The sequence below is a fragment of the Chlorocebus sabaeus genome, chromosome 8, assembly GCF_047675955.1.
Source record: "Chlorocebus sabaeus isolate Y175 chromosome 8, mChlSab1.0.hap1, whole genome shotgun sequence".
Lineage (NCBI taxonomy): Eukaryota > Metazoa > Chordata > Mammalia > Primates > Cercopithecidae > Chlorocebus > Chlorocebus sabaeus.
In genome coordinates, this window is record NC_132911.1 from 56,816,362 (window position 1) to 56,960,540 (window position 144,179).

A 144,179-nucleotide genomic window follows, 5' to 3' on the forward strand; every position below is an offset into this window, starting at 1 on the left:
GCAATGCAGTTGTCTCCCTTGACTAAGTTTATAAGGTGTGCTGATTTGGCTAAGTTGGTCTCATTCCTCTGATGCTTTATGAAAAGGATTCGGTGGACTCAGTTTCCTCCCTCTTTTAATGGTCTTGCAGTCTAAAATGATTGTTTCAGCCCCTAAGCAGAGACAGCTGAGGACCTGTTGTCACGGGAAGAAGTGAATGCCCTGATGGTAGGTGCACTGAATAGTGCTTCAGGGGTTCTACCAGGCAGATGGACAGGAGCTGGCTTTAAAAACTCGAAATAAATCATCCGGTTATCATCCTTTCACCATCAACAAAGATAAAACTGCCTTTCTCTTTTTCATGCAAATACCTCCTAGGCTATAAGCTAAATCATTTAATTTTTTAAAAGGGTGGATCATTTGTTTTGAGCACTGAGTCTTTTCTTGGCGTGCTGTTAATGATTGCAGCAATGTACATATTTTTTAAATGTCACCCTTGTAAAGTGTCATATTTTCCCCGTTTCCTTTCTTTGAATCCCCCCCCCTTTTTTTTTTTTTTACCATATTTATCCTGTGAGTAGACAAAGACAAAGGATTCTGTTATCTGAAACTGCATCAGGATAGATTTAGGCTAGACACAAAGAACGTTTCCAAAATAAAATACACTTGTTTTGGGTACCTTTGCCAGCTGCTGTTCCTGCCTTCCTGGACTCATAGCCTAATGCGACAGGCATAAAAACAGGATGCTGAATTCAAGACAAACACATGCAAAGTCAGACAATAAGTAAAAAAAAAAAAAAAAAAAAAAAAAAAAAAAAAAAAAAAAAAAATTCCAAGGCAGCTTCAGGTTTAGCAAATACCTTAAAGTAGTGGTCCAATTTGATGCTTAACATGTTTGATATTGGGAAACTAAAAGGAAGGTAGTGGCCACTTTGGAATGAGAAGAGTCAGAATCAGCTGGGGTAGAGGATTGGGACCCCAGCCTCTCAACTCTATATCCCTTTCCTTTCATAGTAGATACTTAAAAGTAAATCTGTTATGAATAAAATAGATTTTACATCTGAGTTAAAGGGAGAATAATACTGCCTGTTGTAGAAAATGGGAAGTGAGGAGTAGGAGTTTGAGATGAGGTCATTTCCATTTGTCTGTAATAGTTGAATTCCTGAATAATGAATAAAGTTCATGGTCCTGACCCTGGGCTAGTTCATTAACCTCTCTACACTTCAATGTCCTTATAAATAAAACAGAGAGAGGGAGAGAGAGAGATTTTATTTCCAGGTTGAGAAAGATGGTTAATCTAGGTCCTGACTATAAGAATTAAAGAAAGAGGAAACAAACACAAAAGATGGCTTGCCAGTCAAGACAGGTTTATTTTAGAGAAAACAAACCTGAGGGGGGTGTCTGGCAGAGTTAGGTCAGAGGTACACTCTCTTACAAAGAGTTTTTAAGGATTCAGGGTGGGAGAGTTTATCAGATGTTTGGACTGTTTCTGTGTCTCTTTGTGGTGCTTATCTGGGAGGGAGAGTTGTGTCTGTTCCCATTCATCTTTCTGCAGCTGCAGGCATACCCCCTGAGTCTGCTTTTAGCTTCCCTATTTCAGTGCACCTGAAGTGAAAGGAATGTGCTTATTAAGGCCCACTGTTTTACCGGGGCCCATTGTATGAGGGTGAAGTTTGGCAGTTACCCAAAAGACTTTCCCCTCACCTCCCTCTGTGCCCAGGTTGTCTTACCTGCGTTTTACTGTCTGCTCTTTCTGGCTGCTTGTAGTTAGAAGAGAAGTTATTTCCTTAAAATACATGAGGCTAGAAAGGGAGCTGGAACTTAAAGTGACAGTGTTTATCCAAGATGATGGTGCTCTTGCTCTGTCACTGACTCAACTCAATTTTTGAAATTCTAGGAAAGAAATAGGTGGTTAAGATAATTTGGAGCTAAAACTCTGAACAATGCTAATCTGAACAGTGTCAACAGAAACAAAAGGGACTTAGGAGCTTGCTAAGACTTCATTTAGGGGAAAGCATGGAATGGATAGAAATAAATGAAGCCATAGACACTTATGGGAAAATAAAGCATATACATACATATACATATATATTATATATATGCATATATGTATATACTGAGACCCACATATATGTGAGAATATATAAATCAACCATTATAATTCTTTTTAAAAAAGGAATGAGGTGGAACACACATATGAAGTCTGTGAATATGCACATTTAACCCTACTTACTCAGATGAAAATGTAGATTATATTTGGCATCTAAGAAATCCCTCTCATGCCCCTTCCTAAAAAATGGACTTGTCATCATAGTTCATTTGTCTATACTTGAACTTCATATAAATGAAGTAATTCAATATGTAATCATTTGTATCTGTTACCTTTAACTCATTATTATGTCTGTGAAATTACTTCGTGTCATGTGTACCAACAATTCATTCACTTAAAGACAGGGTTGCTATATTGCCCAGATTGGCCTCATACTCTTGCTCCTAAGGGATCTTCCCACCTGAGTCTCCCGAGTAGCTGGGACTACAGGCATGCACTACCACACCCAGCAATAATTCATTCTTTTAAACTGCTACATAATACTCTGCTGTGTGAGTATACCACAATAGATTTATGCATTCTTTTATTGCAAAGCATTTGGGTTGTTTCCAGGTTTTATCTACAAACATTATTTTACATGGCTTTTGGTGAACATACGCAGTCATTACTCTGGGGTAAATATTTAACAGTGAGATTGCCATGTCGGAGTGCAGGACTACATTTAGTTGTGAAATATATTGTCACATTTTTCAAATTACTTCCCACCTGTAGCGTATGAGAATTCCAACTGCCTCCCATCTTTGCCAACAGTTGTAGTTGTTATTGTTAGTCTTTTGAATTTTAAGCATTCTAGTGGGTGTGAAGTGGTACCACATTGTGGTTTTTATTTGCATTTTCCTGATGACTGATGATGTTGAGCACTTATTAAAAATAGTCATTAAAACTGATCATTTGGTTATCCTCTTTTATGAAGAATCCATTCAACACCCAGTTTTGCCCATTTCTAAAATTTGCCTAATTGTCTTTTTCTTAGTATACATCTTGAGTCTAGGACTTGCCTTTTCACTCTCTTAGTGGGGTCTTTTGATGAACAGAAGTTCTCAGTTTTCATCTAGTCCAATGTACCAATATTTTCTTTCATATTTTTAAAATTATCCTGTTTAAGAATTTTTTTCTTCACAGGGAAAAGAAGATATTTGTCTATGTTTTCTTCCAGAAGTTTTATTGTTGTATCTTTCCCATTTAGGTCTGTGATCCATTCCAAATAAACTTTTATGTGTCTTAAATAAACTTTGTGGATAGCATGCAGTCAAGGAGAAGGTTCATTTATTTTTCACCTAGCACCTTTTATCAAGAACACTTTCCTTTTCCTACTGAATTCAGTGGTGCCTTGGTAATAAATCAGGAGACCATATATACTATATGTGGGTCTATTTCTGTACTCCGTTTTCCACTTTACTTTGTGAGCACAAATGAGGACTGGATTTGAAATACTGGATAGTAATTTCCCAAAATGCTATTTTTAGATTGCGACATGAATTGTTTTGTCTTGATAGAGTTCTTTTGATTCTTTTCCCTGACTTACTTTCCATCTCTTTATAAGGAAAAAGATAGCAGTGAGCTCCAGAACATGCACTGACAGTGGCAACCCTAGAATTTTTTTTCCATAAATTCTGTTGTCTTTTTCTCATACAGTTTAATAACACAAAATTTAATATGTTGCTTAATCCAATACGCAGAAAGGGAAGCGAAATCATACAAGTACTAAGGAGACTTTATTTTGCATTTTCACAATTCATATTCATTTTCTGTATTCATGACAGTATATACGAACATCTAGAAATATCCTACGAATGTTTTGAGATCTGAGAGAAATATCAGATAGTGCTATAATCTAGAACTTTAACTTTTCCTATTTTTTAATGTGTAAAGAAAAATATTACATCACTTTAATGTTAACATTCAATTATAGTTATGCAATCTCTGTTTGCAATTACACTACTTAAAATTATCTTTTAATTAGGAGAGTACATTTTTGGCTCCTGCTTGTGAATGAAAACATGAGCTACAAGAAGAAATATTTATATACACTTTGGCTGTGATATTTTTATGAACTGATTCCATATATTCTTTATAAACTGACAACTAAAAAGAACTCTCCTGGCCAGGCCTGGTGGCTCACGCCTGTAATCCCAGCATTTTGGGAGGCTAAGGTGGGTAGATCACGAGGTCAGGAGATCGAGACCATCCTGGCTAACATAGTGAAACCTTGTCCTGGCAGACTGAGGCAGGAGAATTGCTTGAACCCAGGAGGGGGAGGTTGCAGTGAGCCAAGATTGTGCCACTGCACTCCAGCCTGGGTGACAGAGCGAGACTCTGTTTCTAGAAAAAAGAAAAAAGAAAAAAAAAAAAAAGAACTCTCACGATTTAATTATTAATCAGTTTCCCTGATGCGTCTGGTGTAACTAATATACCTAATTCAGTTCTCTACAAGTACTTGGTCACTGAACTCTTAATGTCTTCTGAAAAGTTCTAATGTCTATCTCAGAACACACCTGGCTCCTATAAGGACAAATACATTAAGCAGTAAGTGCAGCTTTAATTGTAAAATTATGGATTTCTTTTTTCCCTAGATTCACTCTTGCTTCCTTGAAATGTTAGATGAGCCCTTCTAAGGTTCCACCTAACAAACACTGATAGACAGCAGCTGAGTAAATGACAGCTATTCAATAGTTTAGACAAAGAAGGTTCTGTTAAGATAAACTTAGAGTAACTGGGCACTGTTCATTAGAAGCCAATTTGGGCTAATTATCACTGTGGAAAGTCTACGATTTGTTGCATTCACGACATATGCAAAGTAAAGACCAAAAAGGAACCTCAGTTTTGCCTGAGATCTTTCTGTGAAGATCTTAGTTTTTAAGATAAGCCAAATACAGCTAAAGGAGATAGATGTGGAAGAAGTGACAAAGCTAATCACTTTCTCAGTTCAATTATTTTTGAAGCATGTAAACTACCTTAAGAAATGTTGCTGGGCGTGGTGGCTCACGCCTGTTATCCCAGCACTTTGGGAAGCCTAGGCAGGCAGATCACCTGAGGTTGGGAGTTGGACACCAGCCTGACCAACATGGAGAAACTCCATCTCTACTAAAAATACAAAATTAGCGGGTGTGATGGTGCACGCCTGTAATTCCAGCTATTGGGGAGGCTGAGGCAGGAGAATCGCTTGAACCCTGGAAGCAGAGGTTGCAGTGAGCTGAGATCGCACCATTGCACTCTAGCCTGGGCAACAAGAGCAAAACTCTATCTCAAAAAAAAAAAAAAAAAAAAAAAAAAAGAAAAGAAACGGTTATGAGGTTTATGAGGCGTTTCCGTAACAATCCAAAAAGGGCTCATTAAATTTTATTTTATTTTATTTATTTATTTTTTTTTTGAGACGGAGTCTCGCTCTGTCGCCCAGGCTGGAGTGCAGTGGCGCAATCTCGTCTCACTGCAAGCTCCGCCTCCCGGGTTCACGCCATTCTCCTACCTCAGCCTCCCGAGTAGCTGGGACTACAGGCGCCCGCCACTGCGCCCGGCTAATTTTTTTTCTATTTTTTAGTAGAGACGGGGTTTCACCATGGTCTCGATCTCCTGACCTTGTGATCCGCCCGCCTCGGCCTCCCAAAGTGCTGGGATTACAGGCGTGAGCCACCGCGCCCGGCCTTCATTAAATTTTAATAAGTAATCCTCACAGTTTAAAGAACTTGTCTCCTGGGCTCAAGCAATCCTCCCTCAGCCTCCCAAAGTGCTGGGACTACAAGCATGAGCCACCACATTTGGCCCACTTTTCATTTTTAAAAGATAAATACAATCTTTATCCCAAAGGAAAACAGGGAAGAGAGTAGAAATGCATTTTAGTGCCTTCTTAAATACATAGCTGTCTTCTCCCCCATCTGAGCAACTTTTTATGGGATTTGGTGATGGGGTGAGGTAGGGTGGAGAGCTTACATGCCTTTTTTTGTAAAGAAAGATAATAACAGCAGTATTGACATTGAAGCCTAGAAAGACACCCTGCAACTTCTAATCAGTGTTTTGAAAGTATGTGGAAGCTTTCTGAAATCTTTCTAGGAATATGTAAATATTTCTACAGCACTTTCAATATGCAAAAATACTTTTACTTTTTCTCATTGTGTACACCACAGTAAGTTGTGAGGATTATTTCTTATAGATAGGGAAATTAAAGCTAAAAAAAAAAGTTTCATAGGCTAACCAGTAATTTCCTTTATAATCAGGGTTTCAACCCAGGTCTATAAACCAAAAGTGTTCTGCACCTTGTCAGAATGTGACATTGTATCATATCTACAATTCTAGGCAGCAGGAGCTGCATAAAACACTGGAATTTTCTGGAGGAAAGTGGTTCTAGAGATGTCTAAGCTTAAAATATTTACCAAATACTGAGGTCTATGTTCGACTCAAGCATTTTTGAGGTTCAGCTATAGACACTGATGATGTGGACCTACTGATAAGCTTGGGCGAGGTGCAGTACTGACATTCTAATGAGCAGAAAGTAAACTGCAAGCTGTAGACACAGGCAGTTTCGCCTTGCCCTCAGTGCACTCAGAGTGACTTTTCTAAGCATTAGGCTTCAGCATTGTTATGGTCTATTGGTTAAGTGTAATGGATTCACTTTGTTTGATTAGGTTCAGATTTTTCCTTAGAGCAGAGGTTGTATTTCTTTCAAGTACAAGGACTAGATCCAGGTAAAATGACAAAGGTCGGCCTTGCAAATAAATTCTAGCTCTTGGGTATTAACTCTGAAAATGTGGACTCCTTTCTGTAGTAGTGCATTTCATATTACAAGAGGCCCACTGCAGAAAATAGTCAACACACTATTTGTGTGATGAACCATATCCTTTCAAGGTATGTTCGACTGTCTCTTCTTACATTAATGTACTTGCTCCAGGAAGGAGTCAAGGCAACCACCAGTAACATCCAACTTACTATTAATCTTGAATATATGATCTCTTGAAAAGGTTTGAAAAGAGCTTGTGAGAAAGGTAGACACAGTGGCTCACGCCTGTAATCCCAGCACTTTGGGAGGCAGAGGTGGGAGAATTGCTTTAGTCCGGGAGTTCAAGTCCAACCTGGGTAACATAGCAAGACCCTGTCTGTAGTATAAAAAGTAAATTAGTTGGGCGTAGTGGCAAACACCTGTAGTTACAGCTACTCGGGTGGCTAAGGTGGGAGAATTGCTTGGGCCTGGGAGGTTGAAGCCAAAAAGAAAAAAATATTTTAAAAAGACTTGCGAGAAAATATCATACAAAATAACTTCAATGAATTGATATTCTAGTCACTTTCCATTTTGCAATTGTAGGCATTTTGCTTTGGCCCTTCTAATCAAAATAATTTCTCTGTTAATGTGAGTACAAAGATCATTTTGATGTCAGGTGTTATTTAATGAAGATTTTTCTGAACCTCATTCTAATCATAAACTTCTAGTGATGTGCCCTGAATTAAAATAATTAGAAATAATATTGTAGTGAGGCACTGAACAGGTATTTCAGTATGTCAAAAGTTGGAATTTTCCACATTTATGTTAACAATTTGGGCTATTTCCACTTCCAGGATGGTTTAATAGACAAACGCTAAAGAGAACACACAAACAGAATCAGGCACCCCCTACGGCCTGAATAACATTAGACAAGTTTTTTTAAAATATCAATAATTATCTAAAGAAACAGTCTAAGAGTCTGTGGATGTGTGGCTAGGATTTTAAAACAATGGGCAGTCCAACCAAGATAATGTGGACTCGGCTGTAGTCTCAGAGATATAACTAGACTATAATTACAGTCTCAAAAAAGCTAACACCTGAAAAATTGAAAAAGACAGCATAAACCCAACAGGGATGAGAAAGTGACCTAGAGAAGGGTGCTGGGGGAAGGCAGACAAGTGTGAGCTACACTGAGAAGGCACGTCCACCCACATTAGGCTACCACAGCTGGGCCATTAGGGCACCCGACTACTAACTCTTGCTACCATTTTCAGCTTTCCAGTCAACATTTTGGTAATTCTGCTTTCCAACAAAAAGAAAGAATCCCTTTATTAGCATATTTTTCTTGGCAACTACATCTTTTTGATTTATACCAGTATCATACCCTACATGACATGCCCTGCATGTATACAACATGGAAAAACTAGTAGTAAATTATAAAATTCTTCAATTTCAAAAAAGTTTGATGAAAACACACATAAAAGGAAAGATTTCTATCTTTCAAGCAAAGAGATGACAATACATGCACACACGTGTGCTCTAAATGTGGAGAAACATCTTGACATTCCAGTTATATTCACAAGCCTCTACTCACCTCCTGATCCTCTGAACTAGGGATTGTTGCTAGTTCATGATGTGAGATTTCAACTACCTCAAATGAGAATACTCTGTAACAGTAAATGGCTGTTTAATAAAATTAACATTTGATTGTTTGAAAAGCCTCTCTGATGTCTTAGGAGTGCACAATTGTTCATGGTCATCGCTAGTTAATGTGGAGGTCATCTGGGAAATAACAGGTTTCAGAGTTAGGCAGTGACCTCTGTCATACTCCCGCTTCACATGGGAGTATCAGGACCAGAGAGGTGAGAGAATTATCTTATGGAGTAGCATTTTTAAATGCTCTTACTTATGAAGTTATTTAATAAAATACTATTATTTGTAAGGCACTTCAAAATATTTTAAATATGCACAATTGCCTTTAGTGCTAATTGTTAAAAGGAAGAGCCCTCTGGTAAGATTTCCAGTGTGAGACGGCCATTGTCAGTGTTTAAAGAGTAAGTTGCTCACTCATGCTTCCCTGTATTCTTTGATGGCTATACGCTAAACTGGGGGAATATTAATAAAAAATGCGTTACTTTTAGAAAAGATCTAAGCATATGGTGGCATGAAAACAGAAAGGAAAAGGCACAGATTTTTACTGTACTACGGAGAGCCTACTTTAAAGGTGACATGTTGACAACTCCAGGAGTCGTTACTTCTCAATCAGGTAGAATGTAGAGATAAACTTTTAAGAAATGACTAGGCCAGAAATTGCTGAAAGAATGCAGTTATAGTGTATGCTTATGAAGATAAGCTTCATACTTTTGGAGAAGTTTAAGAACTCATTCTTTAAGAAACTAGGCAATTCATGTTAGAAGCCTGGGCTGGTTAAGGACCCCACTGATAGAATTCCAAAGAGATTACAAATGACACCTGTATTAACTCCTCACTAATACTACAACTATTAGGGGAATTAATTGATGGTATTTCCAGAGCAGTCTAAGAAAAGGATATTACACCACTGATTTGGAACTAGATTGTCAAAAGCATCTTTGCTATTAGGTCCCACAAAACTGGAGAGTTCATTCCAAAGCAAAACCTAACAGTTGTAAAAATAGCTCTTGAGAGCCTAGTGTTGCAAATTCTTAAATTGTCAACATTTAAAACTTTAGTGATGGTTTCATACAGTTAGAGGGATTCCCGTCTCTAGAAGGCCAAAGGGTGACATCGTTAAAATGGTTCACTGGCACAGTATTTCAATGGGACATAGATACTGGGTAAAGAGGCAGTCCTATGTGTATTCTTACAGGACATCTACGTTATATTACTGCTTTGATTAAAAGAGTACATGGAGGACTAATCTTGCATTTTGTTATCTTGAGGCTTGCTACTTGTTTCTACTAACATTAGAATTGGTATTGCTATTAAGCTTCATTTTAAGGTGGTAATGAAACAAACAGGTGGAGCTCTAACTGGTTTCCAAGTCTGAGACACCTAAGAAATATGTAAACCCAAATAGCTAACAGCTGACTGTTCAGTCTCATTACCACTATGTTAAGAATTGTTTGAAATAACTTCCATCTTACCCATAAAGATGATAAACTACACAAAGCATTTTTAAAAAATGGCCAAAGACAGCTTATATCCTAAGAGTATGACTAACATAAGAGCTATCAATTAGTCTACATATTAATGTTTTCACAGCTTTCCAGTTTTTACTAAGTAAAACTGATAAATCTATGAAAATTAGATTTTAAACATTACCAAATTTGGTTGCCTTTAGGCATCATTAAATCATATGCTAAAAACAAACAAACTCCAAGTATATGTATAAATTTGTATCTACATCTTAAAGGGTAATAGCTATTTTAGACCTAACTTAAAAAGAAATGTGATTTTAAAAAGACCACAATTTCCTTGCAGCTACTCTTATACTTTGACTCTGGGTTGGCTCTATGACTTACTTTGACCAAGTGACATGACTTCCAAGCTTCTTTTGCTGTCACCGTTTAAGAAACCCCAGGCATTTTGATAGAGGCTCAGAAGGAACCAAGGCACCCGTTCCAGACATGATTGCAGTCACACGCGCAAATGGTTATTTTAAGCCAGCAAGTGTAGGAATGAACAGTTACACAACATACACCTGATACAGAAATTAGCACCAACAGTGAGACTGCTGCCCTAACAAAAACTTAGAACACATGACACTGCCTCACAAAGGCTGTAATAGTGAACAAAATTGTACTAGCAGAGGCTGGAAAAGTAAAGAAACTGCTACTGAAAGCTGGAAAGACAGGAACTTGTGTCTTGTGGTGGCAAAACAACTGGCAAAACTATGAAGTTGTGATTCTGGCTGAGGTGGTTTCCAGGAAATGTTCAAAGCATCAATTGGTTTATTTTGGCTCTGTATAGTAAGGCATGGGAAGACAGAGATGAAACAGATAATCTGTTCTGCTGGGTTGGATCCAGTCTCTGCAGCAAGTTGAAAATTCTCAAAAGACAGAGTTTCAGGGTAAGGATAGAATCAAGCCTGTGGTTGTTATGCCCTTTGCTATGAATTCAGATTTAAGTCATAAACCTAATAGACCTTCTTATGTAGACAAAAGGTGCTCCTAGGAATCTTGTTTTCCCATAGTACACTAGCCTTCCAGAGAGGTCTGTGTGAATTATGACTTAACTTTTAGAGAACTCCAGTCAGTTTTATAGGAAACCCAAAGTTTTTAAGGAAACTATACTTTGCTGAACACATATAAAGATATTTAAAAATGAAAAGGGCCTCAAGGCCCCCAACTTTGAACAAACAGGAAATAACTAATCTATTGTATAAGTCAACCTCAGAGCATCTGAGGCAAATGCTGCAGTATTAATTTTGAGCAAATGTATTCTTTAGTCCCTTTTTGTTCTCTTGGGCCCATGCATTAAAGTAACGACATTCAGTGATTAAACTATTTTAACCACTAGAAGAAATTATGGTACACACCGAAATATTTCCCCCAATTGGAAAATCACTGTTAGAAGTCAGAAGTGATCAATTTGACTCCTAGATGAGATTATAATTCTGCAACAGTGGCCAAGTCACTAAAGTCTCTGAGCCTGTTAGGCCAGTAGTAATGTCACAGAAAATAGCAGATTAGGACCCTCAGAGAATTGGTCCCTCCACTTAAAGTACCTGATGCAAAAGTCCTGTACAAAATACTAGCAAATTGAGTTCAGCAGCATATCAAAAGGATAATATAATGACCAAGTGAGATCTATTCACAGAATGCAAGGATGAGTCAACATACAAAAATCAATTGACATATTACACTAACAGAATAAAGAAAAAGTCCCATATAATCATCTCAATTTAGGCAGGAAAAGCATTTGACAAAATTCAACACTTTTTTCATGATAGAAAACGACGACAACACTACTCAACAAACTCAGAAGAAAACATCTTCAACTAAAAGATCACATGTGAAAAACCCAAGCTATCATCATACTGTTATGGTGAAAGACTAAAAGCTTTTTCTGTAAAATCAGGAACACGATAAGGATGTATATTTTCACCATATCTGCTTGACACAGTATTGAAATTCTAGCCAGAGAAATAAGGCAAGAAAAAGAAATAAAAGGCATCCAAACTGGAAAGGAAAATGTACAACTATCCGAATTTGTAGACAATCTGAAAACCCAAAGAATACATGACACATATACACATAAATGGTAGAGCTAATAAATTCAGCAAAGTTTCAGAGTACAAGATCAACACACAAAAATCAGTTATGTTTCTTTACCCAAGCAATGAATAATATAAGGAAATTAAGAAAACATTTCATTCATAGCAGCACCAAAACGAACAAAATACCTAGGAATAAATAAACAGAGGCAAAAGTCTTGTACGCTGAAAACTACAAATTTTGGTGAAAAAAATTACACAAGTGGAAATATTTTGTGTTCATGGACGGTAGACTTAATATTGTTAAGATGGCAACATTCCCCCAACGTGAGCCACAGACTGAATGCAATCCCTATCAAAACACCAGTGACTTTTTTTCCAAAATGGAAAGATACCAACCCTAAAATTCATATTGAAGGTGATGGAACCCCTAAGAGCCAAAACAATCTTGGGGAAAAAAAAGTTGAACTCATACTTTCAGATTTCAAAATTTATTACAAAGCTACAGTAATAAAAACACTATCATTCTTTATAAGAATAGTCTCTTCAAGCGGTGCTGAGATTACTGGATAGCCAGCCACATGCAAGAGAATGAAGTTGGATCTCTACCTCAAATCATACACAAAAATTAACTCAAAATGGAACAACCTAAATATAAAATACTATAAAACTCTTAGAAGAAAATATATAAGTAAATCTTTATAACCTTGGATTTGGCAATGGATTCTTAAGTTGTGTCACTAATAAAATACTTCTAAATCATGAGTTTAGTATCCAGAAAATATAAAGAACTCTTACAAATCAACAGTAAAACAAGACAAACTAAAAAACAGGCCAAGAGCTTGAATAGATATTTCTCCAATGAAGACACACAAATGACCCACAAGCAAGTAACACTCACTAAAATGGCCATAATTTTTTTTTTTTTTTAAACAAGAAGTGATAGCAAGCATATGAAAAACTTGGAGCCCTCATACATCACTGGTAAGAGTGTAAAATGTTTCAGCCACTGTTGGAAACAATTTGGCTGTTCTTCAGAAAGTTAAACACAGTATTACCATCTTTTCTAACAATTCTCTTAGGATATACCCAAAAGAATTGAAAACAGGTACCCATGTACATATGTGTTTTCATAGCAGCACTAGTAACTAAAGCCAAAAACCTAAATGTTTATGAAGAGGTGAATGAATAAACAGATTATGGGATATATATACACACACACATATATATATAATGGAATATTATTTAGCCATAAAAAATTAAGTATTGATACTGTTCATTTTCAAATTACTAACTTTATGTGAATTTCATCTCAATATAAAAAAATGAAACAAAAAGGACTAAGTTAGATGATTTCTAAGATTTCATAAAGGTTTAAAATTATAAGTCTATAATTCTTCCTTATTTTCTGGATACAGAAGTTCAGCAGTTTAATGCCCTACTCTTGAATATTGAAGAGACACGCCAGGATCATAAGACATTTGAGGAACACTTCCAACATTAAATAAAGACTAAATGAGAAAAAAAGAGCATGGAAGACAACAGAGAGAATAGAACAAAATTAGAAAAACACTAATTTGTATCTTCAGAGTTAAAAAAACAAAACAAAACAGATGCATAGGATTCATGAAAAGGTGATCAGCAATCTTGTAAGTTAAAGCCATAGTTGTCAACGCAAAATTCAATGACATGGCTTAAAAGACACATTGTGCAAACTCCCAGACAACACTAGAATATTAATTAAATAGAATGTAGGACATAATATAAAAAGACATTTTCTAAAAAAACAAAAACAAAAACAAAAAAACTCCCTTAGTGCTACAGGATATACATCTCTAGGCTGAAAGGGTTCTCTAATTGCCTAGTACCAAGAATGGTTGGGGGTTGGCAACTGCAAGACATTATCATCAAACACAATCTATGAAAGAACACAGATGGAATGGTATTAGATTTCACAATATCCCAAACGACAGAAGACAATGTCTGCAAAGAAATGACACTGTTAAACTATCAATCATGAGCCTACTTACAGAGGTTCAGAAAATTTATTTCACTAATTCTTTCCTAGGAAGTCACTTAATCAAAACCTCTAGTACGAAAGAGAAGAGAGTCCATGAAATGCAGCTTCCTAACAAAAATGTTAAGGAAAGTCCTAGAATATGAAATAGTCAGCTTACAGAGCAAACAGATGTTTGAAGCAGAACAGTTCCACAATGGAGGTCTGAGAAAAGTGGCTTGATAGACTAAATATGAAGCAGCATCTGCATCTGAAAATACTGAAGCTATGATAACTACAAGGTAACAGCACAATAAGAAAATAAAAAATCTTCAAATAAAAATCTGTGGGCGGTACAAGAAAAAGTAATCGTCTTAAGTCGTCATAATGCAAATCTTAATGCACAAACTAGAATGTAATAAAGTATACAGGAAAGACAGAAGTGGGCAAGTAAAGTTATGAAAGAACTAAATCTTATATGAGAAAGTCAATTAAAAATGTACATGGATTTATCAAAATATCAGCATAGCCATATAATTTGGTACTCCATATACAAATGTCTTTACAAGTAAAAGTAATTGCCTCTAGGTGGCAAAATTTGGGAAACAGGACAGGGATCTTGGGGTGTATTATTTTTTGGAAAGAATGTGCATGTATTTGTATCTTGACAATTTTAAAAAATCAATAAAAATGACCGTTCATATGATTTTTGCTCATTCTTAGTATATCCACTCACCTTTGCCAAAATAAATCAATGTAATTCGTGTGCTTAAAGTTTATGTGTAAAATGTGATTTAAATCTTCACTTATGTAATAAAAAGAGCTACATTTCCATGCAAGTCTAAATAAATCAATCTATGTAATTCATGTGCTTAAAGTTTATGTGTAAAATGTGATTTAAATCTTCACTTATGTAATAAAAGGAGCTACATTTCCATGCAAGTCTGAATAGTACCTTACAGGTTTGATTGTATTACATAAAGAAATCTTTATAATAGCTAACACATGTTGAGTGCTTAGCATATGCCTGAAATTGTTCAAAGCCCTTTACACTTACAATTCTTAATCTGCAAAATATCCCTCTGAGGCAGGTCCTATTATTACCCCATTTTAGACATGAGAAAACTGAGGTTCAGAGTTTATGGAACTCACCTAAAGTTAATGTTAGATCTAGAACTGGAAGTGAGGTACCCTAATGCCAAAGATGAGGGTACACCACCTTTACCCAAAGCTAATAACTCAGTTGATGAGTTTAGATTTCCAAGTTTCACTTCTCTTCAACTTTTTAACTAAGAAAATTATTTCCTTTTTTTGTGCTTTATAAAGATACATGTGAACAATAACAAGACAGACACAAAACAGCATATAAGGAAACTATAGGCAACAATCTTCAACAGCAATATTAATAATGATTTGATTTGATATCATGTGTCACAAAAATTCCACAGTACAATGACCACATATGAAATTTGAAGAGTACCAATTAAGTCAAAACGGCCTAGCTGGCAGATTCATTTAGACCTAACTAGATCTGCTTCACAAAATCGCCCTCTATATAAAGTTATTGCTTTAACAGTCTTTGCACAAAGATGTCATGGAAAGATTAAATAGAAACATGTGAAATCATTTGTTCATTTATTCATTAACTTGTCAAATTCAGTTTTCTATACACTATGATGTTTATTCCATTTTGTACTATTAGATACACATATTTAAAAAAATATTTAACTTATTTTTATGAAGAAATTAAATATTTTCTGAAAAAGAATTATTTTATTATTGTTCTCTAGCAACAGACCTCAAACAATTCTCATCCAACTCAACTAACTCATTTAAATAACTTTGCTCAATGGCAACTTCTCTAAAGATCTAGTTTACACAATTCTATTCTACATAACACTGTTTACCCTGTTACATAGTATATAGTTAAAGAACATTTTTGTAATAAACATGTTTCTCTTTGATATGATACATAACAATATTTTCACACTTCCCAGCAATCACTCAAATATATTAAAAATGTATCCTTCTTTAAAAGGCACACACATTTACAGGTTCAAATCTTTATTGTTTTAAAATTGTACAGTTCTTTTACAATACAATATTTTGTTATTTAAATGACCTCTAAATGGTTAATGTGCAATGAATACCTTTTGTTCTGAAACTCAACCATGAATTACGATTTCATCAATATGATTATTCTAGAGTCATAAAGATGTTGGGAAGGTTTGAGTCTGCATTTGAAATGGTTAGTAGCACAGACTCTTCCCTTTAGAACCCAGATGACCAATCCATTGAAAGTGCTTTTGAAGATTGCTGATTATTTATGGCTGATCTTAAAATCAGTCAATCAAATTACAGTTCCTTTTTTTTGAAACATCAAAGGGCATTTAAGAAAACTGAAACAATTTGCTTTAGTAATCTACTGAGGCAAACTCAAAATGATTATCTGCATGCAATAACACTCCTCTTTAAATAGTTTTGAAGAATTTATACATTTTATAAAGAATGTGTTAAAGAGTGCAAGTATTCTGATACTGATTTCACAAAAGGACAAATGCTGGTAATAATAACATTTAACATCTAAGTTCAAGCTAGTGTATATTTAACAGGCAATTAATATGGCTCATCATAAGCCACAATGCACAAGGTATGCCCTTTGAGAAAATGAACTAGTTTGGTCCGCATTTCTAGAGTTGTCTGGGTAAAAACAAAAAACAAAAACCATTTTAATTCAGCCAAGGATTTTGATGAATTAATTATTCCTAAAATGAAGCCAGTTAAAAAGTAAATGATGTACACCAATGAAGCATATTGTCACGCTGACTTTTGCATAAAAAGATGGCCTGCTGTTTTTGGAGTGATGAATGAGCACTGCAGGACAAATCAGAAAAAAAAAGTCATAGAATGTATTAATTTTGTCCATAAGTTATACTTTCTTATTCCATGATACGGCTTTCACTCTGTAAAACTTTGTCCCCAAAGGAACTTTAAATCTGTTTTGTGCCTAAGAGGGAAAGAAAAAAATGGAATCACTAAAATGATTAAACCACATCACACACACACACACACACACACACACCCCACAAAAACAAAAAGAAACAAAAAAATAAGCAAACGATATCACACAAATACCCTCCTATCATATTACTCATTGCTGAGTATTGAAGGGTTGGAGGGATGTGATGGTCTTTATCAAACTATGTAAGATCTACCCCTCACCAACAAAGAATATATTGAGTGAATAGCAAAGACAAAGTTGGTAGTCACTGCTAAAGACTATAATACAAAGTGAGCCATACATCATTATTTTAAGTATCAAAGAAACCTCAATACTATATGGTTCAAGTTCTATTCATGTTTTGTACATCGAGGCCCCAAATTATAGCGAGTCAAGAAGAATGCTCAGAAGGTTTCACTGATTCTAGAGCACTGATATTGTTACACAATCAGTCCAATTTTTAAGTCACCAAATACTTTAGACTACCTTTCTTTAATGGGGTAGAGTATGAAAATAATAAAACATCAACTGTATTTACAAATAAAATTCCCTTTTTGTCACTAGTTATCCAGGGATTTTTTTTTCCTGCAAATTAGTTACACTAGTAACCTAACAGTCATAGAACACAGACTTTGTAGTAGTTTTCCATTATATATTGATAGGCTGTAGTTAATCTATCTCTACTATCAAAGGACAACATGAATACTTATAAATTGCCAGTTCAAACTCATTCTCATTAAAGTCAAGCTCTAACTCAAATAAGCATAAAAGCCAAGAACAGCAGTGGTAATGATTTCTATATAAAGCAGTATTAAAATATTCTTTATAGTTCCTAGGCTTAGTATCACATGATGTGGTTTTTACCTTTTTGGCTTGACAGTATTCTTTTTCCATTACTTTTCCAAGTACCCAGGGTCTTCTAGATGCACCTGAAGCTAAGGAAATTAAACAGTTACTTTCTTTTTGAAAGTATGATAATAATTATTCATGGAAACATAACTGCCAGAATTAAAACAGACTAAAAAAGCTCTCACAAGTGGAAGAATATGTAAGACTTCAAAAACTGCTGAAATCACTGAAATGCTTAACAATTTACAAAACTAAATTCATGTTACTTTTCAACCAGTAATGTGTGCATAGCTCTTGTTACTCTAAACGTACACGATATGTCAAGTCACAGAAATAATAGTTCAGGAAACACTAATAATCTAAGTACAAATCATGAACAAATATCTAGGAATTCTAGGCTAACTCAATAGTGCCATCTATCGAAAGAACTAAAAGATAACCTTTCCCATTTCTTTAAGCAAACAAAATGTACAGGTTCAAAGCAAAACACTCTGAGGGGCAGTATTTTTAATACAAGTTCTCAAAGGCAGCAACTGAACAGTTCTCACACCTGTACGCCATAGTGCTGGGCAAAAGAGTGTGTATACAGCTGGCACTCAATAAATAACTAAGGGTTAAGAACCAAAAAAGTCTAGAAGGGCAGTACTTGTGTGAATGAAGGAAAGTTGAAAAATGTGAGAGAAGACAGGATAATCCTAGTCCTTATAAAGCCAAAATGTGACAAGTCAAGTGATATCCATTCTCTTTTAAAATTCATCAGAAAAGAAGCTGTCATATTAAAGTTGACTTCAAAAGTATTCAGGCAATAAACTACAGATGCCTCTCAAGGTTATGTCCAGATTAAACCCATCCCATATTGAAAATATCTAAGTTGAAAATGTATTTAAAACTTCTAATCTACCATACACCATAGCTTAGCCTAGTCTCAGAACATTTACATTAGCCTACAATTGGGCAAAATCATCTAACAAAAAGCATATTTTAAAGTGTTGAATGTCTCGTGTAATTTATTGAATACTAAAAGTGAAAAACAGAATGGTTGTATGGATACTGAAAGTAGGGTTTCATGAATGTGTATCACTTTCGCACCATGGTAAATTAAAAAAATCTTAAGTAGAACTACCGTAAGTTGGGAACTGTCTATATTTTGTTTAGGCTAAAGCCTTTGAAAGAAGGCATATGAATTTTTATTCCATAAAAATAACTTGGGAAGATATACATAAAAGATATCCCAAATAAATAATCAGAAATGAACCTGAAGAATACGATCACATGACAGAAACATAAAAGCTCTTGGACAATAGAGTGTGGTGACTTCTCTGAAGAGTAAACTAACACTTCACAGCCAATTACTAAGATCCAAAAAGAATCATCTAAACTAAATGCTTGTATGACGCCGAGCTCCACTCTCAAAAGGCATAAAAACACTCTGGTAATCCACACTCTTCCAAGGCAACAACACAGTAGGGTAGCAGGACCCCAGCTGGCATTCCTCAAAGGAAAAAAGGAAGGCGGGGTTATTCATGGTTAAGTAAGACTGTTAAATAAATTCTTTTCTGCAGTACTTGTGAAAGCCTTTAAAATGGCAGTGTGCATTTTAAAAAATGTTTTTTAATATTTCCCAGATTTAAACACTGAACTCTAAGAAAATGAACATGGAAATATTGAAAGGCAATAGGCTAAGATGTAACTTATCATCATGCAGTTCTGGGGGAAAACAGTGTGCACACATTTGTGTATATTTATATATTAGATACATACACATAAAGAGATACTGTAAGTGGGGTAAAATGTTAACAGGTAAATCTGGGTCAAGAAATATGGGTTTTCTTTGCACTATAGTAATCTTTGCAACACTGTGTAAGTTTAAAAATCATATTCAAATAAAAAGTTTAAACAACTGAAAAACAAAAAAAAAAAACCATAAAAAAACAAAAGAAGTATCAGGTTCATTCTTTTCAAGGTAAAAAGTACTAAGTAAAAATAGTAAGTTACAAGCTATCTTCTCATTTTTCATGGTTACATGATTACTGTTTCATGGATACTCTAAACAGCCAACCACAAATAGCCATGATGGAGCTGTCATGGGAAAGCGCCCTAGTTCAAGACTAGGAATTTGTCAGCCTGGTCAACAAAGCGAGACCCTGTCTCTACAAAACAAAACAAAACAAAAAATGGGCATAGTGGCGGTGCACATCTATAGTCCCTAGTCCCAGCTACTCAGGAGGCTGAGGCAGGAAGATTTCTTGGGCCCAAGAGTTCAAAGCTACAGTGACCAATGATCATGTCACTGCACTCCAGCCTGGGTGACAGAGCAAAATGTCATCTTAAAGAAAAAAAAGGCCGGGTGCGGTGGCTCAAGCCTGTAATTTCAGCACTTTGGGAGCACAAGGCAGGCGGATCACGAGGTCAGGAGTTTGAGACCAGCCTAGCCAACATGGGGAAAACCCGTCTCTACTAAAAATACAAAAATTAGCTAGGCGTGGTGGCGCATGCCTGTAATTCCAGCTACTCGGGAAGCTGAGGAAGAAGAATTGCTTGAACCTGGGAGGCAGAGGTTGCAGTGAGCTGAGATTGTGCCACCACACTCCAGCCTGGAAAACAGAGCCAGACTCCGTCTCGAAAAAAATTATCTATCTATCTATCTATCTATCTATCTATCTATCTATCTATCTATCTATCTATCTATCTAGCTAGCTAGCTATCTGCTAGCTATCTGACCTTGTTTGCGAGGCAGTCCAATTAGATTAGGAACATCAATCTAAATGGACTTACTTTGTTTTATTGTTAAAAATAATTCTACTTAGGCTAAGTATACCAGGATATCTATTCTGTTCTTTTTTAGTATTTTAAAAATCAAATAGATAATAGACATTGTTACTTAGTATATTTTAACAAAGCTTATTTCCTTTTTAAAAAAATAAAGGTATAGAACAGTATAATGATAAACAAGGTAGGAACACAGGATGATACAGGATAGACATTTTATAGTTTAAGAAAACTTTTGTTTTGCCAAAAAATAATGCTTTTATATAAACAAATAAGCCTACATTAATTTTGAATAGTCTGTACATGAGAATTTTGACAATATAATTATGCAACTGCTAGGGTATGAGATGTCCGAATCAATGCACATTCTGATCAACTGGTCCCTTGTATAAGCTATACTCCTTAACTCTGAATTGTAAATGGAATCCATGAAAATAATCTAGATAATGTAGATTTTATTAAGAAGCAGATTAAACAGGGTTCCCTCTTAGTGACTTCTTATATAATTAAACAGGGAAAAAAAATCTTTACTTATATAATTTCCTCCATTCCAGGTTTATATTTTAGTCATGGAATGACACTTACCACCCTCACCTGGTTTGAGATCCAGGGCAGGTAGAGACTCTGAATGTAGAAAATATAAAGTAGGACTAACAGTAAATAACACATAATTGTCATGGCGTTCGTCTAGGATGATGAGTACCAAATCTCCCACCTGAAAACTGAATAAAGAAATGCAATTTTATTGACTTAGCGTTACTTCAATCTCCCTATTCTGAAAACTTAATTATATATGCTACAATGCTCAACTACATATTAAGATATTAACGCAAATATTAAATTTCACTTTTATATGATATTCTTTTTGTATTCTGCCCAGGTCCTAATGGGACTGCTGGTCATGCACAGATATTCAAAGGATGATGTCAGGGGCTGTCAAAGACCAAACATTTCTTTAATAAAGTTTCCATTATCTAACGTTAAGAAACTGGATGAAAAGCAGAAAAAGCACCCATTATAGTTTATCCAGTCACAGGAAGATTTTTTTCTACTAATCTTTCATTTCACACCAAAAATTCAGAGAGACATCTCATATACAGTCACAGTGTCAAAGAAAAATTAGATCTCGTCTTCAAGTGTCGTGCTCTTCAATTTACAAGAAAAAGCAATTGAGCTAGGTCCGTAAGTGCTTAATTAGGTCTAAACAAGTCAACAGATATACTATTTTGGGGTATAAGCCCGAAAGAAGAAGACAGGGAAAGAGAGAAGTGGGTACAACCAATTACATGCTTAAGTGGTGTTTGTCTCTTTACAGCCTTTTTTAGAACTGTTGTTCAAAACATCAAAAGACCTTGAAAATCAATCTCATATTTTTCAGTTGTCAAGATCATTTAAGTTGGTAGATCCTATACCTAATAAATCATCAAAATCAGCTGGAGAAACTTTTAATGTCTTTTATTTAGTAAGTTACCCTACAAACACTTATTGACCATCTAACAAACATGTGGCAGGTACTGTTTTGGCTAAACACCAAAAGCTAATAACTTAAAATGGGGAGTTGGGAGATGAGGCCTCTATGAGGCAGTATCTTTGGAGTTCCTCCCACTCTCTCGTCTCTGAAAGACCATTAATGAACTGCCCACTGACATGACATACAGCTGGTAAAGACAGATGCCACCAAGCCCTTTCAAATCACTGAGACAAGATGAAATTTTAATAAGACATGAAAAGTCAGAATCACAGATATCTGACAACCAAAAATGTGGTCAACAAATTCAGAAATTTAGAAACAAAATACAAGAAGTTAAATAAAGGGTCTTAACTTTCACAACCTTCCTGTCAGGAATAACTCACTATTCATGAGTTGCTAACAATGCTTTTATTATTCCAGAGCTCCACCTTAAATAACCAAAGCTAAAGAAAAATTGTAACTATGGGGTAAAACAGTTCAGGAAAATTATTAAATGATTCAACTGATAAATTCTGTAAACCAAAAATCAAATTTGAAGCCCCCCAAAGCAACCATCTGAATGAACTTCCTCCTCTAGGCCAGTGCCCATAATATGTAATTTAACCTGAAAGACTGGTTCAGGCCATGACAAGAGGCAGGGGTTGGACTTGCCTCATCATGTCCTCTTCCCTTTTAGAATTCAGGAAAAGTCAACAAGAATTTAACATTAACACAGAGGTTAAGCGTGATAAGAAACATTTACAAACTATTATCTGTCAAGCCTGCTACCTGGAGGCTTCATCTGCATGATAAAACTTTGGTCTCCACAACTTCTTATCTTAACCTAGACATTCCTTTCTACTGACAACTCTTTCAACTAACTGCCAATCAGAAAACTTTTAAATCTACCTGTATCTTGGAAGCTACCCTCCCACCTTTCACTTGTCCCACTTTGTGGACCAAACCAACTTGTATCTTCAATGTCTCATGTTTCCCTAAAATGTATGAAATCAAGCTTCCCCCTCACTACCATCCCGACCACCTTGGGCACATGTTCTCAGGGGCTCCTGAGGGCTGTGTCACAGGCCATAGTCACTCATATTTGACTCTGAATAAATCTCTTCAAATATTTTAGAGTCTGACTCTTTTCATTGACAATTTCAGTTTATTATGAATTTGTAGAATATTAATAAAAGGAAATCTAAAAGCTAAAAATAGGGAAACATTGCAACTTAAAAATAAATCAAAACTCTCCAATATAGATTAACAAGACTAAGGAGATAAATGAGATGTAAAAGAGGTAGCACATGCTGAAAAGTTAACTGGAGGAAAAGGCTTCAAGGATATGTATGTGAATCATAATGCTATAATAGGAAAGTTTTGGCAATCTAAACGTTTCCAGAATAACAATTTAGAAAAATCCTGCTTTCCAATAAAAAACTTTTACTACTACTGAGTGCAAAACAGTCAGCTCAATGAACCTGGACCTGAATTACTCTCACTGAAATACATTTTCATTAACAATTTGGTGAATGTTTTTCACAGAAAAATACCCACAAAACTACAGTACTTACTCTCTAATAGCTATCTTTTCAGAATGCCTTGAAGATACTGAAGACATGCTCTGAGACATCTAAAAAAAAAAAAAACAGTTTATGAACTTACACAATTTGAGTACCACATGTATTCTTACCGCAAAAATTTCACCCACTGTTACATACATTTAAGTCTGTGTCCAGCTTTAAAGAGCCCAAACTAATAACAGTTCTTATGTTCATTAATAATTCCTTTACTTCAACAATTAGCAAATTTGGTTAGATTAAAAACTGATTTTAGAATCACATTTTATTTACATGACATATTTAATCTTAAAAATAAAACAGAGAAAAGGACAAGTTTTTCAAGAAGGCTTTGAAAATTCTAATGCATTAGTTTCAAAATCTTTCCTTTTGGAAAAATAAAAATGTTGGAAACAAGTGCTCAGCACAGCCAAAAGAAACGAACACTTGGAAAATTTATCAGCAAAGCAACTTTACTTCTGCAGAAGGGTGCTGCTCGCAGCCGTCAAGGTTGCAAGAGAACACCAAACAAAGGAAGGAAGGGGTTTTTATCTCTAATGCAGTTTGTTTCTGTGTCCTATTGCCTAGGGTTGGACCACACAAACTAAGCTGATCCCAGTTGGCTTAGACCTACACTTTTTCCAAACAGGATTTGTTGAGAAAAGGAGAAGGCAGCGGGGAGAAGTGGATGGGGTTGATTTACAATCTTACAACTTATGAACAGGAAGTTGAGTCTTTGAAGAGGAACTTAGTTGTCCCAACATAAAAAAACAAACAAACAAAAAAACCCAAAAAGATTTAAAGTCTCAAGCCTGGGCAAAATGGTGAAACCCTGTCTCTACCAAAAATACAAAAAATTAGCTGGGCGTAATGGCAAGTGCCCATGGTCCCAGCTATTCAGAACTCTGAGGTGGGAAGATCACCTGAGCCTGGGAGGCAGAGGTTAGAGTTATAATGCAGCAAGCAAAGACCACCTGGTGACCATCAAACAGGCCATCTGGAGGCAAAACGCTATCTGAGGAATTTAGAAGTAATTAAACTTTCCTAGCATGTGGATACAGGTCTTTTTCAAACATGTTGTAAGTAACTAGAATTTCTACACATCTCCGGAATGCATGCATGCCAAAACTCACTGAGCAACCCTTGCTGACACTGAGACACAAAAATGTCTACAAATGTAATCATTTATCATGAACCACATGGCCAATATTGGTCCAAACTACCCTTAAGATCCCACCTTAAGGTCCATATATGCTTGTAGGGAAAATTCACCACAGCGCTCAGTCCTCTCTTGCTGAGGTGCCCCACTACACTCTTCAGCAGCATTAGCTCTAATAAAACTTTCCTTTTTCAAACCTATACTGTTCTCGGTAAATTCTTCTTACCAACCCAGAGTCAACCACTTTGCAATGCCAGCGCTCTAACACCTTGCCTAGCAAACAATACTACTCTGGTTAAACTGGGGTAGGAGCATAAAGTTCTGAAGGCTGAGAACAAACCTCTTTTCTCATCTTCAATGCAACTTCTGAGATGTCTCAGTTTAAAAAAACTTGTGAACAATCACGAAACAAAGATGTGATAGCCACCCATTTCCTCTACTGATGATGAGCACAATGAAATGGTAACTGATAAGCTACCTGATAACCTATAGCCATACAGCTTATCAAGTATATGGTAGCTGATAAGCTATAGCCATAGCTCAGTTGGGACTGTTCTGCACTTCAAAGAAGCTTCAATCCATTTATCCACACCATCTCATAAGACCTGGAGCATGGAAACCAAGGTCTTTGAAGCTTGAAAGGGTGGTAAAAACATCTATTTTTCCCAAGCAAAGCGAGCACAATGGATGGTTGCACAAACCAAGGACAGATAAGGATTTTTTTGTTTATTAAGTCAAATTTTGATGCTCTGAATTTCCTCCATTTCCCTCTGAACACTATCTGGTACAATGCAGGGCTCTCAATAGGTGTTTTAAAAAAGAGAAATAAAACAATAAATAATTAACTAGGAAGGCCTAAAATTGCATAGCAACTTACTAAAATTATCCAGACAAATGGTCTATATCCTGCCAGTGAAGACTGACCATCATTTTTAAGACTATAATTCAACTTTAATTTTTTAAAAGCTTAAGTTTTTTATATATTATAAATGAAGACAATGGAAGAAAAAATCTGTGAATATAGCTGTAAGTCTATGTGAAAGTGTGATTTACATTTGGACACCTTTCTGAATGTGACTGTAACGCTCTCTGGGTCTGAAAGACAATTTATTCTGTGAAAAGAAAACAAATCTTGGGAACCAAAAATCACTAAGGAAAAGGGGAGGCCGAGCTGGGAACTACATCAGGCAAACCTGCCTCCCATTTTATTCCTAAAATAAGATAGCTACGAAGACCTCACAATTTGCCCACAAGAAAATTTCTTGTGGACAAAGAACAGACAGAACTTGAAGTCACCCCTCTGTTCCTCTGCTCACATGAAACAAATGCATATCTGATTGTTTCCTCGGCCCCACTGTTTCACTAAGTCAGACTAAAGCATAAGTGACAATTCCTCTACTCTCCTCTGACATGTAAATTGTGTATTCAGTGAAAGGCTAATCACAGTTTCAAAATAATGCAACCATTTGTCTCTTATTTACGTATGACCTGTAAGCCCTCTCCCCAGCTTTGAGTTGTCCCACCTTTCCAGACAGAACATCTTACACATACTAGTTGATATCTCATGTCTCCCTAAAATGTATAAAACCAAGCTGTGATGTGTCCTGACCAACCTGGGCACTACAAGGTATTTTTATTTTTTAAACAAACTAAATTCTAAAACGTATTTCAAAACTTTTCAAAAGTACTGAACAGAAGCCTTAAACTGTTCCTACTACCTTGTAAACTGTAATTATCAGAATTTGAAAAAATAAAGTTATTGCTTTATTAAAACACATAATTTGCTATAAAATGGACTGTTCAAATAACTGGTTACATTCACAGGTTAAAGCCAAGGTAATTTGGCTGGGTGCAGCAAAATTCCAAGCAATTCCAATTTGCCTGGAATCCCAGCACTTGGGGAGGCTGAGGCAGGCAGATCACTTAGGCTCAGTAGTTCGAGCCCAGCCTGGACAAGATGGTTGAAACCCCATCTCTACAAAAACAAAAAAACAAAACCTAAAACCAAACCAAAACAAAAATTAGCCAGGTGCGGTGGCACTCGCCTATACTCCCAGCCACTTGCTGAGCTAAGGCAGGAGGACTGCTTGAGCCAAAGAGGTTGAGGCTGCAGTGAGCCAAGAATGCACCACCACACTTCAGCCTGGACAACAGAAAGAGACATTGTCTCGATTTTATTTTTTATTAAAAACAAAACAAAACAATAAAACCAGGGCAATTTACAGTACCATATGGGATCTCTTGCCTTTCAGGCACTTTCACTTAAAAATAAGATTCATGAAAAGGACTGGGCGCAGAGGCTCACAGCTGTAAATAGCAGCACTTTGGGAGTCCAAGGCGGGCAGATCACTTGAGGCCAGGGGTTTGAGACCAGCCTGTCCAAAATGGAGAAATCCTGTCTCTACTAATTATGCAAAAATTAGCCGGGTGAGATGGTGCACACTTGTAATCCCAGCTATTTGAGAGACTAATGCACAAAAATCGCTTGAACCCGGCAGGTGGAGGTTGCAGTGAGTCGAGATCGCACCCACTCCAGCCTAAGCTACAGAGCAAGACTCTGTCTTAAAAAAAAAAAAAAAAATTCATGAAAAGATATAATGTATTAAAATTATGCACACTTGTGAGTAAATACATTAATCTTCAAAAGGCTTATGAAGCATAGCTCAAAACTGATTTTGATGATTCTTTCAAAAATAATCTTAGGTGCTTCAACTGATCAGATCTAAAGTCGTAAATTCACCAAGACATTATTTAATTTCACACTAAGAAAAAAGTCCGAATCTACAGTCAGGAGATAACTCTGGCCTGACTTCAGCATTCTGAAAATCAATAGGATTCAATGACCAACATGGACCAACAAACCTACTATAGAGAAGTCAATCAAAGCATACATCCTCTGATGGAATATAATGCAAATCATTTAAAATGTTAAGACCAATTTACCAAGAAGAAAAATCTTACCAGTCTTTGATTTAACCGTTTATTTTCTTCTTCTTTCAATTGCAATGTCTGCAGGTAGGAAAAAAAAGAGAGACCTGTGGTTTATCCTTGTACCTACTCAGATAAATCTAAACAGTGATTGTCAAAAAGTTTTCATCCGACAAAAATGTTTGGTTCGGGCATGAAAATTTCATGGGGATATTATTTTCGATGAATCCTCTCCAACTGTTTTCATTATCTACTGGCTTAAATGAGAACCAGAGCAATTTTAGATACATTTACCAAGGACTGTCAAACATTAATACGCATTAGAAACACCTGTGAAATACATAAATATGTAGTAAAATCTGAGATCTATCCCCAGAGACTTTAACTAAGTCATGCCTAAGAGAATATATCTGGCACCTGTAACATAACATCTCAGGTTAAGCTGATGTAGGAAATCACATAATCCTTTAATAATAGAAAACATGCTATATTCAAATGAAGTTGTACAATTCTGAATTTGGATTTTTATCAATTACACTTGTAAAAAAAAAAAGGCATTGTTGAAAATCTATACGCCTAAAGAATGAAAAGTAATCTATGAACAATGATCTGCCAAATGTGTACCAATTGATCTTATAGTACCCTTAATAAAGGAAACCATTTATTATCAGTTTTTCCTTGTCCATTGCAATTCTTTATTTAAAACATAACTCCCTTCATTACTTATTTTTGTTTTTGCCCATTTCTAAAAAGTATTTAATACTTTGTTTTTGAAACAGATGTTTAAAATGGCTATTTATATTATTTTGCTGAATTCTGAACTATTAGATAAAACTAGTACTTTACACACAGATTTAATAAAAACTACCAACTTTTTCCTCTCATACAGACTTCATTCATTGAGAAATTACAACAAATGGGAGGGTTGAAATACCACCAACTGCTTAGCTAGTAGTTTCTTTAACTGTATCCGAAAGTGAACATATTAAACATGGTACTTCAAGAAGATAATTTACTTACTCGTTCTAACAGCATTATCCGCTGTTTTTCTTCAGACAACATATGAATATTTTCTCTAAAAGTGAGAGAATAATTGAGTTTCGGTTTGAAATTCTAAACTTTACATTCTTCAAGATTTTAGAAATTAAAATATTAATACAGATCACTTTAATAATTTAAGGGTTTTTATAAATTTTCAAAAGCAGCTTATTTCAGTTAGCATGTAATTTCAATGTTGTATATTCTCTGTAGCAGAACTAGATCTACAAACCTTTTGAAATAATAAGTAAAACTTTGTGTATGCATTTATCTAGAGATGTCTTTAAATTTCTTATTTTTCCCAGGTATTAAGAACCACTCTTCTTCCTACTTGTGATTGAATCCATGTTACTGATAAAGTCGTAGTTCTTGAGTGGCTAAAGACTTCAGTAGATTTACTAAGTGGATGCTATGTACTCACTAGTTACTATCCCAGGTGTGAATTTGCCCATTACACTAAAACATCCAAAAACAAAGTAGAAAATTTTTTAAAATGCTGTAACATTAGAAAAAACAATTATTTAGGTTTTAAAATTCATCTACAGGTATAATCTCCCAATTATATTTTAAGCAACTTGATGCAAGGCAGGTATTCTGTCTTCTTCAACACGCTAATTCTTTAGGAAGAGGTTTTGCCTAATATAAAGATCATAAAGATTGAGTTCTGTAAGAGTTTTATAATTTTAGCTTTTACACTTAAGTCTATGATCTATTTAAGTCAACTTGTACATATGGTAAGGAAAGGGTCCAACTTCACCCTTTTGCATCAGGATATCAAGCTATGCTATCCCTGCACCATTTGCATTTGAAAAGTGATTTCCTTCATGGAACTGCCTCAGCACCCTTAACCATAATGCAAGGGTTCAACTGACCATGAATACAAGGGCTTATTTTGGACTCTCAATTCTATTCCACTGATATATGTCAGGCTAGCACTACAGTGTCTTATTACCCTCGCTTACAAATTTTAAAATTAGTCAAATAGTGTGAGACTTTGTTATTTTTCAAGATTGCTTTGGCTATTTTGGGACTCTTGCAATTCCATATAAATTTTAGGATCAGCTTGCCCTTTTCTGCAACAAACACAGTTCAGATTACGGTAACAATTGTGATGAATTTGCAGATCAATTTGGGATGGGCTATCATCTCAAGGATATTAAGTCTTCCAGTCAGTAAACACAGGATGCCTTTCTGTCTTAACTTTTTTCCACAATGTTTTGTAATTTGTACAAGTCTTGAACTTCTTTTGCTAAATCTACTCCTATTTTTACCTTTTTGATGCCATCAGAAAAGAAACTGTCTTTTAAATCTCATTTTTGGATGATTCATTGCTAGCAGAAAGAACGACAATTTTTTTTTAAGAGACAGGGTCTTCTTTTGTCGTCCCTGTTCAGAAACTCCTAGGCTCAAGCGATCCTGCTGCCTCAGCCTCCTGAGTAGCTGGGACTACAGGTATGCACCACCACAGCCAGCGCCAATTTGTTTTTGCACACTGAACCTGTATCCTCCAACATTACTGAACTAGTTTATTAATTACAGTATTTTTTTAGAGGAGTCCTTAGGATTTTCTAAATAAAAGATAAGGCTATGTATGCAAATAGAGTGTTTTATTTCTTGCTTACCAATCTAGATGCTTTTTTTTTTTTTTTTGAGACAGAGTCTTGTTCTGTTGCCCAGGATGGAGCGCAGCAGCACAATCTGTAACCTCTGCCCCCCAGGTTCAATCAATTCTCCCGTTTCAGCCTCCCAAGTAGCTGGGATTACAGGTGCCCACCACCATGCTCAGCTAATTTTTCTATTTTTAGTAGAGACCAGGTTTCATCATGTTGGCCAGGCTGATCTTGAACTCCTGACCTCAGGTGATCCGCCTATCTCAGCCTCCCAAAGTGCTGGGATTACAGGCATGAGCCACTGCATCTGGCCAATGCCTTTAATTTCTTTTTCTTGCCTAAGTGCCCTTGATAGAACTTCAAAGTACAATGTTGAGCAGCAGTGGCAAGAGCAGGCCATCTTCATCTTGATTTTAGGGGAAAAGCATCTTACATTATTGAGTATGATGTTAATTGTGGGTTCTCACAAATGCCTTTTAATAGGTTGAGGAAGTCAATTCCTAGTTTGTTGAGTGTTTTTATGATGAAAGGCTGTTGGGCTTTGTCAAAAGCTTTTTCTTCATCTATTGAGATAATCATGTTTTTTTCTGTCCATTCATTCTACTGATACAGTGTATGACATAAATTGACTTTTAGATGTTAAACCAACCTTGCACTTCTGAAACAAAGCCAAGTGGAATTTGTTTTGTATTCTGCCAGACTGGATCTATTAGTATTTTGCTGATAATATTTGTGTCAATAGTTACAGAAGATGTGTTTTCTTCTTTTTGATATATTTGTCTGATTTGGTATTAGTATATAATAATGGCCTCACAGGCTTATATGAAGATGCAAATGACTGCTTTCCTCTGAGTGGGCAGGGGTGAGGTACAAAGGACCCCACACCTACTGATTTCTTACTGTGTACCAGACCTTCTCAAAGGTGCTCATTAAATTTAATGCCTGTCCGGGCACCGTGGCTCAGGCCTGTAATCCCAGCACTCTGGGAGGCTGAGGCAGGTGGATGAACTGAGGTCAGGAGTTCGAGACCAGCCTGTCCAACATAGTGAAACCCCATCTCTACTAAAAATACAAAAAGTAGCCAGGCATGGTGGCGGATGCCTGTAATCCCGGCTATCTACTCGGGACGCTGAGGCAGGAGAATCGCTTGAACCTGGGAGGTGGAGGTTGCAGTGAGCCGAGATTGTGCCATTGCACTCCACCTGGGGGACAAGAGCGAGACTTTGTCTCAAAAAAAAAAAAAAAAAATTTAATGCCCAAAGCAACTATCTTAATGGAAAAATAAGGGAAGATGACTTGCTCAAGTTCCCAAGCAGGTGCCAGACTCAGAATTTGAACCTGGATCTGTTTGAACGAAGGGACCATGGTGATTCTATGATATCTTTTGGTAATCACTTGTTCGAATTACTTTATCTCACATGGGGGTGTAGTGTTCACTGACCCACTGGGCATAATTCTTTATGTGGCATAATGATCTGGACTTTCTGCCCTTGGAATCTCAGTTCCCATATCTGAAATCCCAGAGGTGCAACTAGAAATGCAAACTCTACTTGCAAGGTCCTTTGGAGAGGAGCCCTTTCTCCTCCCAGTTCTGTGTCCCACAGATATAATTGTAAGCACAATTTTAGTGGTCTTTCACTATATTCAACGGAGAACTGTTAAGAAAGTTCTAAATTCCAGTAAGCTCTGCCAGGATTTCAATGTAATTCAGTAAACATTTGCTATATATGAATAAACAATAATAATAAAAAAACCGTTCCCTGCCTTTCCTCACCAAAATGAATATATTCATTACTACAATAACCCCTTTATAGGTAATGGACCACAAAATGTCAACATTCCTTGTAAGTAAGAATGGCTCAACACTACTGCCATGATCCTTACCTTGGCAGTATAGGATAATTCTGGTGCATATACTATGTATAGTATGAGAGTTCCCCAAAATAATTCATTCAGTAATGTTTTCTTACATTTACAGTTTAAAGAATTAAAATAGCACAACTTTCAGATATACGGGCTGTGGACAACCAGTAATGCTAAAAATATTTCCTCTCTTCAGAGCTTTATAACTTATGGAATTGCACTACTGCTTTAAAAGCCTTAAATAACAGTTGAAAATAGTCATACTTACTGTACAGACATCATGCTTGTCTCCATTGCTGAATCCACTCTTCCTTCATCTGCTGTTTCCACAGCAGATCTATCTGATTCACCTGGGAGTTCAGGTGCACAAGCTCCATAAAGTTCTGGGGCTGTAGCTACATATGGTGAAGGAACAAAACTGCTACTACGCAACTTACTGACTTCTTCTTCAAGCTTTTTCTTTTCCTCAAGCAAACGAGCTCGATCTTCAGAAAGTGACTCTATCAAATCTGAAAGACCCCCAAATTGAAAAAAACTATTATGCAATGAAAAAAACCATTTTGCATGAATATATCTTTTTCACTTTAAAAAATTTAAAAAATAGTACAAAACAGTACAAACCTTTATCCCGTTCTTGTTGCTGCATTGTACTTTTCAACTTATCACTAAGATCGTTTATTATGTTTTCTTTTCTCATTTTCTCTCTTGTTAAAACAGTGTTAAAATTGGTCTGGAACAAGATAATAATAATTATTTAAATTTATCTACATGTACTTAGCAGCTAGGACTTAGAAAATAAACTTGCAAATATTCTTTTCTGTGGCACATTTGTACATGGAGATGATAGGGTGTGATTTGTGAAATGTTTTTAAAATGAAAATGCAACATACTGTGGGCAAAGGTTCTACTTTCTTGGTTCCAATTTAAGTCTCTTGAAAGCAAATCCTATTTTCTTATTATTGTCCATGTATTTATTGTCAGAGATTTTGAAATTTTGAAGAATTAGAAGAATCAATAATTTAGAGTGCTGTTAGACACTTTTTTCCTGGAGTAATCATCCTGCCTCTGAAACCTTCCTTTTGTCTTGAGCATTTGATCACCACCCTAACAATTTTGGATATGACTCTATCTTCCTTATTTCTCTTATTTGGGTATCTGTCATGGTCACTGGAATGCTGATTTATATTGGCTAGACTTGTTACTCCCCCACTTTTATAAACTCTACTATGAAGCTCACATACCCAACTGCCTGCATGGATCTCATGAGACAATCTGGCAATTTTAACTGCACAGTTCTTAATAAAGATGACTGAATTTGTTTAAAAATTTTGCTTAGGCCGGACTTGGTGGCTCATGCCTGTAATCTCAGCACTTTGGGAGACCGAGGTGGGAGGACTGCTTGAGCCCAGGAGTTTGAGACCAGCCTGAGCAACAAAGCAAGATTGAGACTCTACAAAAAATTTAAAAATTATCCAGGCGTGGTGGCACATGCTAGTAGTCCCAACTATTGGGGAGACCAAGGTGGGAGGACTGTTTGAGCCCAGGAGTTCCAGGTTACAGTGAGCCATGATTGCACAACTGAATTCCAGCCTGAATGACAGAGTGAGACCCTGTCTCTTAAGAGGCAAAAAAAAAAAAAAAAAAAAAAAAAATTTACTTACAAGATTTCTGAGTTTCTTGAAATGTAAAAGCAATGGATGAATGATGAAATGATCTAAATTGACTCTTCTCATCTGCCCAGTATTTCTAATTCCAAAATTTTAAGAGCTCTATGGTCCTTGGATCAATGAATAATGCTAACAATGCTGGCAATAGGGAGATTTAGGAAAAGTAACACAGTATTTTTAATAAAACTTTAATAAATTCATTAAATATTGAATTAAATACAATTTCTAGCCACAAAGCATACAGGAAGATCTCTCAAAAAGAAACATTTACGATATGGCTTTGTATTAAGCTATCTCTATGTATTTTATTTATATATAGAAAATAAACACTTATATAATATAAACCATTATGTTTATTTTCAAGATCTTTGCCATTTCTGTAATTTGAATTTTTAGGAAGATTATCACAACTTGTAATTGGCATATGAAAAAAGGGGGCTTTTTTTGGAACCAATTAGTTCCAACTCAGAAATCACTTATACAGAGTTAGGTACAAATCACCTTAAATAAATACAACTTAACATACACATCATGGAAAATTGGAAGGTACCTTAGAAGTCATTTCTCCCGCTCTTATTTTACAAATATTAAAAGAGGCATTAAAACATGAAGAACTAAGTTAGATAGCTGTCAATACTATACTTTTGGTTTCAGTTAATTCACTCTTAATTTTAGAAATTGTACACGTGTTTATAAAAGAACACACAGAGAGACAACGCAACACAGAGAGATGAATATGCAGAATAAATCATAGAGAAGAATCTATAAATCTAGATTCTTAGAGAGGTTACTAATGACCTTTTTATTGCTAATTCTTACTTAAAACTTAGCTATTCCTCCTCCCTGAACACTTAACTTTCCTTGGCTTCCCTTAAGCCACACACTTTTTTTTTTGGTTGCACTTTCTCATTCCCTTTTCCCAGGCTCTTCTTTCTTTCCCTAGGCCTTAAAAATCTAAAATTGTTATGAGGTTTGAACTATATTTTCTTTCTATTCTCTGATTTACATTTTTTCAAATTCTACAAAGACACTAATTAATCATAACATTTTAGAAAAAGGAAAAACACCACATAATATTAGGAAATACCACACATTTTAGGAAAAGGAAAAATACCACATAATATTACATGTGTACAACAACCATAATATGCAGTTTCAGAAACGTATCCCTCAAAATGTATCCCGCAAACTGCAATATTTTCTCTGGCCTGAATCCTACCAGTAGCTACCAAATTGCTCTTCCAGCTGACTGCTTTGCAGTTGTCCAATCTTTCTCCATGTTCCAGTGGGTGATCTTCATTAAGTATCAATCTAATTATGCCATTGTATTTAGCTGCTGTCCAGTACTTTAGGTAAAGTACAAGCTCTCTAACAAGGCATCTGGTTTTTGATCTAGCCCCAACATACTTCACAAGCACTACCTCTTATTACAGACCAACAACAATAAGTACATGAACAAAATTCAACAATATTCCACCTTAATCTACTACCAGCCTATCAGAAGGATAAGAATTACAGAAAGTGTAGGATATTTACGTTGATCTGAATGTAATTTGGGATAACAAAGTTTAGAGAATTTGAAGCTTAGAGAAAAAATAAAAATCATTTTTCAAATTAAAAAAATCATTTCATAGAAAACTAATCTTAGTTCTAAAGAGGTTAAATGATCTATCCAAGATCACATAGGTAGTGAAGAAACCAGGAACAAAATTCACATTCCCTCGCTTCTAATCGAAGACTATCTCATTTTGAAGCACCTGGTATTGTCATGTGACATATTAACATGAAAAATATTATTTTCCAGATGAGTAAAAAAACTAAAAAATAAAACATTCTTAAAAATACATGCTTTTGTCATGAGGAAATTTATTAACAGGATCAATGTAAGGAAAATCACATCTAAGATATAAGAAATCCTCAGCTACATAAAGAAATTATATTTGTTAATTTACATCTACCTTCTTTAGTTCTCAAATAAATGAAATGGGAAAAGAGATACAGACCTGTTGTTCTGCAATCAAAGATGTTCGAACATTTTGCATTTCTTCATTCTTTCTTTTTTCTTGCTCTTCAAGTTGTTCTAGAAACTTAGCTTTTTCTTCCTGAAGCTTTTCTTGAAGTTCAGCAACTAAGCTTGAAGAATCTTCTCTGGTAGAGTCAATGGCAGGACTTATAAATTAAATATAGCATTAAATTAAAAAAAAAAAAAACTACAGACACACAAATATACCAAATATCATATTTATGAAATTTATCTTCCTCAAGCCTAATAATGTAGCATGAAAGATATCTGTGTGAACACTCTCTTTGAATCTAAAAAGTAAAGGGAAATATGTAAAAGTTAAATACAGATTAGATGCTGACACTAACAAGGTTTACTGATTTTTATCAGTATATCAGATACATTCAAGACAATTTGCTTGTATCAACATACATAAAAATCAAGAGGCTGCTCTGCCCATGGAGAAGCCATTCTTTTATTCTTTGGTCAAGCTCTGTGGCTCACACCTGCAATCCCAGCACTTTGGGAGGCCCAGGTGGGAGGATCCACTTGAGCCCAAGAGTTTGAGATCAGCCTGGGCAGCAAAGTGAAACCCTATCTCTAAAAAAAAAAAAAATCAAGAGCCGAGCACAGTGGTGCATGCTGCGGTAGGAGAACTGCTTGAGCACAGACGTTCAAATCCTGCCTGGGCAACGTAAGGAAAAAGTATTTTCTGGTAAGGGACTATACACATAGGAGATAGGTAAACTCAACTTCAAATGTCAGTTTTGCTATTCCTATACATGAAATTTACATAATGACTTAGGAAAAAAGAAACACCTAAAGATTGCATATGTTGAAATGCTTTCATTTCCATAAAACAGGCTTTGATTCATTTTGGTATCAAGTAGGCAACACAAAGTTAAAACTGAAAAGTGTTTACACAAATAAATCTACAAATTCCTGAACTCATACTCATTTCCTGAAGACTTGCTAACCTCTCAGGTGTTGCTGACAAAGTGCTAGAGATGAGAATAGGACAATGTAAGAAGAAATGAACAAACACTGGTTAGTGATTATTTTAACTTATAATTAATAACTCAATAACTTCTAATTATAACTTCTAAGTATTAATCTTATCTACTTTCAACTTAATAATCCTTAGCATTAAAAAAAGGTTTCTTCAAGAAGATGAAAAATGCTTAGTATTAAAATATGCTGCTAAGCCTCAAGAAGTTGCTATTACTAAAAACTACTTAACAGGTCAATTTTTAGGCTTAAATGTCCCTCTATTTGTTTTTAAATGATATGTTAATGTTTTTGAAATCAGGGTGTGTTCTGCAATTAATATGGGCATGTATTTAAAATGTTCACTCTACACGTATCTTACGTAATTTCCTAATCTAATTATATGATAGAAATACACTATTTATACCAACAATCATACAAAAAAATTATTGGAATCTTTTTATTCATGCTTCCAAATTTACTGATAAAAATCTAGTAACTTAAACTTGCTGCTCAGATAACCTTTCCTCCAAAGAGATAGCTTTAAACAGCCAAACGCAGAATATGCAGTTTGAAACATAGTATCTCTATCAAAGTCTGAGACTCCTTATTTAGTTCCCAGAAAGGCTGGAATAGTAATCCCCTATTTCATAATATAATTAATTAAAGGACAAGATATATATTCCATAATATAATTAAGACAAAGGATTTACTTTTAAAGTTTCTCCTTTGGGGCTGAAGAGGGGGATGTGCAAGTTTAAACTATTCCATGGCTAGAAAACTGACATACTACATAAATCAAAGTCTTACTAAGGAACAAAAAGGGACTCAGACTACTAACAATGAAGTGCTTGGTATGATAAAAATAGGTATAGGCAGGGTTTACAAATAATCCTGTTTGGCCAGTGTCTTCCTTGAAGAAATCTCCACAGTTCTAAGGTAAGCTGAAACTTTCAGGAGTAAAAAACAAGGCCGGGTTTTAAGGAGGAAATCAAGAGAGCACTGAGGTTGGAGAAGTGAAGGACAGATAGTGAACAGCAAAGGTTACGAATTTCATTGCGAGTACCATATAAAGTCATTGAAAGGTTTGGTCTAGAGAATGATATGGTGTGAATCTAGGTTTTGAAAAGACTATTGTGAGAAAGGGTATTAGTAAGAAATGGGGCACAGTAAAGAAGCCTGAAGGAGAGCTTTCAACATGATAAAAGATCCTAGAATTGTATTAGAAAAAGTGTGGTTCAAATTGTACAAGTGAGGGAGGGGAGGTCATACACAGCCAGTACTTATAATTTCTAGGTGTCCTGCATCTTTGGATTGCCTGGAGTACTCCATTTCAGGGTCAGTGCTGTGCTGGGATAATACAGGGACAAGAGGACACAGTTCCAGGTACACAAACAGATACAGACACCACTGACACTCTGTAAACACTATCATCCCCAAAACCAGAATGAGAACACTAGGTGATTAGCATAGGGTATCTCATTTACTGACTCATAAAGTAAAAGCAAAAAATGGACAGGTTATGACATGAAAAATAACCATTATCCCATACTGAAGACAGGTTTCTTATGGCTGTATTAATCCGGCCAAAAGTACATACTATGCCGTATTGTTTGAAGCTCCCATTAGAAAATGTTCCAAGTGACTATCTGCCACACAACTTTTATTGCACATTACCCTAGGATCTGAAATGGCCCTGCTATCAGGGGAATTAACCCTAGCAATGAAAGGCTAATAGCTAAAATAGGTTTTGTGTTTTAACTAGCATCACTGCCTTTCTTTGGGGAGCAAGAAGTTGTGTAGAGGGGAGGGAAGTCATGAAGAAAAGGTTACAGTGTATCATAGTTTAGTTAGAAAAATATAGTAGTCCCCCTTTACCCATAGGGAATATGTTCCAAGACTCCCAGTGGATGCCTGAAACCGCAGATAGTAGCAAACCCTGTATTTTTTTCCCAATATATGCACTGTGGTCCTAACATTTGCAGTTTGAGGTGTGATGGCAAAAAGAGAATGAATTGTCTCCTTCTGCACAGTTTCACAGATAGATTGGGTCTTACTGTAGATCTTTGCAGTCTCAGCATTTAATTTTTTTTTCTTACTAAATCAAGAACTTTCATCTTTTCACTTAAACGAAGCACTTCAAGGCTTCTTTTTGGCATACCCAAATTGTCAGCATCATTACTCTTGTGCTTTGGAGCCATTAAATGAAGGTTACTTGAACACAAGGAATGTGATACTGATAACCCAGATGGCTAACAAATGACTAATGTGTGGAGACTATACAGTATGGATACACTGGACAAATCGTGCTTCTCAAAACGGTATCCAATTTAAAACTCAGGAATTATTTATTTCATTTAATACTTTCGAACCATGGGGTAAGCGAAACCATGAAGAACGAAATCACATAAAATGAAACTAGAGAAGAGGGAATGATTGCATTTAATCTAACAACACTACCACAGAAACCTAAGAAATTCATCAATAAAGGTTGTCCACCTAAAAGAAACTTGCATAATCCTGTCTTTGCATATCTGAATACTTTAAAGAGGCCTGGACATTGAAACTCAAGGAAGCAGATACATTTGTTATCAGCTGGGAACTTTAATATCACGGAAACTTGAAAAAAAGCATCTCTAAAGGTTGACAGTTTTTCCCACCATTAAAATGTCAGTTCTAGCAAAGGACTGTATTATATCCAAATATTTCTATCAACTAGAAAATTTACACTGAACATAAACTAGATTGTCTTGATACTTGAACTCTTAACACTGACTAAATTAAAATTCGGCCTACTAAACAGTTAGTTCACTGTTTTTTTTTAAAAAAATATCTTCTATCGCTTGAACCCCGGAGGCAGAGGTGGCAGTGAGCCAAGATCGCGACACTGCACTCCAACCTGGGCAACAAGAGCGAGACTCTGTCTCAAAAAAATAATAAACAAAATAAAAATCTCTTCTTTTGCAATTAGAATTACAAAATTAAAATGCTCCCACCCATACTCACTCAGATCCATATCACTACTTCCTGGGAGCAGGGACATCAATCATGTAGTAGGTAGATTTCCCGACCCACAAAAACCACATACACACATGTTCTGCTCTCATTTCTTTGTACAAAGGTACAGGAGAAAGTTTTCTCCTACATTTTCAAAACTAATATAAACTATTAATAACTCCAAATTAAATAGAAGATATTCTGACCTTGCATTTCCTGAATCACAAGTAGACCGGACAGTATTTACATTTTGGCCATTTGTATTTCTTCTTTCATCTCGTCATATCTCTGTCCATTTTTCTAACAGATTGTGCGCCTTTTTCTTATTTACTGTGGGAGCTCTTGACATTACAGACATAGCTAATTTGCGTATTCATATCTTACAAATGTTTCTCCTTCGCAGCTGGCCTCTCAATGTTGCTTCTGGCATATGTAGAACCTAGTGGTGAAAGGGAAATGTGCCGGACTGTGTCCTCACATAAGCATCATTCTTTTTCAAAGGTTTCCTCTGCATGACAGAGAAGCCAGGGATATTATCCAGAATTCCTTCCTCAGTAGGTTCTATGTTTGAGTTTGCCAGTGGAAGATACCCACACCTGACCTGGGATGCTGAAGTGAGAGACTCTGGAGGTGGTTGTAGCCAAACATGTGGGCAATGTGAGATTCGTAAGAGATTTCTAAGTAAACCACCTGTTTGGGGGTCTTGGTAGACAACTGATGAAAGTCTTCGAAGAACTGTAGCAGTTTCCTAAGCCACCAACTTTGGTGGTTCAGATGATTTTCTATTATAGATCTCCTGGCCTTCACCAGATTACTATACAGTCTCCCAGTTCTCCCAACATTCGTGTAAACTCTAAATCTGATACTAATCCCTTTAATCCTGAAATATTTAGAAGTGGTTGTTTTATAAGCTCAATCCCGATACAAAAAACGACTCTAGAGGAAAAAAAAAAAAAATCCCATAAAACATGGAAATCTGAGATTAATTCTCTGATCTGAAAACAGTAATGACCTCATTGGCAGTGCAAAATAGAACACTGGAAGACCAGGGCAGTACATGGCAGAACAGCAGACACTTGTAGTTGTTTGAAAACCAGTGACGACTAAGGAGGGCAAGGCTTTGGGACATGTCCCAGCTGTGCCTCCAAATCCCATCAAACCTCCCTTCCTGGAAGCAACTGCCTTTTCTACCTTGTCTGAGGAAATCAGTGTCCCTTCACTTGAGGTAGTCCTCTTCTCAATGAGATGATCCTTTTCAACAACATCTCCCACCATTACTTCCAGACCCGTTGCTACACCCAAACTGCCAGATCTCTGGAGATTAAGAAGTCTAACAAAGGAGGAATTGCAAAGCAATTACAGAATCTTTAATATATTTTGGCAGAAAAACAGAAAATAAGTATGGGAATGGATCTAATGAGAGTTACAAGAGGAGGGACAGACTTTGCTAAGTTGACTGCCTGGAAAGTAGACTTAAGAATAACCAACATTAAATGAAAATTAGATGGCAAAATGAGATACTCTAGACCAAGGGCAGGTAAATCCAATCCGCTGTTTTTTATAATTAAAGTCTTGTTGGAACATAGCCAAACTGTTCATTTATATTGTCTCACTGCTGTCTTGCTAAAATGGTACAGCTGGGTAGTTTGGATAGAGACCATTTGGCCCACAAAACCTAAAATATTTACTATCCGGGCCTCTGCCAATCATTTCTTCAGGCTCATGATTCCCAAAGAGTGATCCACAGAAGCCTGGGGTTAATCAAACACATTCAGAGAACGAGTGAAGTCAGAACTGTTTTCACAGTAACACTAAAGTGTTGTCGTTTTTCACCTTGTTAATATTGGCACCAATGATAAAACTGCTGGCACCTGAACACACATTAAAGACATTAGCACCAAACTTTATGTGTAGTCATTTTATCTTTCACCACAAGGCATTCAAAGTGGGGAGGAAAAAGGGGAGGTTGTTTTTTCTTAGACTATTCTTGATATAGTAAAAATTACTAGTTCTAAAATATGTCAACAGTTGGAAGATCTGCATTAACTCAGTGAACTAGTTTTTTCCAAATGACCAACTCATGATGCCATAAAATCATGCATGAGTAAAAGATTCAAGTACAAGAGATGTACCAATAAATGTTAAGATTATGAGGAAATCCACTGATAGCTTCATATTCCACAATAAAAACTAATGTTCAGAAATTACCACTTGCTGAATTTTGATTTAGTAACAAAGAATATCGACAATCATCTGAAAAGGCTATTTAAATATTCCTTTCTTTTTCCAATTACATTCAGCATAAGGCTGGATTTTTTTCCCATATACTTCAATCAAAACTTAAGAGATTTGCAAATATATAGAACAACGGTACTCTTCGAACTAATTTTCATTTCAGACAAGTTTTTATTAAAAAGTCTTTATGTATGGCCAGGCACAGTGGCTCATGCCTGTAATCCCAGCACTTTGGGAGGCCGAGGTGGGCGGATCACAAGGTCAGGAGATGCAGACCATCCTGGCTAACATGGTGAAACCCCATCTCTACTAAAAATACAAAAAAATTAGCTGGGCGTGGTGTCACCCACCTATAGTCCCAGCTACTTGGGAGGCTGAGGCAGGAGAATCACTTGAACCCAGGAGGTTGCAGTGAGCTGAGACTGCGCCACTGCACTCCAGCCTGGGCAACAGAGCGAGACGCTGTCTCAAAAAAAAAAAAAAAAAAAAAAAAAAAAAGTCTTACATATGCCAACATGTAATAAGGTTATTTGAAAATGGCTAAGTTTCAATTTCTTGGCATTAATCTTTAGTACAGAAATACTGACATAATCCCTATAAACAAAATCAGTTTGGAGTCAATTTTTTGAGAGCATAAAAAGATACTGTGACAGAAGTTAGAGAGCCACTGTTCTTGTTTTTCACATATTTAAAAGATGGTAAACACACACATACAGATTATATTAATAAGTCTGTGTGTGACCTGCAAATGCTAAAATTTTTACTATCTGGACCTTTAAAAAACAAGTTTGCTGTCCAGGGATGGTGGCTCACACCTGTAATCCCAGCACTTTGGGAGGTGAGGCAGGTGGATAATCTGAGGTCAGGAGTTTGAGACCAGCCTGCCGAACATGAAGAAACCCTGTCTCTATTAAAAATACAAAATTAGCCAGGCATAGTGGTACATGCCTATAATCTCAGCTACTCAGGAGGCTGAGGCAGGAGAACTGCTTGAATCTGGGAGGCGGAGGTTGCGGTGAGGAGAGATCATGCCACTGCACTCCAGCCTGAGCAACAAGAGCGCAACTCTGTCTCAAAAACAAAACAAAAACATAAACAAAAACAAGTTGCTGACTCCTGATCTACAAGAAGGCATCCAAAGGCAGGTATACTGGAAGGGATTTATTACTTATACCCTCAGAGGGCCCAGAGAATACATTCTTTACCAAGGCTTTGCAAAATACATGTTTAAAAGGCTCTGTAGTGGTGCTCTGTAGAAAACAGAGAGCAGAGAGAGATGAGAACACTGAAATTCAATGAATTTAATGGGAATGACAGGCTTCTGGAGTGGCAGAGGTCAATTAGTGGCATTTCACCACCAGAAACATAATGCGGCTCTATCACAGGCAACAGAGCCAGAGCAGTAATTAGAAGGTTTTGACCCAGAGAAATCTGCGGTCATGGTTGTCCGTAGGCCCTAATACAATGAACCGGTTAAAGACCTATTAAAACTGTAAAAACAAAACAAAACAAAACAGAAAACTCTAAATCTAGTATTCAGAGGTTTAGCTTATCAAGAGAATTCTAACCTTCACCTAATTCCAAGATCTGAGTTAGTTATCAACTACGATGCTGAAGAGATCTACAGCCATTTTCCAGACTCCTGGGGGAATACTGAACACCGGCTCTGAGAGGACTGTAGTGACTGTGGTCCACCAGGAGGAGGAGATTATTGGTGCTCATGTGACAGAGTTTGGGCCCAATGGTTCCCTCATCGAGACAGGAACAAGTTGAATAACCCTTAATGGAAATGCTTGGGAGCAGAAGTGCTCTGAATTTCAGATTCTGGAATACTTGTGTTATATTTACCAGTTGAGTATACCAAATGTGAAAATCCAAAATCCAAAAGGCTCCAATGAGCATTTCCTTCAAGCATCATGTCAGGGCTCAAAAAGTTTCAGATCTTGGAGCATTTTGGATTTGGGACACTCATCCTTACAGACTAGCAGAATCCCCGTGTTGCTTCCCTTACTCGTGGAACAAGGACTATTATGGTAGAAAAGGCCAAGTAAAATTCCTAAAACTCTCACTTCACATGACACAGGGGAGGGAGGTTTCTATCATGTTCTCATTCAACGTAAGTATGTGTCCTGTCCAGAAGACATGGAGACAAACAATGGATTTTAATGAAATTTTTCAGGTGGAGACTATTTAAAAGTGGTAAGGCAAGACACAGGTTGAAATATATATGTATTCACTTGGAGAATTAATGATAGAATGAATTGACATATTAATTATGTTCTAGAAACTGTTTATTGGGTCACAAAACCCCCTTCAAAGATTAAAAATAAAAATACTAAAAACCATCTTCTGTGATTAAAAGGCAGTAACATCAGACAGTAACAATAATAAAAATATAAAAACACCACCAATCCACAACCAAAGTATCATACCTGCAATTTAAAAACATCTTTCAAACACAGAGGAAATAACTGAAATTGTATTAAGAAAATAACAATAAGGAACACTCTACATGTTCCTATCTATGATTTAGCCTTTAGTAAACAATATGCAGAAGACAATTTTACAGTCTTTTATATACTAAACTTAAAGAAAACACATATAAGTAATTTTCTACTGAAGCGTTTAGGAAAAAAGTGCGAATAAAGAGAAACTTAGAAGGAAAAACAAAGAGCTCTTTAAAACATTTCAAACTTTCAACAAAACATTTCTCGGAAAATCCAAACTGCTGATTCATTTTTTAAAAGCCACTCATGGATTTAGTCTGTTAGTTCTGTTTGCAAGAAACACTGACAAAGGGTAAAAGTTTTTACTTCATGAAAATACCCTAGTTGCTACATTTACCCAAGGTAAATGAGTAAATCAAGGTACTATGATTACACACACTTACAAAAACACACGAATCACTGATATTTTAATTTTATAATTATAGACTAAACTGAATTCTTACCTTTTTGCTATTTGGTTCTCAAGATGTTTTACTTTTTCTAATAACTGTTTCTCAACAACTTCTCTCTCCAATATAAATTCTTTTAGGGCAGTCTGAATAGCTTCATCTTTTTCACAATTAAGCTTCTGAATTAACTGTTCTCTGTCTTGTTCCTGGCTGATGACCAATTTTTGTTTGTCTTTCTCAAGGTTCTGGATAATAGCTTCATATTTCTCTTCTTGTTGGGTGATTTTTTCATCTTTCTGTTTTTCAAGAGCACTCAATTCTGAGTTCAATTTACTCTGCAGTTCAATTATTTGTTCTTTCAGGGTGTTTTCTATTTCAAATGCTTGGTGATGCAAAGATGTTACTTTGTTTAATTCAGCTTTAAGTACACTAGATTCTTCTTCATGTCTACTAATTAACTCAGAAATACACTGATCTTTTTCAATTGTCATTAACGTTCTTAGCTCTGCTAAGCCCACCTGATAATTTTCATTATTATCCTGAATCTTCTGGTTGAGTTTACTAATTTCTGTTCTCAAATTTTCTGTCTCCTGTTCAAGAAGAGATTTCAAGGTCTCCTTCTGCTGGGCTCTGCTTTCTTCCAGCAAAATTTTTATTTCATCAGTTTCTGCTTCCTTCAATGCAAGTTCAACCTCTAACTTGCATCTCATGTCTGACAAATCAGAAACCTTGAGTTTTAATTCCTGTAACTGTTGTTCTTTTTCCTGGATAACTGCAGCATGAGATTCTTGTATTTGATTAATTATTTGTTGGTTTTCCTTTTTTAATTCCTCCAAAGAAACTCTGTGGTCTGTCATAACCTTCTCAAACTCTTGTATGTGCCTAACCTGAAGTGTGTCCTCTAATTCCTTTAGATGACTTTGCTCCAAAGACTGAAGTTCTGCCCTCAATAACTGTAACTTCTCATCATTTTCAACATGGAGCTTTTTTAAGTCTTCTAACACTATTTCTCGTGACTGCTTCAGTTCTTTAATTTCACAATTTTGGGAGTGCATTATATTTTCCATTTCTAACAACTTCTGATCCTTTTCATTCTGCAGGCAGATTACAGCTTCTTTTTCATGTTTAACCAAAGCAAATTCATTATCTTTATTTTGTAAAACCTCCTCAAGGCATACTAACTCTCCCTTCAATTTTTTAATTTTGTTTTCATTCTCTTCAGTTTCCTTTATTAGTGCATCAAGTTTACCTTCATATTCATTTTTTAAAGACTGTAGTTCTTTTTGATGTTTTTCTTTTAGTGTTATTTCCAGAGAACATTTTACTTTTTCAATAATGTTTCTTATTTCTACTGCTGTACATTTTAATGAATTTGAGAAGTCACACTGTTCTTTTTGTACAAATGTTCTAAAGTGGCAAAGGTCTTCCCTAATGGTTTGTATACTGAAGTGAGAGTCTTGGGCAACAACTCTACATCTTTCTAACTGGACATTCAGAGAAGCATGATCTCCAAAATTCTCCTTACCACATACATTTGTATCCTGCATACGTCTACTGTCTATTGCATTGATAACTGATGAATAAAGTGATTCCACCATCATTTCTGGGCTTTGTGGATCACTTATAGGATTAGGAGATGACAGATTTTCTTCTATTACAAACTCATTCACAGCAGACATAAAATCTGATTCAGGACTTTCTGCTAATGAATCCAAGTCTAAAGAAACTTGGTGAATAGTCTGTTCTATGTTTGGATGGGGAATAGTTTCAAAATCAAATGTATGTGCATCAATGCTATCTGGAGATAATTCTTCTAAGGGACAAACTGCAGGACATAAGGGATCCTGAACAGTCAGCGGTGGAGGAGTTCTCGGTGAGGTAGTAGTTGTAATTCCTGCTGTACTTTCCATCCTTGGTGAAGAAGCAGACTGTGGGGATGTCTGACTCACAGATGCCTGGAAAACAGAAAGAAAGGCTTAAAGAGCTGCACCAACACAAACATTTTTCACTAATGAAGAAAACTGTTTGAAAGAACTGAATTTGCCTTTTGTTCACTCAGTAGATCTGTAATGGTCTGTGACATTTCATCCAAACTTTGTGCTGCTTTTACCAAATTATGTAGAGCAAGTACATGCTGGTGTAGAGGTTCAAAATCACAAAGTAAGGGAACCCTGAAACAGAATACAATGAAATTAGACTTCTGATTTCTTAATGAAATAGCAGATAACAGCTACCAAATATTTTGATATGTCAAAAATAACAAGAGCCTTATCATTCCTTTTAAAATTAATACCAGAAGTACTTTAAGAACTTTGTGTCATAATCAGTAAAGTAAAAACTTAGGGCCAAGCGTGGTGGATCACACCTATAATTCTAGCACTTTGGGAGGCCTAGGCAGGCGGATCACGAGGTCAGGAGTTCGAGACTGGCCTGGCCAACATGGTGAAACCGTATCTCTACTAAAAATACAAAAATTAGCAGGGCGTGGTGATGGGCTCCTGTAATCCCAGCTACTCAGGAGACTGAGGCAGGAGAACTGCTGGAACATGGGAGGTGAAGGTTGCAGTGAGCCGATATCGCGCCACTGCGCTCCAGCCTGGGTGAGCCTGTCTGAGACAGACAGAGCGAGACTCCGTCTCAAGAAAAAAATATATACATATAAAAAGTCAGAAATTTCCCAACAGCATGCAAAAAGTAACTACTGGAAAAAAATAATTACATGTAAGGCATACCTTCCTTTACTTTACCTTCATTTTCGATCATTTTTTATTCCTCAGAAATTTCTCAAAGCAGTCACAGGAAAGCCAGTCTATCATAAATATTTCTTATCTTGGCACCTCTTAAGATTACTGGTACTACCTGGCACAACTCCAGAATAATAAAAACATTTTAAGGTTATAAATTAGTTTAAAATACTGATGACATTTACCTGAGGAATGGCTGAACTTCCGAAGGACAAAATGATTGCAGAAACTGTAAATCTTTTAATGAAATATCTGGAAGTTCACAGTCAAACTTTCGAGGCTTCTGAGTCTGTACCAAAAAATAAATTAATTAAAAATTTTTTAAACAAAAAACAGAGGGCAAATTTATATGATTTATTACTATAATTAAATTTACTATACCAAACAAACTAAAATGCTTTAAATGATTAAGAAACAAAAAAAGAAATATCATTCAATAAAGATATGGCATATTATTTTTCTGAGCCTTTAGTAAACTGGGACGTGAACTGCTAGTGATCAAGGGATGCGCTTGTTCCTCCCCTTCTCTGTGTTTAGCATCATTTTATGGGAATTACAGTATTCCTATCCTGTATGTATGTGCGTGTGTGTGTGTGTGTATATATATAAATACAAATTTATATATATATATAAATAAAGTCACTAATATATTAAAATATACACATGTATTTTTTTTCCCATGTAACACTTTCTTATTTGCTGTTCCCTTGACCTTTCCATTACATATTCCAGAAGACAAAGTGTTGGTCAATTTTAGCTTCTATAAAAAATATTAACTGGTAAATCCTACCAATTCGTTATTTATAAAATTGCCAAGAGTTGCATTAAAAAAAACTTCAATAGTTTTAAATCATTACTCAAGCAGATGTGGAGATGTCAAGATGTTCTTCATAAAAAAGAGTTTTCAGATAAATAAGTAGGGGAATCGCTATGTCACCAATTCTTAGATATTAAAAAATACATACATTTAAAACACTAAGAAATCCTGCAGTACAGAAACATGTTTAACAGCTAAGCACAGCTAGGCGTGGTGGTTCACACCTGTAACCTGAACAATTTGGGAGACCAGCGTGGGCAAAAACACTTGGGGCCAGGAGTTTGAGATCAGCTGGCCAACATGGTGAAACCCTATCTCTACTAAAATACAAAAACTTAGCCGGATGCGGTGGCAGGCACCTGTAGTCCCAGCTACTTGGGAGGCTGAGGCACAAGAATAGTTTGAACCCAGGAGGTAGAGGTTGCAGTGAAACAAGATCGTGCCATTGCACTCCAGCCTGGACAACAGAGCAAGACTCTGTCTCCAAAACAACAACAACACAGCTAAGCAGTACATCTGATGGGGGTAAAAGTCCCCATATTGCTTTGATCATGGAAACGTTTCTTCTCATGTAATAAAATTAATGACCCCAGATAATAATGGTTAAGAAATATACCAAACTAATGTTTAATTTCAGTGAAGTCTAACTGAGGCTTTATTATTCTGATTTGTCAAAATATAAAGGGGGGTGGTGTGAAAATATAGAAGGGCAAGGAGGAGGCAGAGGCTGTAAAGGAGGAGGGAGGAAGAGCAGTGGAAGAAAGAGGAGGGAAGGATGGAAAGAAAAAAAGGAAGAGACAAGAAAACAAAAAAAACTAAGTGAATCTATTTCTACCAATCCTAACAGTGCAGTATAAGGTATCTTCCTGTGTTATGAAGATTCTTTATAAAAAATTATGAATGCAAATATCAATCTTTACGCTGACTTTTATCAAGCTTTATGCTGACTTTTAAAGTCAAAAACATTTTTATTTTGATTTTTTTAAAACCACAACAATTTCTGCAAGTTTCTGATAAATGCCTCTACTTCTGGAAAAAAGGTTTTAAAACATACGGAATTTAGTCATGGTTAGAAAATAAATACATACACAAAAGGAAGGGGGCCAGGAGTCCAGTCCCCTAAACAGACGATTTCTTAAAAAAGACTTCCCTGTATAAAGAAATTAACAATATGGTTATTTTAGAGCTTTATTTAAGGCAAAAAATTATCTCTTGGTTTTGAAAAAGTAAACTAAAAGTTGACAGTACTTCAAGTTTAAAATTTAACAATGGATTCAATTCTATACACTTTAAAAGGAATATTTCCTAGATATCAATGGTAATGAACAGCATATACATAAAGTATGCTACAGAAATCCAAGCTTATAAAAACTTTTTTCCTTTACAAAAGTAATTGAAATTATTAATGAACACTTACTAAATAATTTCCCAAAGGATTCCCTTTTTGATTTTTCTGCTTCATATAATCTCTTTCCATCTTTGACTAAAGCACCAGCCCACTAGAAGAGGAACGCTTATGTTAAACATAAACATACACCAATTCATTAAACTTCATATACAGTTAAAATAGAATTCAAATTGCATACCTCCCTGTAGTGTTTTATGAACATTTTTCTTCTTACAACCTCAACAACAGCTAAGCAGTACATCTGAGGAACTGTACTAAGAGCTTCAACAATTTTGACTCTTTCTAACAGCTCTATCACGAGGCGGAGCAAAGCTTGTAACTTCTCTCCATCTTGATCAGCATGAAGCATTACAAAGCAACACCACCTAGAGAAGAAAATCCATTATTTTCAAAATTCACAAAACTTTACTTAGTTACTTAGTAAGTTTACTAACTTAGTTAAGCCAAATAAATCAAGATATATAAGCTCTACAAAATTCAAAAATGGCAAGGGAAAAACCACCCCATCATTTGGGAGAAAAAAATACAAACATCCACTCTAAACATCTTTTTTTTTTTTTTTTTTTGAGACGGAGTCTTGCTCTGTCACCCAGGCTGGAGTGCAGTGGCCGGATCTCAGCTCACTGCAAGCTCCGCCTCCCGGGTTCATGCCATTCTCCTGCCTCAGCCTCCCGAGTAGCTGGGACTACAGGCGCCCGTCACCTCGCCCGGCTAGTTTTTTGTATTTTTTAGAGATGGGGTTTCACCGTGCTAGCCAGGATGGTCTCGATCTCCTGACCTCGTGATCCACCCGTCTCGGCCTCCCAAAGTGCTGGGATTACAGGCTTGAGCCACCGCGCCCAGCCAACTCTAAACATCTTAAAACAGATATATAAATGAATCACTTACTTCAGTCTGACATGTAGGTTATTTGCTAGTTCTTGTTTGGCAGTGGTACACTTCTGCTTAATATCTAAGAGTTTTCTATGATTTTGCAACATAATCATCAACTGATTCGCGTGACTCAGGCATAAATCAGGTAATACGGATGCATCCTTTAAGTTTTCAGCTCTCTTCTGATTAGCTAAAAATCCCTTTGAGAAAAAAAGTGTTTCAAAGGACATTAATTTTGTTTCATGAAAGGTATGGACATTCAGTTAAGTGGAAAATCTTTATGTTAAACACAGCCTGTTCTGCGCCTTCTAATAATAATTAAATCCTCTATTTTTCTTGAATGTAGAAGATGCATAAATGGCACAAGACCTAAAATTTTTAAGAATCCTATGCTCATCTTTAATTTTTCAAACTAGAAGAAAACAAAGGCTGGAAAGATAAAGCCACTTAGCCAAGGACATATTTAGTAGTCGATGAGAACTAGAAGCTGTGTGTCTAGACTCCTATAGCATTATCGGTCAGTGACAGCACAAACAAAACAAGGTCACTGAAAAACAATGAGGGATTTAATAGTACATTAGACACTTTCCCAAAATACAAAAATAATAAAATGCCCTTATAATATTTATCGAAAAGTCACTGCCCTCTCCAGTTATCTCTGGACTATATTTTGTTCCACTGATCTGTGCTCCCATCACTAGGACAATGACTGAATTGTGTGATTTTGCACACAGTTAATACTTTATTATTTGGTAGAAAAACCTTTTTCTGGTTTTTCTTAGCTGTCCTTACTCATTTGTTTTTGTAGGTAAACAGTGTATCTGTCAAGTAGGGATTGTTTAAGTTACTAATTAATTTTGATAGATTTGTCATAATCTTCCTTCATATCTCCCAAGTATATTTAGTTTTCTTTATATGTGGTCCAAAGATAACCTAATAAGGTTATTACTTCATACTTTATTGCTACCACAAAGTCTTTTCCTATGCTATATACTAAGTGGCTTATATGCAATAATGCTTTAGGTTTTGTACATCCATCTGATTGCTCTATTGATAGTGTAAATAAATCATTATCCTTCTAGGAACTTAACTTTATGACCAGCTAAAGGATAAGTGTGTCTTCCAATTTTCTGGTAGTTCTCTGTTTCATGTTTTCCTAAATATTACAATATTTAGATTTAAATGATGTATATTAAAGCCAAACTGGTTCAATATCCGAAAACAAGACACTGTAAGCTTTTTCCTTTCAAGATACTCTTTGGTTAACTGCAACTATAATTTTTCTATAATGTAATCTATTAAAAAACAATTTGCTACTTTTATCTCCTTTCGCAAAGTCTGGTTTTCAATTACTTTTTATTGAATCCATGAAAAATATAGAATCAATCCCAAATCTAAATTCTAGACCATTAGTAAAGGATTTCCTGACACCAAAGCATGTAAGTACCGTATTGCTAAAAGAAGGAAAAAATACTGTTTTTCAATAAATTGAATTCCATATTTGCTCAACCATCCTCAATATAATCCAGACCAAATAGAAAAAATCCTCACAAATCATATAGTACTAATTACTAATATTTCTACACACAAATAAGGTTTGACAGCTACATGATAGCACTACAGCACTCACAATCCTGTTACAGATGCATTCTGCCAACTTTGGTTTGGGAAGAAAACTCCCTGATATTTCCTAATTTTGCTGATACCCCTCAAGGATACGAATGGCTAGAGAATGAATATTCAGGGCTCCAGTGCTACACAGCTTCATAGGTTTGGTGAGTGAGCTTTTGTTTTGTTTTTTGTTTTTTTGCCAAAACCATGTAGAAGGGTCTACAACAAATCCTCATAAATGTTGTGGTTTCAAGAAATTACCCCTTCAAAGGCATTTGAAATGGTATCTTATGAAATGTTCAGGCAATAAATAATAAGTCCCTTTCCACAATTTCTTTTCCCTTTTAATTGGGAGTGGTTTTAAGTTTTAATTGCTATATAGCTAGAATGTATTATACTACATTGTAAATGTATTTAGCAAGATGTTAAATCAGCTCCTAAAACTGGCTAATCGGAATTTATCTAATTTTCACCAACCACATTCTGAAGGAAGTACTGACAAACTATCTGCAACAGGGAAATACCATTGGCAGCAACAAAAGTAACTGATGAGATATCTGTAAATAAAAATTTTACACTAGCCAGAGGCTAGATAGAATTGTAACATTTCTCAAATACAAAAAAACACAAATCCAAATTCTCATTTTATTAAGTATTGATGTGTTCCTACTATGTATGTATCAGGAATGTGTGGTAAGGCCTTATAGATAGAGCAATGGAAGACAGACTAGTGTCCTGCCTCCTTGGAGCTTATATTCTGGAAAGAGACTGTATTAAAAAGCATGTAATTAATAATTACAATTGCGGTACAGGATAAGTATAGCATACTAAGAGAAAATAAACCTGATGATGTGACCAAGACTTCAAGACTGGAAATGTCTGGCTAAGGAAGTGATGCTTCTGCTAAAACATTGATTCTGTACATCCCTTGGCAGCCCAAATCATGACAATATAGGTGTGAAAAGTTGTCTCACTTACCATATACCTCCTAGCTTCAACTGGGTATCCCTTTTCTCTCATGAGCTCACTGAAAATAATCTTACTAACTGAATCCTCTCACACTCAGATTCACTCAGGCACACTCAACTGAAATCTGTCTACCTCGGGGTCTACATTTCTGCCTCACAATTTTGCTCCCAATATACAATCAGACAACATAGATGACTTCTAAAAACACTTATTATGAATACTTAGGAGTATCAAAAAATATCCATTGGAGAACTTAAATAATCAAATATTTAATTGCCTCAAAATGTTTAAAAGGACTATACCACTCAGGTATCAAAGAAAGAAAAGATATTTTATAAAAGTAAGAATATTATCTATAGTATTCATTTGGTGTTCTTTATAGTCCATGAGATACCATAGTTTAAAACAATAGCAAAATACTACAAATAAATTAGGGGGAACGAAGATGTAGAAACAGGATGCTCTATGAGCATAAGACAACAAACTCTAACTTTGTAATTTTCATCGGAACAGAAATTCTCACTCAATTTTACTTCAGTTTGGATTCAGGGAGGTTACATGGTCAGATTTAGAAAGCAAACAAGAAAACCTCAAATACGCAAATAATGCATTCTTCCATTTTGAGAAAATAGTATTATCACCCCAACTATACTCCCAGAAAAATACTTTTTTCCTTGTATGACAAAACTCCATTTGTTGAAACCAAGTAGACTTGAGGGCAATATCAGCAATAAATATCTTTTTATATTATTAACAAATACAAAACCATCCAACGTACCTGACTAATTGACTGTTGAAGTGATACAAAGCAGGAGGACTAACAGCAATATTTTAAAATATTGAGAGATTAAGGGGAGCAAAGAAAAAGCAGAGAGAGAAAACTGGAGTGTCTAAGGTAAGAGAATTGAAAGCCCTGGTTTATTCCATCTGAGAAACAGATATAAAGAAATTCACAGGTTTTTTTTTTTTTAAAGCAACAATGATTTTAAATATAAAAAAATGAACAAAAACAAGTAATCTGCATCTGATCAGCTTGCTGCACTTTGGAAAAGGCTTAACTTAAGCCAGTGTGGTACTGAGATTTTCTTTTTTTTTTTTTTTAAATTATACTTTAAGTTCTAGGGTATATGTGGATAACGTGCAGGTTTGTTACATATGTATACTTGTGCCATGTTGGTGTGCTGCACCCATCAACTCGTCAGCACCCATCAACTCGTCATTTACATCAGGTATAACTCCCAATGCAATCCTTCCCCCCTCCCCACTCCCTGTGATAGGCCCTGGTGTGTGATGTTCCCCTTCCCGAGTCCAAGTGATTTTATTGTTCAGTTCCCACCTATGAGTGAGAACATGCGGTATTTGGTTTTCTGTTCTTGTGATAGTTTGCTGAGAATGATGGTTTCCAGCTGCATCCATGTCCCTACAAAGGACACAAACTCATCCTTTTTTATGGCTGCATAGTATTCCATGGTGTATATGTGCCACATTTTCTTAATCCAGTCTGTCACTGATGGACATTTGGGTTGATTCCAAGTCTTTGCTATTGTGAATAGTGCCACAATGAACATATGTGTGCATGTGTCTTTATAGCAGCATGATTTATAATCCTTTGGGTATATACTCAGTAATGGGATGGCTGGGTCATATGGTACTTCTAGTTCTAGATCCTTGAGGAATCACCATACTGTTTTCCATAATGGTTGAACAGGTTTACAATCCCACCAACAGTGTAAAAGTGTTCCTATTTCTCCACATCCTCTCCAGCACCTGTTGTTTCCTGGCTTTTTAATGATTGCCATTCTAACCGGTGTGAGATGGTATCTCATTGTGGTTTTGATTTGCATTTCTCTGATGGCCAGTGATGATGAGCATTTTTTCATGTGTCTGTTGGCTGTATGAATGTCTTCTTTTGAGAAATGTCTGTTCATATCCTTTGCCCACTTTTCGATGGGGTTGTTTGTCTTTTTCTTGTAAATTTGTTTGAGTTCTTTGTAGGTTCTGGATATTAGCCCTTTGTCAGATGAGTAGATTGCAAAAATTTTCTCCCATTCTGTAGGTTGCCTGCTCACTCTGATGGTAGTTTCTTTTGCTGTGCAGAAGCTCTTTAGTTTGATGAGATCCCATTTGTCAATTTTGGCTTTTGCTGCCGTTGCTTTTGGTGTTTTAGACATGAAGTCTTTGCCCATGCCTATGTCCTGAATGGTACTACCTAGGTTTTCCTCTAGGATTTTTATGGTATTAGGTCTAACATTTAAGTCTCTAATCCATCTTGAATTAATTTTCGTATAAGGAGTAAGGAAAGGATCCAGTTTCAGCTTTCTACTTATGGCTAGCCAGTTTTCCCAGCACCATTTATTAAATAGGGAATCCTTTCCCCATTTCTTGTTTCTCTCAGGTTTGTCAAAGATCAGATGGCTGTAGATGTGTGGTATTATTTCTGAGGACTCTGTTCTGTTCCATTGGTCTATATCTCTGTTTTGGTACCAGTACCATGCTGTTTTGGTTACTGTAGCCTTGTAGTATAGTTTGAAGTCAGGTAGCGTGATGCCTCCAGCTTTGTTCTTTTGACTTAGGATTGTCTTGGAGATGCGGGCTCTTTTTTGGTTCCATATGAACTTTAAAGCAGTTTTTTCCAATTCTGTGAAGAAGCTCATTGGTAGCTTGATGGGGATGGCATTGAATCTATAAATTACCTTGGGCAGTATGGCCATTTTCACGATATTGATTCTTCCTATCCATGAGCATGGTATGTTCTTCCATTTGTTTGTGTCCTCTTTGATTTCACTGAGCAGTGGTTTGTAGTTCTCCTTGAAGAGGTCCTTTACATCCCTTGTAAGTTGGATTCCTAGGTATTTTATTCTCTTTGAAGCAATTGTGAATGGAAGTTCATTCATGATTTGGCTCTGTGTTTGTCTGTTACTGGTGTATAAGAATGCTTGTGATTTTTGCACATTAATTTTGTATCCTGAGACTTTGCTGAAGTTGCTTATCAGCTTAAGGAGATTTTGGGCTGAGACAATGGCGTTTTCTAAATATACAATCATGTCATCTGGAAACAGGGACAATTTGACTTCTTCTTTTCCTAACTGAATACCCTTGATTTCTTTCTCTTGCCTGATTGCCCTAGCCAGAACTTCCAACACTATGTTGAATAGGAGTGGTGAGAGAGGGCATCCCTGTCTTGTGCCAGTTTTCAAAGGGAATTTTTCCAGTTTTTGCCCATTCAGTATGATATTGGCTGTGGGTTTGTCATAAATAGCTCTTACGATTTTCAGATAGGTTCCATCAATACCGAATTTATGGAGTGTTTTTAGCATGAAGGGCTGTTGAATTTTGTCAAAGGCCTTTTCTGCATCTATGGAGATAATCATGTGGTTTTTGTCTTTGGTTCTGTTTATATGCTGGATTACGTTTATTGACTTGCGTATGTTGAACCAGCCTTGCATACCAGGGATGAAGCCCACTTGATCATGGTGGATACGCTTTTTGATGTGCTGCTGGATCCGGTATGCCAGTATTTTATTGAGGATTTTTGCAACAATGTTCATCAGGGATATTGGTCTAAAATTCTCTTTTTTTGTTGTGTCTCTGCCAGGTTTTGGTATCAGGATGATGTTGGCCTCATAAAATGAGTTAGGGAGGATTCCCTCTTTTTCTATTGATTGGAATAGTTTCAGAAGGAATGGTATCAGCTCCTCCTTGTACCTCTGGTAGAATTCAGCTGTGAATCCATCTGGTCCTGGACTTTTTTTCGTTGGTAGGCTATTAATTATTGCCTCAGTTTCAGAGCCTGCTATTGGTCTATTCAGGAATTCAGCTTCTTCCTGGTTTAGTCTTGGGAGAGTGTAAGTGTCCAGGAGATTATCCATTTCTTCTAGATTTTCTTGTTTATTCGCGTAGAGGTGTTTATAGTATTCTCTGATGGTAGTTTGTATTTCTGTGGGGTCGGTGGTGATATCCCCTTTATCATTTTTTATTGCGTCTATTTGATTCTTCTCTCTTTTCTTCTTTATTAGTCTTGCTAGCGGTCTACCAATTTTGTTGATCTTTTCAAAAAACGAACTCCTGGATTCATTGATTTTTTGGAGGGTTTTTTTGTATCTCTCCTTCAGTTCTGCTCTGATCTTAGTTATCTCTTGCCTTCTGCTAGCTTTTGAATGTGTTTGCTCTTGCTTCTCTAGTTCTTTTGTGATGTTAGAGTGTCAATTTTAGATCTTTCCTGCTTTCTCTTGTGGGCACTTAGTGCTATAAATTTCCCTCTACACACTGCTTTAAATGTGTCCCAGAGATTCTGGTATGTGGTATCTTTGTTCTCATTGGTTTCAAAGAACATCTTTACTTTTGCCTTCATTTCGTTATGTACCCAGTAGTCATTCAGGAGCAGGTTATTCAGTTTCCATGTAGTTGAGCGGTTTTGATTTTCTTAGTCCTGAGTTCTAGTTTGATTGCACTGTGGTCTGAGAGACAGCTTGTTATAATTTCTGCTCTTGTACATTTGCTGAGGAGTGCTTTACTTCCAATTATGTGGTCAATTTTGGAATGAGTGTGATGTGGTGCTGAGTAGAATGTATATTCTGTTGATTTGGGGTGGAGAGTTCTGTAGATGTCTATTGGGTCTGCTTGCTGCAGAGATGAGTTCAATTCCTGGATATCCTTGTTAACTTTGTCTCATTGATCTGTCTAATGTTGACAGTGGGGTGTTGAAGTCTCCCATTATTATTGTATGGGAGTCTAAGTCTCTTTGTAAGTCTTTAAGGACTTGCTTTATGAATCTGGGTGCTCCTGTATTGGGTGCATATATATTTAGGATAGTTAGCTCTTCCTGTTGAATTGATCCCTTTACCATTATGTAATGGCCTTCTTTGTCTCTTTTGATCTTTGATGGTTTAAAGTCTGTTTTATCAGAGACTAGTATTGCAACCCCTGCTGTTTTTTGTTCTCCATTTGCTTGGTAGACCTTCCTCCATCCCTTTATTTTGAGTCTATGTATGTCTCTGTATGTGAGATGGGTCTCCTGTATACAGCAAACTGATGGGTCTTGACTCTTTATCCAGTTTGCCAGTCTGTGTCTTTTAATTGGAGCATTTAGTCCATTTACATTTAAGGTTAATATTGTTATGTGTGAACTTGATCCTGCCATTATGATATTAACTGGTTATTTCGCTTCTCAGTTGATGCAGTTTCTTCCTAGCCTCGATGGACTTTACATTTTGGCATGTTTTTGCAATGGCTGGTACCGGTTGTTCCTTTCCATGTTTAGTGCTTCCTTCAGGGTCTCTTGTAAGGCAGGCCTAGTGGTGACAAAATCTCTAAGCATTTGCTTATCTGTAAAGGATTTTATTTCTCCTTCACTTATGAAACTTAGTTTGGCTGGATATGAAATTCTGGGTTGAAAATTCTTTTCTTTAAGAATGTTGAATATTGGCCCCCACTCTCTTCTGGCTTGGAGAGTTTCTGCCGAGAGATCTGCTGTTAGTCTGATGAGCTTCCCTTTGTGGGTAACCCGACCTTTTCCTCTGGCTGCCCTTAACGATTTTTTCCTTCATTTCAACTTTGGTGAATCTGGCAATTACATGTCTTGCAGTTGCTCTTCTCGAGGAGTATCTTTGTGGCGTTCTCTGTATTTCCTGAATTTGAATGTTGGCCTGCCCTACTAGGTTGGGGAAGTTCTCCTGGATGATATCCTGAAGAGTGTTTTCCAACTTGGCTCCATTTTCCCCCTCACTTTCAGGCACCCCAATCAGACGTAGATTTGGTCTTTTTACAAAATCCCATACTTCTTGCAGGCTTTGTTCATTTCTTTTCCTTCTTTTTTCTTTAGGTTTCTCTTCTCACTTAATTTCATTCATTTGATCCTCAATCGCTGATACTCTTTCTTCCAGTTGATCGAGTTGGTTACTGAAGCTTGTGCATTTGTCATGTATTTCTCGTGTCATGGTTTTCATCTCTGTCCATTTGTTTATGGCCTTCTCTGCATTAATTATTCTAGTTATCAATTCTTCCACTTTTTTTTTTCAAGATTTTTAGTTTCTTTGAGCTGGGTATGTAATTCCTCCTTTAGCTCTGAGAAGTTTGATGGACTGGAGCCTTGTTCTCTCATCTCGTTAAAGTCATTCTCCGTCCAGCTTTGATCCGTTGCTGGCGATGAGCTGCGTTCCTTTGCAAGGGGCGATGCACTCTTATTTTTTTAATTGCCAGCTTTTCTGCCGTGCTTTTTCCTCATCTTTGTGGTTTTATCTGCCTCTGGTCTTTGATGGTGGTGACGTACTGATGGGGTTTTGGTGTGGGTGTCCTTCCTCTTTGTTAGTTTTCCTTCTAACAGTCAGGACTGTCAGCTGTAGGTCTGTTGGAGATTGCTTGAGGTCCACTCCAGACCCTGTTTGCCTGGGTATCAGCAGCAGAGGCTGCAGAAGATAGAATATTGCTGAACAGCGAGTGTACCTGTCTGATTCTTGCTATGGAAGCTTCCTCTCAGGGGTGTACTCCACCGTATGAGGTGTGGGGTGTCGGTCTGCCCCTAGTGGGGGATGTCTCCCAGTTAGGCTACTCAGGGGTCAGGGACCCACTTGAGCAGATAGTCTGTGCATTCTCAGATCTCAACCTCCGTGTTGGGAGATCCACTGCTCACTTCAAAGCTGTCAGACAGAGTTGTTTGCGTCTGCAGAGGTTTCAGCTGCTTTTTGTTGTTGTTGTTTAGCTGTGCCCTGTCCCCAGAGGTGGAGTCTACAGAGACAGGCAGGACTCCTTGAGCTGCTGTGAGCTCCACCCAGTTGGAGCTTCCCAGCCACTCTGTTCATCTACTTAAGCCTCAGCAATGGCGAGCGCCCCTCCCCCAGCCTTGCTGGGAGATCACAGACTGCTGTGCTAGCAATGAGGGAGGCTCCATGGGCGTGGGACCCTCCCGGCCAAGTGTGGGATATAGTCTCCTGGTGTGCCCGTTTGCTAAGATCCTTGGTAGAGCGCAGTATTGGGGTAGGAGTTACCCGATTTTCCAGGTGTTGTGTGTCTCAGTTCCCCTGGCTAGGAAAAGGGATTCCCGTCCCCCTTGCGCTTTCCGGGTGAGGAGATGCCTCGCTCTGCTTCAGCTCTTGCTGGTCGGGCTGCAGCAGCTGACCAGCACTGATTGTCAGGCACTCCCTAGTGAGATAAACCCAGTACCTCAGTTGAAAATGCAGAAATCACCTGTCTTCTGTGTCGCTCGCGCTGGGAATTGGAGACTGGAGCTGTTCCTATTCGGCCATCTTGCTCCGCCCCCCCTTCAGCCATCTTGCTCCGCCCCCCCATAGGATTTTATAGAATGATGAGTTCATAATATGAATATAGGAATGAATTTGACTGCACCAAAATTTAAAGCTTCTGATTTTCAATCCATATAAATTATCAACAGAGACAAGTATCTGTATAATCTATAATAAAGAATTATCTAAACAATATATGAAAAATTCTAACAAAAACATGAAGAAGAAAATGTGGAGAATGACAATTCAGAGTAAATACATGGCAAACACTGATAACAGAGAAATTACTCTTCTCCTTACATACTGGAAGTGTGGACTGATTTTGCTTCTATAGCAGGCATTAGAACATTATTAATTAATATTTAAAATGAACAAACAGCTTAATCCAACAATCCCCTTACTGGAGATTGTGCCTACAGAAATACTAGAACATGCATATAAAAATGGGTATATTTAGATATTCAATGAATATTTCTAATATGGAAAAACTGAAACAAACTAAATAATCACCAAAAGAAGTATGGTTAAATAAATTTTGTTTGATTCATTCTATGGAAGTTAAAAAACAACAACACTGCAGAAGAAGCAAAAGATCAGGAATGCAGAGTTCTTTCTCTAGTAATGGTAGTCTATAATGTCGATCAAGCTCCCTGTGGCTTTAGGGATGGGAGATCTAGGAAGGCAGTGAAGAAGCCAGGCACAGTGAAAGGGCTAGAATCCAGGAGAATGAAACCGAGAGGAGAAATTAGGTGACTAGGAATGCTTTGCTCTGAGGAATTCTGTTGATTCTTGAAGAGAGTCCAAAATTAAAAATAAGCAGTCAGCAGTCCTGACTTCCCTGAAGGGCTAGAAAATTGAAAACTGAAGACCAGAGCTAGCCAAGGGAAGGTACAATAGAACAGAATTTGTTTGCGTTCAGATCCCTAAAACCTATATCCTATGATTAAGGGTAAACTAAAAGTAGAACGGCCATCCCAAGAACTAGAATACCAGCTTTCAATCATCCAAATCTCTGAAACTGAACTAAAGTAATTTACGATGGTAACTGCCCAAAGTACATACCAAAAGCAAATAAAAATTCTCTGCAGAAGAAAATGTTATCCTAGGCCTCATAATATTTCTTTGATTTTTCTTATTAAAAAAAAATCAGGTACATGAAAATGCAAGAATTTTTAAGAGTGAGAATTATAAGAAACACCACCAAATATATGGCTGGGCGCTGTGGCTCACACCTGTAATCCCAGCACTTTGGGAGGCCGAGGCAGGTGGATCACCTGAGTTCAAGACCAGCCTGACCAACATGGAAAAACCCTGTCTCTATTAAAAATACAAAATTAACAAGGCATGCTGGTGCATGCCTGTAATCCCAGCTATTTGGGAGGCTGAGGCAAGAGAATCGCTTGCACCCAGGAGGCAGAGGTTGCAGCAAGATGAGACAGCGCCACTGCACTCCAGGCTGGGCAACAAGAGCGAAACTTCCTCTCAAAAAAAAAAGAAACACCACCAAAGATAAACAGACACACAAGAACAGGCAACACAGTGAACAGATAAAGACTTAAATTGCTATATGCTTATTAATGTGATCAAAGAGATGATGAATGGCTAAGACTAAATATTTGGGGGTAAAGAATATGAAACTATATAAACAAAAGAACCAAACTGAAATTGTAGAGCTGAAAAATGAACAAAAATAAGAAATGAGCAAATAGTTAGCTACGTTAAACACTAAAGAAGAGAAAAAGTTAAAATGTAGGTTAAAGGTAAATATCTAGAATGAAGCACAGATGGATAAAAAGACGGAAAATACAAGAAACAAGTGTAAATGAAACAAGTGTAAATGGTGAAAGGTCTAACACGTCTAACTGCAATCACTGAAAGAGAAGGAAAAGCAAGCGAGGGAAAAGCAAGATCTGAAGAGAAACTGACTCAGATTTTTCCCAAATGGTGTAAGTCATTAAGCCACAGATTCAAGATGGACTAGAAGCCCAAAGTAGGATAAATACAAAGAATGCCACATCTTGGCACCTCATACTAAAATTGCTAAAAACCAAACAAAAGACAAAGAAAAGACCACAAATAAAATGCTAACAACCTAGAATTTTATATGAACCAGGTAAAAATATCCTCCAGAAATCAAGGTGATTTAAAGAGATTTTCAAATGACAGAACTGAACATATCACTAAAAGGAAATACTAAAGGACATTCTAATTTACATCAGCCTTAACTATGATGTCAAGGAAGTATGTTTTACCTTAAGAAAAAAGGAAAAAAGTTAATATGGGGATGTAACTATTTATATGTTCCAATGAAAGAACACAATTAGAGGAAAAATACTGGCAAGGAAAATTAAACTAGAAAAACAGGTGTCAGAATCTGATTATGACATTCAACTATTCAGCTATAGGTGGTTTTGCCACAATGCTTGTCATGGTGGGTGAAGGACAGGCAATCATGAATTTAAGAGAGGCACTGGTTTGCTAAGAAACATTCACGTTTACCACTCTTACTTAGCCATTCCACCACTTTCCTTTGGTTTAAAATCCACTTTTTCAACAGTTCTAGGATTGTGGCATTAAATTAGATCTAAAACCTAGGTATTACTATTAGAAGTATTAGCAAATTCTTCAAGCTTTTGTATTTTCCTTCTATTCTTAAAAAATTTCATTTCTTATCCTTTGTCCTACGGGGCGGGGAGGGTAGTAGGAAGCATTCAAATTTTTAGCACAGTAACTGATAGGATCATACGCTTTCAACATATCAAAAAATGTTCATTTCTGCCCCCAGCCTCAAGTAGCAGTTTCATGGTTTATCTACAGGAAACTCAACCATTAAGAACATGCCTTTCTGCTTTATTACAAGCAAACAATACATTACAAATATTCAAGGATAAAGTGAAAATATGGTACACACCAAATTGATATTGCACATAAAACGTGTACAGAAAAACTACAAATTCCTTTTCCTGAGAAAAATCTAAAATAGGTACCTGAGCAAGCTCTTTCTGTTCATTCACCAGTCGGCCACAGCTAGCAATCATCTGGTCCAGGGCGTAGAGCCGATCTTCAAGCCCTTTAATGGCTTTCATATTCTGATTATCAAGTTTGGCAATAGTTTGACGGCATTCTGCTATAAATGGTCGAATAATCCTTGGATCAAGCTAAATGACAAGGAAACACATATGAATACAATTTTCAGCAAATAGTTTAAAATGTATTTCATGCTATTCTGACATACAGCTTAAGAGAGAAAATAAGTGATAAAAGACATAAAAAAGCAAAAGCATGGGTACTCTAAGTTATACTTTTATAAGAAGGTCAAGTACAGGATAAATATCCTCTTAGACAACACTAAATTTACACTAGAATACATAATTAGGAATACAGTTTCAGGAATCACACATTTCAATCAGTGTTACAATTTAATCACTTCTCAATATCTCTCAGCAAAAGGTATTTTCAATGTCAGCATAATATCATTAATTCTCTTATCAATGCAACTTCTCTTTAAAACATATAAACTTCTTTGGCAAACTTATCTCCCTCCTGGAGACAGAAGATAAAACTTCTTTATTCTCAATCTCTATCTCCTCAATGAATCTGCTTGCTCAATTATGCTTTCTCACTCTTCCATCTCTCCTGTTCCCTGGCTTTAATTCTACACATTTGCTGAAATTCATGGAACCTACAAAATTTTCCAGTAATGCTCCTGGTCCCTTAAAAAAATATTTTACCTGGCTGCCTTTCCGTCTGCGTTTTCCATAAAAACCGCTCAGCCAAAAACTACCAATGACCTTGCTTCACTTGAGGCTCTTCAACAGTTAGCACGGCAGATAACCTTTTCCCAACCTTACAGGCTCTGGGAAGTTACTTCTACTGGTTCCTTCATAGCATCCTTTTCTGGCTCCTTTTGCTTTGTCTAATCTTTCTAAAATAGATGATTCAGAAGCCCATTTTTACTGTTCTCAATATGATTTCAGCGTTAAGTATAACTTTTCTGGAGATAACTCCCAAGTCTACTTCAATCACTCATCAGTCTCACAAATTCTCAAGCTGTGTTTCTGTTTACTAATAACTACATGTGGGTATCAACCATGAAACCTTCTATTATTGACTTACTATGCTTGTTCCTAATAAACCCCCCAAATGACTTTCTTCTGCCCACAGAAAATATCCAATAAATGTAGAATACAAGAAAAGCTTCATTGATCTTGATATCAAGAAAATCAAGCCTCTCATGTTTCCAGCTGAAATGTCTATCATTTCAAGATAAACTGTGTTTTTCTATCTCTGATCTTTGTTCACAATTCTTATACTGTTTAAGTCAACCTCTCCTTCTATTTAAAGATCCTAGTCAAATACTACCTCCTTCATGCTGCCTTCTCTAATCTCTACAGTTGAAAAAAATTGATTAATGCATAGTCTTGTACGCAGAGAACATACAAAAACAATTAAAACTAAACTACTTTATTGTTATTATCAAAAATCCAGTGCAGTTAAATAAAAGGCTGCATGTCTAACACCACCAAAAAAATTAACAAAACCATTATTTCAGAATAGGCACCACTGGTTTTGTACAATGTTGTCTCAACTGAAACTTGTACATTTGTGAACATTTTCTCACTTTTCTCAATTTTGTGGTAACTGAGTCCAATGTGTATATATTTCTACACCAGAGTACTATGCAAATCAAAGCCTGGTTACAAATTATTAGAACGATAAAGATGGAAATTGGTTCAAATGTTCAACCTGGGCAAAATTACAATTATACATAAACTTAACATAGCAACAACTTAAAACAAACCAAAAACAAGGGCTCCTGAATATGACGTATCTGAACTAACTTAATTCATTGAAAGTATAACTGCACTGACAAACATAGGAGAGTATTTGATGATTCACTAAAAAGTTTGCATAACTTCCTAAAAAAAAATTTTTTTTTGAGCCAAGTTCTGGCTCTGTTGCCCAAGATGGAGTGCAGTGGCATGATCACAGTTCATACTATAAGCTCCAGCGATCCTACGGCCTCAGCATCCCTAACTGCTGGGACTACAGGCATGTGCCGCCACAATCAGCTAATTTTTAAAACAATTTTTTGTAGACATGGGTCTCACCCTGTTACCTAGGCTGGTCTCAAACTCCTGGGCTCAGGCAATACTCTCACCTTGGCCTCCCAAAATGCTAGGATTATAGGCATGAGTCACCGTCCCCAGCTGACTTCCTAAAATTTCACTGCACTTAATATTTTATTCCATCTGTCCACAGGTAATAAAAATCTTTGAAGAAATGTTTTAGATTACATATATTTAAACCACGGAATCTCATTAGTAATTATTTAGCCAATTTTGAATAATTAACAGGCAGTGATACACTAATTTTTATTCTTGGGCTCTTTGGCATCTACAAAGGCTAATATTATTTTTAACTGAGAAAAAAACTATAAAACAAAGTTTCTTACACTCTCTCTTAAGCCTCCCACCTTTAAACCCACTCCCCTGCATAGATTCCTTAAAATCACAAGTTGTCTGAAAGAAATGCTAAAGGTCAATAAATTATGCTGGCATTAACCTAGACAGTTTAGAAATGTGCTAAATGCAGAAGCTTCCAATTATTAATCGTCAGAAACACAAATCAGTGTGCCTTTTGTAGTATAATCTGAAACAGAACACTCAAGCATAATCTTAAAACCAGGTCAGTGGCTCACACCTGTAATCTCAGCACTTTGGGAGGCTGAGCCAGGTGAATTACCTGAGGTCAGGAGTTCAAAGCCAGCCTGGCCAATATAGCCAAACCCTATCTCTACTAAAAAAATACAAAAATTTGCTGGGCGCGGTGGCAGGTGCCTGTAATCCCAGCTACCCGGTAGGTGAAGGGTGCAGTGAGCCGAGATCGTGCCACTGCACTCCAGCCTGGGTGACAGAGCGAGACTCCATCTCAAAAAACAAAAACAAAAAAAAGAGTCTTTTTAGCAAGAATACACTAAAATCTAAAAATGTGAGTCTACAAAAATGCAGCAACAATTCTAAATTTTTTCTGACAGATAAAATGGGGGAAAAACAATAATTCACAAAACTAGCATCTCTTAATCCACAAAAATATAAAACTAGGAATCCCATGTTAAGTGACTTATGGATGACAGAGGTAGTAAATGAATGTCAATGCCCAGATTTGAGCCCCTGTGATTACAAATCCTAATTTCCAAAATACCTATGTCTTGACTAATTTCCCAAGAAAGACATTTTAATTTGGCAGTTGAAAATACATGATACAAATACTGTTACAATTGGAATTAATCTGCAAAAACGATAGATTTAAACTGAATTTCCTTTTACAGATAAAAAATCTTGGCATATGTTTTTATTACTTCATTGGCAAACAGCGCTATTGCAATCAGATATCAAGTAGGTTAGTTGTTTTGGACAACTGTTTAATAAAACAGGCGTAAAAAACTATCCCCAATCAGAGACAAATCTCATACTCGGTTCATCTTCAGAAATGCCACTAGTGTTATCAAGAAAAAGTATAGTACTCCTGAGAGGAGAAAAATATCCATCTAATAAAAACATCAAGGCAAAATGCCATTCATTATGCAATACATCACATTTATAGATCAAGTATTTTGTAAAATATAAATAAAAATATAAACATAAATTTTTCCAAAATGGATTTTAATTGCTTTAGAATATATATTGTTTTATTTCAAACATTTATTTTAAACTCTGGCATACACGTGCAGCATGTGCTGGTTTGTTACATAAATGTGTAAATGTGTGCCATGGTGGTTTGCTGCACAAATCATCCCAGCACCTGGGTAATAAGCCCAGCATCCAATAGCTACTCTTCTTGATAGAGCAAGTAATAAAAAAATCTAATGGGCATATGCAACTAGTGAGTATAGGCACCACTTTAAAGTCATGTTAGGTACCATTATAGGCACCACTTTAAAGTCATGTTAGCTAATTTTGAAACAAACAAGAATAACCAAATAAAAGTTTGTATTTTGCTTTTGTAATATAATGGTCATGTAAAATATCACAAAGACTTCAGATGTTGTTGCTATGCCTATTCAAAGTAGCATTAACCTCTAAAAAGAAAAAAGCGATTGCTTAGTAATAACACTATAGCTATTTTCTGAAGGTATAAATATTTCTGACATTTATTTATTCATTCATTCATTCGAGATGGAGTCTCACTATGTTGCCCAAGCTGGTCTTGAATTTCTTGCCTCATGTGATCCTCTCGCCTCAGCCTCCCAAGTCACTGGGATTACTGGTACAGGCCACTGTGCCTGGTTGACTTTTCATTAAGTCAGAAGATCACTGTTCCTTTCCTTTAGTCATACAAAGTGAAAAAAATCTATGACTCTGTGAGATTTCACACTAAACATGGAAATACAAAGCCGATTTCAGGTTCTCTTCATATATATAACTCTGTTCTGACATCTGGTACAGTTTAATTATAGAAAATATGACAGGCCAGGTGCAGTGGCTCATGCCTGTAATCTCAGCACTTTGGGAGGCTAAGGCAAGAGAACTGCTTGAGCCCAGGAGTTTTGAGACCAGGCTGAACAACATAGGAAGAAGACCCCGTCTGTGCAAACAATGAAAAAATTAGCTGGATGTGGTGGTGTGTGCCTGTGGTCCCAGCTACTCAGGAGGCTGAGGTGGGAGCGTTGCCTCAGCCTGGGAGGAAGAGGCAGCAGTGAGCTATAATCATGCCACTGTACTCCAGCCTGGGCGACAGGGTGAGACCCTATTGCAAAAAACAAAACAAAACAAAACAAAATATCTCAATTATTCTGATCACAATCATGTAAGTGATTATCTACAATCATAAATGGTATTTTCAGGCTACTACAATGTCAATAGTTTAAGCAGAACACTAACTTTCATTCATTTTTGGCAGTGATCAATCTTTGCATAACATATTACATACTTCTCTGACAAACACGTCTTAATGGAAAGAAATGCTTAGCCTATAGAATGTCATCAAGAAACTGGACACTGAAAGAATTACAAAACCTAGATTTTTAGTTTTCCATTTTACTATATCCTATACCTTTAACAGCAATGTATGTATTCTTTTTTAGGCATCCCAGACAATGTGCTATCCTGCTCTAAGTAGTGAATCAAAGATGAACTCTTTTTTCGACTGCGTGCTCCTTGAAAAGTTTAACTATTTTTAACAATTATCTTTTGACAATAGCAGTCTTCACAACATTATTTAATATTTCTGTAACAATGAAACATGCCCCATCAACTTCCTTCCTGGTGTCAAAGATTTTGCATCAGTTTACGAATCAGATATGAAGGGATATTTATTCCTCAGGTTTAAAAGGTTTTCAGGTGTGCTGGAGAAGACCTTAATCCAAAATACAAGCTCACTATAATTATAAAATAGAACTAAAAACACAGTATCTACGTTTCAAATTTTAAAGATCTCAGGCAGATGCAGTACTTAAAATTTCTTCTTTAAAAGTCAGAAAGAGGTTGCCTCTAAGGAAATGGTGACTGGAAAGAGGCACAAGGGGACTTTCTGGGCAATCAAATTTTCAGTATTTTAATTTGTGTGGTGGTTATTCCTTGCACGAACCACTCAAGACCTGTACAGTTTACTGTATGTAAATTATTCTTATTGCACTAGAAATTTTCCTATTAATCTCAAATAATCTTCACAAATTTATAATCAATTCATAAATAAAATTATGAATTAATTTGATTCAACCTATGTTAAAAGTTTCACTCCAAGGCTCACTAATTTCTACTAAAAGGTAATACCCATTCTCTCAGTACATAAAATATTTAGGATAATTTAGAATAGTAAAATGACAACAGAAATATCAAATTAACATTACTTACCCTGCTCATAGAATCAAAGCACTTCCTCACCAAAGATTCCACATCATTAGGTCTATCTTGAACATTTATCCAGTCTAACAAAGAAACATTAAAAAAGGGCAGATCACCATCTTTAGTGTCTATCGTAGTTTCATCTTGCTGATGAACAGTACTTTGACAAGATTCCCTAATCTCTTTGCCACTTTCAGCATCTGTGGTATCTGGGGACACATGTTCCACTGACTTGGGAAATGAGGTTAACAAAGATTGGTTAGTTGTTCTAGGCATATCAGGAGAGAGCACCAGTTCAGTGGATCTTTTCATCTCAGCTTTTTCCGGGCCTTCATGTTCAGGTAAAGAATCCAGTCTTCCCAAACATTCTCTGTAACTATGTCTGGTTAGGCACTCCAATAGTGGAATCTTGGCCATTACTGAAACTGCAGTTCCTAAACTTAAAATACAAAAGATCTGTCAGTAAAACTATGAGACTGCTCTAGTTAGGAATTAGCATGTTTGAATGAAATCACATATGATTACATACACAAATCTCACCACCTCTCCATAACATTATACATACATAAACTAGTCTATGAGTTAGCTATTCACTAAAAGAAGTCTATTTTAGCAGAGAGAGGCTATCATTAATACATTAAAATATCACTCTAGGGCCAGGCGTGGTGGCTCACACCTGTAATGCCAGCACTTTGGGAGGTGGAAGCCAGCAAATCATTTGAGGTCAGGAGTTCGAGACCAGCCCGGTTAACATGGCAAAGCCCCATTTCTACTAAACATACACAAATTAGTCGGGTGTGGTGGCAGGCACCTGTAATCCCAGCTACTCGGGAGGCTGAGGCACAAAAATCGTTTGAACTTGGGAGGCGGAGGTTGCAGTGAGCTGAGATGGCGCCATTGCACTCCAGCCTGGGTGACGGAGCAAGGCTCCATCTTGAAACAAAAACAAAAACAAACAAACAAACAAAAAACACTCTAAAGTAAAGCTAGCTATATTAAAGAAGTGAACACTAGGCTTTTATAAAACCTTAAAGATAACAAATTTAAATTTACAAAAAGATTCACCATAGCAGTATCTTAGAATATAACCTTATGGCCTTAAGTAAATCAAATATATCTGATATATTGAAAGCACAGGATAAAAATAACAATCCTAATAAAGATACTCTTGTACTCATAACACCCTAAAAATAGGTTTATGTTGTCAAAAGTATGGGGAATATATGAAATCTTAGTGATTTAACTTCTATAAAATCATATGCAATATGATGTAGGTCCCTACTTTAAATTGATACAGCTAATAGAACCCATAGAAAAAGTTACTTGAAAAGGTTCTCATTTAAACTTTAAAAAGATCTTTCCAGTCTTAATGAATCCTTCTCTTTCCTCCCAAGATTTTTCCATTTTTAAGGCCAAAATCTATCTAATATTCATACCACAAAAAAGAGAAATGTGAATTTAAAAGGTTACCCAAATTTAAAAAAACAAAAGAAACAAAAAGAAAAGACAAAGATCAAAACCAGAACATGCTACTTGCTTCTAATTCAAGGTCAAGATAATTAAAAGAAAAAAAAAATCTACAGATCTGAAACAAAAAACCTGAACACAAAATGCTAAAAGCATATGCACACATACAATAAGGGTTAGTTTCATGCTGAATTACTGTTATATTTTCACATTAACTATAGCCCTTTTAAAAAAAGAATCAATGTGTATTAAATGTACTTTTATGCAAAGAACTAAAACTTGTCATCTTAATGAGCATTGAAAACACAAGGGCTGGCTGGGTCTAGTGGCTCACGCCTGTACTCCCAGCACTTTGGAAGGCCGAGATGGGCAGATCATGAGGTCAGGAGATTGAGATCATCCTGCCTAACACGGTGAAACCCCGTCTCTACTAAAAATACAAAAAAAAAAATTAGCTGGGCATGGTGGCGGGCGCCTGTAGTCCCAGCTACTCGGGAGGCTGAGGCAGGAGAATGGAGTGAACCTGGGAGGCGGAGGTTGCAGTGAGCCGAGATCACGCCACTACACTCCAGCCTGGGTGACAGAGCAAGACTCAGTCTCCAAAAAACAGGACTTTTTTTTTTTCCACCTCATCAAGCCTGCATCAGGATGGTAATATTTACAAAGAACTTAAAATTTTCCTCCATTGTCCAGGGTTTGGAAATGTGCCTATTTCTGTTAGATGTTATTTTTCACATCTTGCCTTTTGTTTACTGGACAAAATATAAGCAAAGATTCTTGGTTTTATAAATGACTTCAAAAGTATTTGGGGCCTTATTACAAGTAAAACAATTCAAGAGAAAGAAATGTGGGAGACTCATAAGATACATGGTAAACAGAATTATCATTTTTAAATTAAAAACTATAACCTACAAAGCACTATCAGAAAAGGCTCAAATAATAAACCTCAGTTATAATAAATATATATCCTATAAGAAACAAATTTGCAGTGATTAAACCTACTGATAAATTTCAAAGGCATTTTAAACAAATATCCATTTTAATGGCAAACATACTGAGTAAGTTTTAACTTGATGTCTTCTATGGACTGCAGATAATTTGAATAAATACTTTCAAACTTGAAAAGTAGCTTTTGGTATGAATTTGAACAGTCCTCCAGGTTGGCCATAATTGCAGCCCAGCCTTGGTGCTGAAGATGTTCATCATGTACAAGACCTTCACAAAAAGAACAAAGTTTCTTGGCAACTTCATACATTTCCTGTATTGAAAAAGAATACAAAAGAAAGTAAAAGAAGGCAATGGTTTATTTGCAGAAGTTTTCATACGTTTACAAACATGTATGTGTGAATGCGTTCTAGAGCACATTTAACAAAGTGTTTCAAAAGACTGTTTTAGTTTATCTCTGTTTACTTCTGTGAAAGAGAGCCTAAACGTAAGTGAGGTGTTTAACGTAAGAGAGGTGTTATAACCTATAACATAAGTGTGGTGTTTCTGAGCAGGTATCCTAAGACATAGTTAAAAGAAGAATCCATAAGATGCTACCTCTGAAAAACAAACGAGTAGTGCTTTCAATTATTTGACTAATGATCAACATCTGCCATGTCAAATGTCACTGTCCTCTGGTATTATCTCAAGACATACATGTTAAAAACAATTTTTCGTGAAGGCAAAGCTAAAATACATCATCTACTTCTAGATTAGTATAACTATAACACATTTAGTAACCCCAAATGAGATTCTAGAAAATATTTATGCAGTTAAAATACCTTCAGAAAACAGACATCTGACATTCAGTTCCAAAGAATGAAGAATAAAAATAATTATTAAGGATAAATTACAAGGCAGCAACGTAGATTGCTTTATATATGGAGATACGTAAAGAAGTCCACTGTCACAAAATATTTTAGTTGGCTAGGAAATAAGACAGATCATTCTACCTTTGTTAACTGATATGAGACAGATATAAAAGTCACAAAAGAGAAGTCAAAACTTTCTGAAGGCATTTAACTTAAGTATCAAAGTGTGAAAAGAATATGAACAAAGATAGGGAAAGAAGTACTTCAGAAGAGTGGAACATGATGAAGTGGCAAAGATAGGAAATATAAAGTGTTATTGGTTAAGAACAAATGGTCTGGAGGAAAAAGCGAGAGAAAGAGGGCCAGATGATCAAAGACCCAGAAAACACTAAGGTAAGGAAGGAATTGGACTTTACTCAGAAAAGACCTCCTGAAGAACTGTTTAACATGAAGAACGTAATCAAATAGATGCTTTAAGAAGACTGATAATACAGAAAATGTTATATGGTGGAATGGGAAGGCACCTAAAAGAATGGATGTAAAATGATTATCTTTAAGTTGTCCAGGCAAACAAAAAAAGCTACTGTAAATACTGCAATGGTTGGTAATCTAGTTACCAAGGTAAATAAGAAGTAAGATGGTCCTTATGGGGTAGGAACGTCAGTAAGATGATTATGTGCCATGTCACTAAAAATTAATCAATCACGCAGCCACTAAAATAGAGTGGGAAAAAACTCTGGAATTATGAAGTAACAGAAATGATAAAATGTTTTCAGATTTTTTTAAACAGATGAAAGAGAGGTGACACCCTTGAAATGATGAGTAAAAGAGTTGTTGGGTACATTAAAGCAACAGGTTCTTGCAGTGCATGCAGAAAAGGTAGGAGGAAGATTCTTAAATACACAAAAGATGGAGGATATAAAATATTCAAATGTTTAAATTTTTTGAATTGTTGAAATTTATAAATGTAAAGTAAGTTGAACTGTAGCACTGTTTACCAGGAAAATAAACTTGGGATATTTCAAAAATGGGAGTACCTTGCAACAATGAAAAAGGAATAATGTGTATAGTATGGACCAGGCGTGGTGGCTCTTGCCTGTAATTCTAGCACTTTGGGAAGCTGAGGCAGGCAGATCACCTGTGGTCAGGAGTTCGAGGCCAGCCTGGCCAACATGGTGAAACCCATCTCTACTAAAAATACAAAAATTAGCCGGGCATGGTGGCACGCACTTGTAATCCCAGCTACTGGGGAGGCTGAAGCAGGAGAATCACTTGAACCCAGGAGGCAGAGGTTACAGTGAGTCGAGATCGTACCACTGAATTCCAGCCTGGGTGACAAAAGCGAAACTCCATCTCAAAAACAACAAAAAAAAGTATAGTATGCTTCCATTTGTTTGGGGAGGCTAAGGTTGGTTAGAAATGCGAAACAATAGAGGTATGAGATAGAAATGCATTTTGTGTGTATCAAAGTCTAGGAAAATGCAAAACAAATGTTCCACCATCATTAAGATGGAGTACGGGATGGAAGGAAAAAGGAAGTATTTTCTCTATGTATTTTGCTGATAAGCACGCCAAAATTATGACCATTCTGTTTTAGAAGATAATATTGTTAATGAATAAATTTAGGTGAAAAGAAATATCTTTACAGGTAAAATATGAAAGTTTGCTATGTGGAAGTACAATGATATGAACGTAAAGAGCACTGGCCTTGGAGAAAAGAGGTTCTTTTTCTTCTACCTGGCTATCTGGCCTTGAAGAAATGACTTAACTTCACTTGTTCTTAATTCCATATGTATATAAGAAAGGGCTAATAGTTTCAGTTGTAAGATAAGGAAGTAAAGATGTCTTTGCCTGCTTCTCCTTCATGAAACCAACCAAATACAAAAGGGAAACAAGACACCACCTTTATGAAACCAGGAAACAACTAGCACCCCTACACATACAATATATGCAGCAAACCTGTGAAGAACATGAAAACTGGATCAACTTGGGTCAAATAAAAAGGGCATCCACTGTGAAAGAATAACAAATCTCGGGAACCCAAAATCACTAAGCCAAGGGAAAAGTCAAGCTGGGAACTATGTCAGGTAAACCTGCCTCCAATTTTATTCCTAAATAAGATAGCTACAAAGATAAGAAAGCTACATACCTCCCTCACAATTTTGCCACAAGGAAATTTCTTGAGGGCTTCAAGATCTTTAACTTAAAATAGTTCTGCTAAATTTCACCTTGGCAATGTAAACTGACAGCGTATCTCCACATGTGCGGGACAGAAAGTCATACCTCTGCTCGCCTAAAACAAAGGCCTATCTGCTTCCTCTGTATTATTGTTTATTGTTTATGTAAAAATGCAGATTCACTGAACCAGACTAAATTATGTATTCAGTGAAAGACTGATGAAAGACTCCAAAAAAATGCAACCTTTTGTCTCTTATCTACCTATGACCTGGAAGCCCCCGCTTCGAGTTATCCTGCCCTTCTGGACCAAACCCATGTACTTCTTACACATATTCATGTCTAATGTCTCCCTAAAATGTATAAAAGCAAGCTTTACCCCGACCACCTTGGGCACATGTCATAAGGACCTCCTGAAGCTATGTCTTGGGTGTGTCCTTAACCTTGATAAAGTAAATTTTCTAAATTGATTGTGACCTGTCTCAAGATAATTTTGGTAAACACCACTATTGCAGACATTTATCAAAACTTGGGAGAACTGAATCCTCCTTGTGAGAAGCTTGGGTGGACAGCAAGAACCTCTTGGGGCCCTATCTGAAATTAGAGAGTAGTAGAAGAAGTAATACCTATTTACATGACATACTTGCAAAAAGCCAAAGGAAAAACTGTGAGAAAAAGTCCCTAGAACTGCTAAATTTTGTCTAAGGAGAAGGACAGAATAAGTCATCTCTGTCCCTTTCTTATACATACACATTCTGCTTCTAACCAGGGATCCCCTGTGACCCAGGGCAGCTTCCTGCTCACCAGGTTTCCTACACTGTCTTGTAGAGGAATAATTCTACTCCCTCAAACACAAGCAAAAATTTTAACATATGAAATCTATACTAAATTACCCTAAGAAAAAAAAAAGTTAAAAGTAAAAAAAACTAAATGCAGAAAAACTCTCCCCAGGACCAAATGGAAATTATAACCAAATTCTTTCCTAAAAACTTAGTCTAATTCTGTTTTATAAAAAAGAACTCAACACAGAGAGTTAGCTCAGGAAATACATTAAAAAGAAACATATCACTGATTGAAGGCTACACTGGAAGAAGACATTGCTGAAAACAGAGAAGTCTAAATCAGGCTTTAACAACCAAGACAAGTGAAATGAAAGGAACTACCATGAAAACAACAGCTAATATGTGGGGGGAAAAAAAAGGACAGTGAGCACTGAGTCCATTTCAAGATGAAATCTGAAAGAACTATGGACATTTCGGTACAGAAGAGGTTGCAGAAGTAGAAGACAGACTTAAACTGTCAAAGTATTCTGATTTCTTTACACTACAGTAGTCAAAAGAATGTATTAGGATATTCACAGTAGGTTGAGTCACATTAGTTGAACACTAGAAACAATCTCAATATCCACTAGTAGCAGAACAGATAGAAAAAAAAACCTGTGGCATATTTGAATACAATGCAGTGATGAATACAAACCATCAATACATGCAACAGCATTAATCATTCTCAGGAACATCATGCGCATAAAAGAGGCTAGACACAAAAGAACAGAAACTACATTATTCCATTTATTTACATTCAAAAAGAGACCAACTAATCTTGGTTTAGAAGTCAACATACTGGTTAGCATTAGTGAACAGGGAGGATGAAAACTGATGGGGAGAAAGTCCTAAGTAGGGCTTCTGGGTTGAAAGTATTTGTTTCTGTGGGTTTTTTTTGTTTTGTTTTGTTTTTGAGATGAAGTCTCACTCTGTCACCCAGCCTGGAGTGCAGTGGCGCGATCTTGGCTCACTGCAACCTCTGCCTCCTGGGTTCAAGCGATTCTCCTACCAGAGCCTCCTGAGTAGCTGCGATTCAGGCGCATGCCACCACGCCTGGCTAATTTTTTTTTTCCTGTTTTTTTTTTTTTTTTTTTTTTTTTTTTTTTAGTAGAGATAAGGTTTCACCATATTGGTCGGGCTGATCTCAAACTTCTGCATAATCTGCCCGCCTTGGCCTCCCAAACTGCTAGGATTACAGGCATAAGCCACCACACCTGGCTGAAACTATTTTTATCAATGTGTTCATTGTGAAAATTCACTAAGAATGGATGTACAATTACAGTTTGTGCATTTTTCAATATGCATGTATCTCAATAAACAAAAATCCATTCTTAAATTCACCAACAGGGTAAATGAGTCAAAGGTCACACCACAAGTAAATGAGGTAATCGGATATAAACTCAGAAAATCTGACTTTAGAGACCACATCCTGGACCATGAAGAAATACCACCTCTAATTCCTTACATAACGAATTGATTAGAACTATGTTGCTGTTTTGGTTATAGCAGCTTTAGAATTTGTTTTATAAGTCTCAAAAGAGGGCAGGCATGGTGGCTCAATGTGTTTTATAAATCTGAAAAGAGGCCAGGTATGCTGGCTCATGCCTATAATCCCAGCACTTAGGGAGGCCGAGACGGGAGGATCATTTGGGCCCAGGAGTTTGAGACCAACCTCAGCAACACAGTGAGATCCTGTTTCTATATAATAAGTCAATAAAATACCTAACGTAAATGATGAGATAAGGTTGTGGAACCACAGCCTAGATTTCAGAAGATGTATGGAAACGCCTAGATGCCCAGGCCAGTTTGCTACACAGTGCAGCAAACCAACATGGCACATGTATAGCTATGTATCAAACTTGCATGCTGTACACATATACCCTAGAACTTAAAGTATAATAAAAATAAATAAAAAAGTAAATAAATCTGGAAAGGTACATTTTTGCCCCCATCTTCCATTCTTCTTATGACTTTCTTGGCGATTTCTGGACACTGACCCTTCCATATGAATCTGAAGACCATTTTAGATCCAAAACAAAACCCAAAGCTTCTCCTATGCTCCAAAAGAAATATCATGGCAATTGTAACTACAGTTCATAAGTTCATAATCATATTAAAAATGAGATACATCTTGTCATTTGTTTCATGGCCATTTGTTCATTTAAGAACAATTTCTTCATTTGTTGTGTTCATTTCTTTGTTTTATGTAACTTGTTTTACATTCTTGAATATTTTATATAGCCAAATTGTTAAGTATATTTTGAAGTTCTACAAAAATATATATATATATTATTTTGAAGTTTTTGCTGCTGTTCAGATTACAGTATTTTTTTCTATTTCTATCCTAATGCAGTGGCCAGTACAGAGAAACTCTATTCATTTGAATATATTTATCACATATCCAGTCACCTTACCAAAACTCTGGAGAGGTTTTCATTAAAATCCCTTAATTTTCCAAATATGCAAACATATTATCACCTAAAAGAAATGTTTGTCATTTATCATTTTCACCATTTATGACACTGATTTCCTTTTCTTATTTCCTCAACGCTTCAAAGTACTGAACCACTGTTTCTGTTTTACGCAAACATGGCCCTAGCATTTCACTAATTTAAAAGCTGCTTAGGCTGGGTATGGTGGCTCATACCTGTAATCTCAGGTGAACTTGAGAGAGATGATTTAGCGTACCTGGTGGAAAAAATTTCTAAGCAGCAAAGCATTTAAGAGGTGACTTGGGTACCTTTAAAGCCATTCAGTTTTATAAGGGAAGCAGAGCATAAAAGTTTGGAAAATTTGTAGCCTAACAACGTGATAGAAGAGAAAAATTCGCTTTCTGGGAATAAATTTAAGTCGGCTGCAGAAATTTGCACAAGTGGCAAGGAGCCTAACGTTAATCCCTAAGACCATAGTGAAAATGTCTCCAGGCTGTGTCAGAGACCTTCATGGCAGCCCCTCCCATCACACGTCCAGAGGCTTAGGAGGAAGGAGTGGTTTCATGGGCCGGCCCCAGGGTCCCCGTGCTGTGTACAGCCTAGACACTTGGTGCCCTGCCCCCAGCCACGGCTGAAAGGGGCCAACATACAGCTCGGGCTATGGCTTCAGAGGGTGGAAGTCCCACGCTTTGGCAACGTCCACATGCTATATTGAGCCTGCAGGGGCACAGAAGTCAAGAATTGAGGTTGGGGAACACCGCCTAGATTTCAGAAGATTTATGGAAACACCTAGATGCCCAGAAAAGTTTGCTGCAGGGGCAGGGCCCTCATGGAGAACCGGTTAGGGCAGTGTAGAAGGAAAATGTAGGGTCGGAGCCCCCAGAGTCCCTACTACAGCACTGCCTAGTGGAGCTCTGAGAAGAGGGTCACCGTCCTCCAGACCCCAGAATGGAAGATCCACCAACGGCTTGCACTGTGCACCTGGAAAAACCACAGACACAACGCTAGCCCGTGAAAGCAGCCGGGAGGGAGGGTGCACCCTGCAAAGCCACAGGGAAGGAGCTGCCCCAAGTCCATGGGAACCCACCTCTTGTATTAGTGTGACTGGGATGTGAGACCTGGAGTCAAAGGAGATCTTTTTGGAGCTTTAAAACTTGGCTACCATGCTGGTTTTCGAACTTGCATGGGACCTGTAACCCCTTTGTTTTAGCCAATTTCGCCTTTCGCCTCCTGCCGTAATTCCAAGCCTCTCCAGCCATGAGGTACTGTTAAGTCCAATTAAACCTCTTTTTCATCTCAGGCTCAGGTATGTCTTTATCAGCAGCATGAAAACAGACTGATATAGAATGCTTGGCATTTGAATCTCGGATCACTAATTCAGGATCTCAACAGCAATCATCATCTTTCTCATTTCATTTATGTATTTAAAAAATATTTTAAATATGATGCATTAAAAGAGAAATAATGCTAGCTTATATTTAATATAATTTCTGATATATGTATTTCTGCCATTTTGTTTTCTTTGTACTTTCTTGTTTTCATTCTTTCGTTGAATAGTTTTAATTGCTCTCTCTCTCTAATCACTTGAAAATTATATATCCTAGTTATCCTTTATCATATTTAATACTTTCTCTATCAAAATGTAGTGTGTATACTTTTCAACCAAATCAAAAAACAATTCTAATATGCAAATTCAGTTTACAGAAGTGTATTTTTAAAAATTTTGTCCTCCCAAAGCACTTTTGGACTCGTAAATGTTTATTAAATATGTTTCACACAGATGCGGTTATTTCCTTTTAATGTTGTATCCTATGTGGAAAAATGGGGGTATCTGTACAAATGTATATACTGTTTAAAACAAATCTCTAAGAGTTTTACTAATTAAAGCAATGTTCGGTAATGTTATTTATTTTTACAAAACGTAAATACTACTATTTCACTGGTTCTAACACATTTTTTTCATGATTAAAAGAAAAATGTAGCTTACTACTGACAGCTTAATGTTAATGACGTTACTAGAAGGTAAATAGCAAATTAAAAAGGAAAATCAAATGAAATCCGTGGCAACTGCAAGAAGCAGTGTTAAAAGCTATATATTAGAAAGAAACCTGATTCTCCTCCAGGAACTAACCATAAATATGGAAAAAATAAATACATTTTTAGAGCTATGTAAGTTCTCTGTCTATATCTACTCTAACGTAGGTCTTTTATTAATTAATGTTCAAAAGTAACTATTTATATCTATGAAAGAAGGTGACCAAATGATGTTAAGACAGCTGTTCCACTCTAAAATACTGTCATTATCAAAGTAGAATAACTAGCAATGTATGACCCAGAAATTTTAAAACTAGATTAACCACAAAATATTTTCAGTTTGTCAAACTTCCTGCATGCTTCCTATGCAATTTAGACTACTGTGCTATTTAGATTCGAATGCTTTTAGAAGCAATCAGTTAGTTAAAATAATTGTTTATATCTTACCACTGCAAGCTGTGTCCTTGAAGCAACAGTATGAAAAACTGCAGGCATCATAAGAGATTCTTCAACTTTTATTTCCATGTCATTTTCTGTCGAAAAGGTAGTTTTAGGAATAGCAGGTGGACGATCACATAAGATCATTTCTTTGTTAAAAAGAAAAATTGGATTTGTATCCTATATTTTTTAAAAAAGGAGAAATAACCAAAATAAAATGTTATAAATACTGAACATGCACATTGCCTTCAATATATGAAGCAAATAAACCTTACTTTTGAACACTGAGTTCCCAATGTGCTGTGAAGGTGGTGTGCACTCTTGTGTGAAAGGGCTCTTGAATACCTACCGTCCCAGCACTGTAGGTACACACTCTTCGATCTGCAGCCATGCATTCTCCTCCATTAACCACCAGCACCTGGTGTTGAATAGCAATCTTGTATTTGCTTTGAATGGCATGCTTAAGGTCTGCCACACTTCAAAAAAATGAAATAAATCAGTTGTTTATATTTGCCCAATGATTTTATTTTCCAAGTAGTACTATGTAAAAACACCTTAGAGGTTAATGAATTTCACTCTAAAACTTTCCCCAAAAACAGTAATAAAGAATACAAGCTTCCTATTTAATGAACTGGATTCCCTAACAACTGACTGATCTTAGGTAAATAACTCGCCCATGCGTCATATCTAGAAGTGAGTCTATGAAATGGAGGCAGTAGACACATTTATTTTAGAGTTATCTATATAACACAGCAAAGGAATATGCTCAAACTGATTACCAGGTCTATTAAAATCCTCAGGCTACATAATTTTTGTTAAAATCTCCACACGTTTTAGAAACTACATTAAGTCTAGCACCTGTGAAGATTCCTTCCTAGCCCTGTATTCCAAAACATCATTCATGTAAGGGTAAAACCAAGTTTAATGAAAACTAACTCTGAAAAAAAAAATCCATAATTCAACTTTTACAACAAAGATTATTATTTCACACATTATTTATAATAATTCCAGTGTCAGATTTATACTGCATTGCCATCAAGTCTTTACTATTATGGTCACTATAAAAATATAAACAGCGTTGGAAATGACACTACTTCGATTTTCTTTCTGTCCTGTCAAGCTAGAGAATTATTAGATACCTGAGTTCCACTAAATTTGGCTGAAAATATTAAATTTATTTTTTCTCTCATTAACAAACAAAATAAACCTATTGACATTTATCCATAAACTGATCAAAAACCATGGAAGTGATTATACATTGTTTTATGAAGCTTCCAATAATTCCCTTAACAATGGCCTGTGAAACACAGAACAGCAATTGACTATAGGTACTTATAACAATGGAAATCAGTTTGTTTTGTGGGTAGATCTATTTACTGTGAATATTATATTCATGGCAACAGGACAAAGCACAATTTAAAGAATGTAATTAGTATTTTAGAGAAGGACAACAATTATATATAAAATATGTTGCAATAAAAGATTTAAGACTTGCCATTATGTGGCTTTTTTTTTTTTTTTTTTTGAGAGAGTCCCACTCACTCGCCAGGCTGGAGTGCAGTGGCGTGATCTCGATTCACTGCAACCTCTGTCCCCTGGGGGTTCAAGTGATTCTCCTGCCTCAGCCTCCTGATTAGCTGGGACTACAGGTGCACGCCACCACACCCAGCTAATTTTTGTATTTTTAGTAGAAACGGGGTTTCACCATGTTGGCCAGGATGGTCTCGATCTCTTGACCTCGTGATCCACCTGCCTTGGCCTCCCAAAGTGCTAGGATTACAGGTGTGAAGTACCAAGCCCAGCCACCACTAGGCTACTTTTTAAACAGTAGAGTAATATTTCTTTAACTTTCTGCATGCAGACAGAATGCAACACTGAAAAAAAATAAATGAAACACAACTCACGTTTGCACTGTAAGTTCAGTGTCAAATGTTAGAGTAGTTCCAGTGTTAACCAGAAATACATATAACTTCATGATGATTTATCTGAATTCTGTGAGCTTATACCTCACCCTCTGATACGGTTACTAGAAGAAACAAGAAAAGTGATCAATTTTACAAATGCAACTACAATCACAAATACTATCATCACTGTGACACACTACAGTATTACTATATAAGTAACAAAAATATCAAAACTGGCTTTGAGGTCTAGGATGGCTAACCGGACAGTTCAGTAAACCCAATGCTTAAAACACATAAAAATAAACAGTAATGAGATCAGTGAAAAGAAAAGCATAACTGTTCTGCCATAGGAAAAAACGTTTGATTTTTCAAGAAGTAAAAGGCCAGTAGCTAGAGTAAAGGTTGCTACGTGCATATTTCACGCAGTGTTTCACATTAAGAATAAAACAGTTGGTCAAACATCTTATCCCTGACAGTTTTCCCCCAACTTCTTCCTTAACATAATAAAAAATACATTAGTATTAAGGTTAAACTTACTGATCACACATTAAGAGTAGCCATTACTTGCAAATTGGGAAATGAATCCCAATTCCTTCCATCAGCTGCCTGTTGATCTGCATTTTACCTCTACACTGAGCTGGAAATCCTCCATAAGAAACTCCTTAATAGTTCCACCACTTTGTATAACAGTAGCAAGGGTACAGGTCTAGAAATCAGAATATTTAAAACAACTCTGCCATTAACATGCCCAAGGAAAAACTTCATCTAGAAAATAAAGCTTCTTCATCTATAAAATGAGGCTGACACAGACAACCAGGCACAGTGGCTCATGCCTGTAATCCCAGAACTTTGGGAGGCCAAGGCAGGAGGATCCCTTGAGGCCAGGAGTTCAAGACTAGCCTGGGCAACATGGCAACATCCTGTCTGCACAAAATGTTTAAAAAATTAGCCACACTTCATGGCACATGCCTGTGGTCCTAGCTACTTGGGAGGCTGAGGCAGGAGGATGGCCTGAGCCAAGGAATTCAAGACTGCAGTGAGCTACGACTGTGCCACTGCACTCCAGCACGGGCAACAGAGAAAGGCCCTATCTCAAAAGAAAAAGAGAAACGAAAAATATCTTAAAATAATGACATATAAAGGGGACAGATTTCATGGTAGACTACCATTTTATTTTCAACAAATGGAGGACAAGATCCACAAGATTAATGAAACTGGTGAACGATAACTATAAATAAATTCCCAGAAAGTAGTAGGTACCTTTACTTATGCTCTTTCCACATAAGCCTTTAGAGAATTATTAGAGAAGGAAAAAGCAAATAAGGTTTTCAAATTAAGATTTCCAGAATCACTATTTTAAAGACAATAGATTAAACTCTGCTAAACAGGTAGAAACTGTGACTTACCGTCAGGCACTGTGAAAAGGACTACCACTTTTCTTAAAAAGTAGATTAAAACTGGTTTATGTTTGCTTTGCTTGAGATTGGCAACTGAATGGCATTACTGGTTAAACTCAGAGAACTGGAAAAGAAAAATTTCTGGTTATAAAGAGAAACAATTCAGTATGAAACAACATACGGTTATTGTTCCTTTCTTCCTTTTAAAACTACCATCTGTAAGAATAATCTCTACTCAGGCCCTTCTATCTGCACATTCACTATAATACCAACTACATGACTTCAACCCACATCACTCCATGGCATCAAACAAAAGTTACCAATAAATTCCTCAAAACTGCCATTTCTACAACAATTTCTCATTCCTTAAAATATTATGGTAAAGAAGTATCCAGGCAGTGGAGTCAGAAAGCTTGGGTTTGGTTTGGGGTCCATTACTTGCAATTACATGATCTTGGACAACTTTTTCGGCTTCCTCTTTTGTAAACAGGAATAAAAATGGCACCTGCAGCAGACAGCCTCTAAGACAGTAGCAATTATCTGTACCACATCCACCTACTGTATTCATACTCCAGTGAAATCCCCACCCTCAGGTGTAGGCAGGGTCTACCAAAAAAATACTGCAAAAGTGATGGGATATCATGTAAGTGATTGTTACTTAAGATTGTAACTCCCATCTTGCCAGCTGACTCTCTTGCCACGTTGATGACATAAGCTGCCATATGGAAAGGCCCACTTGGTAAGGAATTGAAGATGGCTAGCTAGCAAGAAGCTAAGGGTCTCAGTCTGGTAACGCTCAAGGAACTGAATCTTGACAATCACCACAAGCCCATAAACAGATCCTTTCCTAGTTGAGCCTCAGACAAGACCTCAGCCCTGGCCAACACTTTGAGGTCTTGCAGAGACCCAAAAGGGTCCAGTGAAGCCATGACCAGAATCTATAATAGATTTATGTTGCTTCAAACAACCAAATTTGTCGTAATTTCTCAGTCAACAATAGATGATTAATATAACACAACCATATCACAGGGCTACTAGGAGGACGATGTGGGAAGTCAGGGACCCCAAACGGAGGAACCAGCTGGAGCTGCAGCAGAGCAACATAAATTGGGAAGATTTCGTGGACATTTATCAGTTCCCATATAACACTTTTATAATTTTTTATGCCTGTCTTTAATCTCTTAATCCTGTTATCTTTGTAAGCTGAGGATGTACGTCATCTCAGGACCACTCTGATAATTGTGTTAACTGTGAAAACTGGTCTTAAAACACGTGTGTTTGAACAATATGAAATCAGTGCACCTTGAAAAAGAACAGAGTAACAGCAATTTTTAGGGAATAAGGGAAGACAACCAGAAGGTCTGACTGCCTGTGGGGTCGGGCAAAAAGAGCCATATTTTTCTTCTTGCAGAGAGCCTATAAACGGATGTGCAAGTAGGAGAGATATTGCTAAATTCTTTTCCTAGCAAGAAATATTAATATTAATACCCTGGGAAAGGAATGCATTTCTGGGGGGAGGTCTACAAACAGCCGCTCTGTGAATGTCTGTCTTATGTGGTTGAGATAAGGACTGAGACACACCCTGGTCTCCTGCAGTACTCTCAGGCTTACTAGGGTGGGGAAAAACTCTGCCCTGGTAAATCTGTGGTCAGACTGGTTCTCTGCTCTCAAACCCTGTTTTCTGTTAAGATGTTTATCAAGACAATACATGCACCACTGAACACAGACCCTTATCAGTAGTTCTGCTTTTGCCTTTTGTCCTGTTCCGTCAGAAGTATGCGATCTTTTAGACCCTTATTAGTAGTCCTGCTTTTTGCCCTTCGAAGCATGTGATCTTGTACCTACTCCCTATTCTTACACCCCCTCCCCTTTTGAAACCCTTAATAAAAACTTGCTGGTTTTGAGGCTCATGCAGGCGGGCATCAAGGTCCTACTGATATATGATGTCACCCCTAGCAGCCCAGCTGTAAAATTCCTCTCTTTATTTCTCAGCTGGCCGTCACTAATGGAAAATAGAAAGAACCTACACTGAAATATTGGGGGCGGGTTCCCCCAAAAGGACGTCAAAGAAAAAATGTGGTATTTGGCAGATAAGTCAACCCTCCAAAATTTGGGAGGGATCTCAGTCGCCTTACCTTTGTAGTAGAGTTCACTTACTCCCATAGCTGCTGCTACCACCACTGTTGATTGCTGACTCCCAAATCTTTCCTAAACTATCTATCCAATCCCTCTCAAACTCAACAAATTCAAATCAATCTCCTATATGCATTCTTCAATACTATTGTTTCTAAAACCAAGCTTTTTACTTCTCTGCCCCATAATCCTCCTTGATTTAATTTTTCATCTCTGTTGATGAAGTCTACATTCACCCAGTCTCTCACATATTATCCTAGATTGGTCTTCCTTTTGTCCTGTAAATTCTAACATTTAAATACTTAATCACATGATATCCCTATTCCTATCCCTACTGCCTTAAATGAGACACTGTTTTCAACCTGGACTAATTTCCTCAATCACTAGTCCGTCAACCTCCATGTGCCTTCCAAGAAATCTTCCTACATGTTAGGTTGATCCAAGTTTTTCTGCTGCTTTAAAACTCAAGACAATTATGACTTTTATGGCAGCAGCTACCACTTTGTATTCATTATATCCCAGGAAACTATTTTAAATGCTTTATTAAACGACAATAACACCCAAGAGAGAAGTATAATATGCTCTTCCTTTCCACCACAACTTTTCACCCTCATCCTCTACCCCTCTCCCAGTTTATCAGTCCCAAATATCACACTGCTTAAACTCCCTAAACAAATCCAGCTGTTAAAGTCTCTGAGTCTTCATGGGGCAGTTCTCCCTGCTTAGGATTCTATTTGCCCTGCCTGCTATGATCACCCTTTCCACCTGCCCTACCCTCACACACATCTTCTTTCAGACTCAGAAGAATTGTTTGAACTGGGAGGCGGAGGATGTAGGGAGCTGGGCTCACACCACTACACTCCAGCCTAGGCGACAGAGCCAGACTCTTTCTTTTTAAAAAAAAAAAAAAAAAAAAAAAAAGGCAGTATCTACAGCCAGGGAAAGTAGGCATAATTATCATAAATGTGATACTTTCTAAGAAATATGTGGAGAGTGACAGGGAACTATGAAAGGCACTTAACAGATTGACAGAAGACTGGCCAGAAGGTGCAGACCTAGAAAAGTCATGCAGATCTGAGAGATGTTAACAAAAGGAAGCTAGAGATAAGCAGGGAATCAGATGACTGTATTAAATAAAGATCTGCTGAATGAATGAGTAAATGAATACCAAATCCAAAAACATAGGCTTTATCTTACAGTTTAAAAAGAGACATTTTGTTTTCTCAGAGATTAGGTAGCTAAGGTATGCTGACTAAAGTGGAAGGAATATTCATTCATTCATTTATCCAAATCCAAAACACATGTATTGATATTATGTGTCAGGACTGGGTATTCTGTGGGGAAAAAAACAGACATAATCTTTGTCCTCATGGAGTTCACAGTCTTGAAGGAGAAAGCAGCATTAAACAAAAACAAAACAAACATGATATAAGTTGTAATAAACACACAAAAGAAGAGTGGGTAGGAAGAAGGATTTACTTTAGATTTACAGGATCAAAGGAGGCTTCTATGCAGGTTACATATAAATGGTATTTTTGGGATAAGAAAAGGCCTGAACTGAGAAGAGGTAAAGCAGTACAACGAGACACACCATTTTTGTGAGGCTAAACACAAAATCTTAAGTAATAATCACTGTATTTTTTTTCTTTTCTCATTTTCCTTTGAATATTATATGTTTTGATATAATTCCACAGTTAGAGAAAAATTACAATAGTACAAAGAATTTCTCTGTCCCCCTTACTCAGATCACCAACTGTGAACACTTGTGTTCTATTTGCTTTACCACTTGTGTCAGTGCACACTCCATACATGCTCTCTCTCCACATACATGTAGATATATTTTTTCCTGAACTACATGTGAGTAATTTGCAGACAGAATTTCCCTTTATCCATAAATACTTCAGAATGTCTTACCTAACAGCAATAATTTTCTCCTACCAAACCAAAGTACATTTATCAAATCATGAAATTTAACATTGATGCACTAATATTATCTAATCTACAGTCCATATTCGAACTACTGCTCCAATAATATCCTTCGTAGTTTCCCCTTCTCCTCAGATCTAGGATTTATTTCAGGATCATCATATTGCTTTTAGCTATAGTATCTATTTAATCTCCTCCAATCTGGGACAGTTCAACTTTTCCTTTGCATGTTCTACCGTCAATACATTGCTTTCAATATCAGAAGCTTTAGAAATCATTAAAGAGTAAAGAAGACTTCAGTTCCATTCTCGTCTTCCATGATACTTAAAGCAAACTGAGGGGAACGCCAATAAGCTATAGCAGCTGTCTGTCTTTAAACAAACACTAATCTCTTCATTTTACATGCACACACCTCACCCTAAGAAACCACAATCATAAACAATGCTGACCAAAAAAACCTGAAAGAAATAAACCTACTTCAGAATGAGTTTGTCTACATACTTGATGAACAATTTAAACTATTTTAAGGATAGTCTTGATAACTGTCACTCCAGAACCTAAAATTTGACTCCAGTATACAAATTTCTTTTCTTTTTTTTTTTTTTTTTTGAGACAGAGTCTTGCTCTGTCCCCTAGGCTGGAGTGTAGTGGCGCGATCTCGGCTCACTGCAAGCTCCGCCTCCCGGGTTCACGTCATTCTCCTGCCTCAGCCTCCTGAGTAGCTGGGACTACAGGCGCCCGCCACTGTGCCAGGCTAATTTTTTGTATTTTTAGTAGAGACGGGGTTTCACTGTGGTCTCGATCTCCTGACCTTGTGATCCGCCAGCCTCGGCCTCCCAAAGTGCTGGGATTACAGGCGTGAGCCACCGCGCCCGGCCCAGTATACAAATTTCTAACAGTTCCTAAGTGATGTTAATGACAATATCATTTTCCCATGTTTTCATCCATTGTTTACAGTCCTAAGACTGGCATCTTTAATCAGAAGCCTCTTCTAAATTTTCACTCTCTACATCCTCACTAACTGTCAGCTACCAAAAGTCTACCCATGAATAGCACAGGGAAAAATCTAACTACTAACATAAGGCATCATTTCCCCATGGGTCTACCAGTACTGGTAACCTATGAGGAAATGTAATGCTCATGGCTTTCATGGCCACAAATGCTCTTCTTTTCTTCACATGTCCTAAGTATATGGCACATAAAATAAATCATAATCATTGCTAATACTTACTGAGTTATTCATTGTATACCACTCATTATGCTAAGAAGTTTTACATACATGACTTCATTTATCATTACATGTAATACATTCATATCATTAGTGTTTTCATTTGCAGATGAGAAATTATGATTCAGATTAAACTTGTCTAAAGGAATAAACTTAGTAAGCCAAAACAAAAGTAAACATAGCCAGGGGTGTGAACACAGGTCAATAAATACATTCATTCAATAAAAATATCACCTGAGAATTTAGTAGGTACCAGGCATTTTCTTAACTCTGGGAATAAAATACAAAATAATAAAATTGTCTGCTCTCATGAATGCTAATATCATAGTGGGCAACATGAAAATTTTATATTTATATAAAACTCCATGATACCTACTTTCAGGGGGGAAAAAAGCTACAAAAAAGCATTTTTTTAAAGTAAAAACAAACAAGAAATTCCAAAATACATACTTCCACTTTGCTTTTATTCTTTAGAGATAATGATACTATTGGCATAGTAATAGCTTCCATTGATCGAAACACGACGTTAAGAACTGTATGAAGTACATGATATTCTCACAAATATAGTGAGAAAGGTTAAGAATTATCTGCATCATTCAAAATGACAAAACTATGGCTCAAAGAAGTTGTTTCCTAAAGTCACATAGAAAGAAAGCCATCAAAACTTAAAATCCATAGCTGGATCACAGAGAAAAAAGAACATGAACATACTACATTAAAATTCCTTACATAAGATTACATGTAGTAAGCATATTCTATGACTTGGGACTTTACTATTCCTTTAGAAATACCAGCACGTTTTCCCCCTTGCAGATTTTCTCCTTTATGTGACCATTTAAAAATTTTCCTTTACTAAATACAATACAAAAAAAAACCTCTTTCAATATGAGGTAAGAAGAGTAGAATAACAGGGCACTTTAAATGTGACAAGGTAAGGTTTTCAACAGAAAGCAAAGTCATCATCCAAGAAACAGCATGGACTCAGATCCTGAGAGAACAAGATTTCCTTGTGTCCATAAATGAAAAGGTGATCTTCACCTACAACCATTTGATCTTCCACAAACCTGACAGAAACAGGCAATGGGGAAAGGATTTCCTATTTAATAAACGGTGCTGGGAGTTTCGGCTAGCCATATGCAGAAAACTGAAACGGAATCCCTTCCTTACGTCACATACCAAAATCAACTCAAGATGGATTAAAGACTTAAATGTAAAACCCAAAACTATTAAACCTTAGAAGAAACTAGGCAATACCATTCCGGACATAGGCACGGCAAAGATTTCATGACAAAGAAGCCAAAAGCAATGGCAACAAAAGCAGAAATTGACAAATGGGATGTAATTAAACTAAAGAGCTTCTGCACAGCAAAACAAACTATCATCAGAGTGAACAGACAACCTACAGGATAGAAAAAAATTTTTGCAATCTATCGATCTGACAAAGGCCTAATACTCAGCATCTCCAAGGAACTTAAATAAATTCACAAGAAAAAGAAAACATACATGCAGTCAACAAACATGAAAAACAAGCTCAACATCAAAGATCATTAGAGAAATGTAAAGCAAAACCATAATGATATATCATCTTACACCAGTCAGAATGGATATTATTAAAAAGTAAAAAAAAAAACAAAACAAAAAACAAACAAAAAAACAAAAACAAGATGCTGGCAAGGTTGTAGAGAAAAAAGAATGCTTTTACTCTGTTGGTGGGAGTGTAAATTAGTTCAACCATTGTGGAAGACAGTGTGGTGATTCCTCAAAGACCTTGAGGCAGAAATACCATTTAACCCAGCAATCCCATTACCGATGAGAATATATAGACACATGGGGGTAGGGTGGGGAAAAAACACTCACTGGGGCCTGTCAGAGGGTGGAGGGTGGGAGGAGGGACAGCATCAGGAAGAATAGCTAATGGATGCTGGGCTTAATACTTAGGTGATGGGATGATCTGTGCAGCAAACCACCATGGCACATGTTTACCTATGTGACAAACCTGTATATCCTGCACATGTACCCTTTAACTTAAAATTTAAGAAAAGAAAAGGTGATCTTGGCAGGTAGCAGAGAGAAATTTTTCCATACCTGGTCATCCTGGCAGTGTGGAATTCTCTAGAAATATGCATACTGACTACTTCCTAGCTAAAGAAACATACAGAGGAGAACCTACCTATCATAGCCAAGAACAGAGCTGAGTGTTTAACACGGACAGCTGTCCCTTTGCGCCCTTACACACTTCACTCCCAGGGCACACACTGAGGCCACCTACAAATAGGGAACTCCACTGCTACTGCTGGCAACTTTAGGGCAGTGAGGAGTATAATCTTGGTTCTCGAGTGGAAGACCCAACAGGTCACATGGTCTCCCACAGGGCTTTCAGGAGGAAGAGGAGGGTGATTCAGGATCTGTTCTCAAAGCGGAAAGTAAAATGGTGTTGGCCTCTACTCCCAGGCTCATCCCCCTCAGGTAGTCCCTTGTGGATCCAGAGATAGTCTCAAACTGATGCCAGCTGGGCACAAAACATGCCCACCATCCTGGATGGCTCATCCCAGACAAATGGGACCAAGCAGGAGTCTTTTTCTTATTACACTAAACATCTACACATCATAGCCTCAATTTTGCCTCTTGGACAGTAAAGCCTAAAATACTTAACTATCTGGTCCTTTAGAGAGAAAGTGTGTGCCTCTTCCTCTAAAGCTTAAGCAACTACAGCCACTTCAGTGAGAGCTGCACATACCTTAGTTAATACCAGGCATCTACTTGTGAAGGACAACCTCCTGGCAAGCGGTACTTTCATCATATGGAAGTGACAGCAACAATACAAAGAAGTCCTGCCAGGAGACAGACCCAATTTCCCAGTTTTCTTTCTAACAGATGATAGACTCAGGACTGATCACAGAATGACTGGTATTCTAGCTTAGGGGGAGAGGAAAGGGTAGAAAACGAAAAAGAGGAAGTTGTTTTCCATACCTGCCACCCATCATTTAATTCAAATATCCAAAGATGTGACTGCTGGCGAGAATGACAATAACAAGTGACTAAGGATTACTATTAACTTTTTAGTAAGATTGCCTATAAATAAGAAAATCACAAAGACTCACAACAGATAAACAGGCAAAGGGCATGAGTAGGTTATCAAATGTGGAAAATATTGAGGCCTCTTCAGTAATCAAAGAAATACAAATCTAAAGAGAAGACAATATTTTTCACCTACCAAGCAAGCAAGATTTTTCGACCTAAGATTCCAAGGTTTTCAACGCAAGAGAAAAGAAATAAAATGTATAAAGAAGTAAAAAGTACTTTAGAAATACCAGTATAAACAAGAAAAGTACCCACAGCACAACAGGCGGTGAAGAATTAACATTGACCAAAGAAAGGTCTGGCCTTTGCCCTTCACTACTGGGAGGTGATCTCTGGGCCCCTGTAATGTCCTGCCAGATGGAACTGTCTTTGTTTGACTCAGGGCTTCAGTCACGTCAGTGTAGCAATGTGACTCATGGATCAGTTCAGTTCTGACCTCCAAAGGACCTACTGACTAAAGACATTGGTCTGACCTCCAGGAAGGGCTAGAGACTAATGGTCAGTCATGTAGACAGTACAGGATCAAGCCCTAATAAACTCTGGACACCAAAGACTCAGGTGAGCTTCCCTAGTGAGCAATACTCTGTGTATATTGTCACACGTTGTGGCCAAGAGAAGGTAATACTGTCCATGACTCCACCAGCAATGATGGCCAGAAGCTCTGAGTTTGGACCCCTTCCAGATTTTGCTCTCTGCCTATTTTCTTTTGCCTGATTTTAATTTTTGTATCCCTCTAATAAAAGTGTAATTGTGAGTATAGTGCTTTCCTGAGTTCCCTGACCTGTTCTAGTGAATTCTCCAAAGAGAGGGTGGATATGGGGAACCTGTGAGTTTGTAGTCAGTTGGTTTGAAGTGAGGGTGGGTTCTGGGTACTGCCAAACTTGCAGCTAGTATCTGAAATGAGGGCAGTTTTGTGGAACTATTCCTTCTAACTGTAGAGTTGGCTAAACTCATTGCACACTCATACTATGGTTTTTGTTTTGTTTTGTTTTTGAGACGGAGTCTTGCTCTTGTCGTCCAGCCTGGAGTGCAATGGCACAATCTCGGCTCACTGCAACTTTTGCCTCCTGGGTTCAAGCCTCCTGCCTCAGCCTCCCAAGTAGCTGGGATTATAGGCGCACACCACCATGCCCGGCTAATTTTTGTATTTTTGGAGAGACGGGGTTTCACCATGTTGGCCAGGATGGTCTTGAACTCCTGACCTCATGATCCACCTGCCTCAGCCTCCCAAAGTGCTGGGATTACAGGTGTGAGCCACCACAACCGGCCTACTATGGTTTCTAAAAAGAACCTTCGGAGAAGTGGCTAATGCTAAATGTCTGAAGTAGAAAACGTACCAATCACATAAGCCTGGAACATCTTTGATAGCAAGACAACTATCAAAGACTAAAGAGATTAGGTCAAAAGGGCAAGGAAAACAACTTTAAATGGCTTCTACTGGCTATGATGGGACAGTCTGAGCATCAAAAGAATGAGTACAAATAACTGAATGGCAAAAACCTGTAAAAATCCATGTTGCATAATGATACTCAAAAAAACAAAAGCAAAAAACCTCAGTGAGCTAAGACAGAACCCATTATAAAAACTGAAAAAGTAAAGAAATTAAGCATTGTCTTTCCTATATGAAATGTATTTTGGATAGCTGGGCACGGTGGCTCACGTCTATAATCCCAGCACTTTTGGAGGCCAAAGCAGGCTGATCACTTGAGCTCAGGAGTTCAAGACCAGCCTGGGTAACATGGCGAAACCCTGTCTCTACAAATCATACAAAAATTAACCAGGCATGGTGGTGCACACCTGTACTCCCAGCTACTTGTGGGGCTGAGGTGGGAGGATCGTTTCAGCCTAGTGGATGGAGGATGCAGTGAGCCAAGATCACACAACTGCACTCCAGCTTGGGCAAGAGACAGACCATCTCAAAACAAAACAAAACGAAACGAAAAAGATACGTATTTCAGTTCACTCATGTGGAAAAACTCCAGCTAACAGTGATTCAACTGGACACAGCCCAAGTAAAAAGTTTTCATGCCACCTCAGCCCACCTCTGAAAAATTAAACCTGAATTTAATCAAGCATCTACATGTACCTACGGTTTCCAGTTTCTAGGAAATATGGACTATAAAGACAAACATTATGATCAATCAGCTAAATTCACAATAAGCATTCCACAAAACAATGACTTTGTTTCTTCAACAAATGGTTTCTAAAAAGAAAAAAAAAGAGAGAAGACACATAAACTAAAAAAGATGGAAGAGACAAAATAAACAAATGCCATGTGCGAACTTGTTTGGATCCTGACTCAAAACAACGTATAAAGACATTTTTGGGACAAATGTGCAAATCTAAATATGGACAGGGTATCAGATTAAAGAATTACAATTACTTTCGTTTGGATGATAATGGCATTGTAGTAACAAAAAATAAACTCTGAAAAATTAGTGTGTAAAATGATGCCTGAGTCTTGCTTCAAACTAGTCCAGCAAAAATAAGTGAAGGAAGGAAGGTTGGAAGGAAAGAACAGAATTAGTTCAGCAGTAGAAAGGTGAGATTGGCAAACTGTTGGTACTTATTAAAGCAAGTGAGATGGCTATATTACGTTCACTGTAACATTCTCTCTACTTTTGTATACGTTTGCAAATTTCCACAATAAAACACTAGAAAAAGTATTATTTTAATCACATTCAACATTCATAATACAGGTCGGAATGTACTTTAAATAATTATGATGTTTCTGGAAAGCAACTGGTGTTTGTGGAGGTAGGTAAGCAAAGGTTTTATGAAATCGCATTTCCTTAAGCCAATAACTGTACCATGAAAATAAATTTTAGGGAAAAAATTTGAAATATAATTAAAGCATACACAAGACACTTTCCTGTTTATTAGTAATAAATATTTGTCTACCCATTCTTTTATTATTCATGTTTTAAGACAGGATTTAAAATGTTATGGATAAAAACTAAAAATTTTATTTTATTTATTTATACATTTTTTAAGACGTGACCTTGTCCTGTTACCCAGGCTACAGTGTAGTGGCAGGATCACAGCTCACAGCAATCTCAACCTCCCCAGCTCAAGTGATCCTCCCACCTAAGCCCCCCAAGTAACTGGGACTATAGGCATGCACCACCACGCCCAGCTAATTTTTTGAATTTTTTTTTTTTGTAGAGATGGGGTTTCTCCATGTTGCCCAGGGTTGTCTTGAATAGAAATTTTAAAATACTAGAGAATAACTTTTTTTTTTTTTTTTTTTTTTGAGATGGACTCTCGCTCTGTCGCCCAGGCTGAAGTGCAGTCATGCCACCTCGGCTCACTGGAAGCTCCGCCTCCCAGGTTCACGCCGTTCTCCCACCTCAGCCTCCCGAGTAGCTGGGACTACAGGTGCCTGCCACCATGCCCGGCTAAAATTATGTATTTTTTAGTAGAGACGGGGTTTCACTGTGTTAGCCAAGATGGTAACGATCTCCTGAATTCGTGATCCGACCCGCCTCGGCCTCCCAAAGTGCTGGGATTACAGGCGTGGGTCACTGTGCCTGGCCAGAGAATAACTTCTAACAAGGCTTACAGTATATGCAAAGTGATTTATTTATTTATTTATTTATTTGAGACAGTCTCACTCTGTTGCCCAGGCTGGAGTGCAGTGGTGCGATCTCAGTTCACTGCAACCTTCCTTTCCTGGTTTCAAGGGATTCTCCTGCCTCAGCCTCAGGAGTAGTTGGGACTACAGGCACCTGTCACCACGCCCAGCTAATTGTTTTGTATTTTGAGTAAGGCATGGTTTCCCCATCTTGACTAGGCTGGTCTGGAACTCCTCACCTCAGATGATCTGTCCGCCTCAGCCTCCCAAAGTGCTGAGATTACAGGCATGAACGACCGCACCCGATCTTAAATATGATTTTTTAAATGGTCAAAAAGAATGCAGAGGAAAGGAAAAAATCTAACTCTAATCTAACCCTAACCCAAAATAAGTAATAACAAGTGTCTGTAGGTACTAAATTACTCGAGTAAATACTAAATACTCCAGTAAAACATTTAGCTGCTGTCGGAATACACCACCCTCATTGGTTATAATTTGACCTAAACAGAAGGAAAAACAACTGACTGCAGAGGACTTGGTTAAAATTCTTATTCTGCCACTTACAAGTTGGGTGGTTTTAGAAAAGAAATTTATCCTAACATTCAATTTTCTTATCTCCAAAGCAGAGATAACATCTTTCTCACAGGGCTATCGCAGGGGATATCTGTTCTTCAAAATTTACAGGTCTAAAGTAACAAGAGAATGAGAAGCAGATGGAAGTATAGCTGAAACACGACTGGCCATGAGGTGATAACAACTGATTCAATATGACGGGTACATCACAGCTCATTCTTCTATTGCCCATCTTTCTGTGTTTTTGATTTCCACAAGAATTATAAAAATGCAGCCGGGCGTGGTGGCTCATGCCTGTAATCCCAGCACTTTGGAAGGGCCTTGGGCAGGTAGATCACTTGAGGTCAGGAGTTCAAGACCAGGCTGGCCAACATGGTGAAACCCTGTTTCTAGTGGGGGAAAAAAAAAATTAGCTGGACATGGTGGCGCATGCCTGTAATCCCAGCTACCTGGGAAGCTGAGGCAGGAGAATCGCTTGAACCCAGGAGGCAGAGGTTGCAGTGAGCCGAGACTGCGCCACTGTACTCCAGCCCAGGTGACAAGAGCGAAACTCTGTCTCAAAATAAAATAAAATAAAATAAAATAACTATAAAAATACAAAAATAGAAAGCTTATAGAACGATCCCAGTGTTTCCGCACCCACACAACAGGATAAAAATGTCTGAACGATGCCAGGAGCTGTTTCACCAAAGCAAGTCCATTTTATAAATGGCTACTGTAAAGAACCATGTCTACTCTAATACCTACCTACTGGCACAGTGCCTATACAAGCGCTATATGCATGCTAGAAATTACCTATATAACCACCTGACATAATTCATGCTACACAAAAAACTTCAATTTTTTCCCTCTACCTATTCCTCACACTCATCTTTTCTCATATTGATGGGAAGAGGTAACTGAAACACTCTGAAGGCAGTCTTTCACTGCGGTTAAGACAGAGCTGAGAAATTTTCTTTCCCATTATGTCTCAAAGAAAATCAGCAACATGCTGGGCGCACTGGCAGCACCCTTGGGAGGCCAAGGCAGATGGATTGCTGAGCTCAAGAGTTCCAGACCAACCTGGGCAACATGGTGAGACTCCGTATCTACAAATACACAAAAAATTATCCAGATGTGGTGATGCACACCTGTAGCCCCAGTTACGGGGGGTGGGGGTGGGGGGGCACTGAGGCAGAAAGATGGTTTGAACCTGGGAGGTTGAGGCTGCAGTGAGCACAGACTGTGCTACAGCACTCCAGCCTAGGCAACAACAGAGTAAGACTCTATCTTTAGAAAAAGCAAAAAGAAAAGAAACAAAATCAGCAATGTCTTCTTAATTAAGTCTGGATTAAGCACATCTTATTGGTCACTGGCATATCTTATTTGCGGCCAATCCATTAACATGAGCAGAGCATACAAACAATGTCTAATACACAGTGACCACCCTGTATCCATGGCAAGGCATAAACACTAAATATGCTTTACTAAATAAAGGGAAACAATTGCCAATAATGAAAATTACAGTTTCCTATAAGTGAACACGTATACACAAAAATAAACAAATGAAACTTCCATTTTGCACCAATGCCTAACCAATATAAAGGATATTCAAGATTTTCTTATTCTCAGACTACACTCTCAATCTTAATGTTTAACAACAATCACCACAGGCATGAAAAGTGAAATCTTTACTTAATTTCCCTGGACCTGTCACTGCATTAAGAGGGAGGCTGACCTAGGTGACACGCAAAGTGCCTAATTACTAAAGATTCTACAAGGTAAGTTATATAAACTGGACTCTCAAGTCAGTTGTTTAGGGAAACACACACAACTGGTCTCTTTCTCAAAGGGCTGTACAACCTTATGCGTGTAACAATGTGCGAAGGACCAGATCTTTTTTTTTTTTTTTTGAGACAGAGTTTTGCTCTTCTTGCCCAGGATGGAGTGCAATGGTGTGATCTCAGCTCACTGCAACCTCCACCTCCTGGGTTCAAGGGATTCTCTTGCTTCAGCCTCCCAAGTAGCTGTGATTACAGGCACCCGCCACCATGCCCAGCTAATTTTTGTATTTTTAGTAGAGATAGAGTGTCATCATGTTGGCCAGGCTAGTCTCAAACTCCTGACCTCAGGTAATTCACCTGCCTCGGCTTCCCCAGGTGTTGAGATTACAGGCACGTGAGCCACCTTGTGCAGCCAAAAAAGCTATTTCTATCTTGAACTCTTACTTCAATCCTGGATTATTAATCTTTATGTGGTCATGTAATAATTACACAACAAGTTGTTTGTGACTTGAACCATTCAAGTTTTTTGTTGCTGCTGTTGTTGTTGTTTTATACTTCACAGATTGTACGCAGTAAGTGAATGGAAATACAGATTTTTGTGTAAGCAAAATAAAAGTTGGTTAGATTTTAACTGAAATGTATGGTTTACAAAATTAAATACTCTGTATGGGTACCAGGATGAGTAAAATATACTTATTCATGCTAATGTTTTAAATTCTCTTATTAAAAGAAGTATCATATGACCTGTATAAAGACCAATTTGTGTAATCTAAATCAAAGTTATAAAATTCTATTGAATTAATCTTCTCCAGAAGATTCATGAGCTGCATGGCTTTATTATCAGGAAAAGAAATGTAGATAAAAAAACAGGCCAGGCACAGTGGTTCATACCTGTAATTCCAGCACTTTGGGAGGTTGAGGCAGGTTCACTTGAGGTCAGGAGTTTGAGACCCACCTGGCCAACATGATGAAACCCCATCTCTACTGAAAATACAAAAATTAGCTGAGTGTGGTCGCTCTCGCCTGTAATCTCAGCTATCAGGAGGCTGAGACAGAAGGATCACTTGAACCCAGAAGGTGGAGGCTGCAGTGAGCCGAGATCATGCCACTACACTCCAGCTGGTTGGCAGAGTGAGACTCCATCTCAAGAAAAAAAAAAAAAAAAAAAAAAAAGAAAAGTAAAGAAAAATAAAAAATGTAGATAAAACAATAAAACAACTTTCTTCATCAATACACGTCTGTCTAAATTTTCATTCTCTAATCTGTAAATGGGGCTATATATCATACCTACCTCATATGGCTGTTGCAGAAAAACAAAAAGAAACCACAGTAAATAATCCAAAAATGTTCTCTAGGGACAGGAAGTAACTCTGTGACATAACACAAAGCACTCAAAAGCATTTGTTGAATAAACAGGGTTTCATAAGCAAATGTACTCTTGGGGTTCTACTAGCAATACTCTAAGCAAGTGACAAGGCAGAATCCAAATAGTAACTTAGTAACAGAGAGAGACCACATGCAGGTAGTTAATTTTCAGCAGTTTCTGTATCAGCCAATGTGTTCCCACTATCTCATATTAAAAGAAAAAAAAAGTAATCAACTTGGTTTAATATGTTTTAACATCATACATGAATAAGTACTCCTTGGTTCCACATAAACAGTTACTAAGTATGTGTATCCTCTCTTCCACTTTATTCCCATTAAGCTATCTAATTCAGAGCTTCCTACTGCATATCAGGCTCTAACAATTACCTATCTGAGCACCTACTAGCTGCGGATTCCATCTCAGATGACACCACCAACTACATAATCTTAGATTCTTTTAATGTTTTTATTTCTCCCCAAACCAAAAATGTTTCATAACTTCTACTCAAGTATAAGTTCCTTAGACTGACACTCCACTATTTCCTTTAATTGGGCCCCTACATGAAGCTCCACACCATTTAGGTTCATCTCCTGAAATGAGGTGAATGGATAAATGGATTTTCATGCCTCTACTCACGTCATTCCACAGCTTCCATTTTGTAACCAAGAACTCACAAATATTCTGTCGTAAAGTCTTCCTTAATGTACTGGCTGTCAGTGGTCTTGTTCCTGAAGTAATGACAGCCCATACTTCAAATTCAAACTATTCAAATAAGTGTTGGTATTCAGAACATAAATAAATGCCCTGCTACACTTTTTTGCCACTTGCCAAATAACTTACATCACCCAAGCTGTACTGCAAATGGCTAAAAAAAAATTTGGTCATGACATATTATACCTCAATGCCTAACATACTACCTAGGGATAGTAAAGAGTCAATAAATGTTTGACGTCAAAACCATAGATAAGGACGACAGCAACCAAAATTGTAAAATCAGAAAGTTGTTCAAAGAGAATCCATAGGAACACTGTCTCTATTTATTCACTAGACTGTATACTTTACGTTACATACTTCTATATGCTATCAAAATGATCCCATGAAGCTGAATTCTCTCCTTTGTACATCACAGTTGTTAAAAACATTCAGCAAAAAGGGACATTAGTAACCAAATACATATTTGGTCACCCTGAAATAAAAAATACTTGGGCAGAAATAAGAGGTCTGGTTTTTAGCCGTAGCTTCACATCTGTACTCCTGTGGTTTTGAGGAGTTAACCAATTTCTCTGAATCTCAGTTTCCTCATCTTAAAACATAAAGGGGCACACTAGATTATTCTTCTGATCTTCTATAAATACTCAAATCATATATTAAACATGAGTCTAACACACTGAACAAATACTAATTTTAAGAAATTTATTGTGTGCTAGTGCCGAAGAATAATCAATAGCACATTACCTGCCTTCCAAAAAGTTCAATAATACTAACATGAAGAGAGGTATGCAAAAGTTAGACTGAGAAAGAATGGACAAGAATTCACACAAAGGTGACATTAAAACATAAAAAAATTAAAAAAACATAAAAGGATATGTAAAATCAAGTTCCAACTAGGAACTGACAGTTTACCCTCACTGATCACATTACTAAAAACTTAAGAGGATAAACTTAATAAACCAATGATTTCTTTTAAGAAAACAAACATTAAAAGAAGCTAATTCTTTTATTAACTTACAACTTTGGGAATGCTTATTATGTATATGTCCCCCTAATTTACGTAAAATCCATTAAATCCTGTAAGTAGGTGAATCTCTATGATCTAGAACTAAAGTTATTGCATGTAATTGTTAAGTAAAGTAGAAGCATAGAAATTAACTGCTATTCAAGGAATTATAAAGTAACTTTATAAGCCTTATATAAATATAAGCCTAGTACATAAGTATGACTTTTCACCAAATAAGTCATGATTTCCTAAAATTTGACCTGATGCTCATTTTATAAGAAGTCCTTTCTTAACTTTTATAAAATGAAACCATACTTAATACTATACAAGTTAACATAAGCCAATTCTAAATTAAAAGTAACAGGTTAGTAACTCAACAACTGAAACAACATTTTCTTAAATTATTTGACCCTCTGCTTAAACAGTCTTTAGTTTCTGCACGCTAAGAATTACTATAAACTGCCTACCATATATACTGAGACTTCGTATGAGAGAACAATTGTCAAAGCATGTCAAACATACTCATAACTCACACGGTACTTAACAAGTTAGTAGGAATCATGGTACATTAATAAACATAATGCATGAAACTGAACAGATCCAAACTGATCTTTGTATATGTATATGTATATGCATACATACACAGGTATATCTACACAATAACAGCGAGAGTTCAAATTGGGGAGAAAGAATCAACTTCTCATGCAATGGTATTATGACAAATGGCTATCCATAACATGAAGAAAAATAAACTATCTGGAGGCACATATTCACTAACGAGAACTAAAACATCAACAAGGTACCACTTTTTACCCTTCAGATTACTACTGATGATTAAAATAAGTGCTAAGTGTTGACAAGATTAACAGTGGGTCCACTGGAACATTTCTGACAAAAATATAAACCGGTACAACTTTTAAGGAAATTTAATCTGGCACTACGTATCAAAATTCAGAATGTACAAACCAGCAATTCTACTTCTGGGAATGTACTGGAAGCAAAGAATGAGACAAGTGTACAAAGGTATATATATATCCAATGATTTTCATTATACCATTACTTTTAAAAATGATAAATTTAAAAACTATCAATGGAGGTTGGTTAAATACATTATACCTATAGTCCTAGCTACTCAGAAGGTTGACGCAGGTGGATACGGTTTGCTTGAGCCTAGGAGCTAGGTGACCCAGCAAGATCCTCTCTCTAAAAAAATAATAAATTATGACACAACCCTATAAGGTGTCAAATTTTAGACATTTAAAAATGTTTGCTTCAATCTATACATATTGATCAGTAAGAAAAGAAATTTATAGTGTATATTATGTGATTCTGTTTGTGGATTTTATTTTTACAACTAATGCAGGAGAACATATGTATATACAAGCACTTAAAAAGTCTGGATCAATTTAATAGTAATCTTTTTAACACTGGCTATCTCTGGATGCCGACTTTTACTTTCTCCCACTTTCTTTAAAAATCACATTTATGATTAGATGGGAAAAAACTTATATCCATTAAACAAAAAAAAAAAATGATGACACCCTACACATTACAAAGAAATAAAGAACCTGAATTTGTTGCCCCAGAAGAGCTAGTCCTATCAAGAGAGCAAGACAAAGATTCCCACCTGCTTTCCCCATTTCAGTCCCAATCTGAGGTGCTAGGGGAGTTCTGCCCTACTCCCATTCTTTTTTGTTTTTGTTTTTGTTTTTGTTTTTTGAGATGGATTCTCGCTCTGTCACCCAGGCTGGAGTGCAGTGGGCCGGATCTCAGCTCACTGCAAGCTCCGCCTCCCAGGTTCACGCCATTCTCCTGCCTCAGCCTCCCAAGTAGCTGGGACTACAGGCGCCCGCCACCTCGCCCGGCTAGTTTTTTGTATTTTTTAGTAGAGACGGGGTTTCACGGTGTTAGCCAGGATGGTCCTGATCTCCTGACCTCGTGATCCACCCGTCTCGGCCTCCCAAAGTGCTGGGATTACAGGTTTGAGCCACCGCGCCCGGCCCCTACTCCCATTCTAAATCCAGCCTTCCCTAAATGGTCATTCATGTTTAGTTTTCCAACTGTTTTTTTTTCTTTTTTCTTTTTTTTTTTGAGACTTTCACTCAGTCACCCAGGGACTGGGTGCAGAGGTGCGATCTCAGCTCATTGCAGCCTCCGTCTCCCAGGTTCAAGAGATTCTCTCTCCTCAGCCTCCAGAGTAGCTGGGATTATAGGCACCCCACCACACCCAGCTAATTTTTTTTTTATTTTTAGTAGAGACAGGGTTTCACCATGCTGGCCAGGCTGGTCTCAAACTCCTGACCTCAAGTGATCTGTCAACCTCGGCCTCTGGAAGTTCCGGGAATACAGGCATGAGTCACCACGCCCCAACTGTTAGCTTTATGTAGACAGAAGAGGGAGAATAGAACTGTGAAAAGAACATGAGATTTGGATTCAAAAGAATTGTATTCAAGTCCTGGCCCGATGTGACCTGGATTGACTTCACCTAACAAGTTTTTTCATTTGATTACAAAAAGGAAAAAGTACCTGTCTCACATGGTTGTGGTCACGATCTAACGAATAATCTACACATATATGGAAGTTATGCAAACCATAAAGTGAAATACAAACATCAGTTACTGTTGTTAACTGATTCAGATCTCTGTTCTGAGTTCAGAACTAGCAGTAACTGATGCTACATATTTCCAACTGGAAATCCTACTGTTACCTCAAACTCAACATGTCTAAATTTAAATTCGGTGCTTTTCCTTTACATCTATTCCTAATTTATTCATTGTCAATAAACTATCATTCTACTACTGCCCCAGACTTCAGTTATTTTTCTTTTCTTTTTTTTTTTTTAACAAACTTTCCAAAGTGACAATAGACCAGGCTTCAGTTATTTCTGTCCAAGTCCTACCCATTTTTTCCTTTCTAATCCAACCCCTCATTTTCCAATGACATAACCCATACTTAGGAGCCTGCAACCTCTTCTCTCTGCCTTTAAATCTCTATCCTGCTTAAATCCTTCCTAAATACTCCCTAACAGTTACAACCAAGGTAGTCAGGCTGCTTCCCTCAAATATCTTCCCTAGCACCTTACTGTTGCCTATAGCAGGGCACAAATCTGTGGTTCCTTTACAGCTACACTCTCCTTGTCACCTCTGGTTCAGTACTCAGTTTCACTTAACGGCACTATCTGCCCACCCCTCTTAGCATGTGAATTTGCCAACTTGACATAGGCTAGATTAACATAAAAAATGGCAGACTTAGGAACAGAATTTACTTGTATTTGAATACCATCTATCTCACTGAAGCTCAGGTAACCTCTACACATCAGTTAACAATCTACAAATTGCAACAATACCTTTCAGAGAGATGAGAAGGATAGCAATAATGTACTTCAGACTCCTTTACAGTGCTAGTAATATACTAACAGCTTTAAAAATGGTGGCAATTATGACTTTAATTAAACTCCAGCACTCAAGAACTTCATAATTAACCCCAGTTTATTTTTGTAGCAGTATCATCAACTATTCCCTTACATGACAAACCTATACCCTCACTTTACATACTCCTGCCAGGTAAAATACCCCCACCATCTTTGCTTATCTGAATTTTACTCATCTTTAAAAGTCCAAGTATTGCCGGGCGCAGTGGCTCAGGCCTGTAATCCCAGCACTTTGGGAGGCCGAAGGGGTGTGGATCACAATGTCAGGAGACCGAGACCATCCTGGTTAACACAGTGAAACACCGTCTCTACTAAAAATACAAAAAAATTTGCCGGGCATGGTGGCGGGCGCCTGTAGTCCCAGTCACTCGGGAGGCTGAGGCGAGAGAATGACATGAACCCAGAGATCGCCCCACTGCACTCCAGCCTGGGCGACAGAGTGAGACTCCGTCTCAAAACAAAAACAAAGAACAAAAAACAAAAGTCCAAGTATTGTCCTATTACCACTTCTGGGAAGTCTTCCCTTATCACAGGCGGCTTACAATATTCTTTCTCCCTTCTCTGAATTTACAGAATTCTTAAGTAATTAATATAAGATAGCAGGAATTCTCTTATCTGGGGGGGAAAAAACCTATCTCTCATTATGAGGACATCTGTTCCTCCTAAATCCTCCTGGGATACAGTCAGCTATAAATGAAGGGGAGAAGAGAGGTGTATTTAAAAAAACATTGATCCAACAGGGTGCGGTGGCTCATGCCACCCAGTACTTTGGGAGGCCGAGGTGGGCGGATCACCTGAGGTCAGGAGTTTGAGACCAGCCTGACCAACATGGAGAAACCCCATCTCTACTAAAAACACAAAATTATCTGAGTGTGGCAGCGCATGCTTGTAATTCCAGCTACTCAGGAGGCTGAGGCAGGGGAATCGCTTGAACCCGGGAGTCGGAGGTTGTGGTGAGCTGAGATTGCATCACTGCACTCCAGCCTGGGCAACAAGAGTGAAACTCCATCTTAAAAAATAAAAATAAAAATAAAAATATACTGACCCCAGTGCATTTGTTTCCAGATGTACACGGATAACAACTGAATCCACATATACCCATATTCGAGGAAAAGAACCAGAAAGTATCTCACATACTCATTAAAATGTATCCAACTTATCAACTGGAGATTAATTTACAATTTTCTCTTGAGAGATTACCACCACGATGATAGTCAATTATCCCAGCCTTACTGTCAACTATTCTAATACAGTCAAAACTTAGAATTAGGCTGGACATGGTGGCTCATGCCTGCAATCCCAGCACTTTGGGAGGCCGAGGTGGGTGGCTCACTTCAGGCCAGGAGTTCAAGCTTGGGCAACATGGTGAAACCCCGCCTCTACAAGAATACAAAAATTAGTCAGCAGTGGTAGTGCGCGCCTGTAATCCCACCTACTGGGAGGCTAAGGTGGGAGGATGACCTGAGCCCAGGAAGCAGTGGTTGTAGTGAGCCTAGATCACACCATTGCACTCCTGCCTGGGGGACAAAGTAAGACTCTGCCTAAAAAAACAAAAACAAACAAAAAAATAGTATTTGCTTCCTTATATGAGAAGGTGACGGGGGACACCCCAATGACAATCTCTGACCTTCAAAACTGGACACATTCATTATTCATCCACTATTTTGGGGGCATCTAACATAAGCCAGACACTGCTAGGTGCCTGAAATACAAATATCTTCAAGATGCTTTCCAGCTGAATAGAACACATGAGACTTAGATAACCCTAAAGTGGACTAAAACCTTCAGAGAGAAAAGATGATTGGAAATAATTTTGCCTGATCTCTAGTTCTGTAAACTGCAATTATTAGCATTTCTCCCTCATTGAGGGGTCACGGGCTACTGCATCAATGGAGATAATGTCCTCCACAAATGGAGTGTCTAGGTTGCCCAGGGACTGAAAACTGGGCAGTCTCCCCAAATCAGATGCATTCTAATCTGATCCTACCCCTTCTCTGTCAAGAAAAAGAAAAAGAATGAAAGATGAGTAGGTCAGGCATTTTCCTAACATTTCCCTGAAAGAAAACCTTTTTCATAAAAGGTCAGACTTTCCTAAATATATGCCTTGTCTATAAACTAGACAAGCAACTTCACCAAAAGAATGAAGCGAACATTTATAAGGTAGTGCCCAAAGACAGCAAACGAGGTAAAAATAGCAGAACAGGAATACGTTTGAAACAAAAATGAAAAATACTTTGGCGTACACCCTTAAGTTTTTTTCCCTAGGTGTAAAGGAAGTATATGTGTATACTCAGGCAATATGGTTTTATAAAAATGAGGTAACACCCTACATACTACTATGGACTTTGCTTGAACTGCATAAAACAACAGAACTCTTTCTGTATCACTACATATGAATGCATTACACATTTTGGTGTCCCTATCATTTATAAAAACTACATAAAATGCATGATTTTAGTGAAAATTTTCTAGTTGCGTGTTTTATTTCATAACGGAATCTAAGAGTAAAACCAAAATTATCTATATATCAAATATAGAATTATATAACACAGGGAAGATGGAGAAAAAAAGAAAATGTAGAATTAGCTGCATTCTATTAAACCAAGATTATCTATAAACATATAACAATATTAAACCAGCCTGCCCAAATCTGGCATTTGCAGTAAAACAATTACTAAAAGCCATTATATTACTATAATAATAATATGGCAGTGAATTAATATTTCAACAGGTATGCTGAACAGTTACTGAACAAGTATAATGTGTGGAATGTGAAGGAAAAAATGAGTCAACAGTCTCAAATCAGTGACAAAAAAAAGGAAATGGATCACAATTATTTTCATCTCCTAGCACAATTACAAGCCAATAAAATATGAGAATTCAGAAGAGCAAAATCACGGGTGGAAAAAAATCATGGATGGAAAAAAAAAAAATGGGCGAGGATTGTTATTCCACAATCCTCAAAGCACTCACTAAACAGCTTTGAAAGCAGAAACAAATTAACCCAGGAAAGAGGGCACTTGGAGCCACTCAAGTACTGCATTTACAAAAAGTAATCCAACAGAACCGGAACTTTACAAACGGATGGAAAGAAATGCCATCCTCTCAGGGCCCAAAACAATGGGGGTACAGTTTACAGTCAAATTAAGCTGATTTGGTCCATAATAAATTACAGAATCAGAGACAAGTAATCTTTACATCCTTTTACCTATGTGAGTTAAGCAAAAACTCATCAACCTAGCACTATTCAATCTGCTTGGCTAGTCTTTTATCTATTCTACATTCTCAAAGAAATCTGCATTTGTCATTTACATCCATTAAAATTTCCAGTGGTTGCCCATTTCCTATAAATAAATGTATATAGACATATACGTATTTCTTGTTCACTGTTGCACTGCTGAAGCTAAAAGAGTATGCTGCAGGGGTTCAATTAGCATTTCAGGAATAAATGAGATGAATTTGGCTTCAACTGCTTTCCAGCCATGCTGGGTTTACTTGAATTCACCTGTAGGCCTTTGCACATGCTGAATTAGAGTACATTAGTTTCCTTACCATGACTTCCAAACCTGGATATGCAGAGTCCCCCAATCTTCCAATACTATCCCCTCTCTCATACTAGCCCAGCCTCAGTAACTTCATTTTTCTTTGTATATGCCATGTATATCAGAGCCGTTCCACTTACTGTTTCTTCCACCAAAATTCCTTTCAAGAGAGTCACACACTTACACCCCTTACTTCTCTTGGGCCTTTATTCAAAAGTCAATCAGTGGCTGGGCTTTGGGAGTCCAAGGCAGGCAGATAACCTGAGGTCAGGAGTTCAAGACCAGCCTGGCCAACATGGTAAAACCCCGTCTCTACTCAAGAATAATTACTTAAACATTTTTATGTTCCTCATGCAACTAGTTCAAAAACCTCACAGTGGTAAAAAGATAATAAAAGAATCGTGAAAGTGTGTTGAAAGGGATTGCTAGATTTTCACCTAAGTGTCTTAGGCCAGTATTACTACAAAAGAAAAGTGTAACCGGAGTTAGAAAATATCATTACCTGAATGAGAACATTTTATCAGACATTCTTTTAAAAAGATATTCATAAGACATACACATCTGCAAAGTAAAGCATGTAGGTACTCAAATATTTGCTGAATGCATGATTAAAATTTTTAAGTTAATCTTAAATAGAGTCTAAAAACTTTTCTCAGGCTAACAATCAAAAATTTAGGTTCAAAATTTCGAAAACAAAAGTCTTGTGTCCTCTGCCTTTATGAACTTGATTTGCTAAGAGTAAATCTGCCATGCATCCTGATCTTGTGTTTGGCAGCAAGAGCTAAAAGAAAACTCAGGGACAAAAGTACCGCTTCATTGTCTTCCCTGTCGTCCAATAACAAACATATAAAGGATTAGGTATATAAATAATCATATCTTGATTACCATAAAAAGTTCAAAATAGATCAAATAAAATTACTTTAAAAACATGAACTACATCAATATCCACTTTCCATCAACAGAGGTTTCTACACATAAGCATTATGTGCCTAAAGCATCCCTGGCATAAAACTTTATCCAGGTTTTGAACACAATCACAAACATTAAAAGACATGACACGAATGTTATTGACAAAATATCTTCATTAGGGCTATATTCTGTTACAACAAATATAAAAAGCGAACATATTTTCACATTCCTAGCAATGGTCTGCTTATAGATCCAATAATCCAAAAAATAAAATCAGCCACCTCCCTCAGTAGTCCTTTGGCTTCTCAGAGTTTTATCTGATCAGAAGTGGAAGGACCCTCTTTTTTATCGTCTACCAAAATGTAATAACATTCTTGATTAAACACACAATCAAATCTATTTAAATGTCTTCCTAAATTGCTAACTGTCCAAACCTACGTTTAAATCATAAAAGCTTCATCAAAACATAAAAATTTAAGAAACTACACAGTAAAATGGTTAACAAATAGGTACACTTTAAATGTTTGCAGCAGACTTGAGAACATTCCCATCTGGCTGAATGTCTCGTAGTAACGTGACTCTTTATCAACAGTGAGCACATGAGTCTTCTTTGGCACCCAGGTCTACACTACTTCAAGGTATGACCACACTTCAAAGAGTCATGATGGAAAAGACTAGATTACAAAACCATAAACAGTAAACACAGCACATCCACCAGGCGGTGGAAGAAACTATAGAGATATTCCATTCAGAAGCTGCCATTTCTACTGTTGGTTACTGTATTTTTGTTTCTACCAAGGAAGCTGTAAAATCCGCGTGCACGCCCATCCCAAATCTATCCGTGGGGCGGGCGCAGGCTGAGTCATTCCTAGGAGTAACTTTATACCGATCCTCGCACTCTGGGGTCGGGACAAAGACATCATCTCTCCGTTCCTCCCACTCGGTGAGCTTCGTTCGGCCTCGGCCAAACTCCACTCTCCCGTTTCTCGAGTCCAACACAGAATTAAGGGCTGATCCCTGGCAGCGATGAGCACAAGTCAGGATGTGTCTCGGGAGGTTCGGACGTCCCTCGCCCTTGGCCACTCCGGCAACTAGGCCGGGTGCTGACCCGCAGCGCAGAGAGAGGGATCCCAAGGCTCCGTCCGAGAAAGCCGCTGGCAGCCCCGTAACGAGAGAGCCCGACCCACACCCCCCGCAGCCTGGTGGAGCATCGATTCGAACCGCTTTTGTCTCCAAAGGGGCTCTCGCGCCGGGAAGGCGGCCAGTGGGCAACACCTGCCGGGGCGGGAGGCGCCGGGGCCCTCGGGTGCACACACCTGCGCGTGGGCCGGGCACGGGCCGGCCGGAACCCTGGACCCCGCGACCCCGGCCCACCGTGCCAGGGCCCGCCGCGCGACCGCTGTGCCAGATGGGGGAAGGGGACGCGGGCGGCGGCGACACTTACCCGGCAGCGCCTCCTCCTTCGCTGGCGGCAGCAGCAGAGCCAGCGACCCCCGGCACCATCTTCCGCCGCCGCCTAGTCCTCGGCGGCGGCTACCAACCGCCCATTCGGCACCGCTAAGCCGACACAACCGCCGGCTTCCCGGGCGCCCGCCCGCCGCGACCCCGAACTCTAGGCAGGAGGGAGGGGTCCGGGCGGAGAAGGACGCGGGCAGGCCCCTCGGCTCTGGGTCTGGGGCCGGGGGACAGAGGGCCACGGCCTGTCAGAGCCGAGGGGCCCAGGCGACTGGGGGACCCTGAGGCAACGCCGAGGGCTCGGCAGGGCCGCGGACACCGCCGCGGCTTGGTTTGTTATTGTCGACTCCGTCTCTTCCTCCGCGGAGCATGCCGGGAAACGGCCTGCCGGGGGAGGGGCGCGCCTGGAGACGCAGATAGGCGTCTACGCAGGTCCGGAAGTCGGCAGCCTGCCGGGAAGGGGGCGGCCCCGCCTCCGGCTCTTGGGCGGCGGGGCATGTTGGCTGTCCTGGGCTGACCCTGGGAGACGCCGCTGGGGCTGCCTGTTATGGTGCTAGCTGCCGTCCCGGCGCGTACTTTCCCAAGGTGAGTTTGACCTTCTTTGCGACAGCGAGTAGGCCCTGACTAAGGCCGACCCACCAAACTTTGGATCGTCCCCAGGCGAAAGAGAGCTTGTCTCCCTCAGCCTGTCGCGGAGGAGCGGAGCCAGTCGAGGGCCTGGTGTCCCCGTCGCCTCTCCAGGGGCAACCTGCGGACTAGGCCAACGTCTGTAACGGGATAACGTACCAGCGCCTGGCCCAGGCGTTCCTGTCGCCACCTCCCCACGTATCCGGACCGCCGGGACTGCACGCATCTGGCAAGCGTCCCCGTGTTAACTCTGCAAGGGTTAGGCGGCACATTTTTTTCTCAGACCAGGTAAGGCAAGAAAACATCCAAGAGAGAAGAGAGCGAAGGCTAGGCCGATCGGAATGAAAATGTAAACGCCACAACCACGTTTTCAGCTTTACAAATACTGAATCTTGTAGTGGGTCTAGTGGGTTAGCTGTTAGTATGAGCACCCTAATGGGTGGGAGACAGTTTCAGGGGACTCTTGCATTTGTAAAGATGATCAGTTACAGGCAATGACTTGAAGCCACAAGGCTTGAATATTAAAATCTGATGAGCAGATGTTACAGGTAGAATAATTACATAATAGTTTTCAAATTCCTGCTATATCCAGGAATATCTGGAATGAGTAAAAACTTGGATGTGCCTTCTCTAAAGTTATCAGGGCTTCTGAGTTGTGTTTGTAAAAATAAGAGGCACAAGAAGGCACCAAACTGAACAAAATGTTAGGTGGAAACTGCAAAACGTTGGTTAGCATGAACAATTTCAGTTTTCAATCACCCTGACCAGTGTCTGGAAGTTAGGATTGAGATGGGCTTGTTTTATTTATTTACTTTTAAATCTGTGCTGCTACATATCCCAAACAAACCTGGTCCTTATCATCATTGGCAAGCCATTTTACTTACCCGGTTAAGCTGGAATTTTATTACACCACCCCAGCAAGATAGAGCAGAAAAGCGAAAATTAAGCAGTAAATGGTTATTATGCCTTAGGGGAAGGTGTGAACTGGCAAGACGAGAGCCGAGTTTAGTAGTACAGCATAGTAATCAGCATACATAAAATAAGTGGTGAGGAGGAGTTTGGCCAGAAATTGGCTAAGAAAAACAGCAGTATGACCAAGAATGAAAACAAAAAGAAAAGAAAAACAACAGTATGAGGCCTGTAAAGAACATATTGGTACTTGCACTTCCTCTTATCAGTGACATTCATTATTACAAATATAACCCAATTTAGAATGTAAAAATCTTGCTGGAGCTCGGTGCAGTGGCTCACACCTGTAATCTTAGAACTTTGGGAGGCCAAGGCAGGAGGATTGCTTGAGCCCAGGAGTTCGAGACCAGCCTGGGAAACGTTGTGAAACCCCCTTCTCTATAAAAAAAATACAAAAATTAGCTGGGCGTGGTGGTGCGCACCTGGAGTCCTAGTTACTCAGAAAGCTGAGGTGGGAGGATCAGTTGAGCCCAGGAGGTCGAGGCTGCAGTGAACCATCATGGCACCACCGCACTCCTAGCCTGGGCAACAGAGTATTGCCCTGTCTCAAAAAAAATAAAAATAAAAAAAAATTGCTGAAATATGCCAGTGATAATCTGGTAAATACTAAATGTTGTCTGACTTTTTTCTTTGGAAAATGAATTAATTCAGTCCTAACCTTCCCTCTTAATCCCAATAAATTACCAGAAATGACTGGTTCATACCTTATACACCTCCAGTGTAAATGTTAAGAGTTTGTATGCATCAGTAATTCTTTCCTAGGGATAAGTGAAAATGTATTAACATTAATTCTATTATATATGTGCAAATATCTAGAGGAAATATTGTTTATAAGTTACTAATACATGTATCCATGGTAATAAGTCGTGACAAGTTACTTTCCTTGCCTATTAGACACTCTCTATTCTCCCTCCTTAATTTAAAAAAAAAAAAAAAGAACAAAATTCTGTAGCATCACTTCTCAACCAAGCTTTCTGATAGGAAGTCCAATCTTATTTTTGGCCTACTGTGCATTTCTTACTTAACTTGCAAACATATCATTAACAAGGACCTCCAAATTACAGTAAATTACAGTACTGAGATTTTATTTGAACTTTCTGAAGCATTTGCCATTTTAAATTATTGAACTTTATACTCCTTCCCTTTTGTGCTGTCTCCTTCCTGGCTCCCCTAAATATCTGTCCATTCTTTGGATCTCTTCCAAATTTTCAAGTAATTATAATGGTGTGCGAATGATGCAAAGATAATGTGCTGTGGGAGAACAGAAGAGAGAAACCTAATTCTGGCCTCATCACATTATTTTTTTTTTTAATTTAATAACTATTTTAGATGCTTCAGTAGATTTACAGTGAGGGCAAAAGAAAATGGTTTTCTTTAGGAGTATGGAGGGATTATACAGGATGTACAATAAATACCCTAAGTACTTCAAATTAGTTCAGATCTTTAAAATCTTATTTTTCCTTCAGTTCTCAACTTCAATATCACCTACTCTGGGAGTCATTCCCCACCATGCTTGTCTGTTTGTTTGTTTATTTTGAGACAGAGTCTCACTCTGTTGTCCAAGCTGGAGTGCAGTAACACGATTTCTACTCACTGCACCCTCCACCTCCCGGAAGGTTCAAACTATTCTCTTGTCTCAGCCTCCCTAGTAGCTGGGATTACAGGCACTCGCCACCACTCCTGGCTACTTTTTGTACTTTTAGTAGATGGGGTTTCACCATGTTGACCAGGCTGGTCTCAAACTCCTGATCTCAAGGGATCCATCTGCCTCAGCCTTCCCCAAAGTGCTGGGATTACAGGAGTGAGCCACAGCACCTGGCCACATGCTTGTAATTTCTTTAGATTCTCACATTGTATCTTTCAGTATCATCTAACCTGCTGACTATAAGGTCCTTTTTAAAAGATGTACTATACCTGGTATACAATGGTATGCACTGAACAAACATTTGACAGTACCCCACAACTTGTTCAGGCCCTCAATTTATACCTTAATTGACCTCCTATCAGTCTCCATTATTTACTCCATCCAGGACCAGTCTAATCACTTCTCTTTCCTGCCTAACAACTTTCATTGGTCTTGTTTTGTATACTAGATACAATTTAAACTTTTTTTTTTTTTTTTTCTAACAGAGTCTGGCTCTGTCACGGAGGCTGGAGTACAGTGGTGCGATCTCGGCCCGCTGCAAGCTCCATCTCCCAGGTTGACACCACTCTGCCTCAGCCTCCCAAGTAGCTGGGACTACAGGCACCTGCCACCACACCTGGCTAATTTTTTGTATTTTTAGGAGAGATGGGGTTTCACCGTGTTAGGCAGGATAGTCTCAATCTCCTGACCTTGTGATACACCCGTCTCGGCCTCCCAAAGTGCTGGGATTACAGGTGTGAGCCACCATGCCCGACCCTGGGCATGGGTAAACAACTTAACCTAGCATGAAAGTCTCTCCATGATGAGGTACCAACCCATCTCTCCAGCTTATCTGCCAGCACTTTTCTCCCCTGTATACGTGCTCTATATGAGTTTCCTCATCCAGGAATGTTCTTCCCCACTTGTTCACCTTTCAAAGTCATCCCTTGATATACAGTTTGGGACTGGGCGCAGTGGCTCACGCCTGTAATCCCAGCACTTTGGGAGGCTGAGGCGGGCAGATCACCTGAGGTCGGGAGTTCGAGACCAGCCTGACCAACATGGAGAAACCCTGTCTCTACTGAAAATACAAAATTAGCCAGGCATGGTGGCACACGCCTGTAATCCCAGCTATTTGGGAGGCTGAGGCAGGAGAATCGCTTGAACCCAGGAGGCGGAGGTTGCGGTGAGCTGAGATCGCGTCATTGCACTCCAGCCTGGGCAAAAAGAGCGAAACTCCGTCTCAAAAAAAAAAAAAAAAAAAAAATACAGCTTGGGTGTTAGCAGTTTCTAACTTGTAGAGTCTCCACCCTTCTATTAGCTTTGCTCTGTATCTCACAACTGTAAATTTTTTTCTCCCCTCTTAGTCTGTGAAACTCTTAAGATTAAGAACTATGCATTATTAATTTTTAAATTGCTGGAACTTTATGGAGAGCTTGGCAGTCAGAAATTATTTATATTGATGGTTGACTAGAAAGTTACTGCAGAAAATTCCTGTTGTCAGATGTCTCATAGGCTTGTAAAGGGGACCATTCAAAACAATTGCAGTAGCAAAGGAAGGGTGCAGTGGCTCACACCTGTAATCCCAGCTGAAGTGGGCGGATTGCTTGAGCTCAGGAGTTTGAGAACAACCTGGACAACATGATGGAACCCTGTCTCTACTAAAAATACAAAACTTAGGCAGGCATGGTGGCACCCACCTGTAGTCCCAGCTACTCAGGAGGCTGAGATGGGAGGATCGATTGAACCTGGATACAGAGGTTGCCGTGAGCCAAGATCATGCCACTGCACTCCAACCTGGTAGACAGAATGAGACTCTATCTCCAAAAAAATAAATAAATAAATAATAATAATAATTGCAGGCTGGGTGCGTGGCTCACGCCTCACGCCTGTAATCCCAACACTTTGGGAGGCTGAGGTGGGTAGATCACCTGAGGTCAGGAGTTCGAGACCAGCCTGAACAACATGGAGAAACCCCGTCTCTACTAAAAATACAAAATTAGCTAGTGGCGCATGCCTGTAATTCCAGCTACTCGGTAGGCTGAGACAGGAGAATCACTTGAACCCGGGAGGCGGAGGCTGCAGTGAGCCGAGATCGCACCATTGCATTCCAGCCTGGGCAACAAGAGCGAAACTCCGTCTCAAATAAATAAATAAATAAATATAATTGCAGTAACAAATTTATATGATATTAATTATTTACCAAAGTACATTCAGTTTATTGGGAAGATCATTGTACACATCTTAATTTTGTCAACTCTGCCTGAGGCATTCAGCACATGTATTAAATATTTCTCAAACAACTTAGTGTCATTACCCTAATTTTCTTTTAGTTGATATTCAAACAACCAGCAACCACAATTCAGATAATTTGGCTTTATTCAAAGTATGAGTCACAATTATTGTTCATTTTTAAAAAGGTTAAAAAGATGTACTATTTTGGACTTTGTTTTTAAAACTGTAACTAATTTGGTGTATATGATTTTGTACTATTTAGAGGCTGCTGGCACTATGATAATTAAGTTCATGTTTTCAGTACTGTTTACAGACCTGAAAGCTGCCCTCCTCAGCTGGTCTGTGGGTACTCACACATATTACTGGTAATAATGGTGATGGCTAACTTAGGAATGAACATCTTCAAAACTAGTGATGACTTGATGAGCTCATAAGCAACACTGTTTCCAGTGCTGCAGCAACATAGTCAAGAAAACACTTCTAGAATGCTGAATTTCCTGAAAGATTTAAACCAATAGATTAAGACAAAACATTTGTAGTCATTTTTCAGATTGAAAGAGATGATACCGTTTTGTGTCGTATTTTATTAGGTTCTTGTCTTTCATTATTTTGAAGAGCTGCCTAGCACAATGTCCAAAAATAGAGCTGGCACTGTTTATAAAATGCCTTAAGTCAGAAATTAATCAGTCATGTAGACACAGATACAGAACTGATTCAAATGTCAAGTAGTGGTTAGACTTCAGGTGGTGACTTTCTAACTTTCACTGTGATCCACATTAAGAAATACAGGTTCACATTGTGATCTGGTATACACATACAGGAAAAAGTACTTGCTGCTTGTGATATACTCTGATACCTTCTACTCTTTTTTATTCCTCTTGCTAGTCTTATACACTAAATTGATTTTACTACCATCTAATGGTTTCAGAGACATTAGATTCAATGATTTAGGCCCCAAACCTTGAGATTCTTTGTTCCTGACTTTTCTGTATGCCTTCCTATTTCTGCCAGTGCCTCAATAGTGTTTATAAAAATAAATGTTTTGTTTGTTTGTTTGTTTTTGTTTTTTTGAGATGGAGTTTCAGTCTTGTTGCCCAGGCTGGGGTGCAATGGCGCGATCTCAGCTCACTGCAACCTCCGCCTCCCGGGTCCAAGTGATTTTCCTGCACCATCCTGTAGCTGGGATTACAGGCATACGCCACCATGCCCAGCTAATTTTGTATTTTTAGTAGAGATGGGGTTTCTCCATGTTGGTTAGGCTGGTCTCGAATTCCCAATCTCAGGTGATCTGCCCGCCTTGGCCTCCCAAAGTGCTGGGATTATAGGCGTAAGCCACCGTGCCTGGCCAATAAATGTAGTTTTTAAAAAGCATGACCTAACTGAAGTTCATGAAACACTTATCTTAGATGCCAGACATGGGTTTTACATTTATCAGCCTGTTTAGTTGTCTTAACAGCCCTGTGCAGTTTCTGTAAATTTTCTCTGATTTTACAGATGGGGAAATAAGGCATGGAGCGGTTAAGTTACTAATTCAACATACTTCCTTCTAGTTAGTGTTCTTAAATTAGTAAATGTCAGGGCCAGGATTTGAACCCAGGTAATCCAATTGTACAGGGTAATCCTATATCCTATGCATAGCCTATGCTACCCCTTAATTTGGTGCTGGTCCTGCAGGGTTTTTAAAAAAAAAAAAAAAAGTTGGCTGGGTGAGGTGGCTCCCAGTTTACACCTGTAATCCCAGCACTTGGGGAGGCCAAAGCAGGTGGATAGCCCTGAGCTCAGGAGTTCTAGACCTGCCTGGACAATGTGGCAAAACCCCATCTCTACTGAGAATACAAAAAAAAAAAAAAAATTAGCCAGGCGTGTGGTGGCATATGCCTGTAGTTCCAGCTGAGGTGGGAAGCTGAGATGGGAAGATTGCTTGAGCCTGGGAGGCAAGGTTGCAGTGAGCTGAGATTGCACTACTGCATTCCAGCCTGGGCAACAGGGTGAGACCCTGCCTCAAAAACAAGAAAAAATGTCTAGCAATAGGCTACAGAGTTCCTCAGTCTTGTATCTCCCAGTTAATTCTTTGTTATAAGGGGCTGTCCTGTACATTTTAGGATGTTGAACCTCCTTGGCTTCTGCCCACTAGATGCCAGTAACACCCCAGTTATGACAATCAGAAATGTCTCTGGACATTTTGTAATGTTCCCAGAGGGACAAAATCAACCCCTTTCTCAGAATTCAGGGCTAAAGTGTGGTACATCTATATAATGAAATACTATGCAGCCATTAATATTTTATTTTAGAACAATATTTAAAGACGGGCCTGGCATGGTGGCTCACACCTGTAATCTCAGCACTTTGGTAGGCTGAGGTATGAGAATCACTTGAGGCCAGGAGTTTGAGACCAGCCTGGACAACACAGTGAAACCCTGTCTTTATAAAAATAAAATAAAAGTAAAAATATAGGCCGGGCTTGGTGGCTCGCGCCTGTAATCCCAGCACTTTGGGAGGCCGAGGCGGGTGAATACCGAGGTTAGGAGATCGAGACCATCCTGGCTAACACAGTGAAACCCTGTCTCTACTAAAAGTACAAAAAATAAATTAGCCAGGCGTGGTGGCAGGTGCCTGTAGTGGTGCAGGTGCCCGCTACTTGGGGGCTGAGGCAGGAGAATGGCGTGAACCCGGGAGGCAGAGCTTGCAGTAAGCCGAGATTGCACCACTGCACTCCAGCCTGAGTGACAGAGTGACACTCTGTTTCCAAAAAAAAAAAAAGTAAAAATATAGCTAGGTGTGGTGGCGCACTCCTCTAGTCCGAGCTACTTGAGAGGTTAAGGTGAGGATTGCTTGAGCCAAGGAGTTTGAGGCTACAGTGAGCCATGACCACACCACTGCACTCATCCTAGGCAACAAAGTGAGACCCTAGTCTTAAAAATTTGTAAAAATATGTATTTATTTATTTATCTGTTTTGAGATAGGGTCTCACTATCTCACCCAGGCTGTAATGCAGTGGCACACCCATGGCTCAACCTCCCAGGCTCAAGCAATCCTTCCACCTCACTGTCCCTAATAGCTGTAACTACAGATGCCCACCCCCACACCTGGCTAATTTTTGTGATTTTTGTAGAAACAGAGTTTCACCATGCTGCCCAGGCTGATCTCAAACTTCTGGGTTCAGGCTGTCCTTTCACCTCAGCCTCCCAAAGTGTTGGGATTACAGGCATGAGCCACTCTGCCCAACCAAAAAATATTTAAAGACAAAGGAAAACAAATTAGCAAGCTACTATATTTTACTATTTTTCATATTTTAACATCTGTGAAATCTGGGTCCATTTAACAGTGGATAGATAGTGGTCCTCCAGGCTTGTCAACCAATGCCATCCATTTCCTGTGCTTACTGTAAGACATCAAAAACACCAGACTGGAAAAAAATCCTAACTATAATGGTGAGAGAAGTGATGAATAAGATGTGTTGTACAACATTCCCAAAGACAGCTTAGGCACCTAGCACCACAGCTTTAGTTCTTTTGTGGATTCTGTAAGGAAATGCTTGTTGCCAGTGCTTTCAGTGCTGCAAAGGATAAATTCTGTGGAAAAACCCAGACAACCTCTGAGGCGGAAGTAATATTTCAAAAGTGAGGAAATTTTAGAAATACCTTTACCAATGTAATTTGCTTGTATTTTCATTTTTATATATGGGCAATATGATAAAAATGTGTCTAATGAAGTCTAACAAAGCTTTTTAAGTAAGTACAAAATCAAATTCTAAGTGATTTTTCCTGTCTATACGTACATTTTTCTACACTTTCCAGACTACATATTTTTGAAAAACGTACCATTAGTCTTTTGTAACTTAAAATAAGTTCTCTGTTTATCATATAAAATGAATGCTTTTTTTCCGATGCTCTGAAGTCCATTTATTTTAATAACACCATTTGGTTTTTTGCCTTCTTCCTCAAATGATCCCTTTGTTTTAATCAACCCTACCTGCTATTCATTCATGCAAAGTACTTTTCCCAATAGTCATTCCTTTTCAGTATGATTTATTAAAAGGACCACTGAACTGAATGTCTGGAAACGTGGGTTCCAATTCTGCCTAAGCTTTCTGTGTTGTTTCCCTAGTAGTTCACTCTTCCTACTCTCCATCAGATCGTCTGCACTATTCTTAAATCCCTAATTCCCACCGCTTCCCAGTTCTCTCCTTGGTAAATAATCTCACCTCCTACAACATTGAGGAAATAGAAGCCATGAGGAAAAAACTTCCTCTTCTGCCCTGAAATCTGCAAACCTATTTGCATCCACAAATTCTCTCCAACAGTCACTATTCTGTCCCTTCTATTTAAGGTAGTCGTGGGTTTTTGACTCCATCCCATTTTAACATCTCATTCTGTCATTCTGTGGAACCACTTACTAAGTACAAAATTTAGTTCATATGTGAAATACTTTACAAAACTTAAATATCTTTAAAATTCAAATTTATCCAGTTTCATTGTTTATTCATTTAAAATTAAAAATCAAGAAGTAAAACACTATCATCAGTATGATTTAGTAGAAACAAATTATATCTTGTAGATGTTTATCTTATTGAAATTCGCTTATTAGTTGCTGGACAATTGTTTGCATAAAATGACTTATTAACAAGGGATCAAAGTTAAAACTCCTAGGCAGATCTCAAAACTATCTAGTATAGATTTTTTCTTTTCAGTTTTGAAATACTGGTGTGGCTTTTTTTTTTTTTTTAACTTTTAAATTTTTGACTGCCTTGATTAAAGTTTCGATTAAAAAAATTTTGCTGCCAATTTCTTTTCTAGATATTATTATTATTGTTCCATTGTTACTGAAACTAATTTATAGAGCAATGGGGTGTTAAAAATTATCTACTGTGAGTGTCAAATACACTTCACCACTGGCAGGGCTCAGGGCTCTTCATTTTTTCATAAGTTCTAGGGGGAATTCTAATACAAGGAATGGCTTTGAGAAACAAGACTAAATTTCTAAAAATCCTCACAATCCTGCTCAATCTTTTTCTGTCAATAGATGTCACCCCTCCCTTGAAATAAGCTCTTCAGAAAAATCCTAATCTACACGCAAAGCTTTCCATGTGTTTGTATGATTATTATAGATTAATTTGAACTCATATCATTCTCACATGTGCCTTAATTTTTAAAATATATGTATATAGTTTATAGACATACATCGTAAGTTGGCTGCATTTAGGAGTTGGAAAATCTGGGACCTCACTTGGATTTGGAAAATCAATTAACGTCTATAAATTCAAGGTTCTCATTTTGAAGTTGTGTTGGCAGTATCTACTTTAGCTACCTCACATTGCTCTATAGGTTAGAATGAAAAATTGCATGTAAAATATACTGTAGCTCTGACATTTGTATGGTCCCTACAGAAATTATACAATAGCCGTCAATACTTTTTGAAAAATCTAACTCCAGTAGTTTTTGAAATGTATAAAGTGCTTGTATGTATTTTAGTACAAACATCTAGTTACATTTAAAACATTTTGTAAAAAGAATTGCCATAAAATATCTTTAAAGTTTACATCTTTCTTACCATTTACATTCGTGTTATAGGCTTTTTCTCTCCTTTCCTTTCATTTTTTTCTACTCCCAGAGTTCTGGAAGCTGACCAAAGAGATGCTTGTGTGAAATGCTTGTATTTTCCCTACCATATTTAAGGCTCTCAAGAGAAATTTTATACTCCTGTTTTAAGAAGTTTTTTTTAAAAAAAATTCAATATCACCAAGAAATGAACTGAAAATGACAGGTTTTCTTCTGGAAGGAGGTTCAGCTAGCCTTTATTAAGAAGTTATGAGGCCAGGTGCAGTGGCTCACGCCTGTAATCCCGGCACTTTGGGAGGCCAAGACAGGTAGATCATGAAGTCAGGAGATCAAGACCATCCTGGCCAACATGGTGAAACTCTGTCTCTACTAAAAATACAAAAATTAGTTGGGCGTGGTGGTACGTGCCTGTAATCTAAGCTACTTGGGAGACTCGAGGCAGGAGAATTGTTTGAACCAGGGAGTTGGAGGTTGTAGTGAGCCGTGATCACACCACTGTGCTCCAGCCTGGGTGACAGAGTAAGACTCCGTCTCAAAAAAAAAAAAAAAAAAAAAAAAAAAAAAAGCTGGGCGCGGTGGCTCAAACCTGTAATCCTAACACTTTGGGAGGCCGAGACGGGCGGATCACAAGGTCAGGAGAGCGACACCATCCTGGCTAACACGGTGAAACCCCGTCTCTACTAAAAAATACAAAAAACTAGCAGGGCGAGGTGGCGGGCGCCTGTAGTCCCAGCTACTGAGGAGGCTGAGGCAGGAGAATGGCATAAACCCGGGAGGCGGAGCTTGCAGTGAGCTGAGATCCAGCCACTGCACCCCAGCCTGGGCGACAGAGCAAGACTCCGTCTCAAAAAAAAAAAAAAAGTTATGGTATGTCCTAAACACAGTGGGTACTACAGATTTAAAATAAGTAAAAATGTTAAAGTCCATATTAAGTGACTTCAAAAAATTATCTTTTTCCTATTTCATATAACTGCTTCAGAAGTATTATTTTTACTTGAAAATATTTTGTTGTATTTCTATGCAATAGCAATAAACGATTAAAATGCGATTGAGAGACCAGGCACAGTGTTTCATGCCTATAATCCCAGCACTTTGGGAGGCCAAGGCAAGCAAATCACTTGAGGTCAGGAGATCAAGACCCTTCTGGCGAACACGTTGAAACCCCGTCTCTACTAAAAAATACAAAAAATCAGCCAGGTGTGGTGGCAGGCGCCCATAGTCCCAGCTACTCGGGAGGCTGAGGCAGGAGAATAGCATGAATCCAGGAGGCAGAGCTTGCAGTGAGTCAAGATTGTGCCACTGTAGTCCAGCCTGGGCAACAGAGCGGGACTTCCTCTCAAAAAAAAAAAAAAAAATCTGTGAAACATTCTCTTCCCAATTTCAAAACTTGCTACAAGCTCACAGTAATGAAGATAGTGTAGTACGGGCATAAGATTAGACAGATGGAATACAATTAAAGTCCAGAAATGAACTAAGTTTAAAGTCAATTGATTTTTCTCCTGAATCAAGAACTAGCAAAAAATAATAATAATAAAATACACCAGGCTCTGTAGCAGAGGTCTGTAATCCTAGCACTCTGGGAGGCTGAGGCAGGAGGATCGCTTGAGGCCAAGAGTTCAAGACCAGCCTGGGCTACATAGTGATACTGTCTCTGCTGAAAAAAAAAAAAAATTAAAAATTAGGCAGACATGGTAGTGTGAGCCTGCAGCCCAGCCACTTGAGAGTCTGTGGTGGGAGGATTGCTTGAGCTCAGGAGGTGGAGACTACAGTGAGCCATGATCATGCCACTGCACACCAGCCTGGTCGACAGAGCAAGACACTCAAAAAACAACAAAAAAAAAGATATTTCAAAGGAGAAAGAATAGCCTTCTCAATAAATAGTGTTGGGAAAACTGAATATCCACATGCAAAAGAATAAAGTGGCACTCATACCATAGACAAAATGATCTCAAACTGGATCAAAGACTTTAATAGCTCGAACGATAAAACTCTTAGAAGAAAACAGGAGTACACCTTTTTGGCTTTGGATTAGGCAATGGTGTCTTAGATATTAAGCTAAAAGCACAGGTAACAAACACACACACAATTAGATAAATTGGACCTTATCAAAATTGAAAACTTTTGTGCTTCATCAAGAAAGTGAAAAGAGGCCAGGCACAGTAGCTCACGCCTGTAATCCCAGCATTTGGGGAGGCCAAGGCAGGTGGATCACTTTGAGCTCAGGATTTTGAGACCAGCCTGAGCATCATGGCGAAACCCCATCTCTACAAAAATTAGCCTGCATGGTGACTCACGCCTGTAGTCCCAGCTACTCAGAAGGGTGAGGCTGGAGAATCACTTGAAGCCAGGAGGCGGTGGCTGCAGTTAGCCAACATCAAGCCAGTGAACTCCAGCCTGGGCGACAGAATAAGACCCTGTCTCCAAAAAAAAAAAAAAAAAAAAAAAAAAGTGGAAAGACAAAACACAAAACATAGAATGTGAGAAAATATTTGCTAATCACATAACAAGGAACGATACATAAACAATTCTTCCAACTGAACGATAAAAATACAACCCAACTTTAAAAATGGGCTAAAGATTTGAGTAGACATTTCTACAAAGATATGCAAATAGCCAATAAGCACATGAAAAGATATTCAACCTCGTTACTCGCAAGGGAAATGCAATCAGATCACAACAAGATACCACTTCATATCCACTAGAGTAGTTAAAATTAAAAAGACAATAGCAAGTGATGATAAGGATATGGAGAAATTGGAACCCTTGTTAGTGATATTACAAAATGGTGTAGCCACTTCAGAAAACAGTTTGGCAGTTCCTCAAAAGGTTAAAGAGTAACTACATGGCCTAGTAATTCCACTTCTAGAGAAATAAAAACATCACAAAAAAACTTACACAAATGTTTATACAGCATTACTCATAACAGCTAAAAAGTGGAAGCAATCCAAGTGTTTTCTAATGTTGAATGGATAACCAAAATGTGGTATATCCAACAATAGAATATTATATGTGATAGAAGAGTTTCTGTTCCTCAAATAATAAGCATAGAATTACTATGTGATCCGGCACTTCCACTCCTAGGTGTATATTCAAGATAATTAAAAACCTATGTCCACACAAATGTTCAGAGAAGCATACTTCAGTAGCCAAAATGGAAGCAACCCAAGTATCAACTGATAAATGCACAGACCAAATGTGCTTTATCCATACAATGGAATATAACCTGGCAATAACAAGGAGCCAAGTACTGTTACTTGAAAACATGCTAAGTGAAAGAAGTCACAAAAGGCCACATATTGTATGTTTACCCTTATATGAAATGTCCAGAATAGAAAGTAGATTAGCATTTGCCAGGGGTTGGAGGAAGGAAGGAAAGGATGGGATATGACTGCCACTGGACATAAGATTTCTTTTGAGAATGATGAAAATGTTCTGAAATTAGCGGTGATTGTTTCATAACTTGATTAATATACTAAAAACCACTGAATTGTACACTTTAAAATGATGACTTTTTGGTTTGTAAATTACATTTCAATAAAGCTCTTATTTTAGAATATTTAATTATGTTTTTAAAAATGAGATAAGCATGAAATCAACCAAGAGAATAGCCACATAAGAACTTGTGGCTAGCTCTGGTTCATTTATGCCTCACTGAGGTGGTACTCCAGAAGAAGAAATCTTAACTGGAGCAATGAATGATAGCCAAGATGGAGTGGGTGTCCGAGTGGTTACCCCCAGGCATAGACGATAAAGAGGTACACTGTCTATATGATTACCATTTAGCAACAATGAAAACAACTAGAATCAGTCTGCTTTTATTATCACCTTTCTGCCATCAAATCCTAAACAATGTCGTTGAAAAAATATACTCTCGCCTCAAAAACCTGGTTGGTCCAAGCCAGGGTTTCTCATTTTGTTGTCATTCTGGGCCAAATAATTGTTGTGGGAGGCCGTGCTGTGCATCTTTGGATGTTTGGCTGCATCCCTGGCCTCTACCCACTTGATTTCAGTTGCACTCCCCACAATGGTAACAGCCAAAAGTGTCTGCAGACATTGCCAAAAACGTCCCGAAAGGCAAAACGGCCACGGTTGAGAACAATTGATTTAAGTTCTAAATAAATGCTGTGATTGTCTATTGAATTTTAGTAACATGTGTAAGCCTCAAATTAGCACATTTTTATTGCTTATCTTTTAATTATACTCTGGGGAAGTTAATTCAAAGAACTCTCGACTATACAATTGGTCCCCAACATAAAAGGGCTAGGCTTTATATGTGTGCTGGTGTTGAAAGTACATTCTTAACAGTTCTAAATTGTTTCAGCTTGTTTTGTGCACAGCTCATATCTCCAACCTTTGGCACTATATAAATCCTAGCTTTAAATAGCAGATTCATAATACATGATGATAGCACTGTGATTATAAAGGTGTCAAAACAAATTGAATAACTTCAATTCTGTTATTATATAGTATATACACACCATTTTCTGAGCCGTATAGGCAGAGTTCTCTTTCTCACCATTTTCACATGTCTCCCCTAACCTTTAATTTTTTTCAAAAAAACACATTCATGTAATGGAAAAGTATTAATTTCCTTTTTTGTACTGTATTATTTTATTTACATTTTTATTTGAAAAAGTTTAATGATAGTTACATAAGTAAAAATCAAAATATTTTTCAGTGTCTTCTTTCTGGTCTGCATTTCATTTCATGACTATTAAAAATAATTTTCTCCTTTAGAGGAGGAAGCCACTTAAAGTGATCTGTACTAGGTGTCAAATGTGCTAGGCACACCACTGATTTAGGGAAAGAGATAAAGTACACCACAATGAAAGTGGAAAAGAAGATAAAGTGCATTAAGATAAAAAAAGAAGAGAAATAGATGAGGGACCAAGGAATTGAAGATGAGAAAGCAGAAAATTGAGAGACCACGAGGCAAAATTGGCGACTTCTGAAATGAATAGATTATTGAATTGCATTTGTTCTGTTTTTATTTCCTTATCATTTGTTTGGGCAGTGGGCTAAGGTCTGTACATTATCACCTGTTCTTCCCACACATTTGGAAGATTAGTTGCCAATTAATTACTATTTTTAATTCTTCAACTGCTCTGTGGCTTCAGCTGTGCCTTGCCCTGACCCACATCATTGCAAAGGCCCAAAAATTATTCTGTAGGTGCTGCGAAGGAGGAAGGAGTGCCCAGAATAGGGAGCTAACAAAATTGAATGGATATGTGTGAGATATTAGGCTAGGTGCTTATTCCATCTCACAACAAACTGCCATTTTACTTGAGGAAACTGAAGCTCAGCTTAATGGGTTTTTTCCCCTTCAAATTCTATTTAAAATTCTCATTGGATGAATAACATTTATTAGATTTTTTTTTTTTTTTTTTTTTTTTTTTTTTTTTTTTTTTTACTGTCTCAGTCCTAGGCTGATTTTTACTCTCTCAAAAACTAAACAATATAATGGCATACTACTTACATAATATGGTAAGTCACTTTTTAAAGTTATGCACTCTGGTAGTTCTTAATTGTGGAACGATCAATACATATGTGTTTTTTTAAAGGAAACTTTTAGACATAAGTACTTGAATCACTGATAGATGCCTACTTTTTGTGCTATGCATTCTATAGCATGTAATTAACCCTTGTTGAATGCATAATGTATTAAGTTTGTAGCTTACCTAGATAATGAAGTTGGATTGGAAAAATTGTCGAGAAATGGCTCTGTCAGTGAAGTCTCTACAAAATTTTAATTTGAAAGGTAAATAATAAAAGGAGAGGCTGGGAGTAGTGGCTCATGCCTGCAATCCCAGCACTTTGGGAGGGCAAGGTGGGAGGACTGCCTGAGGCCAGGAGTTCAAGACCAGCCAGGGCAACAGAGCAAGACCCTGTCTCTGCAAAAAATGTTTAAAAACCAAATTAGCTGACCATAGTGCTTCATGCCTGTCGTCCTAGCTACTTGGGAGGTTGAGACAGAAGGATCTCTTAACCCCAGGACTTCAAGGCAGCAATGGGCCATGATTGTGTCACTGCACTCCGGCCTAAGCAACAGAGCAAGACCCTGTCTCTAAAATATAATAAAAGGAGACAGAATCACTAACATAAAGTCCTAATCTGAAACATGAGAAATAAGACTGACATCTTTTAAAGTATTTATACAGTGTTCTTTTATATCTATAGTTATGAAAGTTTTGGATTAAATTCTGTTTCTATGTTCTACCATAAAACTATGTTCTAGTTCTAAATACTAGAGGAGGTATGTGTGCCATTTTGACTTGGAATTTCTAAGCATAGCTTCAGTAAGATTAACCACATTAACCCAGCCACAAAATACATTATTACCCAAATATTAACGTCCTGTGCCAAAACTTGCCACTGGTGGATAGGCGCTGTTATACAATTCTTACATGGAAACTGCCTTCGTCATATGACAACCAACTGGAGAAGTCAAATACAGTATATGAACTTGAACTTGAGCTTTAAATCATTGGTATGTCATTTTAATAACAAAGCAACCTAGCCAGATTTATTCTTAACTCAGTGTAAATATAGACAGGGTGTAGTGGCCTTTAGCCAGCTGGGAGTATCTCTGCAATTCAAAAGATGATTAATGAGATGCTGTTTCTGTTTATAAGTAGAAAAATTAGCCTTAATGTACAGGTTTTTGATTAACCGATGATTGAGGCTATTTATTCAAGTTATGAAAACTGAAAAAGTAACTAGAGTTTAAAAGCAATAAAAGACCATTCTTCCCAGTCTATCCCATTTACCTGTAAGGTCTTGAAATGATGGACTAGGGTTGGATTTCCGCCTAGGGTTTGATTTCTATGGGTATTTAGCAACTTTGTCTTCCCTTAGACATGGCAATTAGTAGTAAGGAACATTAATTACAGTCCCTCAAAGGTCATACCTAAATATTCAACATGTCTTGCAATCAGTTTCTTACTAATTGACTCAGTTCATTCACTCAACAAATATCTATCATTGACCAGGCACTCTGATATCATGTTTTTTCTATTCTCCCCCATTTTGCTCATAACTAATTATATTTATATGCACACAGTATATCTCTTTCTCCTCATGGTTCACCAACCCTTTCTTTTTTATTATTATTATTTAAATTTTTTCCCCCCAACCCTTTCTGCTTATCCCAAACATGGCATAACTCTAGAACAGAGAGCATGTCTTGTTCATCTCTGTATACCAGAGCCTGACATACAGCTTTTAAAAATGAATTGCATTTAACGCTCAGTAAAATAAGCAGGCAGGAGGACACCCCCAAACAGTGTCAAAGATAAACCTAGTTGTCCATTAGTAGGTGTGTGGATAAGTAAATAGTGTATTTGTGCAATTTAATAGTTCTCAGTAGAAAATATTTGCCAACTATTCATCCAACAAAGGACTAATACCCAGAATCTATAAGGAACTTAAATCAACAAAATAATAACCCCATTTAAAAAGTGGGCAAAAGACATGAGTAGACATTTCTCAAAAGGAGACATACTGGCTGAGTGTGGTGGCTCACGCCTGTAATCCCAGCACTTTGAGAGGCCAAGGCGGGTGGGTCACGTGAGGCCAGGAGTTCAAGACCAGCTTGGCCAACATGGTGAAACCCCATCTCTACTAAAAATACAAAAATTAGCCGGGTGTGGTGGTGCACACCTGTATTTCCAGCTACTCAGGAGGCTGAGACACAAAAATCGCTTGAACCTAGGAGGCAGAGGTTGCAGTGAGCCGAGATCATGCCAGTGCACTCCAGCCTGGGCAACATAGTGAGACTCTGTCTCAAAGAAAAAAAAAAAGACATGGAATCAACCTAAGGGGCCAAAAACAATTGATTTGATAAAGAAAATATGGTACATATACTCCATGGAATACTACACAGCCATAAAAAAAAAATTACGTCCTTTGCAGCCACATGGATGGGGCTGGAGGCCATTATCCTAAGCAAATTAACATAAACAGAAAACCAAAAACTGCACATTCTCACTTATAAGTGGGAGCTAAACAATGAGTACACACGGACATAAAAATGGAAATAGACACTGGAGACTCCAAAAGAAAGGATGGAGGAAGAGGGGCAAGAGTTAGAAAACTATCTATTGGGTACTATGTTCATTATTGGGTGATGGGATTGATAGAAGCACAAATCTCGGCATCACACAATATACCCATGCAACAAACTTGCACATGTTACCCCTGAATCTAGAATTTAAAAATAAAAATGTACCCAGTAATTTAAAATGCATGAAATAGAACCACATGTATCAATATGGATATCTCAAAAACAGAATTTAAGTGAAAAATTGAAACATTTGATAATATGGAATATTACAAAGGGGTGAGAAAATGGACACTTATTTATATCTCAGACTATAAATTTACTATAACCTCAAGGGAGGGCAATTTGGCAAGTGATTACAATTAATACTATAATGAGTAAAGTCTCCATTCCAATTTATTCTCCAGCTATGTCTATATGTATGAAAAATAATGAACAAGAATAGTTATTGCAATATTGTTTACAGTAGTAAAAGATGTCTATTAACAGGCCAGGTCAGATAAATTATGTTCTGCATATCTAATGCATTTTCGACAAAACAACAAGGAATATCTTTATACACTCTATGTAATTATCTCTAAATACTTCTAGAAGAATACACATGAGATGGGAAGCATTGGTTGCTTTCAGGAAGTGACACTGGCTGTCTTGGGCACATGCATAGAAAAGAAACTTTTCACTGCTTACCCTCAAATAATTTGAGTTTTGAACCATATGGATTATCTCTTCACAAAAAGAAAAGGCAATTTGAAAGCCGGCATGTGGTTTGGACCTATAATCCCAGTGCTTTGGGAGCTTAAGGTGGGAGAATGGCTGAGGCCTGGAGTTCAAGACCAGCCTGTGCAACATGGTGAGACACCCTCCCTACCCTGGTCCAGGTTCTGAAGAATAAAAGATGTTGGGAGTTTTTTAAAAAGATCCAGCTGGTGGGGAGGCAGAGCACCTTGCCTCCTCTGAGAGGCAGCTTCCCTTCCACATGGAGGGAAAGAGGAACAAGATTACAGAGTTGGAGGTGGAGCTAGACAGTGAGTGAGGAACCGCCGCTTCTTCTCATGACCTCCCACCTGGACCACACAGTGTCGCACTGCCTGCTCTAGGTGGCCACTCAGGCCCTGCAGACTAAGACCCCAGCCTCCACAAGGCTGGACTGTGAGGAGACAAAAGAGCTCCAGCCAGCTATGCCTCCTGCCAGTGCCTCTCGCCAGCAAGGTGATCTCGAGCGAGTGCCTTACCCTCTCATTGCCTCAGTTTCTTCATCTCTAACATGAAAATCGTAATGCCTACTTTGTAAGAGTATTGTGAAGTAATACTTGTAAAGAGCCAGAAACAACACCTGGCATATAGTAAGTGCTCAATTACTACTGTCTGTTGTTTGTTCTAGAAGTGCTCCGCCTTTCCCGCTGTATGCCTTTACTCAGGCTGGCACTTCTGAAAACTTCTCCTCTCATCTTCCTGTCAAAAGACTACCGATTTTTAACCTTTTTTCCTGGTCCACTCAACTGGACGTTGTTTATTTGTCCTCTGAACCATCACAGAGCTATGAACCTTTCCTATGGTCCTTCTAAGCTGCCTTTCTGAAGTTATCTGGGTACCTGTCTTGTTTCCCAGTTTTAGACTATCAGTGCCTGAGGAATCTTTATTCTTGGAGATGTCTTTCACAGCTAATTATCCATAGTAGTAAGGAAACAGTTTCTAAAAACAATCATCTTTACTAGATGACAAACTTAATATCCTTAAAATTATTATAAGAGACAATAAATGATCTCGTTAAAAAATAAAAAGTATTTAAAAGAATTCAATTATTTTCTTACCTGTCCCAAATTATTCCTAAGAGGTAGTCACTAAAACACTCACACACACAATTTGTGTGTGTATACATATATATATATATATATATATATATATATATGACTAAGACTAAGTCTAAGACTAAGTCTTAGTATACATATATATATAGAATACATATATATATATATATATGTATTCTTCCAGGTGTTTTTACAAGTACATAAATGTGTATGTGTGATGTCAGCAGACTTAGATTTTATCATATTTCTTTCTTTTTTTTTGAGACGGAGTTTCCCTCTTTCGCCTAGGCTGGAGCACAGTGACGTGATCTCAGTTCACTGCAACTTCTGCCTCCTGGGTTCAAGCAATTCTGCTGCGGCCTCCCAAGTAGCTGGGATTACAGGTGCCTCCCACCATGCCCAGTTAATATTTTTTTGTATTTTTAGTAGAGATGGGGCTTCACCATGTTGACCAGGCTGGTCTCAAACTCCTGACCTCAGGTGATCCACCTACCTCAGCCTCCCAAAGTGCTGGGATTATAGGCATGAGCCACTGTGCCTGGCCTTATTATATTTCTTTTAATGCTTCTGTAGCTTTCTATCATATGAAATATGAGTCTATCCAGATGGATATAACACAATTTATTTAACTGGCCCATTTTTGATATGTGGGAATTTTTCAGGTCTGCTTCTACAGTTTTCAGTTTTACAACTGTCATGATAAAATCTGCTTTTTCTTTTTCCTTTTTATCACTACACATTAAGTCATGAGTAAACTCTCTTGCACAATCATACAGTTATTCCGTATAGTCAAAGGTTTTAGGCAGTGAAGATCATTCCTGTGATTCCTACCTCTGAGATACCGATGTCTTGGAATACAATCTAGAGCCCACGAATGCTTTCCAGTTTCGTTCTACTGAGAACTATTTTGGGCTGGGAAGCATTTTTGTAATTGTAATTTAACAGCCATGGAGTTCCTTTTATGTTTTCCATTATTGCTGGGCCACAAGCTTTACCCATGACTGCTGCTGGGTTTGTTCAAGGGTCCCATGCCACTTTCATGATGGCAATACTTTGCAGTTACACAGTTTTACAGTTTCTGCAAGCATGGTCTTATACAGGCCTAGTCAGTGGTGTGAAGCCTGAACAGAAAGAAGAAATTCGGCCGGGTGCAGTGGCTCACACCTATAATCCCAGCACTTTTGGGAGGCAGAGGCGGGTGGATCACCGAAGGTCAGGAGTTTGAGACCAGCCTGGCCAACATGGTGAAACTCTGTCCCTACTAAAAATATAAGAAATTAGCCAGGCACAGTGGCATGCACCTGAAATCCCAGCTACTTGGGAGACTGAGACAGGAGAATCGCTTGAACCCGGGAGGCAGGGGTTGCAGTAAGCCAAGATCTCACCACTGCACTCCGACAGAGTGAGACTCCATCTCAAAAAAAAAAAAAAAAGAAATTCCAGCGGGAAGTGCTACCCACATCCATCTAATTCTCAACACACTAGGCAGGAAATACAAATGTTAAATCATACATTTGGCATAGTTTTAATTGGTCAGCTTTACATAGTTTAACCTTATGAAACTGCTGTTGTCTGAAGGGCAGTTCACCTGTGAACCTACTACATGTCAGGCATTCTACCAGGCCCAGCAGATTTGGCGGTGATCAACTCTCAAACTGCAAACATCCATCCAACATCTATGTTTTCTCTCCTCTTCCTTCCTTCCTTTTTTCATCTTATGGACATGAACCAGAACAAATCTCTTCTTTTCCATCTCCTTTCTTCCCCCCTCCTTCCTTTCTTCCTATTTTTTCTTTCTCCTTCCTCTTGTTCCTTTTCATCCCTCCACGCTGCATGAAGGATTTGAGGTGAAAACTGTGCTCTCATTACAATAGCATATCCAGAGTTAAATGTTCTGGCGTGCAGTTTGAATTATTTAGATTTGTCTCACATATTCACACAGACTATACAGATTTCTTAAATTTGCCATTCGTGAGGGAGCACATAATTCTGCATAACTATGGATTTCAAGACACTTAAAAACTAGATTTTATGGTCAGGAGCAGTGGTTCACGCCTGTAATCCTAGCACTTCGGGAGGCTGAGGCGGGTGGATCACTTGAGGTCAGGAGTTGAAAACCAGCCTGGCCAACATGGTGAAACCTCGTCTCTACTAAAAATACAAAAAAATTAGCCCGGCGTGGTGGTGGGGTGGTGGACACCCGTAATCCCAGCTACTTGGGAAGCTGAGACAGGAGAATCGCTTGAACCCAGGAGGCAGAGGTTGCAGTGAGCTGACATCGTCCCATTGCACTCCAGTCTGAGCAACAGAACAAGACTCCGTCTCAAAAAAAAAAAAAATTTATATCTCTTTTTTGGATATTGCCATCTACTACATTAGGCAACAAATAAGTTTAAATTCCTATTGTTGCTTTTATTTTTAAAATAAGTCACTTTAATAATTGAGATTTGAGAAAAATGAATTTCATTCGTTCACTGTTTCTTTAGTACATATTTTAATGACATGTACAGGTATTACCTAATAAAATGTTGGTCTTTTGTGTGTTGAATGCACAGATTCTAATTTCCTTTACAGAAATTTGCTTTACCCCACAGCAACTGGGAATGGGCTGCTTTACATAGAGTTGGCCAGCTCCTGTCAGGAGCTATTTCAACAGATAGGAATAACAGACTGCATGTGTTTCAGTGTAACACCAGGGGTCACTGTAAGCTAGAAACCTTCAACCATGTTTAGAAATGTTGAATTAATGTTAGTCACAAAATTTTTGAATCCTGGCTTATTAGTGAGATTATTTTTTAAACCCTCTGGTTTTATAATAACCTATATTGTGTTTAATCATCTTCAAACTGTCCCATTTTAATTCAACTAAAATGTAAAAATTCCCCATTTACGATTTTTAGAAGCAGCACTGCCACAATCAGATAAACAATGACAAAGTATAATACTTTCAGGAACGCTGAGAATTCCTGTTTCCAGCTGAAATTAGATACGACATCAGAGTTCAACAGATAAAGCCACACTTGAAATCAGGAAAGATGAATTCTTAGATATGCTGCATGTAGTATAATCTTTCTGCCTAAATTTTCAGGTTAGGATGAGGCTAGATTATTTCTAAGATCTTATTCAACTCTTCATTTTGTTTTGATCCTACTCAGGTCTTAGTTTAATCACTCAGTTAAACAAACTTGAATCATCTACTGCTTTTAAGTATTCTAATATTATACAGAAGGCCGTGGTGCCTTTTCCTTAAGTTCCTTAAGGGTCACTTTGTTTTAGGGATGGGCCTTAGGGGGAAGGCTGAACCAGATCTAGGGCTATTGGAGATTTAAATCCACTAAAGAGACAGACCTGAGCTTCGTGACCCCAGGGGATGAACCTAGTTCTTATCTTGAAAGAAGCTAAATATCCAGCAGCCTGGCCCAGTGCTTTCCCAAGAGGAGGTTACCCTCCAGTCTCCAACACGCCTTCAGATACACCCAAGGCAATCAACTGAAACCAATGAAACATTTCTATCAGGGGCTTTCAAGGACTTCCTTAGGTTTCTTTCAGCTTTCTCCTCAAACTCCTCCAACCTGAAATATTTGCTTAAGCCAGTCCCACATCCCAGGGCCCTCACCTTCCATAAATCAAATCACTTTCATTCCACTTTATTGCTGAAGTGACACCGCTCACTCCAGCCTTTGCTTCTCCCTCAGCACCCGATTCCCAAAGCATTCCTGTGTTCTGCGAAAACTCACAGAACTTTCTTCATCACTAACCTGTTACCTGTGGCACTCACCTTCCCTCTGTCACATTCATTTTCTTGAACATAACCATAATCGAGCTATTATATGCAAGTATATCTGCATCACCAGTAAATTTTCAAACTCTCATGAAAAGCGACCAAATCACATACCCCATCCAGACCCTCACAGCCTAGCAGAGAACAACTTTCTTTCCTTCTTCCTTTTTTTTTTTTTTTTTTTTTTTTTATTTTTTGAGACGGAGTCTCGCTCTGTCGCCCAGGCTGGAGTGCAGTGGCCGGATCTCAGCTCACTGCAAGCTCCGCCTCCCGGGTTTACGCCATTCTCCTGCCTCAGCCTCCCGAGTAGCTGGGACTACAGGCGCCCGCCACCTCGCCCGGCTAGTTTTTTTATTTTTTAGTGGAGATGGGGTTTCACCATGTTAGCCAGGATGGTCTCGATCTCCTGACCTCGTGGTCCGCCCGTCTCGGCCTCCCAAAGTGCTGGGATTACAGGCTTGAGCCACCGCGCCCGGTCCCTTCCTTTTTTTTTTTTTTTTTAGACTGAGTTTCACTCTTGTTGCCCAGGCTGGAGTAGCTGCAACCTCTGCCTCCCCAGTTCAAGCAATTATCTTGCCTCAGTCTCCCCAGTTCAAGCAATTCTCTTGCCTCAGTCTCCCGAGTAGCTGGGATTACAGGCATGCGCCACCACGCCCAGCTAATTTTGTATTTTTAGTAGAGGTGGGGTTTCTCCATGTTGGTCAGGGCAGCCTCCCAAAGCACTGGGATTACAGGCGTGAGCCACCACAGCTCAACTTGCAATGGATCAATAACTCAATCTGAGTTGCTGTCTAAGCCATATGTTTGTTACTGCCTTTGCATGTTCCACCCTTCTTTCAGGTGAGAGTTCATCAGAATATGACTTGTTAGATTTCCTTTGGTTTGGGGCCACTGGGGAACCAAAGAGGTTTACTCATAAGAATTAAAATGTAGAATGTATTAGAGTTGATAGTAGTATTAATTAAAGAAAGACAAACTATTTAAATAGAAAAGATAGCTGGGCGCGGTGGCTCACACCTGTAATCCCAGCACTTTGGGAGGCCGAGGCGGGCAGATCACCTGAGGTCAGGAGTTTGAGACCAGCCTGGCCAACATGGTGAAACCTCATCTCTACTGAAAATACAAAAATTAGCCAGGCCTGGTTGCGCATGTCTAATCCAAGTTACTTGGGAGGCTGAGTCATGAGAATGCTTGAATCTGTGAGGCAGAGGTTTCAGTGAGCCAAGATCATGCCACTGAAATCCAGCCTGAGGGACAGAGCAAGACTCCATCTCAAAAAGAAAAGATTTAACGCCAGGTGTGGTGGCACATGCCTGTAATCCCAGCCACTTGGGAGGGTGAGGCAGGAAGATCTATTGAGCACAGGAGTTCAAGTCCAGCTTAGACAATGTAGTGAGACGCTGTCTCTAAAAAATAAAAGTTATTTAAAACTTTCATTTTATGATATATTTGCCCTCTGTGATATTTATGAATGCAAGCACAAATACATACAACATTTTTAGCGTTAAACATATACTTATGCTGAAATAAAATTAATTGCTTTTGGACAGCGGACACTTTCCTGATGTAGCCTCTAGGCAAATTAGTTTGGGAACCACATTTATACTCAAGTCAATATAGAAAGTTTAATAGCTGTGCTCACAAATAAAGCAAGGGTTGAAAAATGGTCAAGCATCTCTTTCTGAATCTATTTTAGTCTTCATGCCTTCTCTTTTATTGTGACTTTGGTGGGAAGAATACTGTTTGTACCTTGTACTTACTTTTCAATTTATGAAGAGTAATAGTAAAGAGTATCAAAAAATTCAATGCCAATCTAGATTGATACACAATTAAAGATAATTAGTAGAGTTCTGAGCACACTAAAGGATTTCTTATAATTGAATTTAAACATTTGTTAAAGCTTAACTAAATAATTGGGATACTATGCAAAGAAAAATGAAAACACTGATACAAGACTTATTATGGGCTAGTCTCTACAATAACTTATCAAAATTCCTAATCATAACACTATGAGAACCCTCATTTTCCAAAGAAAACAGGAAGAGGGTTGGGGGGTCATTGGCCAGAGATTAATTACCCAGTTAGGAAGTGACAAAGGTGGGGCCAGTCACGGTGGTTCACGCCTGTAATCCCAGCACTTTGGGAGGCTGAATCGAGTGGATCACCTGAGGTCGGGAGTTTGCGACCAGCCTGACCAACATGGAGAAACCCCGTCTCTACTAAAAATTCAAAATTAGCTGGGCGTGGTGGCGCATGCCTATAATCCCAGCTACTCAGGAGGATGAGGCAGGAGAATCGCTTGAACCCAGGAGGCAGAGGCTGCAGTGAGCCGAGATGGCGCCATTGCACTCCAGCCTGGGCAATAAGAGCAAAACTCTGTCTCAAGCAAACAAAAAGAAAGTGACAAAGTGACAAAGGTGGGATGTCAGTCCACCTCAGTTCTCCACTCTTGTCTGCACTTAAGATTTTAACCATTCTGATAGGTGTGCACTGATATTCTATTTTAGTTTATTTAGCATTTTCCTAATGGCTATTGAAGTTGAACATCTCTTCACGTGCTTGTTTGTCATCTGTATCTGTTCTCATGTCCTTTGCTCATTTTCTAATTGGATTTTTAAATTTACTATTGTTTTGAGATTCCTTTATATATTCTAGATAGGAGTCCTTTGTTGCGTATGTGGTTCACAAATACTTTCTAGGATTCTTTCTTGTCACAATATCTTGTCATTCCTGTTTCTAATCCACTAGCCTGGAGATAGATTAGGGGAAGCGAAAAGCATCTCATTATTTATGAGCAGGTTTACAGCGCAGACTCCACTTCACAGTCATCACTTAACCATCTAACTGTAAACTTGATTTTGTCTTTTGTGTACCCAATATTTAGTTAGCATTCTTGGTAATGGTTACAAGTTTGTTTTTAAGTTTTCCTACAATAAAACATAACACCAGACATATTTAAGGAATCTAGTGTTTTAATGTATATAATAAATGCCAGTGAAGGTGTTGTATTCATTATTTCCTTTAACTCATCCAACCAATGGAAGGTATTACCATTATCTTTATTTCACAGATGAAGAAACCTAGGCCTGAAAATGTTAAGTAACTAGCCCAGGTTGCATGGCAACAAAAATAAGATTTATATCAGGTATCATTCGAGAGACACTTAACTGCTACTCAATATTGTCTCTTTTATATTTTTATATTTTTATATATTTTATATTTTTATATTGTTGCAAAATTATTTGGCTTTTTAAGAAATCATGAAGTTGCTATGTTTCATTTACCAGGAGAAGCCCTGCGAGAACTACTGTTAAAAACACTGTGGATGGGGCCGGGCACAGCAACTCACAACTGTCACCCCAGCACTCTGGGAAGCCGAGACAGGATTGCTAGAGTCCACGAGTTTGAGATCAGCCAGCACAAAATAGACAGACTCCACTCTATAGAAAATTAAATTAGTCAGGCATGGTGGTGCACTCCCATAGTCCCAGCTACTTGAGAGGCTGAGATGGGAGGATCACTTTGAGCCCAGGAGGTCAGGGCTGCAGCAAGCTATGATCACGCCACTGCACTCCAGCCTGGGAAACAGAGCAAGACCCTGTCTCTAAAACAAATAAACAACCAGAAACCCCACTCTGCATGTACCTCCAATTCCAGCCATTGATGGAATAAGAGGGATTGAATTTGCCCTCAGGTCTATTTTAACAAAGAAGCTCAAAAGTAAGCCTAAAAAGGATCAAACAGAATTCAAGTAATTTAATGAAATATTTATTAGAATACCAAAAAGTCCGACACCTAATTACATAAAATTGACAACAGTGGCATCTATTCATAAGTTAACAGGCACAGAAAGCAATAAAATCTGTCCCAATGCCAAGCAGGAAAAAAAGAAAAAAAGAAAAAAAAACAGACACAGATCTAGAAATGACACAGCTAATAGAATCAGCAAAGACAGTAAAGCAGTTATTAAAAATATACTTCCTATGCTCAAGAAGGTTAGAAAAAAGCATGAGTGTGATGAGAAAGGGGGTATGTGAAAAGATCCAAATTAAACTTCTGGAGATTAAAAATATAGAGACCGGGCACGGTGACTCAAGCTTGTAATACACAATTACAAACTTTGGGACACTTGTAATACACAATTACAAGGAATACACAAGCTTGTAATACACAATTACAAACTTTGGGAGACTGAAGCGGGCGAACCACCTGAGGTCAGGAGTTTGAGACCAGCCTGGCCAACACGGTGAAACCCCGTCTCTACTAAAAATACAAAAAAATTAGCCAGGCATGGTAGTGGACACCTATAATCCCAGCTACTCATGAGGCTGAGGCAGGAGAATCACTTGAACCCAGGAGGCGGGGGTTGCCGTGAGCCAAGATGGCATCACTGCACTCCAGCCTGGGCAACAGAGTGAGACAGTCTCAAAAAAGAAAAGAAAAAAGAGATGAAAAGAAAAATCTGAGATTTAAAATACACCAGATGGGATAAACAGCAAATAAGACACTAAAGAAAAAAAAGACTTGTAAAACTGAAGACAAAGCAACTGAAACTAACATGAACAGAAGAAATATATCTGAAAAATGAAAAGAGCAACATAATGTGGCCTAAAATGCATCACACATACAGTCTCAGGAAGGAGGGGATGGGAGTTCAGACAAAAAATTTTTTGAAAAAATAATGGCTGAATGTTTATCAAGTCTGAGGAAAACTATAAACCAAATAGATCAAAAACAAACAAACAAACAAAAACTCAAGAAACCCAACATCAAAGAAACATAGAAAATCACAACCAAGCGTATCTCACTAAGAAGCAAATGGTGGTCAGGCACAGTGGCTCACACCTGTAATCCCAGCACTTTGGCAGGTGGAGGTGGGAGGACTGCTTGAGCCCAGGAGTTTGAGACCAGCCTGGGCAACACAAGGAGATCTCATCTCTACAAAAAATAAAAATTTAGCTAGGAGTGGTGGTACGCACCCATGGTCCCAGTTACTTGGGATGCTGAGGTGGGAGGATCTCTTGAGTCTGGGAGTTTGAGGCTGCAGTGAGCATGGATGGTGCCACTGCACTCTAGCATGGGTGACAGAGGGAGACCCTATCTCAAAGAAACAAACCAACAAGTAGATGGAAAATTACCATATATATAAAGATGTTCATGATTATTAACCAACAGAGAAATGCAAATTAAAATCATAGAGAAACCATTCCCTACCTACTAAATGCTAAAATTAAAAAGACTTCCAACACCAAATGCTGGCAAAGATACAAAGCAACTGTAACTCTCATATTCCTGGTGAGAACGAAAAATGATACATCTACTTTGGAAAAACAGTCTGACAGTCTTGTATAAAGTTAAATGCTTACCATATGACTCAGCTGTCCCACTCCTGTATTTTGTCAAGAAAAATAAATACCTATGTTCACAGAAAGACTAGTACAGATAGATCTTTAAAGCAGCTTTGCTCACAATAATCAACAACTGGAAACAATCCAATGTCTATCAGTAGATGGGTGAATAAATACATAGCAGTGTAGCCATTCAAAGGATTTGGTTTTATCAAAGACCAGACTACAGACTCCAGCAACAGGGCAGAAGAATCACAAAAGCATTATGCTAAGTGAAAGATAAAAGTACTTCCCTTACCCTACTCAAGGTTACATACTTACATGATTCTACTTATATGAAATTTGAGGAAAGAGCCAGGAATGGTGGCTTTTAATCCCAGCTACTCAGGAGGCTGAGGCATAAGGATTACTTGAGCCCAGAAGTTCAAGGCCAAAATAGAGAAAGCCAACGTAGGAAGCTGAGATCTATGATAGACTGCCAGTGGCAAGGGGCATTAGTGAGATGTTTAAGCTGAAACTGTTAAAACAATTGGAACGCTTGCAAGGATGGAGCAGGGTTTGTTAACCTCCTTGGGTGATTCTGTAAGCCATGGTACAGGAGTTGTTAAGAGAACTGCAAGTAGATCATGACAATTAAACAAATGTTTAGAAAGAAGAAAATGCAAATACAGAAAGTTGACGTGCCGTGACAGCAGTAAATACTTCGACCACTGGCTCATGGCACATTTCTTTCAAATGTGCTTTTCTACAAGTATTCACAACCATTTGAACTAAAACATTTGGATTAACTTCAAAAATAATAGTGTTCAAGTAAATATATCGCCTCTCTTAAGACACTAGTGAATCAATGATATAAGGATTAATTTAGCATCTCATTTCTTAGATAAAACCAGACAGGATTTCTTCTGGGACCAGTAAATAATTGCTATCGCTTCTCGGCCTTTTGTCTAAGATCGAGTGTGTAAATAATTGCTAAGAACAATTCTGGTCGGGCACGGTGGCTCATGCCTGTAATCCCAGCACTTTGGGAGGCTGAGGCGGGTGGATCATGAGGTCAGGAGTTCGAGACCAGCCTGGCCAAGATGGTGAAACCCCGTCTCTACTAAAAAAAATAGAAAAATTAGCCGGGCGTGGTGGCACACGCCTGTAGTCCCAGCTACTCGGGAGGCTGAAGCAGGAGAATCGCTTGAACCTGGGAGGCAAAGGTTGTGATGAGCCGAGATCATGCCATTGCACTCCTGCCTGGATGACAACAGTGAAACTCCATCTTAAAAAAAAAAAAGAAAAAAAGAACAATTCTGTTTTTTTTGTTTTTTGTGGTTTTTTTTGTTTTTTGTTTTTTTTTTTTTGAGACAGTCTGGCTCTGTCGCCCAGGGTGGAGTGCAATGGCGCGATCTCGGATCACTGCAACATCGGGCTCCCGGATTCCAGCGATTCTCCTACCTCAGCCTCCCGAATACCTGGGATTACAGACGCCCACCATCACGCCCGGCTAGTTTTTGTATTTTTAGTAGAGACGGAGTTTTGCCATGTTGGCCAGGCTGGTCAACTCCTGACCTCAGGTGATCCGCGCACCTCAGCCTCCCAAAGTGCTGGGATTACAGGCGGGAGCACCGCACCCGGCCCACTAAGAACAATTCTAAAGGTAACTGCTTTTGACAAATTGGAAATCTAACTCACAGCAGCTTGTTTTTCTGGAATAACTCCCTGCTATAGAACTCTTCTAAGTGTTCATTTTGCAAAGATGTTTCCAAATCAGATTTGCCTAATTATGTTTATGTCTACCTATGCAGACATACTGAAAGACTAAGAAATCACACAGCACAGGACAACGGAAGCAACTTGAAGAAATTTCAGATATTCTTAAAAGTATGAATTACAGTCACCGAAAATGTATTTCATTTGTCAAAATTCTTGATTTCTCAAGTTCAAAAATGCCTTGGCACATTTCCACGGCTCCTCGCTAGAAGGAGAATTTAACTTGGCTCTACTCCCAGGTTTGTAAAAAGACCATTCACAGTTAATTCTATTTTGAAAACGTTTTTAGTTTGAGTATGCTTTAATCGAAGGCTTAGTCAATGAGCTTTCACTTTAAAGAATAGTTTTATATGAAATCTTTTTGTGTGTGACTTTGCCTCTCTAGTATTGAGAATTATCGAATTCACAATTAAATAAAACAATCTACAAGAAAACATGTTTCTCAAACATTTCTGTTTTTAAAAAATCATTGAATATCAAAGCAAACTAATGCTCAAAAAATGACCAAACAATTGCTTGATGATATTGTGTCATACAAACAAAACAAAATAAAATGACCAAACCATTTTCACTTTTCTATGCTATCAAAAAATCAATTCAGTACTTTTTGTTTAGTGTTTGAAATACACAAGGACTGCTAAGAATATCACAATTACCTTGTAAAAGTCTAGTTCTTATCCTTTCTTGGTAGAGATTGAGGCAGACGAAAGCAAATGCTGTAGAAACGTTAGTTCTAAATTCAGAAAAACACCTCAGAACTCTCTTCCTTAAATCCTTTTTAGGATATTTATGCATTTGCCCCACCTCTGGCCATCTAATTTAAATTTAAAAGGTCTGGTGAGGTGGCTCAAGCCCCTCATCTCAGCACATCTGAGGCGGAGGCGGGCAGATTACTTGAGGTCAGAAATTGGAGATCAGCCTGAGAAGCATAGCAAAGCTCCCTCTCTACCAAAAACAGAAAATAGCCAGGCGTGGTGACGCGCGCCTGTGGTCCCAGCTACACAGGAGGCGGAGATGGGACGATAGCTTATGCCCACGAGGTCGAGGCTGCTTTGAGCCAACCTGGACGACCGAGCAAGACCCAGTCTCAAAGAAAGAAAGAAAGAAATGTAAAAGAAGACAAAAGAGCTTTTTGGTCTTCAGGTAGGAGTTAACTCCGTTTCGCAGGAGATAGGATATAGATTTATTTTCGCAGGAGAAACCGAAAGAGTTTCATCAAGTTATAGATCAAAATTGATTCACTGACTCAGCAAATAGTTGTTGGGGCCCTCCTGGGTTCCAGGCAGTACTGAACACTAGAAATATGAAAAATAAATCAATAAATTCGACCAAGTCTTAGCCTCAAAAGAATTTACAGTTGTGCAGAGAGAAGTGACAGGAAACAGTCAGTACAATTCATTGTGAGTGCTGTGACGCTCAGCAGCATTGGGAATGGTGCAGTCTCAGGAGGGACAGCCACCTACTCTTTGAGGCAAAACAAAGGGTAAGGAGGGGGCGGGGGGGGGGCAGGGGAAGGGTTTTGGAAAGGGAGGGGTTGGCAAGAGTCTTCCTCTAAGCAAACTGAAAAGCCAGAGAAACTGGCCTAGATAGAAAAAAATCCTTTTTCAGGCCAGGCAAAGTGGCTCACACCTATAATCCCAGTACTTTAGGAGGCCGAGGCGGGTGGATCACCTGATGTCAGGAGTTTGAGGCCAGCCTGGCCAACATGTTGAAATCCTGTCTCCACTAAAAATACAAGAATTAGCTGGGCGTGGTGGCACACG

General features: G+C 38.0%; 1 protein-coding gene across 3 annotated transcripts; it reads right to left on the bottom strand.

Annotated features, from left to right (window-relative positions):
- Positions 1–16,019: 16,019 nt before the first annotated feature.
- RB1CC1 (RB1 inducible coiled-coil 1) lies at positions 16,020–110,999 on the bottom strand. 3 transcript variants are annotated; one of them, XM_073018082.1, is made up of 24 exons: positions 110,639–110,999; positions 83,962–84,076; positions 82,556–82,677; positions 81,001–81,127; positions 80,661–80,831; positions 72,011–72,213; positions 69,498–69,927; positions 63,630–63,800; positions 50,840–51,024; positions 50,130–50,316; positions 49,961–50,042; positions 49,632–49,693; positions 47,912–48,015; positions 47,027–47,153; positions 45,037–46,937; positions 35,869–36,034; positions 32,820–32,928; positions 32,467–32,707; positions 28,708–28,762; positions 27,721–27,768; positions 23,616–23,674; positions 21,186–21,313; positions 17,838–17,908; positions 16,020–16,979 (listed from the first exon to the last, which is right to left on the bottom strand). In XM_073018082.1, exons 3-24 carry the CDS (start codon positions 82,624–82,626, stop codon positions 16,902–16,904), a joined length of 4,776 nt encoding a protein of 1,591 aa, XP_072874183.1. In that variant the 5' UTR covers positions 82,627–82,677; positions 83,962–84,076; positions 110,639–110,999; the 3' UTR covers positions 16,020–16,901. The 3 variants fall into 3 exon arrangements, with proteins under 3 accessions (XP_072874183.1, XP_007998811.3, XP_072874184.1); XM_008000620.3 differs by having other exon boundaries at positions 21,177–21,313; XM_073018083.1 differs by having other exon boundaries at positions 21,177–21,313; positions 35,869–36,013; positions 110,639–110,841.
- Positions 111,000–144,179: the final 33,180 nt, after the last annotated feature.

What these genes read in the sequence shown, in the direction of transcription:
- RB1CC1 (XM_008000620.3), bottom strand. Translation starts at nt 82,626, where the DNA reads ATGAAGTTATATGTATTTCTGGTTAACACTGGAACTACTCTAACATTT. An exon ending in ATCAAGTTAAAACTTACTCA is followed by an intron (nt 69,928 to 72,010) that starts GTATGTTTGCCA and finishes TTGTATTTTAAG; the next exon opens with TTTAGGAACTGCAGTTTCAG. An exon ending in AACCTACATGTCAGACTGAA is followed by an intron (nt 50,317 to 50,839) that starts GTAAGTGATTCA and finishes TTTCTTCTCTAG; the next exon opens with GTGGTGTTGCTTTGTAATGC.